The following is a 118,750-nucleotide window of genomic DNA, read 5'->3' as shown; positions in this document are numbered from 1 at the left end:
GAATTACACAAAATATAATCAGTCATTACTGAAAACTAGCTGCCACTCAAAATTTGTCATTATAGTAAAGCAGACGTTGACAGACATTTTTGATGAAGCAGTTATTTTGCAACTCAACATGTGGAGAAAGTTACTCTATAATGGTGGTAGACATGGATTAGTTTCCACTAAGTCAGTCACAACAGTTGTATGGTTATTTCTTTTCACTGGAATTCAACAGACAGGAAGAAGAAAGTGGAAGAAGTAGAAACAGAAAGTTTTTCTTTTTTTTCTACTATTTTTATGTCATGACAATGTGAGAAAAAACATAGCACTTTATTACATGACATTATTGTCATTGTCATTAGAGAATAGAAAATAAAATCTAGTTGGAGCTGTATGTCTATACCCTTTCTTCATTTCTAACAATGATGTGATTTACAGGATTAGCTCTTTTCAGCATTTTAAGGGTGTCTGATTCAAATGTGTGAGATGACTAAGAACCCAAAGTAAACCCTTAATAAGTGGAAAAAAAGACCTGACAGGAGACAAGAAATGTACAATCCCCTTTGATCAGCTACTCTATTTTGCTGGCGCTAAAAAAAAATCCATGTTGTTATTTTTTTGTATTTTTGATCAATTTAGACAATAGTGACACATAGACAAAAGGAAACACCAACAATACGCAGTGGATAGCATACTTAACATGTTGATATAACAATAATTGGAAGCAAACATGCAATATAAATTCAGAAAAAGTGGTAACAGGGACAAGGAGCAGGTGATAATGATTAACCTAATATAGAACAGCTGTGAGAAGTACTGGGAGCTCAAGGCAACTATGAAAAAAATTATGTCAGCAGGGAAGCACAGGGCACAAAAAAAACATAGAGATATATAACAAAATATGCATAACTCAAATATATAAACCAGAACATAGAACTCAGGTAAAGACAAAGACATACAGGTTATGCGAAAAGATCAACTTAGCTAAGTTGTGAGATAAACCAGTGTGTAGACATTGCTTTATTCACAATGTGACAAAGAGCAAGTAGTGTTCAAGTTCAATTTTGTTCTTACTATAGTAAATTTAAAACTTCAACAACAATCAAAGTGCTAAAGTGCTGTATAGAAAAAACAGAAAATTAGTAAAAAAAAAAAAAATAGAAAAACCCTAAACTCTTAAGCACCTTTCTAAATCTAATAAGATTTTTTATCGGATGTTATCATCACATTTGTGATAATGTGATTTGTCGTGCATTTTTTAGGCATCACATTTAAGTGTGTAGGCCCACATAACTTAGTAACATTCCTGAGGTCCGTAAAATGAATTTATGCTTTCATGGGAGGTATGTTTTGATAAAACGATGCAGGGTAACCGAGGTGGTGCTGAACTGCAGGCAGAAAGAAAAGCATGCAGGCAGCTGCTTCTCTCCTGCTAGGTTGTCCCTTGTGACAAAATGTGCTCTGACCTCAGGTCAGCATTGTAATGCATCCTTTTCAATAACATCCACCTCAGCCATATGCCTTAGCAGTAGTTTTATGGCACGTTCCTTGGTTTTTCTTTGTCTCTCGAGGGAAATTTATCTGTTGGCTTTTTTCAGCCAAGATCAGGTTGGCTTAAATAAAACTTTGAGAGAAAATAACCTTTAGAAGATTATTGTGACCTTCATTTGCAATATGACTCTGTCTGTTTATCTGCAAATTTCCACAAACGTAAATTGTACATGTGTGAAGTAATGAGCACTACAAAGACTAATTTTACTTGCTCCATCATGAATATTTTGAAAGAGTCACATCCAAGTAAAATCATTCTGCTTTGAAAATCAGAATACAAAACATACATATTATTTTTTTTTATTTTAATTTGTAACACTGCATATAAAGGCTTCAACAATTTCTTAGTTTGTTAAAAGAGGTTTAATTTTAGTGACTGCTAAGGTAATAAATATGTCAAGGAAACAGAAGTCCTATATCTAGAACAACAAAAACAAATATTCTTCAGTTAATTAAAGCTTGTAAACACATCATAGTATTTAACATGAATATTTTTCATTGCTATTGTGCTTTCATTAAAGCTGTTAAGTCCAAGCAGACCTTTAAAATCCTCGTGAACCTAATCCACTCAGGAATTTATTAGGTTCAAACACTACAGTTCAAGCGTTGTTGTTTTTTTTTTTTTTTTGTCATTTATACAAGTAAACAATTATTGCGATTAGAAAACATTGTAAGAGATTTGTTTCAGGGAAGCAATTTTTACAGTTTCTCAACAGGATGAGTGGAGTTATCAGTGAGGGAAGCTGTGATGGGCCCCCCTGCTGCATTCTGCTGTGCTTCAAAGCCCAGATTATTCTGTTGTTCGGTTCCCCCAGATGCAGCAGCGGCTGCAGCACAGGATGCCCACTGTCTGGCTCTGATGAGCAGATCTAAGCAAGATTAGTGGGCTTTTGTGGTGCATTGGCAAGAACAGTTGGCGGCTGTCCACTCACAGCTGTGTGTTTGTGTACTTTACAATGCTCTGGTCTCTGGTCTGTCTTTGTGTTTGGCTCCAGCCACGAGACACTTTCCCCCCCACCACCCATTAGATCTGAGGGCTCTTAAAATGGGGGCTCTCCAAAATATCAGGAACACTGCCACTTTTTAAGGAAATATGATACTACTTGAAGAATAACTGAGACGTATAAAATCTCTGCCTCTTTGGATCACATCAACTAAGTATTTCAGCTTCTTTGCACGACTATCAATCGTTGGACATGAAATGATTTGAAATGCGATATCACTGAAAACACTACAAGTCAATGTTGTGTTAATAAATTGGTCCAGGCAACAAGAAAAACAAATAAAAAGCACATAAAAGCTCAGGGCTTCAATAAAAAATCTCTCATAGAGGGATTTTGGTTCCCCTGGCATCAATTATTGTTTCCCTGCTCAACACGCCAAGTCATATTTTTGCCTATTCCGTCACTGTAGTCATATTTCACATCCCCATAGCAGCCATAGTTAGCTGGTGACAGTCTCTATTTGCAGAAAACAATCGTCATGAACAAAGAGCTGATGGAAAGTATCAGATGATGAATGTCTCTTGAAAAAAAAAATTGCTCTAGCTGGAGAAATCCTTAACATGAAACCATCCTACATTTATAAGAAGGCTTTGCTTGTTTTGGAAATCAGTATAGTTCAAATACATCACGTCATTGTGGAAAAGTAATGCAAAATTGTCATTGGAAGTAAAGCCCCAATCTACGCAAGAAAAAATATTTGGAATATTGTAGCAATGTTTTGGAAAACTTCGTCTCCTTTTCTGTCACATATTTTATTCCAAATGTCATCAGATTTTAATTGTAGAAAAAAAATACATCAAATACTTTTCATACATTTTACCTCACTAGTCAGAAGTATAAGTATTTGCATTGATACTTAGCTAATAACTGCAATCAAAAAGTACTTTATATGTATGACAAAGACATTGTCTATTAATTCTATATGGGAATTTTGCCCACAGCTTGTTGCTTATCAGTGTCTGGGTTGCTTGTATGAAAGGGAAATTATATTAAGTGTTGATTTGAGGCTGTAAACCGTAAACAGAAATTACAAGATTACAAGATTAACTTCTGAAAAGCTTTCAGAAAAACCTACACGTGAAAAGAAATGTATGAAAAAAATCTGAATGCGGTGAGAATGTCCCTACATGGTATAAACCAACCCTCAATTGACATTATGTCACATTTGACAATGGTATTATTTAACACTGAGCACTTGTCTGAAAAGAAGAGCTTAGAGGTATATTTTAAGTGCCCATGTTTTTTTTTTTTTTCTCTTTTTTTTTTCCCCCCACCAGGGGGTCCTTTTTGTGGGCTCTAGTGTCCCTTTTATCATAGTAGGCTGACAGGAAGGGGGGAAGGAGAAGGGGGAAGACATGCGGCAAATGTCGTCGGGTCCGGGAATCGAACCCGCGACGGCCGCGTCGAGGACTGAAGGCCTCCAAACGTGGGGCGCGCTAACCTCTACACCACCAGAGCACGCCCCTAAGTGCCCATGTTTAAAGAAAAGGCTAGGATGATATGTATGCAGATATTTCCAAAAACACACACCTACTGGAGCAAAAGGAGAAGAGAGATGAAACGTGTCAACCCCCAAAATCTTTGAAAGACCATATCGCTGAAAAAAAAATGCTTAGTGTTTCCTGACCTCTTTTCTTTTGTGATCTAGAGTTGTATTTTTGACATAAGCAGTTTCTTTTCCCCTAACACAAACTTTCCTGAAAGACTTTTCCAGTGTGCTCCAAATTCAGGCGGTCAGAAAAAATGGCTCTTCTAAACTTTTTCTAGAAGGCCTTGGTCAGCACACAACATTGCTAACAATGCTCTGGCTGCAGAGTTTCTTTGCTCTTCCTCAGTGTGTGTCTGTGTGTTTTGATGTTGTGGCTTGGCTGTCCTCTAAAGTGTTCATTTCAAAGTGGTTACTTTGGGCCTCAATTGGACTCACTGGCTGTCTGCCTGCACACTGTGGTCTACCATCCACTACAACTGCCAATATTTGTAGGGGTCTGTGTGTTTATGTGTGCACATATTTGTCTGTGTGTAGGTAGAAATCTCATTTCTGTCTATTAGTACTGTAAATCTATGTTCTACTGGAAAAGTAGTCTGCATGTAAAGGTAAAGCATCCAGAAAGCTCTTGGGCTTTTAACCAACAGAAAAACAACCTCTAGTCTTCTGACGTCTTTGGCTTATTCATTCTGATTGGGTAAAATGTGTATATTTTCAATACCTATTTCATTTTACAGGAAGCATCATAATTAATAAATGCCACAATTCAAAAAATGAGGGCTGAAAAAAAGTCAAACTCATTTTCATTTTGAACCAAATCAAGATCATAAAGACTCTGAAAGGGCCAGTCATACCAGAATGTACTGACAAAACACATTAACAAACTGTTAACATTGATAACTACCTGTCTCTCCATTTCCTAAGTCCTTCTTTAAATTAAATGTCTTTTCACATTGTTCAGCTCCTTCAGGATTTTAAAATTGATTTTGTGATTTGTTTGCAATTAAAATCACAAATTTTGTGGAGTTAATTCAAAAATAGTTTCAAGGAATTTTGCAATATTTGCATTTGGCGTATGTAAGACGTTAATTGTGACTGTGTTAATTGTTATATCAATCACGGAAGAACTAATAACTTGACATCAAATAAGGCTGAGGCAGCTGTGTTGTAAAAGTACAAAGTACTACCACCTACAGGTGGGAGTTAGTGGTCAGTAAACCCAATGTTTTTGACCATTTGTGGAAAATAGGTAATAAACTTACAGTTGTGCATTAGCGGGAAAAATGCTGATTTTATTTCTGTTGATTTTACGTGGATTTCCACAATTATCTAATCAGTCACAGAAAACTGGATGGGCTGATTGATGTAATTTAGCGTCTGGAGTCATAAGGCCTACACAAAAAGCTATGGTGGGGCGGATTTGTCCCAGGGACCTTAAGTTTGACACGTATGCCCTAGACAGTTTCCTTTGTCTTGTCTCAAGACATAAACAGTGCAGAGTATTTGACATGCACCATTGTTCTGCTCCAGTTTCACAACAAAGAATTCTTTGAGATTCCATCAATAGTTTTGCTTCATTTTTTATACAAACAGACTCTACATGTATGCAAGATCATCATGTCACATTACTTTTTTAAACAATCTACTTAATCTACCACAGATGGTTGACATAAACATATGCAATTAAGTAGCCTTGCTCCAGTTGACATTCCACATTAATATTATCCCTTTTGCTTACACAGTTGTCCATGTTTCACAAAGCATTAGTCCATGATCTTGGTAGCTGAACAATATGGAATTACATAGTCGAACTCTATCACACTCCATGGCCCTGTTAAGCAAAGGGGAATGCAAATCTGAAGCAGGTGGTAAGAAAACTCCAAACGTAAAGAGGACAGAGCAAAACTTGCAACAATAACTGTTTTACCAAATTTGGATGTGATGGATTGTATAATAAAATATTACTTACATCTTCACTATGCTTCTGAAGTTAAAGAGTCCCTAATTTCCAGGTATCTGTTGCAGTCCTATTTTGGTCATTTGAATTCCAACTGGAGTTGTTGATCCTCACAAAAGCTGCAATCTGAGTAACAACTCCAAATGTTGTAACTTTAGACATAAAGCTTGATGAATTTCTAGCCTATTGTTTTACCCAGCAACATGCTAGATGAAAGATCTGTGTGTTCTGCTGAAAGTAAAAACTGGAACTTGTCCTTATCTGTCCGCCAAAAATACATGACATTTTCTCAATAGGCTCTGTTCCTCATAGATTCAATAGGCATAAAAACATTTTCTATCTTGCCATAGGCTTGTTTTAAAACATTAAGCCTTTTTTGATTCCAATCTACACTCCTTTGTGTGTTTGAAGAAACCTCTTTCAGCAATCATAGATCAAAAATCCCCAAATTGAATTAATAAAAGCAAATATTCATGAATATTTAAATAATATAAAATGTACTCCCTGTCATTAGGCTTAGCAGCTGCAACGGAATAATGACAAGTTTATAAGTTTTGTTTGAAAAATGCATTTCTTTTTTTTTTTACATCACCTAAAGCATTGAGCCTTAGTTAGGTACCCCACACTCCACTTTCTTATCTAGACATAAAAAAAAGATAAAGCCAAAGAGACAAAACAAGCTTAACTTGTTTTGCATCATAAGTCATCTATCTATTTATCTATCTATCTATCTATCTATCTATCTATCTATCTATCTATCTATCTATCTATCTATCTATCTATCTATCTATCTATCTATCTATCTATCTATCTATCTATCTATCTATCTATCTATCTATCTATCTATCTATCTATCTATCTATCTATCTATCTATCTATCTATCTATCTATCTATCTATCTATCTATCTATTTATCTATCTGTCTATCTGTCTGTCTGTCTGTCTGTCTGTCTGTCTGTCTGTCTGTCAGACAGTCTGTCTGTCTGTCTGTCTGTACATTCATCAATTATTTTCTGGAGGAGTTCCCAGGACAGTCCCTTCTCTGCATCTCCTCCCAGTAATTTAGTGCCAAAATAACATACAGTAAGATTAAACTTGATACACTCTAAGATAATTCTTCTGAGAAAAGAGATGCAGATTTAAAAAAACCATTTGCTTTTGATGCTCATTCTGAATTAAAGAACTGTAACAATGTGTGTGACAAGAAAAAAAAACTGTTATAGTTTAGTCGCAATAATGGCATTACTGAATGCATGATCAGAAAATATCAACTATTAAGTTAGGTTTTGTGTATTTAGTTGTGGTACAATGAAACCATTTTTTTTCCCACTAAGTCATTTTTTGGGCACGTGAAGCAGAAACAAAAACAGGAACTGAGCAAGCACTGATAAGAAGAAAGAAAAAGGAAGTGTCAAAATCTCTTTGAATAAAGAACAAAGTCTGTGGACCTCTCTGCTTATGACCTTTGATCAGTGCATGGAGTTTGTCATTCCTGGGCCTCTGGCTGTGAATCAGGCCATGCAGCTTCTCTCTCGGTGTGGAGAATTGAATTGGTGAAGATGTTTGGATAAGTGAATGGAAGAGGCCAGGGGAGAAAATTCTAATGAGCTTTATGGGCAATAAAACAGACATATATCTTCAGGTTGGTAGATGTACATGACCTTTGAGTGTTTTAGTCTTTGTCTGCGTAGGGCCGAAACCTGAAGATTTTCATAGAAGTAGAAAACAGACTTTAGAGTAATCATGTTAAAATATTTTAGAGCTATATTAATAAAATTGATGTACCTTGATCCTGCAGGAACATTATTGACTTTTCTGTTATCTCCCAGTCACTGACCTGGGCACATTTTCTGAAATGGTGAGTGATGAAAAGGGCAGTAAAACCTGAGGAGTACTGAGGAGAAGAAAGTTGTCAGTAGTTTTCTATCCATACTTCCTGCTGCAGCTCTTAATGGAGCAGAACACCCCCACCCTTTTCTTGTTTTTCTCTTTAACTCTTTTTTTTCCCATTCATGGCTGTGGGATCTTCTCAGCAGATAATGCTTTTGTACTACTGACACTTTGTGGAAAAATGCTGACGGTTCCATTGCAAACCTACCTGGCAGGTTCCTTCCCAGTAATTATCGAATTTCTTCACTTCCTTCCCCTATTTACTTTCAAAGACTTACTTACCGTACATGTCAAAACAAACAAGATGAGACATGTGCAGAAATTTAAAGATGATAACAGACAAATCTTATTTCCTTAGAACATGACCACATCAATTATTTTTTAAAACCTTTGTCCCACACCAAGCTGTGAGCAGCATATACACAAACATGATTGGCATGGCTAAGACCCTTCTCCAGGCTCTGATTGGATCTTTCTGACCGGGAGCAGTTTATTAGCAGTTCATGTCTGAGAATAGTAGGACCACACGGAGGAAGAAAAGGTGCTTGATTTTTTCACAGATTACCTGTCTCTTATTTCACTGTCAGAACATGATAGTTTAAACAAGTATGTACAAAACATATTTTTACAAAAGTTTTCTATGCAGCTTTTTGTCATTTAAATCATTCGAGGAAATGCAAAAGAGGCAGGCATTCATTACCCTTGCTGCTAGAGTTGAGTAGGGTGTGATGATGGATCACCACTGTTTTTTATCATTTTCAGTACTCATGTGTCATTGCAGTGCAAACAGAAATGGTGAGAAATAAATGAAAGCAGGAGCTGTGTGACTCAAGACATGTTGGAAAAACAATGACTGTCAGAAGATTTTTTTTTTTTCTGAAGCTGTTATATTTTAAAGCCCTCAAGAACAGCAGACATTCTGAAAACCTTTACACAATCATTTTTATGTCGAAATATACTGGCTACTGTATGCCCAAGACAGTGAAATGTTTAGATAGTAAATTCATAAGAGAATTCTGATTGCAGTTATTCATCTGACTTCACAATATGAATATTTCACTTCAGTATAAGTTATCTGTCTTTTATCTTTGAAAGATTGCCTTGCATACAGTAAGGCTATCAGAAATGTGTTTTCCTTTTTATTTTTAGTTATATGTGATGTCTTCAGACATTGCAGTCAATGTCACAAAACACAATGTGGGTGGAAGCAAGCAGTGGGCAGCAGGAAAGTAAAAGTCGTATTTCAGAGTGGAGGGGTTTTCTTTCTTAAGGCGAAGACCTGACACTGGATAAAGGAAACCAGGCTGAAGGGTATAATAAGAGGGTGAAAAAACATGACAGATGTGACCACTGCCAAACTAGAAGAGAATATACAAATATACACAAAACATAAACACACCCTTTTCAATCCTGAAAACATAAGCCACTAGACAAATCCCGCTTTACCATCTTGATAAAAAAAACATAAAACACATAGACATGCAAGTATGCATTGAAACACCCTTGTGTACCTCAGAGATTGGGTGTTTTTACAAAACACTAGAAGTTCCATAATTAGCTCACTGACAAACTATGCAGCTTTTTTGCATCATTCTCTGTTTATTTAGGACATGACACAATCCACTTTTAAATAAACAATGTTAAAAAGTAAAGAAAGTCATGAACCTCTCTAGGTTATGGATGAAGTGTAGAGACATATTTCTGTAGTGTGGTGACAATAACAACACATTACTGATAAAACAACATTAGTGTAGAGTACAAATACATGAAGAAAAAATGTGTTGTTGAGTTTTATGTGGTCACATCTGAAATCGATTACTTATCCTTAATTGTTTCAACTTGTCAAATGAAAAATTACCCTTTTCAAAGAAAAATCCTGCAATAGGGTCAACATCTTGTTTCTGGAAATGAAACTTGTGATTAGGATTAACTTAAATTTTACTTGTACAAACTGATGTTTTTCAGGGTACTGTGGTGGCCTTTCAGTCACACCAGTATTTGCTTCTATGTGTTAATGTTTGAACCAGTATGGAAACTAATGGGTTCCCTTCATGAAGCAATATGTCTTGTTTTGAACTGTTCTGGGTAACAAGAAGCTGTTCAGCTGGAATTTACCGTGAGCAGTTTTAAAACCAGAGGTATGTCAAGTGACCTTATTGCTGTTTGTTGTCACAACAGAAGAATGGTCTCGAAAAAACTGTGGTCTTGATGTTTAGGCAAACCAAACAAATCGTGACAGTGGAAGTTATGATGGCTTTGTGAAATAAATGCTTTTAGCTGCAACCAATTTATTTCCACCCAAAACATTATCAGGTAATTACAAAAGTGCCTTACTGTTACTCAGACTTTAAAAACAACTGCTATGTTTGGTTGTTGAGCTCTTAAGCCTTTGAATATCTCCATCAGTGGCCTCAAGAAACCCCCTCTTTGTTTTATTTGTGGATGTAAAAGTTAAGGTCTTGCAAATGTATTCGCACCTTTTTTGTTTTACATGTTGTGACATTAAAACAGAAGGTTTCAATCAATTTTATTGTTTGTGTGAGGAAAAAGTAAGTATATTGGGAAATGAATGTTTTCAAAACCTTTAAATAAAGGTCCCTTTCTCTTTTGTACATCACATTTATTCTGGGACCTGGAAATAAAATTGTGTCTAATTTAATTACTAAAAAGATCCCTCTTTGTAAGTATTTGGTTGTTTCTGTGTGTTTATTTAGGTTTCTGTGTTCTGTAGAGTCTCTGTGTTGTCCCATCTACTCCTTGATTAGTTACACCTGTTCCTTGTTTCTCCTGATTGTCTCCTTGTGTTTTTAAACCTACCTCTGTTCCTTGTTCCTGGTTGGGTCCTTGTAGAATCTGTCTTGTCAAGCTGTCTAGTCCTAGCCTGCCTTCAGTTATTTATTTGTACCTGTTGTGAGCAAGAGCCTTCTGCTCATCTGTGCTGCCTGGATTATTGTGTTTTTAAATTATTAAATCATCACTTCTTCATTCCAGCCTGAGTCATCAGCGTCTTCCTCACCACCTTATTATTGAAAGAGCATCATATAAAGTCCCATATTAAGATTTTCTAGATGATAAATGGAGCTAAATCCAGGGCAATCCTACAATAAATCCCATTAAAGGCTACAAAAGACTTAAGACTGGGGTTGAGATTTACCTTCCAAGACCTTAGACATATAGACAGAAGTAGAATGGAATTATTTTAGGTCAATATGTTTTTGCAAGGCATCATATGGTTTCTCAAGTTATGGCATTTCTTTTTCTATTTCAGCCCCAGTCTTCTAATCTCTGATTAGACAAGACTAGAAAAGACTTTAGCAGGTTTAATAATGTTAGGGTTACCAGTTGGCTCCATAGTTGCTAACAGGAATGTTCATCTCTCATTGGAAACTGATACAGCTGTAGAAGAATCTCTCTGTACAAGTAAGGAAACAAAGGGTAAAGTGCAAGACATGTGGTACTGTTTAAGAAGCATTCCCTGACAGTCTTAATCATAAACATAACCTCTATGAACAAGTTAAACGCTGGAGGACAGGACTTAAAGGCATATAATATCACCACTAAACATGAAACATGTCCACAACAGTATTGTTCGCCTGAACTCCAATAACTGGAAAAAAAGAGGGAGCAAAACAACATTCGACCATACTTCTCAGTGGTGAACAATGTGGGCCATTTTGGTGGATTTTGTCTACCTCGCTGAAGGTGACAGATCCATCAGCAGGTGAAAACCGGATGCACAATGCTTCTTACTGAAATGGTTTTTTGAGAGTGTTTCTGGCTGGGTGGTGTACAGGGCCTTTCCTCTCTTTGTGCAGCTATACTGTGGGTCTTTGAGCTGCCCCACTCTGGGGCCCCTTCTCCTCCAAAGCCCTCCTACTCTATTGTTCTGCTGTTTAGTGCTTTGTTTGAGGTCTTTCCCTATCATGTGTGCAGACCCAGTTTAATCTTATTTACCATATAAAAACTACGGAAAGCGTGTCTTCACAGTTAATCTTTAAGTCGGTTTTTGATAATTGTGATATAAACTGAAGCTGATTTGGGGACATGTGTGTCAGTTCAACTCCTTCCTCCAGCCTGTACCTGCCAGCAGCCCTATTTACAGTCACTTCTAATGCTTTGTGGGAGGTTTTGTGTGGAGGAAGAGCGGAGGTGGTCTTCCCTGTCTGACAGGCTTGTTTTATGAGAGGTCTGAATTCACCGCACAGGATTTTCTGAAGACAGACAAGTTAAACAGAGGACAGAGTGCTGCATGCTCCGACCTTTCTCTCCCACACAGGCTGTTGGATTCAGGGGAGCAATATCAATTACTGTGACACTCTTCGTGTGCACAATATTTCTGTGTTTCTCAAGATGGTTGTAGGATAAACTGAGTTAGAATGGAGAGGTTATAAAGAGGTGTCTGTGGAAGAGACGTGGGAGAACCTTGCTGAATTGCAAGGGTGTCATTACACGGTTTTTCTGACATCAGCCACATTTCCTTCACACCCAAAAACACATGACTGTAGTCCAAACAAAGACAAACTGCCAGCTAGAAAACCATCACTGCAACAATAACATCTGCAGACTTTTTACATTTGCTTGGGTCTTACCTTTCACCCATGTAACTTTACAGTGATTGTGGATAGCAGCAAAAATTCAAGCTTGAACAAGAAATCCTGAATACATACATATCAGATAAGAGTATGCCCAGAAATCACACACACAAAAAACATCCCTAGACATTCCTCTGCTTCTGCATTAATATCTATTGCTGCTGTTTCAATAATGACTGAAGAACAACTGTGTTCATTCAGTCCAGAATTTGTTCTTTAGTTGTATGTAACTAGTTTATTCAGAGTTTATTTTTTTTCTGTTTAACAAGGCACCCAGCTGTAGATTGTGGAATTGCGTAAATGTCACAGAGATTTCAGAGAGATGGCGACTTCAGACACATTAAAGGCATATCCCAAAAGGATTTAGTATGTGAAAATTAGTCGTCCTCTGAAAAATGACTCGCTTCAGGGAACAACTAAAGCTCCTGTATCTCACAGAAACAATAAATGGCAACAACAGTTTGTTCAAGTATATGCTGGAAATCTTAAACTTTCTGAAAAGTAAAACTCAGCTGGAGATGAAGGGGTTAATGTTCTTGTCTGTGACTCAGGGAGGGAGAAACGGTATCATTATATTTGAAGCCCTCTGGGGTATTTCTGAATTTCTACACCTGGTTCCATTAAATCCAAAGAAAGTATGCAGGCACAAGTAAAAACACTGTAAGGGCTAAAAAAGATTTATATCATCAGGAAAATGGAAAGTCATTGAAAAATGCCAGATAACAATTTAGGATTTCTTACAGCTGAACAGAAGACCCGTGATGTTTTTCACACCGGTATGAAAAAGTTTATTTTTTTTGTTTAGGTCACACTTAAATGTTTCAGATCCACAAAACACATTTCATGTAAAAGATAATGTGAGTAAAAGCTAAAAGCTGTTTACAAATGATAATTTGATTTATCCTAGTGACTAAAAGCTATCCAAAGCAACCTTTTATAAAATTACAACTTAGTTATTAACCATATCTATTTTAGAAAGCTGAGTCCAAAACTGCTAGCAACACTGGATAACTACCTGATAACTGTCAGACCTGTACAATCAAGAAATCACTTGAATAGAACCTGTCTGATGACATGAAGCAGGCCAAAAAAGTGTCAACAAGCAAGACATCAGATATGAAGAAAATTAGGTCACAGATGAGATACAAAGTCATTAACAAGAACAATGGACAAAAAAAATCTGTCTTGCACTTGCCAAAGAAAAAATGAATACAAAAAGATTCTTAATGATTTCCTATGATTTTGTGGAAAATATTCTGCAGACTGCTAATGAAAAAGTGGAACTATTTGAAAGGCACTTTGCAAAAATACCATAACAGTTGCAATGGTGCAATGGTATGGACCATACCATTGCAGTTGTTGTTGTTGTTCAGTTGACTGAACAGAAAAAAACAGTAAAGGAGAACGTTTGACTGTCTGTTTCTTCTGTTGAAGTAGCCTACTTGGTTTATGCAGCAAGATTATGATTGGATGCACACCAGTGAGTTCCCAACTTAAAAGTTAAGGTTTAGGAGCAAACTGATTGAACCTTGGACTTGAATCCGCCTGACATGTTGTAGCACCGTAAACAGACCTTGAACTGGCCAGCATAAAACATGTTCTGCACAAAAAGTTATTAATTTTAGGGTTTGATTACTTTCACAAAGGGCCAGGTGTGTTTAAATGGAAATCTTAATTTCAAAACTGGATTTTAAAAAACAGCAAATGGCTCCCATAGAAGATAGAATATGAGGCAGTTTTAAGAAAAAAACAACAACCTTGTTAAAATTAATGGAAATTTAAAAATATTTTGTGAGGAAACTGACAAGCGTGTTGACCTGCTATTGCATGGCATAAAACTCAATGTTATTTTGTTTGCATTCATTTCTTCAGAATAAACATGTGACATTCCTACAAACCAAAAGAGCTGCTTCACCATGACTTTTTCAAAATTCTATTATTAATATAAAACATTCAATATCTTCTTGCATTATTTTGGGCATGCATTCCAAATTCCATTGGTCAACAGAAAAGTGACCTCAACTATTTGACTTGTTCTGAGACATATGTCCCTACTAGACCATACTGCAACAAAACATAGAGAAAGACCTGAAATGCAAACATATATGGACACACCTTCACTATAATTTAGCAACGATTTTTTTCCTCAGACGCCACAGGTCTACCACCCATCACCCTCCTCGCTCCAAATTCAGAGCACTCTGGGCTAGCTGCTGGATTTTCCTGTTGTGTAACAACCCAGAGCTGCTACCAGGATTTGAGTGAAAAGGGAGGCTGTCTGTGTGTGTTGTTTGACCGGGCTGATATGTGTGAGTGTGTGGGTGGTGGGTGAATGCACTTGATCTGATAAAGTACTGTCTGCCTGCTCATGCACTGATTATCTTTGTGGTATTTTCCATAGGTTTGGATGAGGTCGGAAACTCATTGGTTAACCTAATTCCTGTGGTGCTTGTTGCTTCGCGTGGTACAACAGATGGGAAGTTGTTGTTTTTCTTTTATTTGCTAAATAATCCACCCATCAATTTCTAAAAATATTAAGGTGTTAAAAATAACACATCTGAATTTAGCTCTCTTTATGATGGTGTTCAGAGTATAAAGGCTAAAACAATAAAGCAGTTACACAATAAATTAGTGAGAAACATTGTTAGTCTTCATATTAAGATCGAAACAGAACAGGCACTTGTAAAAAAAATTCTACGCAAGATGACACAGAGGTCTGATGTCATGCAAGGAATGGGCCATGATGTTTGTGCAATCCACTCTGAAGAATATATGTGAGACTGAGACTGAAATGGTGCTGGTATTGCCAAATAGAAGGCATCTGGATTGAGTTTCACCCTGCAGGGGTCTGGTCCTCAGCAGATGGTGCTTGCCAAACAAGCAATGCTGATTAGAACCAGAGAGGCAGCGCTTTCGCTTACATGCACTCAATTCATGCATGCTTGTCAAATGGCCAGTTTTAATAACATGTACTTAAAAGAAATGAGGGCTTCCATGCTGGTCTCTGATCACGGCCACAAAAGGTTTATTTAAAGGCTGGTGGTGACTGATCAGCAGTGTTTCTGTCTATTTTGATTACCTTCTACGGGAACTGAGAGGTTCTTAGCGTATATGTTGTTTAGGTTTGATTCATTTGATGTTAAATTAGATTTTTTTCTCTCCTCTGATCAAGGATGGCTAATTTGTTTAGACAGTTTAAAAGGAATTTGGGACAGACGGGGCTGTGCGAACATTTCATTTGAACCACTGAAAGAATAAACAAAAACAATATTCCATACCTGGCAACCCTTCTCACAGTGTTCCTTCATTTGTATCCAAATTCATCCTTAAATTAGCAACCTTTGTACATTATTTTCCAGATGATGGTGAAGGTGCCATGGCATCATTTTTAAAAGGAGCACAGAGTGAATTTTTTTTTTTCCAAGTCTCACCACATGATGTTCACATGACGCAAAAAATACACTTCAGTAGTGGGTTGTAATGACCACAGAGTTTGTTAGCTTTTACAGAGTGGATGAGAGCACACTGTGAGTGTTGGCAGCATTCATGGTGGTCCCAGGGATTCAGTGACATCACTGAGCAGAACCAAGTGGCTTAATGTGGGATTTTGGCTAAAGCCTCACAAAGTGTAGAGCATAATTAGAACATAAGATTTCGTTGGGAGTACATTGTCATCTTGAATTTGTTCACAGTGTTTATTTCTGCAGTTACAGTCAAGTGTAAAATTATTCACACCACTGACAGATTTAGATTTTAAATTAGTTCTGTTCAACCAGGAGGTTTATTTCCATTCAGAAATTAAACAGCCATCTTACAAAAGAAAAGAAAACAAAAAGCATCAATCTTGGAAAAAGAGAGGGAACTTAGCTGGTTTTGTTTACATTTTGTTGATGTCAGAATTATTTCACAGAGCAAAATAAATGAATTCCAAAATGCATTGTGTTAGTGTATTAATCCATTTTTCTATACATTTTACCAGGAGGAATTTCAGCGAGATCACCTTACATCTATGTATATCAGTGAATCAAATTTTAATAAAACAGGTTGTTTCAGTATCAATTATCCAGCAACTTGAGCTTAAACCATTTTAGTACTTTCCCTTCCTTTGCTTTTCACTATAACCTGTGTAGCACTGGGCCACAAAGACTTTAAAGCGTGTTAAATTTTGTCCCATGTCTCAGTTGCTAAATGCTCTGATGATCCTAGAACTAAGGTAACGAGTCTTGATTCTGTTGTGTTTGCAATATAGGTTTCTCCATTCATGCTGGGATCAGACTTTTCATGTACACATGACTATCAGATCTGCAGAAATTAAATGTGAGTATGAGTTTTGAAAATTTTACAAGGTTTTGTTCTTTTAAAATCTATGTGTAAATGTCTGTACAGTCGGCCCTCTTCTATAATCAGTGAACTTGTAGTTCCACTCAGAGCTGTGGGCATTAACACACGAGCAGTCTCCAGTGGAAACGTCAGATTCTCTGAGAAAGTCATCTTTGGAACAGTCAACCTGTGGAATTTCTTGATCCTTGAACTTAAACTGGACTCAGAGAGGGAGCAGTTTTAGAATAAAAGCATTTTAAAAAGTAGCCAGATCTGTGATCACAACTAATCTACTAATATATTTTTATCTGCTTTTGTTATGTGTGCTTAACAGTGGATTATAGAAATTACAGTTTTAGAATAAAAGCATTTTAAAAAGTAGCCAGATCTGTGATCACAACTAATCTACTAATATATTTTTATCTGCTTTTGTTATGTGTGCTTAACAGTGGATTATAGAAATTACTTAAAGGCCCTTCTAGGAGCGAGCATTACAAATTAGCCATGTCTTTAATTGCTAATGTATATATTATGTTAACTATATATAGTTATCATGATCAAATAAAAAATTGATATTAATAGTGCCTAAAAGTACATGTGGGACTTAATGTGTCATTAAAATTATACCAAAATGCAAATTTTCTGCTAATAAATATAAAACTTTATAACATAAATCCTGAGACTGAAAGGTATCTTAGGTAGTATTTCCTGATAAACAGTCCCGACATGATAATGCTGTTTAAAATTGCTAATAATTGAGTTTGGGACTTATTGTTACACAATACTACCAAAAACCCCATTACTCGGAACTCCTCCAATTTACCTCTCAGGGAAAGCTAATGTGATTCAAATGAAGGTCTGGGGGCATGAGAGAAAGGCTGACATTGTACGTTGTTGCTCTGATTCACATACTGTACCCACAGGCGGCAAGACCACAGAGCCTGTCTTTAGACTTGTGTCTCACCCTTTGCTTTCTTGTGGGAGGATTCCTGTGGTCCATTCCCACAGCCTCCATGAGAGGGTCCAGTCAGGATAAATAGCTCTACCTCCCACCCTGTGCCAGGGAACAATTTTTATGGGACTGTTCTCCATTATCAAAAATATCTTCTCTGCACGTGACAGAAAAGCAGGTCACAGTGGCCCAACAGAAAATTTGCCACCGTTTCCAATAGATTAGGCAGTGAAAGTGGGAGAATCTAACTGAGGATTGTCCATAACAACTGAGCAGAGACAAGAAAATTTTTGACAGCTCCCACATACGAAATATTTACAGTTTTACAAAAACAATTTGTGTAGCAAAAGAGGAAACACATTGTCTTGAAAGACTGTGACTGTGGTTGGAATTTCCTGGTTCACCAGTTGACAGAGAGCATCAGTGATCTGGAAGGAAAAATAGGCACCTTAACCAACATTGTTTGGGAAGTGTGAAGACTGCTGACCTCGGATTGAACCAGGAGATTTTAGCTGTAACCGGTCACATTCTCGCTCTTTCACCATCGGTGACCATGGATACAGTCGTCTTTTGTCTGAAAGTGATCGTCACCGACTTCAAAGACAGTTCGGCTTTCCGACTGACCACTTGACCCTCCGATGCCCTGTTCATGGAGAGTTGCAACAGGAAATGAACTAAAGCTCACTATTATCACAATCACCTCAGAGTCAGGCTTCACAACAGAGAATTTTAGAAGGACGCGACAGCCACTAAGAAAGTGATTCAAGGATGGTGGTCTTTGAGTTTCAATTAGCACAGACTTTGAATGGCATGGCGGCGGCTTTAGAGAATTTTGATTTTTGCATAGTAATTTCCTGCTTCTGAAAAGGGCAGCAGCGATAAGAATGAATAACGAGGGGTCTCAAGAGCTCTGATCAAAATGTCACCTCTGGCATTGATGCAGCGCTGTTCATGCTTTGATTAGTGATGAATGCAAATATTCTCTTTCTGATGTCTTCTTAACCTTCTGTGGCCTTCCTGCATTCTGAGTGTAATTAGACAAGGAGCAATTAACATATTTCCTAGCAGAAAGGAAGCAGGTTTCATTTTAAATTTTGAAGCTGCAAACCTAATGCTAAATTTGCTTGTTCGGTTGTAAAAGAAAACCGTTGTCGAAATGGAATAAGTATGTTTTATCAATGCCACATTACAACTATTAGCTCTGAAAAGTTTTCCCCAGTACTGGTATTTTACTTTCTTCCTGCCAAACCAAACAGTGTGCAACTTGTTTTTACTGCATGCAAACCATCTTTTTCATTTTAACCTAAAATCTGTAATGCATTGAAAAATAAAATATAACACACAGAATTCCCTCTGGGATATATCTATTTTTGCTGTCACTTCATTGTGCAGCCCTTTGTTGTTACCAGTCAGTTTTAAATGATTTAATTGTACCAGAAATTCAAACTTTATATTTATTGCAGTTTCCATATCCTATTTAAGGGACACAGTTTTCTGCAGTGTCACATTGAGATTTCTCCCTCTCTGCAGTTTTCGTCTGATAAATCTGACAGCAAACAGAAACCTCTGTTGCCGCCATATCTCAGAGCTTTTTTTAAACACCACGAAGCTCGTTTGAACAGCAAGTTTTCTTAAGAAAACAAACACAAAAGTGGCAACCCCCCCCCAAAAAAAAACCCCACCATATGTGCTAAACACCATTTTATATCTCAAGAAAAATACCCTGGGTAATGCTAAATTATGCATAGCATTCCCTGCCAGATCTATAATTACTTTTAAAGCATTTATACAAAGATACGTTCCAAAACAAGCTCCCTTGGTGTCAGCTGAATTCAATAAAGTAAACAAAAGTTGAGCCAGTTTTTTTTCTATTTTTTTCTTCGTTTTTGCTCCTGCTGTTATTTGTTTGTGAATTTCAACTAAGAAGACTGCTGAAAATATAAAACCCCTTTATAGAGTCGCAGAAACAGTATGTTCATGTTTGAGAGCAGCTGAGGGAGCCGCTGTTTTTGTACTTGCTGAGTGGATAAACTGAGTGGATTCATGTGGATGAGTTCTACCACAATAATGTCTCTTTCTCAGAGACAAACTGTTCTGTTCTTATTTAGGTCCCCAAAAGAAGGATACTCCTCATAAAAGTTCATCTCTGTTTTTCATATTCTTGTCTTTTTTTTTTTTTCCAAGCAAACCTTTTCCATATAAAGTAGTTAAAACTCCTCCCCAGGGTTGCTGCTATAACTAGTAAGTGGAAAAAAAAAATCAGATGCTGCTCATGTGATAACTGGCTTATGGGATTGCTATAAGTCCTGAAAGGCAATGCTATTTTTTTGCTGCACATGATCAAATTTTCACAGTTTGTTGTAATTAATTATGTAGTTATGTAGAACTTCTAAGTGCTTTCAGTGCAATTAATGGTTCTGCAGATGTAAGTACATGTGGGGAAAGAAAAACAGTATAGAGAGCTAAGAGAAAATGTATATTGAATGCTGCTGAATGTATTGTTTTTGTGGAAAAACTGATCACTCTTCCATACAACCACACCGATAAATTATGAAGAGACCATGACTGGACACCTGAGATTTGACCTTTTACTTTGAGGATATGTTTTCTGGCCTCTCTGCAGTTTTGAAAAACATATTTTGAACAACATTGGGTAATAAGTTTGTTATAAAACAGAATCATTATATGTCGATGTTAATTAATTAAAGTGTGGAGCACCAAAACATAACCTACAACTATGAGAAAACATTATGCTCATAAATGACTCAGAGAAATTCAAGTACCGGTACAATAGTTTTGTGAGGTAAATAACTTAGAAGTCTAGCGGAAATCAAAGATTGCTTTACACGCAAATTAATATGTAGCAACACCGTGGCAATTTTTTTCCTCCACTTGGGTTTAATAATGAATCAGATTCTTTTTTTAATCTGGAAAATTCTCCAGCATTAATCAGTGTTCAAGCAGAGTGAGTTACCGTTATTCAGGAAGACTCAATCCTTAGTTTTACAGAGAATAAACCTAATGAGAACATGTCAGAACCTGTGTGTCCGCATTAATGGACTCATTCTGGTCTCATTCAGACAGAATATTGGGATCAGTCAACACAAGACTGTAAAAAGATAAAGGGATGGTTCTGTGATGGATTTGGCCAAAAGACCCAGCAAATCACTGGCTGTGGCCCAAACACCATCCCATTTGCATTCCTCAAAGGCAAGCTGTCCAATATTATCTCTTCTCACTCCAACAGAGGCCTCAGAAGCCACAAAGGACTTGCTGTGTATGCTTCTTCCCACATCACATACACTGGAGAGCCAAGGCTGACTTCAGAAGTGTCTAATTATGCAGACCTGTCAGCAAGAGATGCACCTGCAGGCACAGGTGTTTATGTCCTTGCATGCAGTGATCTTTGTCAAAGGCATCTTCACAGGCCCTCCCAGCAGTACACATTTTTAATGATATAGCACGCAGGCAAATTAACCAAAATTTTGAAATTAGAGTGCATAAATAGTCACATTTTTAAACTACAAGCAGAAAAGTGGAGCCTTGTCAGCACATGCACACAGAGATCCAAAAGATAGCTTAGTTTGTATAAATTTACAATTTAACCTGCTCCCTTGACTGATACTGAAAGTAGTGCAGGTGTGAAATCCCACATCTGGGTGTGTGGGGGATCCAGGTTCAGCTGCTGCGGTGGGAGGAGACGGGGACTGTGGTGTAACATTCTGCATGAAGGATTAGGCTTGTCTGAGAGAAGATAAGACTTTGCAGGATCAATGCTGTGTTAAATGTATCTGCCAGAGCCAGAAGAGGAGCAATAGCAGTACACAGACACTGCCAACATTCCTGGGGATCAGAAACTGCTACAGACTTCCAGCTTTTTCATAAGATTTAAGGAAAAGTTTGTACAAGAAGCTCAGTGTACTCTTAACCAACATCACAACATGAGAGACCTCTATTTTGGGATTGGTTGAAATGATTCAAAAAATGTCTTTACCTGGAAGGAAATGTTCTCAGAAATTCAAATAATCAAATGTAATTAAACTATATATATATATATATATATATATATATATATATATATATATATATATATATATATATATATATATATATATATATATATATATATATATATATATATATATATATATATATATATATATATATATATATATATATATATATATATATATATATATATATATTTTATTTACTTTTCTACTAAAATTATAAAGGAATAGTGATTATTGCTGTCATTTTAACAGACAGCAGTAGTGAATACTAACTTTGACATAAGGATTTATTTACTTGTGTTGTTATTCCTAGAGAAGATGTAACGAGAAGATATATTCACTTTAGTCTCTTATCAACAAACTATTCTTATACGCTTCCTGCAATTGAGCGTCAGTAGCAATACAATAGAAAACAGGGCTTGTTATTATCTGCAAGGTAAGTATTACCTTTACTTTGTGCAACCTTTTTATCAATTTTCAAAGTTTTAAATTTAAGGTAAAAGTAGAAATGTATAAAATTCTTTATCCAGTCATGATTTGCTGCATTGACAACAGCACGACAAAGTGACAAATTCAAAGTTCTGCTGGGCTACTGTTTACAAAAGGCTGTCAGTAAGATGGTCCATGGAAAACAAAAAGTTTGGTAATGGGTGATACATCCTGGCATTACTACTAAAAAACACTATGTATAATATAGCCTATGTCCCTAAAAAAAGAGTAAATGTTCTTTTTTGTTGTCGTTAAGAAGATGACATGACTGCATAGGTTGCTGAGTGGAAACAGTTCAACAGTTCATGAAACTACAGGGACATCTGGTGGTGGGAATCAGAAGACCTGCAGCATTTTTATCCTGCTTTTCTAAAATCCACGTTGTCAAACAAACACTCAGTTCATCACAGGGAACCAGTATCACTAATCTGCAACCGGCTTCAGCCTCTCACATGCTGCAGTTGATGCGCTGATTGGACGGCAATTTGTCTGTATAAAATGACAAGGTCTTCTCCACAGTTGAGCCAACATGCAGTTCATAACCCATCTGTTTTCACCAGGTTTCTAATTTAGAACGTATTGACTGCCAGTCAGTAAACCACAAGCTTTCGTGTCTTGCAGCTATGAGAAATTCTTGTCTAATCCACTATCACAGCAGTCCCTTTGAGTGGTGTGGACACTAAGGTGAGTGTGTCCTGCGGCTCTGTATTCTCACGGTGGACATAATGAACACCACTGTTTCTTCGTGGTTTTATGTCGCTCTTCTGCAGAGTTGCCGCTGTGTTGCAGGACGTGTTTGATCTCTGGCTAGTCGCGGCAGTTGGGAAGCAAAATATTAAAAGGTCAAGGATTGCCAGAGACACAGGACTGAGAGGAGGAGTGTGGTGAAGTACGGTGAGAGATAGACAGAGAGGATGAATGGACAAAAAGGTCAAAATCAGCCAGTGGATTTTTTTTTTTTTCACACTACGATCGTGTGCTAGGTTGCATCATGTGCCAATGTTGTGCCTTTTTCCTAAGGCTGCTATAATTTCAATTAATAATACATACAGTTTTTTATGAGAATGAAGAAACCAGGATGAAATTTAAATACAGTCTTTATTGGGTCATGAACATTTTCTAAAGTTATTATCTAATAAACAGCAACACAGGCATTTACAATTCAATGACAAATGATTCACTTCAACAATAACAATTTCAAAGTTTTTTTTGCCACTTTAGACAATTTTTACTAGCTTTAAACTCTAAAATGTGAAGAAAAATCCTCAAAATTAAGCAATTCATTATACGGGGAGAAATTAAACAATTGTTGTGATTTGTGCATGTTTAGACTTTTTTTAAAACTTATGTTTCACCCCTTCTTTATGCTGGTCACAAAAACACAACTAGCTGAATACTAACAAATTATTTTTATTATTCCAAAGACAGGACCCTGAATTTAAAACTACCTCTCTTAACACTGTCTTTATAAAGATATAAATGGCTACTATGTCATGACCTTAATCTAAACTTTAATGTTTGTTTATACTCAAAATGAGGTTGCATTGTTTTTTGTAAACATTTGTTGGTAATAAATTAAAGTTTTTGAGGAAGAATGCCAATCAAGCACTGTTAGCTATTCAACTATTCAATACCTTAAAAAGCTGTGCTTGTCTTCTAGGGGGTAACTAAATGCCACATCTCAAAAATAAACTAAACAAACAGAAATGCAAGTGCTGTTCAGACATACTGAATGACTCCCTGCACCTGTAAGAAAGCAGGCTTCCTGAACACCTGAACAAACCCTGTAATGCAAAACACATTTTATTTTGGGTATTAAAATGTTTTCTTTTTTGTTCTTATTTTTTTCTCAGTGCCTTTTCCTCACAACTTCACATGGTTACAGCAAAGCACTACACAAGCAGCTACTAAAAGGTTACGTCACTGTCAAAATGCTGTCGGTGTGAAGATTCTGGTGCTAAGTACCTGCTACACTTTCTTTACTGAAACTAAGTGACTGTTTTGAAATTGTGAAAAAAAAAAAAATCGCAATTTTATTTGTATCAACCACCCTCAAAAGCCTAAAGGGGCAACGGCTCTTATTTGTTTTTAGCTGGCACTCCTGTAGAAGACTGTGAAAATCCCTAAAATTAAGTCGTGTTCAGATGTGGCAATTTAAAATAAAATTTTCAAAAATCCAACTTTTACATCGACTATGTTTACTCAGTGGTAGAAACAGTTGTATCTTCGTTATAACATTACTGTTTTTTTAAATAAATGTAGGTTTACTTTCGGAAAACTTTTATGGTTTAGAGTGGAACATTTGTAGGAAAAAAGTGTTTGTGGGTTGAACAGCAGAGTTCAGGAAGTAGGTTTTGCTCATGAATAACTCTGCAAATCCTCTTTGTGTAATGAACCAGACAAAGCATCCAAAGATACAGCCAGATATCATGCACAGCTTACAAGATTTATTTTAAACCTTTTCAATAGTTTGGCAAGGCTAAAAAGCCTTGTTTTTCCAGTGAGGAAGGTGCTATCCCAGATCACAACACTGTCTCAACCAAAAGCTGTTTGAAATCGGCTGAGAAGATTTGATAAGTTTGTCTTAGGTGCAGCCCACTCAGCTCTCCAGCTCCACCCACAAATACATTTCTTTACAAATGTGGCACAATTTAAGTTTGACTAAACAGGTTTTCCAGTGGTGAATGTTTCATTACAAAAAAGAAATGCTACATGAAATAATCCTCATCAAGCACAAATGTTCTTACATTAATATGACTACTGAAATTATAAAATTGTGATGTCTAATAAACTTTTCTAGCGTTTTACGGTTTATTCTAAAACAATCTACACAGGTAGGTTTGGGCTTAAACAAAGGGAAAAATGTGGCATAGCACACAACCTGTTATAGAGCATCATGGACACTTGGAACTATAGTAAAATTTTGACTAGAAATATGTTGAAATCTAAATTTATCAAAGTTAGGTATTTCATAATGATCCAAAATCAAACACTAAAATAAAGACGGAAATGGTTCAGCGGACAAAATGCTGTCATGAGCATCTCAGACCTAAATCTTGAGAAAACCTGTGTGTAGATTACATCATGAGACTTTGGAAAATTTGGAGAGATTCTGCACAGAGAAATTGCCCAATCTCTTCTTGTAAGTGGCTACAAAAAGAAATTTATTTTAAAGACTTTAACACATCTTTACTAAAGATACCAGCAAATTTGCCCATTTGTGCATTATTTAAAAAAAAAAAAACATAATCCCTTTAATAAAGTAAACATATGTATTGAGACATTTTAAACCAAGCTAGGATTAATCTAATCAATATTTAACTATTTCTTGACTTACTATAGCAACACTGAGAGTTGGATGTGGATATTTTGTGCTTTTTGAAGCCTGTTTAATACTCTTTATTTTGCATAACCATGTAATAGGAATTTCTTTTTCACAAGATAAAGTACTTGGATTCCAGGTCAAAGTGTGACCCTCATCTTTTTTGCAGCAGCATTAAGGTCCCAGTCTTCCAGCTACACTCGCAGAGCTTTTGGAGCTCAAGCTTAATTCTGCTTGTCAGGCCAGTGAGAGCTGCTGCAGAGGGTAGGACTTTCTTTTCCCCTCAAGTGCAATTATACCACTGCACGTGTCATTATCCTCACTTCTCTTCACCTTGAGAGAGAAAATGTCAAACCGTGGAACAGATTCATATTTAAAACATAAACGAAGGCCTTCGTGGATTTAAAGCTTTCGTATCCTAGGCGTAGTGACGCCTGCAGTCATTTTCTGGTGAATTCTGAACACTACATGTGCGAATCCAAACCAATTAGCCTGGTTTGCTTTCAGAATGTTTCTGAAACGCTGGCACTTCTGAAACGAGGATGCAGTATTTTTGCCTCCATCAGAATAAAATTGTGAAGGACAAAAAGAGAGTGGAGGACAATCCTAGAAATTAATTCCTTGAACTCTTTAAATTCATCTGTTCATTAATTTGTTCAATTCTGAACAAAATAAAATATTTTTGTAATGATCTGAACTCACTGGGTCACTTTATATAACTCGGCAAGTATTTTATTAAGTTTTTTTTGTTAATTAGGTGAGAGTAAGGTTAGATATTCGTTATATAAAACTATGAATAAGAATCAAACAGCTTTCAGTTAACCTATTGCTCTTATGCAAACAGGAAAAAAGAAAGAGGTAGGTGACTGAGTTTTCATGACACTGAAGTCTCTTGTTATTGGTTTATTTGGTGACTTGTCATTTTAATGCAAGGTGATTAAAAGTTAAATGAATCCATGCAGTGGCTTGGGTGCGAGAAAATGTTAGACCTAATGGCTGCAGACCTCTCACTGGCTCACAAGCTTAAAGTTTCCGACTAGCTAAAATTGCATCTTACAATTTAATGTCTTATTATGTTTATATTAAGAAGCTTCAAAGAATAAATCATCCTGCACTTTCCACAATTAGTGGCACCCCTTAGATTTGCAACAAACCCCAAAATAGAAAAAAAAAATTCTACCTTTCAATAACATGAAATGGGGAACAATTTTTTACACTAAGAGTAATGCCTATGAAAAGTAAGATTTCATACAATTATTGGCCACAAGGGAGTTATTTGCCAATTTACAAGGAAAAAAAACCCGGACAAAATATTTAAATTAAAAATTTTCTGAAATTATAGTGTCCAAATCTTTTTATAAAGAAGGCTCTGAAGTTTTCAATAGCAGAGAATAGCTGAGTATTTTCCTGTAAATATGTGAAATTGACCTCACAAAGTTCTTTGTAGAAATTTACTCTTCTGTGGCATTATTTTCCTCCTTTTATGTGTAACTTTTACTCCACCGTGAAAATAAATGTACTTCAATTATTTTTGCCATTTGTACTTAATGTTTTAAGGTGGATTTGCAAGTCAAGTGGATTTGCTTTCCTGTGGTTTAACATGTGACATATAGATTCGCTTCTTCTTACCACAATTTTTAGCAAGAAAAACAAGAGAATTGGCATGCAGGTTGAACATATGTGTGGTGATTTTAGTCATAAAGGAAATAAATAACTTGGTCTAAACTTGGTCTAATACTTAAATAATCAAACTCCCTACAGATTAACACTTAACACATCCTCTCCAGGGTGCCATTAATTATGATGGATGCTGTAGCAGGTGGACACACTAAATAAGCTTCAATCCAATTGAACTCCACATTACCTGTGAAGAACCCCCATCAAAACACCTCTGTAACCTATAAACATATCTGAGGTATAGATTTAGACTTAAGACTTAGAGCTATATGCTGGCTACTTTCACAAAATATTTTTTTTAAATGGTAAATCTATCATATCAAATATTATACAACAAACATAACAATTACTTCATTACAAAAAATATAGACTAGTAACATTCAGTATCAACTATCCATTGACTTCTAAAATATAGTTAAACTGAGACAGCATAGAGTTGCACAGTGACTGGATGTTCATCTTCCAGTAAGAAAACATCCTCATGTTCTTTTCATTTTGGTATAATTACCAAGCAAACAATACATTGGAAAAGAAAGGGTAAATATTGTAAACATTGTTACAAGTACAAAAGCACATGTCGCAAGATGTGATCAGAAAACATGAATACAACCAATACTAACAGCTCTTAGTCCTCCTCCATCGACTTCTCAATCTCCTTCAGCCTGCGGACAAACTCCTGAGCCTCCCTGTCTCCCATGCGAGCGTCCAACATCCTCATGATCGGCTTTTCTGAGGGAGAAAGAGCAAACATACCTTTTATATTCTCAGAATTGCCTCAGAAGGCAAACAGACTGAAACATCCTCAACTACAATATTTGTACCACTGGGTTTGCTGCGGGACAAGTGCAGAATGATGGGCTGGACATTCTTTCCTGCAGCCGAGGCGTTGGGTCTCCCCGGCCAGCAGAAGTCGCTGAGTGGAGCGACAGCTTCTCCAGCAAAGTCGTTGGTAGACAGCCAGTCATAGTCCATCACAGTGAAGGTCAAACAGGCGTACCTGTGCCTGTACTGTTCAGGACTGACATGACTGGAAGACAATAGAGGCAAAGAAGCAATCAAATGAGAAACAGAGTATCCACTGCCATGTACACGCCCACACTGCCTTTTCCATATTTTGCCACACGACCACAAACTTCAGTCTGCTTTATCAGAATTTTACGTGATGGACCAACACAGGTCAGAGAAAAATTGAGAAATGTAAGGAAAATTAATAATGGCTTTCAATTTTTATTGTGGTGTGAATAGATGTATTCCCCCGCCCCTCCAACTGTTACTGTTTCATCTAAAAACAATTTGTGTGACCAATTGTCTTGTTTGTCAGATGATACCTAATTAGTAAACAGAGCACAACTGTGTGTAATTTAACCTCATTGTAAATCTACAGACCCATTCACTAAATTAGAGTATTACTGAAAAGCCCATTTATTTTAGGAACTTTATCACTAAGTGAAACACAGTGTATAGACTAATTACACACAAAAGGATAGTCGAAAGCCTTTATTTCCATTAATTGTAATGATTTTCTACTTACAGTCAATAGGAGCATGAGATTTAAGAGCAGACTATTACATCAGGCCAATAAAAGGTTTTTTTAAATCTATGTTTTAAAATGTGTCTTTTTGCTGGTGTTGGTGTCCTCCTGGTCCCCCCTCTCCCTCTTTGTTTTCTTTCCATCTGTCTCCCAATAATGGTGGTTGTTTTCTGTTCAATCAATCACCCGAACCTAGTATGGCCTGAAGTGCTGTCACTAATGTAATAACCTTAAGGTGCTAGTGGTGAAATGTCTTTCCCCATTTTGTAGAGCAAATCTGCCACTATTACTGTAAGAAGAAGATGTTGTCAAATGGCATCAAAATCTCAACTTTAGAAACCATTTGTTTAGATAAAAGCTTATTCATTCACTACAGTGGCACAAAGTCCAGACCTGAATCTAACTGAGAATCTGTGGCAGGATTTGAAAACTGACCCTCAAAGACACTGTCCACCCAATTGGACTCAGTGAAAGCCAGCGAAGGACCGGCATGCGACAAATCCCAAAATACTTGAAGCTGAACTTACACAGGAAGAACGTATAGACTCAGACGAGATGAATACAAATGGACAACTTACGCTTAAGGTTTTTATTTATACAGAAAAAAGGAAGAGAAAATGGACATTATGTATTATTTCCTTTCACTTAATACTGTAACTATGAATGAGCTTGTGTTGGCTTGCTAAATAAAAGACAGATAAAATAGACTGAGGTCTGTAATAATAATAATATCATATATGCAGAGAAGAAACTTATGCATTTCACTCACAAATAAAACAGTTCATCAAACACTGGATGCAGCGTCTTTAACTTCACTTGAGTGCGTTGACTCTTGGCTGCTGGAAAGAGGTGATGAGGACAAAGCTCCACAATCACAAATGGATCACTAAGACCTGAAGGAGATAACAAACGTATTATAAGATGTTCAACAAAACCTATGCCTATCAAAAAACATTTGTTTTTACTTTTACCATTAGCATCCAATGCGATAATGTCCGCAGCATGCAGAATCTCCACTGTGAGTCTCTGCTCTGGAGGCTCGTAGTAGCATTTCACACTGATTCGACCATACGGTGTATGCTTGAGTGTTTTCTGTGACATATTACATCACAAGCAAAGTCAAAACATATTTATTAAGTGTTTACCTGGCAGTAATACATCCACTAAAAAGAAGAATTATCTTTTTATTCAGTGGCCTACAAAAGTATTCTAAATTTCTCACAGTATCTTGCAATATTTGATTGCATGTTGCTTTTATGGGTTTGAGAAAAGCCCAGACTTTCAATCAGGGGTGAAGCAACAGAGCTCAGGGTTTTCAATCAATATCTCTCCATCCACTTAAATGAAATTGTCTATCCGGTAACTTAAAACACACCTGGAGGGAAATCTTCTCCAGGTAGTACTGCTCAATCAGATCAAAGGAGGAACATTTGTTTAGCCTGAGCTCTTCATCCAAGACCTAAACAAAGAAGGTGATCAGTTAGGGAAACATATAAAGGAGAAAAATGTAATTTACCATGCACATGAAACTCAGCTGGCAGAATTGCATGACTACATACCTTGTAGTCTCCGCTTTTCATGTCTTCCAAGGCCAGACCGTCACCTTTCACATGGAAGAACTGCAACAGGGTCTAAAACATTTGAAGGAGGACAAAAATAGAACAAGCATGCTATGAGTCATTACACATACACCCTCCAATATGAATAGGCTAAAGTCTCAGCTCTGAGAAGATGCTCGTTGTTCACACTAACATTACGAAACCCTGGGCAGGCAAATGTGATATTTGTGGAGGAAGGTGTGGAGGGACGGTGCGAGCGGCTACTGCATCCTAACTTAGCACACGTCTGTGGCAGACCTTAGCTTCTCATGGAAATGTGTGACATCCCCTGCCAGCTCGTTGACTTTGTTGAATAAACAACTGTTTCCACATTGTCATTCATAAGGGAGCTCATGTTGCCACATAGCTGCTATCTGAAGACTTCATGAATATTTGACATATGCTAACTAGTGCATTACAGCCAGAATACAGAGACAGATTACTAAAGAGGGAGTGGAGCAAACATTTACTAATGGAAAAGAAAGTTAAACATAGCTATGACACTGACCTCAACTGTGTACTGGAAGCGGTTGTAGAACTCCACCTGAACACCCCTGTTTTCTGTGACCGCATCCAGGATCATTCGCAGGAGCAGCTCCCACATGCTCTGCAGAACTCTGTGAGGCAACAAGCACAAACAATGCTCTCAAAAATAACACCCACAGGCCACAAAAACATGTAAAATCATTTTGTCAAACTCATACTTCTGAAAGAAAACAGCAACATATTAGATGGTGAACTAAAATAATCAGTTCTTGTCAAAAGCTGCTTGGTTGTTTTAGCCAAATCCAGATTATCGCCTAATCATTTAACACAGAGCCAAGGCCTTTCCTGAAAAAAATGCCATCTTTGGTAGCAGCCTGTGTCACTCTAAAATGAGTAAATATTTTTCAGCCTTAGTGGTTCTTCCATATAAGCAAAAGTTACTAACACCATGTGCCTTAATGTACCCTCATGCAGTCATGCATGCTGGCATTGCAGAGTCCTCGTATCAAAAGCAGATGGTGTCTCCTCTTTTAAAGCTGGAGGAAGTGCTGTCCATCATTTCCTAGATAATTGACTTGGAAAGGTCAGAAGTTTACAGGACAGATTTCATATGTAGCTCCTGCCTGCCAGCTTTGCTCAAGGTTTCAATCAGCCAAACATGTTGGCTGATTTTTACATGGGTGGGAAACATGCAGGAGATCTATTGGTTTACTTCTGGCTAAATTGTACAATCAGATCAGATCAGATCAAATTTTATTTATAGTACACATATGAAAATAATTCTAGTGATAAATATAGCCATTAAACAATATTAAGTATTGTCACTTAACAATATTGCAGATTATAATTATGCAAAACATGTATTTCACATTTTTCTATATAGTTAAAAAATACTCAATGTTTCAAGTAAAGTATTCTTACCCTTGGACTGTTCCACATTTTGTCATATTATAGCTGCTAACTTCAATTTCATGCTAAATCAATATTTTGCTCCAGTTTCATCTTCAAGGTTTTAAAGGTACAGTGCTACAAAGTATTCACAGTTCTTCACTTTTTCCACACTTTGTGATGTTACAGTCTTATTCCAACTTGTATTGAATTAATCTTCCACACACAAATACCCCATCTTGACAAAAAAGAAAAATACTTTTCGAACATATTTTACTATCTTTTCTTTTTTACCTGGTAAAATTTTCCTTAACAAGGTTTGCTGTCAGGATGACCATCGTGTCTTGAAGGTACTTCATGAGAGGGGAAACAGCCTGGGAGAAATCCACATATCCACAGATGACAAAACTGACACAGGAATGAAAATGTCAGCTGGTTGTTGCTACATACGTCGTCATTGTTGATGGAGTCGGGAGACAAGCTGATGTGCTGAATGTACCGTCGCAACTCAGGCAGCATCTGTACACATCATGCTCAGTTATAGAAGAGCAAGTAGTGTTTCAATCTGACAATCTACTAACCAACAGATCTATGATAGCCTGAATACGGTACATTTTTGACCTGCCAAAACAGCCAAATATATATATATATATATATATATATATATATATATATATATATATATAGGGAGAGAAAGAGACTTTACATCTTTTTGCTTTCTTTCTGTATTCTTCAGTATAGTGGTAAACATTTATCTGGGTTGAAAAATATGAAGACACACTAATGTAGAAATTCTGTGGAGATATTTTTATAATTACTGCGACGGACTGGCGACCTGTCCAGGGTGACCCCCGCCTCTCGCCCGGAACGTAGCTGGAGATAGGCACAAGCAACCCTCCCGACCCCATTAGGGACAAGGGTGAACAGAAAATGGATGGATGGATGGATATTTTTATAATTATTATCTAGGGCTTAGCTATGCTACTCTGAAATTTTTAATATTGATATTCTATCATTTAAAAAATAGACAAAATGCCAAAATCGAAGGCATATTTTAGTCAGTAGGGGGTGATATTATCAAAATCGGTACCTACCTATATATATAAAAAAGCTAATTTAAGAGCAGAGCTAACAGTAATAGCTAAACAGGTATGTTTTATTGTTATTTTTTTATTTAATTGAAGTTCAATATTTGCACAGTTTGGACAAACTAATTTATGGCACAAAACAAAAATAATAATTTGCTGTGCTGGTGGATGCTGCAGAAAACATTTTGTTTTGCAATTTATTTGACCGTTTTAATTAGCTTTGAAGATTTAACGTGTGAATGTCCTATCAGTACGGATGTAGCCTGAGCTGAGGTTAATGTTTTCACCTTGTCGGTGAGCACTGTGATTAGGCGCTTGGCTTCTCTTTGCAGGTCCAGGTCCATGTTGAACAGCTGCCCATTGAGGGCTTTGTAGACCTGCTCTTTCCCTTCCGCTCCACACGACTCCTCCATGGCCCGCTCCACGCCAGGCCAGTCCAGGTCTCGAGGCAGGTGAGCCAGGAAAACACGGACATGCTCCATGTTGTTAAGGCCGATGCAGAGCTAGCCGAAAGCCAAGAGGAGCAAAAGAGGAGAAAGACAGGGGTGGTGGAGGAGATAAAAAAGAAGGAAAAGAAGCAGAGCTACCAAGAAGTAGAAAGATGGCTTATGAGTATAAACAATCCATGACAGCAAGACACATCTGCTTTATTTCTGTGTCGACATTTGTGCTCTCCTGCTGTGCTTTTGTGTTTACAAGCAGGAACTCTCTGATCGTTTTTACATCATTGTGTGCCCACCCCCTGCTCTGTCTTGCTACAGGCGGTACCTGCACTGTGAAATTCTTGTGGTCTTGGGCCAGCTGGTTCCTCTCAATCTTGCGCGTCATCATCTCCGAGTAGCAAACAGCTTCATTGCAGAAGTTCTACAGGAGATGAAGGTATGAGCATTTTTACAACTTCAGAACTTCGTAGGGATCACATGCGATACACATGCTACATTTTGTTGGAAGGAAAAATATGGATGGTGGTCTATTTTTTATTTTAACACATACAATCTGAATGTACGTAATATTTAAAATTTGTGGTTGCATTGTGACAAAATATGCAAAAATTCAAGGGATGCCAGTATTTCTGCAAGGCATTGAAAGTTTCTTTCTTCACTTCGGCTGGTAAAAATCTTCTTTTAACCCTTGAATGTCTCATACGAGTCATCTCTTTATGACTGCAGGATATGAGTATGCATGTGTTGCAATGCTAAAAGTGGCACTCACGTCTGTCAGACGAGTGACAAAGATGAAGGCCCCCGCAGAGTCTGGCCAGGACAGCTGGAGCCAGATCTCACGTACCTGGCTGAAGCAAGCTGTCACTTCCACTGCTGAGCAACTGTGTTTGGCATGTTGCACAGGCTGAAGCTGTTCACAAAACACATGCTTTTCAATCATCACACTGGCAGAACATGAATTTATTCAGAAAAAAAATAAACACTAAGATTTTGTCAGGAGGTTTAACATACAACTTTTCACGGCATTCGTGAACATGCATTATGTTTCCATGAACCTGTTTAAATTTTATCTATTTTTTCACCTTTACAGCATATTTAAGCAACCGCAATAACAAATCAAACATGTCTCCTCAATCTTCTCAACTAAAATGTAATTGTGTGCTCAAAAGCACTGAAAATAATATTTAACTTAATTCAATAATTATATGAGTTAGGATAAGACCATTAACCAGAATGGATGTGTGTTCGTAGGTGTAAAGCCTGTCATCACAGATCAACTCCAATTATTTTAATTACAAAAATAATTGCATTTGTAGAGCAGAAGCGTCCCACCTGATCTGTTTCAACAGCTTTGCAGATCCTGTCACAGGATCTGTCATGAACAATCTGCAGGAACTTATGAATCGACGACTTGAACCAGTTATGAAAGCCTGTCAGGGCCAACATTTTGGCGTCTCTGTTTGAGCAAAGCAGAAGTCTTTATGAATAAAAGGGAGGCTAATCAAATGATGAGGCTGGCATATGAATAGTCATTAAAAGTGAACAAACTTGAGGGGAAGAAACTCTCGAAAGCCCTTGAGGATCTTCAAAGACATGAAGAGTTCGAAGATGGTTTCCCCCATAGTCTGAGTCAGTCTGGAGCTCTCTTGCTCCAGAGTGCCACAGACCCGCTCCATTGCTACATTTACATCATCTGCTACCTGCCGGGAGGGAGAATTGGAAAGAGGCAAAGTCAAATTTAGCAACAATAACATCACAGCATGACTCACAAAGGCTTCAGAAGACTTTTTCACCTTGTTTCAAAAGACTTACCTGTTTTTCCAGCTGCCTGTATGATATGCTGAAGTAATCTACTTTCACAGCACTGTGAGAGCAAAGAACGAAATGACATGAGACCAACTTCTAGGCAACAACACAAAATGAGTCTTTGATTGTGAACCAAGTCTTCGCAGTATTTGAAGACTTGTTATACTTCATAAAATACATGGCACACACTGTTAGCTTCAGTAAAAAAAAAAAAATCACCTGTAGAAGAGTTTGTTGTAGATGTATTGGCCTCTCTGTACATCTGCACAAACTGCATCAATCACCTGAACCATTTTTTTCAGCTGCTCCTCCAGAGACTGAATTGTTAGAGAAGATTAACAAGCTTCAGCTTGCTTAGTAAAATAAGATTCCTTCTATCTTTACATATTATACACTTACCCCTTCCTCTGGTTTGTACTGGGCAATTAAGCTTTCATACCACTCAGACGTTCCTTTCTGGTGATGAAAAGAAACAATGGGTTTCACTGGTGATGTAACAACATTTAGTGACATATTTTGTCAAAGTGAAGTCAGCACTGGTTGCTGTCAGCATGTTAATGCCTGTGAGGATTAAAATGTGAAGTTTTGTCATCATCGAAAGCCATGAATATTTCTGGTTCAAGTTCCCCACCCAATAGTAGTTATGTCCAAGACTTTTAATTTGAAGAGGAAAAAGACGTGTGTGTTGGAAGTGTGTTGACAGAGGCTAGAGGCCAGTTTTGTAACCTTCTGGTTACAATACTATCAAAAATGTTCTTTTAAATTATCTGTGCGGCATCATATTATGTACTTTGGTATAAACAAAAACTGTAAGAGGGCTGAATGAATTTGTAAGCTCTGTGAAATCTGGGGAACTGTTAGTTCAGTTTTACAATGGCTAGGATTTAAAATAGCAAGATAAATGATATTTGAAAGAGGCACTCCATAGTAAATCAGTTCTGGATGCATTTGTCCTATATTTTTATGAGTTAGTGAAAATGTATTTGCAGCTTATATAAAATAACAAGATCATTCTACATTGAACTGAGACTCTTCATAGGTTTATAAAAACTGCAAAATTGACTAACTTGAGGTGATAGTTTCCAGTTTCTGTTTTATTTTTCAAAAATATCACTAATTTTGTGGCAGTTTGTCAGTGAATTTATTTTCTGTTATTCTGATTCAAATAATAACCCTTTTATCCTTGTGCTTAGATTACTTTTTCTGAATATAATCTGTATAGTAAATTGATACACCATTTTCCAAAGCAAAAGTCATGTAACACAACCTATCAGATTTCCAGTTATTTCTACTTTGGCAGACCAAACTGCTACAGCAGCAGGAACAAGTCCTGTGGCGTTTCACTGAGTTGTAATACAGATGTTCTGTTTTGCTATAAATGTTCGCCCATTGTTACCTTGACAGCAGTGGTGATGTCCAAATGAAGCTCATTTCGGAGAGGACAAACAGTCTTAAATGCCCTCATGTTTTGCATGTAGCCAATCCCCCTGGCATGCACAGACAGGAAAAACCAATTACATGACAAAATTGCTATTCAACTCATCACATAGTGACACATTGTTCTCAGAGTTTAGCAAGTATAATAGCTGCAATCTCACTAAATGAATTTCAGTCTAATTGTATGCAGGAGTCTGGGTTATTTATGCAGGAGGAGAAAGATACGTGTTGGGTGTGTATGAGAGTTTGTATGACTGGCAGTTTGTTTTTATATAATAATGGGGTCCATTACCTGAGCAATCACTAACTTCTGTAAATATGTTGACAAAATTACAATTCCCACATAAAAAATTTTGAATAATTTTTTTTCTTCAGATTTAAATCATTCCAAATATTTGAATAATAAATTTCTGTTTACTCAAAAACATTGCGTTGCTTTGTATAGTATAAAGTTATTGTTTCTAAATTTTCTGATCATCAATACCTTGTCTTGTTCTCATGATGATCTGCTGAAGCTCACATTTCTAAGACACATCTGCAAACATCTACTGTACTTTCAATCTTTAAAAAGACACTAGTAGCTTCAGATTTGTTTTGTATTGCAATGTAAGCATCAAGTACAAGAACATTTTTACAAGTTGCATGAAAGCTTAGCATGATATAAATGAAAAATAATATAAAGATAGATGAGAATATGTCAGAATACTGGCACACAAAATTCAGCCTTTTTTAGCATTTGTGCGGCAATTTGTTGTTAGAAACAAATGATCGTTATTTTGTTTCGTATGGAAATGAGAAATGATTGAGATAATATCGTTGTAATATACTGTGATATTACTGCTACCTGCACAGAGTGTGACTGACCAGCTTTAGTTTCTCTGTGTTCGTTGGAGTGAAAAGGGTTCTTGGTATGGGAGCGCAGGCAAGAGCCTGATGTGATGGTGGTGTGACTTTACCTCAGCATGAGCTCGTAGCGTGTAATGGCAGCAGCGCTTGTGCAGGGGAAAACCTGACGCATGTTCTTCATCAGGCACAGGCAGTGCTCTGTGTACAGTCTGAAGCTGTCTGATAGCTGCCTCTCCTGGACACAGGAAGGGCCCTCAGTTATAGCTTCCAGTACACTGGCTGTGGGACATTTTTGGCTGAACCAAAAACCTTGATGAATGCCAGTGAAGGGCTGAGCTAATGAGGTGACTGTTTCTAGGTGATGGAAGTTTTTTTGTTTGTTTGTTTTTTCCCTATTGGGAAGCCAATAATGTAGAACCTACCAGGTCTCCCCTCACGGTGGGAGGGTCCCACTCTGCATCGATGGTCCTCAGGAGGCGCAGCAGCAGGGAGTAGCACAGCCTCTGGTTCCGATGATGGTTGCTGTAGCACTGCCAGCGCCTGCATAAAACAAAAGAAAATATGCACCTTGCAGGCAAATGCTTCAGGTCGCATAGTCAATTTAATCAATGTAATTTTGTCATTAATACCTACACAATAGCCTGCTGTTGAGGTGAGAGATCAGTTTGCACAGCATGGTGAGTTAGTATAGTCCATGCTGGAGGAGAAACCTGTCCATTCCAGTTGTACGGCTCTCTCTGGGGTTTTAAACGGGTGACAATGTAATTTTGTTCACATAATACGCAAAGTAAGAAGCAGTTTTTTTGTCAAACAAATGATGTTTGTGTGTGAGGTGTTACAAACATCTAAATACTAACGAAGGTCTAATACCAATGTAGAACAAAAAAACATCTGTCACTTCAGAATAATTACAACACTTAAATCATAAAAAAGAGAAGTTGTTAGCTCCAAGAAAGGTTGCAGCAAAATCCTAACCAGTGCAACAGCTTTGTTCAATCCAGCAAATTAAAGTTTAACGGGAACACATTATCCGTCCTTTTAAACAAGCTATGATAAGTTTATGGGCATTACATGCTAATTTATTTTGCACAAAATCATTCATAGGTAATATTTCATTCTTTCAAATTGATCTGTTTTGGGCAGCTGCCACTTTTATCCAAATAAGTTGCTGCTGGTCACGCCCTCCCAACTCATTATTTATACTTGCCCTTTATACATGTCCAAATGCCTGCAAACTGACGCGTAATTGTACAACCGTACATCTTTGCCCCTGGATCAGACCCAGAAGCATAAGAAGATGAGCCTCCTTTGGTTTCTAATGGTAAGCCAACGACAAAACACTTGTCTTTTCCAGTAGCCATTGTACAGCGAACACACAGCAATAAATTGATTAGCCCCACTGTAACAAATACTGATGATTGAGCATAGCTGATTAGGCATACTTTATCTCAATAAAGAAATTAGGTTGTTGTTTTTATGAAGATATAAGCATAATAGACAAAGCCCATACTAATCCATAACCTTTGAATATTTATCTTTCAAACTGAAATACCTATCTAACCAGAATCCTTTTATTAGCCAAGATTGTGTGCACAAGCAAGGACTTTATCTTCAGTTTAAAGCACTCAGATGTAAGATGACTCAGATGTAGTGTACAGATGTAAAATATAAATATATATAGTTTACAGAAAATAAAATAAAGGAGAAAAAGAACATGAATAATAATAGTTTTTTATGTAAAGGCAAAGGAAAAATGAAAGCGAAGTTTTGGTAGTGCTATACTCTTCTTTTGTTTCACAATAGAGTAGCTGACCGTGTTCATCAAAGACAACCTGGGGAAAGGCATTGTGTCTGTGGAGGCTGGTTTTGGAAAATAGCACCAGCCTGAATGTAAAGGTAAAAACAGTTTTAATATTAATCTTGTAAAATGGTCTCAAGCATTTCTGAAGGTCTTTGGTTTAATCAGAAAAGTGTTCTGTATTTTCTCAGATGCATTTTGTCTGAAATATTCAGTGTAACAAAAAAAACAAACTAAAACATAAGAAATTCTGCAATGTCACAAATAAAATTTCTCAGTAATGGTTGTATAACATATTTGAACAAATAATCTGCTGAAATCTTACCTTAACTTGAGCATGCTCGTACTCCACAATCTGACTCAGAAGTTTCTTGTGAATGGAGACATTTGTGTCCCTCTTTGATAAAGTTGTGTTTCTCTGAAGGTAAAACATGTATTAGAGGATGTACAAATAGACAGGTACACATTTAATTGATAGCGTCCTGTAGAAACCTGGCTAGTGAAGACTTTCAGAATAAGGTGACATTCTCCCTGAACTTTAGATGTACTTGACCGTGGCTCCAGCTTAAACCAGGTATCATATCCAGCAACAGGAATTTCCTGCAAGAAATAGTCAGTTCACCATTTGTTTCCAGTTTGATTTTGCATGTTTTGATGTAGTAACTCTGAATGCTGATTGGACAGACATCGCCACTCACATTCAAAGGAATGTTGATGCATCCAAGGAAGTCGTCAACGTTCTCCTCAGACCCCGATGATGCTGAACCATTGGAACGCACTGACTTTGCTATTTGCTTAAAATACCTGGATAGAAAAAGAAATCCTAATTTTCAGTTTTATTACTTGAAATTAAAATCTTGACATTTTCACGATGAGCAAATGATACTCTGGTCCCTTGGTTGTGATTGACATTCGGAGGTTTTCATTAGATATGTCTGCTATTTATCGGGCTCTGCTGTCTGTGTACACAGCTTTATGGGCGGCTGGCTTTTCTGTGAGCGCCTTTCAAAGGATAAAAATCTAATGATTCAGTGGAATCAACAAGCAGGATGTAGTTAGTTTTTTAAGCAAATTGACACAAAGGCCTCTTCATTCATTAACTGCCACTTCATGCTTTTTTCACATGAAAGTGACCATTTCATTGATGGGTTTAATTTATCTTCTGTTTACTGCCACAATACGGACTGGGTGAATTCACTGCTGAACCAATTACACATAAGGCTTTGCACAAGATCAGAACCTGTTGAATCTTTACACATCAAAACAACCAGTAAACAGAAATAGTCACAAAAAAGGCCTTCTAGATATTTACCGTCTATTAGTAGATACAGAAAACAGATTTTAATAGAAAACCTGAGTAAAAAAAACTATTCAGGACAATCTGACCATATGTGATAAAGTAAATGTTAAATCATAAGTTGACTTTGATTAACCACATAGTCAAATAAAATCAGTTAAACAGAATATTGTTTAAAACATTGTTTTAAAAAAGGCCTTTTTATGTTTAAATCTAGATATTTTTTTACAGTATTGTAAACTGATATATTTTTCACCTGCCCATTCCTCGAAGCCCACTGACTTCATTGAGCTTTTTGCAGGCCTCTGCAACAGATACATCATCATCATGATCCCTGCAGAAAAAGAAATTACTCACAGGTTAGCATAAGGTTGAGTTTCTTATACTTTACTGTTTCAGTTTGATTAACTATGAGGAGAACGGAGAAGTAAATGACGCGTCCAATAGAATGACTTTGAGCAACTTATATTTCTGAGTAAAAACAAGTTTCAAATAGGAAATGTATACATTCTCCAAAACTGCCAAAAAAAAAAATTTATGGAGAAATGCTACAAATAAGTAACGCATGACCATTCCCTAAACCGATAAAAAAAAAACAATTACCAAAATAAACAAATAAAAAAAAACTTGTATTTGTAAAGTGTTATCTAAGTGTCTCTTCTAGAGTTGTGATGAACAATTTAAATACTTGATTGCACAAATTCTAATAGTCACTACATTGACTACAATTTTGTTGACATCCTTTCTTAACCAAACAAATGTTTCAGGATTCCAGGATAAAGTAATTTATTGCATGACTTTCTCTTATAATCGGGAACTTGTCTTATCCACATGCTTTTCGTGGATTTAGAGAAAGATTACAATCACGTTCCCCTGAGAGGACATTGTCCACGTATGTAACAGGTACAAGGAGTGCCAGGATAGCTTTTTGCAGGCTTACTCAGTCCCTGTAGGACCAAAGAAAGCACTGTGTTCACATTCTTGGCGCAAAATGTGTGAAGTGACTAGGTTTTCTAAGTCTTATTCTGGTTCTTAAATGAAAAAAAGGGAATGTGCACTTCATGTGAAAAGAATTGAATAATCTTGTTTGCATCGATGAAGCTGGTTAAGTAAGCATGTTTGATAGTGTAGTCAGGATACGTAAGACAGGATGGAAACTTGGAGTTAAAGTTGATTTTAAAACAGAGTTTTATAAAACCTTGGTCAATGAAGCATTTGTTAGCATTAGTTCCTTTTACTTAAAGTGTAAACATCACTATGAGATTATTAAAAAAAGTAATTAAAACCGTTTAATGCTCCAAGCTAACACGTAACTGAGACTCAGGGTGTGTAAATCTACAGATACCATCAGAACTCAGTAACAATTTCAAACTAACCCATGAAGATAAGTATCACAGAAAATCTCAACATCACCCTCTTCAGGTCAGGCAGGAAACTGGCTACGTAAGTGTGTCAGTCTAGTTTTTTTGCTGACTCCATAAGGCATAGAGCTTTTACATCCCCAGTTCAGAAGATTTGTGTGAAAACTGCTTAAAAACAGTTAAACATGTTCAGCATGTTTTAAACAGTTCAAATCAAATCTCCTTTGACATGACTTATAAACTATAAAGTCTTTTTCTGCAGCTCAATTAAAAAATAGAAAAAACTTATATGCAAAGAATTACATTGTAGCAGCTTTGCTTGTGTTCTCAACTTACCATATGTCCAGATGCAAGAGGTCATTGTGAACATCGTCTATTTCACTAAAAACAAATAAATAAAACAGAAAAAAACACATTGGCTTTTGATCCTCTTCATGACTAAGATTGACATTTAACACCTCGGTTCAGCTCTCACAGCAGTGAATATGTGCTGAGCTGGTCATACAACTAACAACTTGCAGTGTGAAACAAATGAAACCGTGATTTCTGCATGTGACACAGTGATCGTCATGGACAGCACGTTTGAGAAAGCTTAAAGGTTTTCTTGTACTCACAACACAAAGTGTTCATCCCACACTGGGTTTAGAGTCTCTGGCTTGACTTCGGTCACCTGAATGCATCTGGCAGGTAAAACTTCTTTGGTGCTAGAGCGTTTCTCCAGCTTTTCCCTCCTCTTTCTGAAGCTGAACTTTCTCTCCTTCTTCTCCTCAGTTTCTCGAGGGCTCTGACCCACCAGGATTCCCAGCATGCAGTAGGGGTCACTATACCCTGTCATAGAGAAGGGAATAAAGAATGTTTTTTTACATCCATCAGTACTTAGATAAATCGGCAACTGAAAATAATTCTTACAGTCCTGGAGTGAATCATTGTTAATGGTGAAAATGACTCAAAAACCTTTTAAGAAGCGCTTGTGAGTGGGAGGGTTAATCCAAAGAAGTCAAATAAAAAAGCATTTTGGTCGCATTTTACTACAGGACAAAGCATATTTCATGAAACACACTGTTTCCCATTAGAAAATACTTAGCTCATGCTTGAATGTTTTTACCATTTGCATCCTTGGCCATCAGGTTCTTTGCTTTCATAACAGAGACTCTCAAGGAAAAACTGGCTCGCTGTAAGAAAGGAATATTTGTTACTAAAGAAACCCGTACCAACAGGCAACTTTCATGTTGAGAATAAAAGGTGGTGAGGAGAATATCAGTATATGCTGCGAAGGAAGAGTGTATTTAATCAAATTCTTGCATGACTGAACAGATTCAAAATGGAGATAAGGCTTCAGTTTAGCAAGGAGTGGTATTTGGAAAAGCTTGACTTAATAACAAGCTTTGTTCAACTTATAAAATCTAACGTCATCCAGGTTTTAATTTCTGCCAGATTAACAAGGGTGTCAGTGCATTACTGATACAAACTTAAAAAAATACATGTGTGTAGTAAGATACCTCACTATTAAAATGCAACCTGTCTTGAAAAGTGTTGTTTAGTTGCTTTTTTTATGAGATTGTCTGGCTAAAAACCTCTACAGACATGTTTTGCCCAAGAGAGCTGATGCGTTTTTGCTCCATAACTTATTTAGCTGGAACCTTGTAATTTACCCCTTCTCTTTCTTTCTTTTGTTTGCTTGTACTGTGGGGTCCAAAAAGAGTCATTCATGCAAAACACATCCACAGATACAAAGCAGTATCTGCTCCTATTGGAGGAGTGTTGTCTTGTTTAGCAGCTCAGTGAAGGAGAGAGTCTCTTTTCTCAGAAATAAAAAGCCATAATCCTCAGCATAAACATGTAACTAATGATTCTGTCACAGTGATATTTAAACAATAAGACCAAAATTTGTCAGACCCTTGGCAAATTTAAATTAGATATGATTTTCAATCAACTAAGAAGTATTTCTGATAGTAAATGAGGTAGGAGTTATATAAAACTATATATAAAAAAAACAACATATTTTTTATTTCACATTTTAATTAGAAAATGAATTTCTCAATAACCAATGAAAAAAAATATTTTTAGACATTTAAGCAACTATCTTAGTTACCTTAAGATGGCTTAGGTGCTATCTTAGTTGCTAGCTTACCTGAACTGGGTATACAAACCTGAACTGTCGGAAAACCCTTTATCTTAGTTGACCAGCTTTTAGCATGTTTCCACCAGTATTTTGATTTATTTATTTTTGGTGATGACCTAAAAGTCTTGAAAACAGCTAGGTATTAACCCTGCATGTAGAAGCCTCATGTGCAAGTGACTTCCTAACTTAAAATTTATTGCTACAAAGATTCTTACTAATTCATTTCCCAAGCCTATTAATCAAAAGCTCCTGGTAAATGAAAAAGTACTACATACCATTTTCCTTCTTTTATTATGTAATTTTATAGTGGTCAAATCAGTGGAATTATACTTCCAGGAACTACTTTTGCAGTTCCCGGAAAGGATAATTTGGTTATATGTAAGCCTCACATTTGAAGATATGTCAATTAAGCCCAACATTCTAGTAAATCTATGTTTGAGACTGTATTGAAGATAACAACTTGGTGTAAGGGTTTAGAAAGATAAACCAGCATAAAATGGGAAAATGTATAGGTAAATATTAGTAACTGTTACTTCTGACTGCCACTTTGATTTTGATTTTTTTTAATGACAGTAGGACTCTAAAGTCTCAAGTGTTTAGGGGTAGGAGTTTATAAGTTCTCACTTCTTCCTACCCCATTTTGAGCATGATATGTTAACTGAAACAAAAAATCTGTATTTTCTCTTCTTTCTTATGCACTTCTTGTTACTGTGCACTATTTTATTTTTATATTTGTATCATGTTCAAATAAATTTCATTTCATTTCATTTCATTTCATTTCTTTATGAAGTACAACAGGAAGTAGTTGTTGCTCTGTTTTGTTAACAGCTTGGGTTGATGAAAAACATTGGACTGGCTGACAAGAGTTGGTTTCCTAACAGCTGAGGAAACATTTTAAATATTCTTTAGAAAAAGCATCAGTGTATATATTTTTTTGTTTGTCATTTTTTTTTTTTTTGTTTGCCAACAGTATTATTAAGATTCTGTCTCTCAGTGTCATGCATCATCATTGTGCCGTTATAGTGTTGGCATAACTGTACATCCATTGTCAGTTTCAGAAGGTGACAGAGTAAAATGCCTCACCTTTGATTCTTGGACTTTTTGAAGAATGATCTCATGTTCCTCATCACCCATGTCAAACACCTTGAAAAAGACATTGATATAATTATCATTACATAGTTACATGTAACAGTAATGTCTGCTAATTCTGCTTTTGCAAAAAATAAATTATTGAACATTACTGTGGTTTTAAACTCTTTCTTGCTTCTATAGTACCTGAACTGTTGGGAAACCCTTTGAAATAGGACTCTCATTTCAGACAACCAAAAGGCTACAATCCTTATTGCAGCATAATCACAGCTGAATATCAGTGCAAAGTGTAACTGGGCTTTGATGTTTAATCAGTTTTGAGCCAAGAGCATCTGCTCGAATTCTTACAGCCTCCTCACAATAAATAACACTCTCTGGGAGGCCACCATCAGTGTTACTGACAGAAATTTAATGAAGCTCCAGGACAAAAAACAGTCTGTTCTATGATTGTGCTTGTGATTATTACATGACACTCAGACAGACAGAATGGCAGACACACATACAGATACCTTCAGCAGGTAAGCAAACAGCTCGTCGTCACTTTTCACATGTTCTGGAGCAGGCACACCAACCCTGTTGACCACCGTGTACACAGCTTCCTCATAAAGCAGATCCAGCTACATGAAAACACACTCCACTCAATAACTTCCTTTCAAGGATAAATGCATGAGTTCTTTTCCCTACATGATTTCTGCTCTGCTGCACATCACAAGCAGGGATAAAAGCCACATTGCTTTCCCCTCTTTTCATCTTTTAAAACATAACTCCTGCTGAAACACAATGGACATAGCAAAAAACAAGCCGACACACCTCTGTCCTGCTGACTCTTTCAGATATAAAGGCCTGGTCCACATGCTCTTGTGGTGGCGGCATTGTGCATGACCCTCTTTGGCACTGCAAGGAGACAAATTCAGTTTAGGCTCTGATGAAAAGGTTCTGCTGGTCATCAGACAGGAGAAGCTGTCAGATATTGGAAAGTATCACTTAAGTCAAGTAAAAATACTTCACAAAGGTTGCTCTGCAAACACAATAAAGCAATCAGAAAGGGCTAAGGAACTGTAAATGTCATCAGCATGGACTTCAGAACTACATGGAAAATGACCTGCTGTATTCACAATTAATAAGAGTTTGGCTGATATTATCTATACAAGATCACATTATTTTTATTTAGATGTTTACATTAACACTAAAATTGTCATAAGCTTTAAGGGTTGTAGTGCAAACAGTTGAGATTTATTTACTCCTACATAATACATAAGTGAGAAAAAAAAATCTAAATTTTGTCAAATAATGTTTATCTTTAAAACAGCATAAACTATTGAGTAAGGGTAATTTTTAATTCATGTTAAAAACTGAAGAAAGATATCCCACTAAATTTCGATGTCACAACTACAAATAGAAACTTAATTTCTTTTAGTTTGTCAATTTTTAAAGCAGTGTGGATATGATTTACGTCTTGACCAATGTTGACGGTTTCCGTTTGTCATTTTACAGTGTTAACATGCAGTAATTTGGGTGTGAAGTCATGAGTTGCTCTCATCAGTCATGTCTTGCTCTGCCAGTAAAGTCTGAACATATCAGTAGACAGCAGCTTGCAACAGCTGAGCACCCAGTCTTCTGAGCACTCTGTTTAACCCAGTCCTTCTGTCTGTGGACGTCATAGTGGTCATGATGGTGGGCTGAAAGACAGCTCTGTGCCCTGCTGGCTACAAAAACTGTTCACGTTTCGGGTGTGTAACAGATGGAAAGGTGGAAGTTGGGTTGGGGTTACCTCAGCCTGGGCTGCCCGCATCATGTTCTCCTGTTTCTGCAGGATGGCATTCATACGCTCAAAGAACTCTGCACTTTCCCCTGAAATCCTGCCAAGAAAATGGAGCAAAATGAGAAATTGTTCTTATTTCTACAACTTATCATAAGAGGACGAACTACACAGATTGACCTAAATAGGCTACATCACCTGATTTGCTGGCACATGAATATTTATGAGTATTAGGTGAACACACATCCATGTTCAGTGACATTAGTGAGATCAAACAGCATCTTGTTAATACACATTTTGATCAGGGTTTATCAATACATGATATTTCTTTATCTGGTTCAATGTGCTACGGGACTTCCTCTCCTGTAGTTCTGTGTTTTATCAGATTTATAAACACCTTCTCTTGTCTAGCATTAGAATGCTTTCAGTTGCACTCTGCATGAAGCATGTTAATCAAATTTTATATGTCGGGTTGTGCCCAATATGCAAATGATGCTTTTCTGTTTCCTCCAGGTGGGAATGAATCCCAAAACTCCTGCTAGTCACAGTTGTCATGGTGATGAGGGCACGTTCAGAAAAAGGGTAGCTGGCTGAACACCTTGGGAATCCCCAATAAATCCACCCTCTCCCCGATCTATCCCCCCTCCCAAATCTCTCAAGGGGTACCTTCCTTTCAGGCTGTATGGAAATAACAGACAACTGCCCTGATGTGAGCTGTAGCAGAACCAGCACAATCACTCGGGCTGTGGGGTTTTTTTTTATTATTTTTTTTTAACGCCTCATTTTGACTATCCCCTCCCACTGTGATTCTGTCTTCTTTCTCATCTATCAGGCAACACTGTGCAGAAGAGCCCCTACTCCCTTCTTTATTAGCGTCATCACTTCGCAGCAGGCATATGGCAGCCCATCCCAGCACCCACTGACTTTCAGCATGGTGGGAGAGCGGATGGTAAACTCGTGAGGGTGTTTATGGAGACTAATAGAAGGCATGCTGGGAGAACTGGGAGGATTTTCACTGATGTCAGGCCAAATACACAGTGAAATGTGTGATGCTTATTAGACAACGTGACAGATTAATTCTAATTTCCTGTACATAAAAATCTGTTAAAACTAGGGGGATTATAGCTCACAGTTATTATAGTATGAAACAATTAGTGGGTTTCCAACAAATTGGCTATTTACTAGAATTAGTTTATTTTTATCCTAATCAGCTCTGATGAGTGACCGGAAAAAAAAGGATTTTCTCAATCACTAAATGCTGTAATGAATGCTATTAGGTCACACTATGTGCAACAGTCAAGGATGTGAACTGTATTAATGAGTGTAAAAGACTCAAATGTAGCTGTGAGATGTTTACAACAAAGTCAGATGAAGTTCAGAGAAGCAAGAGGCCATTTAAAAGGAGTATTATGTCAACAAAAAACAAGAGTTTCAGTCGATAAGGAAGGCCAAATGGAAAACTGCAGTTATTCTGGTTTACCGTTCTGAGCTCCCTACCTCTGTCTACTTTAGAGCAAGCTAAATTTGAAGATACTTTCAGTCTATCTGAAAAATCTCAGAAATTTAGATTGCTGTTTTAAGAAAGCTAGCTGTGGGTACTGCAATACAATGAACCCCTCAAATTCATGGATCACTAAAAGCAGATTCACATATTCTTATGTAGAACATGAATCTGAATTATTCATAGAAAATTTGCTATTACGCTATTGCTTTTGTCAATTTTTGAAATATTTGAAAGAAAATGGGAAGTTGAAATACCTCTGTGCAATGCAACTTGACACACTGTTGAATGGTGTGCACAAAGCAACCAATCTTGGAGCCCCATTCATTTTTCTTGCCGCTGATTGGCAGCAGAGGTCAGGAAGACTGAAGGTAGTAGCTTCTGCAGTAATGCTAAGATGGCTTATATATTTGGCATTTGAGTCAGTTAGCTTATGTGGCCAAATATCGGCCACATAAGCTAATTTGAATAAGTAATTGAGCTTCATGTTGGATAACTAGGATTAACTGGAATGTGTACTATCTAGTAAGTAACTTGAAAATGTGACTGAGGTGAGTGAATGATCTTGTGATTTGATAGAATATAAGTTAAACCCCTGATAGTGTGGTTCACACTATCCAGTATGAGATGTGGTCATGAGTTTATTGGCATTTAGAACTGATGATCAAAAGCTTTTCTTTTTAATTGAAAAAGAAAAAAAGATTGAATTTAAAAGTGAAAAAGATTGATTTTAATTGAAAAAAAGATTGTAAGACGTGCTTAAAAGCTGTTCACTTGAATCTGGAAAGCCAGGATGCATGTAGCTACCAGCTCTGAGTAAAGTAGCGAATGCATTTAATTAAGAAAGTTTAGACAAAATTACAAGTCCTCCTTGATGACATAGCTGAGGAGTGAGGTTATCGGTTATCTACCAACATTTTGAAAGTTGTAGAAGACTTTCTCAGAGAAAAATATTTAAATAGGATTTTGCAGCTGTGTCTTTAGCTAAGAGGTTTAGGATTTCTAAGAAGAGAGAATAATGAAGAAAATATGTTAACTTAACTCGGAGAGATTACAACATGGAAACGTTGCATGCACACTTATTGCTCATTATAATGTTGGGTCCTTGGTGTTTAGAGTTTTAATTTACACATAAAATCAAGACCTGTATTTGGAGCCACTTGTTTTTTTCTACAACTGTGTTCATTTGCCCAAGGTACTGTTGTTGTCTCGTCTTCCGCCGGTCAGCCTGAAGATGTCTCTTTTTGAATGGGAGGCAATACATTTCAGGTAGGAAATAAAACCCTACTGATTAAAATTACACACAGATTAATTTGATTTGACATTTACACGTATATAAAAGCACAGTTCAAATGCCTCTTTCAATCTGTCTTTCTCTTTTTGTGTCTATCTCTCTCTTTCTCACATACAGACACACAAACACAGGAGCATAACCGGAATAACAGTGATTTGATGTTGCTAGGAAACAAGTCTTTAAAAAAAGAAAAAAAAAATGTTCTAATTTATTTTTAAAATTCATCCAGATGCTTCAATCATGTTTTCCTCTGAAGAGAGCGAATCAGAGGCAAAGCAAAAATTTAAAATACGAGTCCCATGTAAATTTTCTATTTAAGAGAATTGTTTTAAGCACCTCTAAATGGGTGTATGAAGGGGACAGCATGCGGTCTCTGCAAACGTAAACATACTATGGCCATGCATAAATAATAATTAGTTTTGTACCCATCACTGTTATGCCAAGCATGACAAAGAATGTGACATCCAGTTGGATTGGAGCAAAATAATATCCTTTTATTTTTTTTAAATTGGTTTTATCATGGCTGTCACATAACAATATAAGCCTGCAACTCGCATCGTAAACAAGATCTCTACTACAAGGATCAACCTCAGTGATACAAAAACTGTCTGTTTTACTGTAATTATCTCTCTGATTAAGAAACAAAACATTACAGGTGGAAAAGCTTCACAGCAGAAAAAACAGAACAACCACCAAAGCTCTAATTACATCTCTCCTTTCAGTAACTTGACAATTATATTTTGGCACCAAAATAATATTAATAATAATCAAAAAGGGTTAAGCACATAAAAGGAGAGCATATGATCTCTGATTCTTCCTATTTTATTTCTTTTTCACTTTTAGCTACTGTCATCCATATTTGGTAATATTTGTTCTTCGTTTTGGTTTTCAGATATAAAGCTTTCAAAGTTGGAGCTTCTTGAGAAACACTGTGGTACTTTTGTATTGTGACATTTTGTGTGAGATCTTGTAATACCTCTATTGCTCAGAAATCACTGTGATTCCACAAACAAAGAGGCCTTGTAACTGAATTTGCGAATGAATACTCAGCAGTGGGATTCATTCAAAGTAGTGTTTGAAGAACATCACATGAACGATGAAGCAGGCTCAATGAAGATCTGAATGTCTAGACGATTCACAGCATCTCCATGAACTTCAAAATGCTACTATTGGGAAATTGGCACTACAACACCAAATGCAAGAAAGGATACTGTCAGAGAGATGCAGTTTTCTATTGTGCAGTGGAAAATAGTTTTACTCTCGATTAATGCCTTCCAGGCTGCTTAACCACAAAGTTCATCTAAGAATGTACATTTTGGCCTTTGCTTAGGCACAACACAACACAAAACTATACTGAATTGCAATAGAAAAATCACATTATTTTGTCTGAAACACAAAACTCCACCAGAGGACATAGCTTCCCAAATCACTGACAATTCATCATCAAACCCAGCTCTGGGACCAAAGCTTTCAAAATTAAATACAGAATTCAGTTTCATTTGAAAAGAGCACATTGTAACACTGGAAAACAGTCAAGTTTTTCCTCAACTCTTGCCAAGGTAAGACTCACCTTGATGTTATCTCTGGTTCAGGAGAGGCACAAAAGTTGAAATTTGTGCTTTAGATATGTGTCTGTCCGTTGGCTCTTGAAACAGAGAATGCAAATTGTGGACTTCCCTCAAACTCCTAAATGGGCCTTGCTTCACAATCCTCTTGTGAAGCAATCAATAACTGGTGCAAAAGCACTAGCTTTTCCCACACTTTTAACTTCTACTTAACTTTTTATTAATATGCTTGGACAATATACTATTTAGCAAGGGCTGTTTTGTGGCCTACGCCCATTGTGGAGGATGGCAGTGATTTTACTGGACAACTGTCTTCCATGTGGTTGTGTGGGCAGTAACATAAAATTCAGTTTCCATTAGCTGCTATATAATATGTAAGTTTTACTTTTTGACTTAAATTTCTAAAAACGACTTTCTTTAAATCTCTAGTTTAATAAGGAATAATAATTAATAAATAAGCTCTTGAGTAAAACTATATGAACTCTGTGACATATTCAGGATTCCTAGTTAACATTCTAATTCATTTTCTCCATTATGAAGATGTAATAGCTTCAGTACAGGGACAAGGAGTCAAGGCTATTAAAGACATTGCCACAAATTTCACATTTAAAACGAAAGCAAATTTAGTGTGAAATATCACATTTGCCACTGCTGAAAGCAATCAGAGGGAAGATTAAACATGTAAATAACCAGCAGAAATATACAATCAAACATAAATCCTGTGGGTTTTTCTTCACAGTCTGACCAGCTCACATCTGAGTTATTTTTATTTTCTTTATGCATTTTTTTTTAACATTTCCAGAGATTTAACGATTGGTTCTCACAGAGGTAAAACCAATAATGTGCTCAACTGAATTAAATATTTATGTCGTCTGTCTGCCAGTCACTGTCTACTCAGAGAGCCTCAGCTCTGACGGCTGACTCTACCACTGGGTCAACAGCTGCAAACGAAGCAGTCCAAATCTACCCGGCCTCATTTGCAAATTCTCAATTAGAGTGAGAGTGCAGGCAGGTCAGCAGCAGTCTGAATGGATAACAAAGATCAACAGCCTGGATCTAATGATCAGCGCTCAGGCTGAGGCTCAGTGGGAAGGCTGCAGCTCCAGGAAACTGGCACGGAAAATGAGAAGAAGGTGAGACATAGTCTGTCAGTTCCGATCAGCTGCTAATGAAGAGCTACAGACCATATTTGAATGGCCTTAAAACAGAATAAATAAAACAAAATGACACTGGATTAAACTAAAAACAAAAACAAAAAAAAAAAAAAAACAATCAAACCATGTATTATCATTTACGCCAAGTTTTAATCATTCAAATCCCAAATGTAACTCTATGCAACACATACCTGCGGTAAACTTCCCTGGTAAAAATAGATGTAGTTGTTTTTGTAAGTAAAGGTTCACATTGTGATATCAGCCTGTATTTGGGTTGCCATAGAAACCTCAGGTTCATACTATCACTTTTGGGTTGAGATGAAGCTCGAATGAGACTGAAAAATATGAGATGACTCCTTTCACCTGAGAGACTTCATTAGTTATCATATCAAACCACATAGTGAGAACTACGCTGCCTGCCCCTCCACTGGCCAAAAGGAAAGAAAATATGAGAAACAATAGAATAAATGTAGACATTGAGGTTGATGTTCAATCAAGATACAAAATGCTGGCAAATTATTTGTGAAGCATTGCTCTTTGGCAACTATTTAGGCATAGTTTGCAATGAGGATTTTGCAGCATCGTTAATCATCTATGGTCAAAATACAAAGGTATTACAAATATTACCATGTTAAGGATCAAAACACAAAATTCTCTATTGGTTTGATCACTTTCTTAGTCCTAGTCTTATGATTTCTAAGATCTTTCTGGCTAAATTCAAGCAGCCTATATCTGTTCAGCCACTCTGCTATACACTGCTTATTTGTGAAGTGCATGCCCATTGGGTCCTTGGTCAGGCCTCTGATATTCCTCACTGATTACTACCCTTGTAATTTGATTAAAAGCAATTTTAATCTCAGCATTGAAATTAGGGAAATTTGTTTTTGTCAAACATTAACTTTTAAGCAAGTGCATACTTTGTAACGAGGCACCAGTCATTAATCTATCTAAGCTGTTAGCAAAAGCTGAAAACAAAAGTGTTACGGTCACTGACCTCTAGGGGCTCTCTTCATGAGAGAGCTTTTTCTTTGAGTTTCAGTTCCACCTGGCTGCCACAGGTGCAATGTGTTGGAACTCGTCAGCCACCCCATAAAGAGCTTCAAACCGGAGATGTTGGATTCCTTTTTCCTTGGGCCTTGATCTGATGTGACTTTGGATAATTTTGCTGTGAGCATTTTGTGAAGCTTCAAGTGTTTAAAGTGTTGTTTCTATTCACAGTGGAAGCTGGTAGGGGTTCTCTGCCATTTTGTTTAACTGTTTTCTCCTATTTTGTGGCTAGTTTTCAGGTTTTGTATTTTATTTTTAGTTCCCTTCTAGAAAGTGTTTTATTTTACAAATAAAAGGGGGTGTTTTGTTGTTTTGGCCTTGGAGACCCTGAAGCTTAAAGCTTCGCTGTGTTTGTTGTTTATTGTGACTGAGATTTTATTTTGAACTATCAATTGAACTATGTTTTTGCTACTGACATCAACTGTTTAGGATACTTTATTTTGTGTTACACCCAGTGCCAGTATTTACCCTTAGTAGTCTTGGGGTGGGGGGTTGTAACAAAAAGTGATTTAAGCTTTGTAACATAAGTGGCAGACAAAATAACTAGCACAGTTTCTTAGAAACTCTAGAGATAGAACATCCTGCTACTAGGATGTTCATGGAAGTAGAGAATACTCTCTGCCTTTCTATTCTGAATTATCAAGAAGTTGGGGTTGAATTTGGACACTAAAAATTCCGGATTTTTCTTTAAACTACTTTAATTATTGAAAGTTCCCTTCAAACAAAACACGTTGGCAGAGTCATGACCGGAATAATTAAATTCACAACTGACAGAAATTTGAAAATGCTGGTGGTTTGGTAAGCTACTCCCTGATCTGAGAAGCCACGTTTATCACTGAAATAAAATCAGGAATCTTTTTGTCGTCAGAACCGCGTTTTAAAGCTCCTTTACAAGCAAGCAGCATTTATATCCCTGAAGAGCCTGTCTGTGCATGTAACAGTGTGGTTAATGTGTCACAGGGGGAAAGTCTGTGTCTGGATGGCTTTTTCAGACTGAGCCATGGCTTGGGTATAAATGTGATATATTATCACATTGTGCCAGAAATAAATTATGACCTGTAGCTTCGGCAACACAGCCACATAAATTATTGCTTCAGAGCTTTTGCTGCCATTTCTGAAGATGTGTCATTATCTGTTGAGGTACCTTGACCGAGCTTTATTTTCACAAAAAAAGAATCTCATAAGCAAAGCTATTACTTATCCGTAATGGGAACAATCAAGCAAATAATAATTCAAGCAGTAGCTGGCAGTTTTAGACAAAGTAATATAGATCTGTACAGACTGAACACTTATCTTGAATCTTAAGCAAGGTTTATGATTCAGTCAGGTGTTTTCAATCAAAAACACTGAATGTCATCAACTTCAATTAAATATGTAAAAGCAAGAGGTTTGTCCTTCTGTCTGAATGGAACATTCAGGTATATGTTACCATGATGTTGAAAAGCAAAGATAACAGCAATAATTAAAAAAGAAAACTGAAAAAATTTCTTTGAATTTCACACAAATTCAAAACGAAAATCTGTTGGACCTATCAGTTTGGAAAGTTTTGGATCCACCATTTCACAGTAAAAACATTATTTGCAAGTGAAAATAAATTCAGTTGTCGGTCCTCTTACCAATGTATTTTGCAAAAGTGTGACTGTTTAGTTCAAATTGTATTGCAGGCACATAAATTTCAAAAAATAAATAATAAAATTAAATAAAAAAACTACAATTATACACATCCAGTCATTCTTGTTTTACTTGGTGCATAAAATGTAAAAGTTGTGTATATTGCAATTATAAAACTAGAACTTGAAAATGTTATGAAAACAGTACATTTAAAATTACAATAAGTTGTAATTTAAATGAACCTTAAGAAATACCTGTGAAGCAACAAAGGTCAAAATTCTCCCACAATTTAGGATAGAAGGCAATTACCTTAAAATTATCATTGCTGCAAAATGTCCTCTAGTTCAGCAGCTTTTCTACACATTTCAGCTTTGTCATGTTGAATAAATATTGACTCAGCTTAATAATTTGTTTATCTGAGGTTGTACTTCTCAAGACCAGGTGATGAGAGAATGTCATTTTATAACATCTTCTGTATAATGATTTGTGTTTGTGTGATCAACAGTGACTCACCTGCGAGGTAAGGGCTCAGGAGGACAGTGTGTGAGGGGACTGCTGGCAGTGGGCGGGGCCTCCCTCCGACTCCTGAGGGACTGGCTCCTCTGGACCTGCCTTAGCACACTACTCTTCAGGTCAAGCAGTGTCGTCATGTTTCACTGGCAAAGACAGCAATGACAAAAATCAAACATTAGCTTAACTAGACAATTATTTTAATTCATTTGTAAGAATTGATACAAAAATTAAGGTCGAGAGACTCTCAGTTTTTATGCTTTAACTCAGTAGAGCATTAATTTTATATATATATATATATATATATATATATATATATATCGAGCTCTGTAAACACTTAGCAACCCCAAGAATCAGGACAATATTAATTTGCACATTTAAAGTATTTTTTTTATATGTATATATTCTTGTAAAGCTTAAAAAAATATAAGAGATACTCTAAAGCAATAACTGTTGCCATTTAAATGAAACGCATCATTAAAAAAGCAAAGTAAAAATCACCTTAAAAGATGAATTTTGCTACACCCAGATTAGTTGATGAAAAAGCTTTTTGGCAAGTGGTTTGTTTTGAGAAAATGCACAAAAGATAAAAGAAAAGATACGTGTCTATGTAATCCTATATGTACATAGACATAATTATTGCATGTTATTAAAGGATAATTAAAATTAGATTTAACATATCCTGTGCAAACACAGACTCTAGTGATAATATTTGTGAAACCTCTGTGCTTAAGAAGGACACTTGTTAACTTTGTGCATCTCTTACTATTCAGTCTAACAAGTTAAACTTCATACCATTACCAGAGGAGAATTTATGATTTTTAAAGGGGATGTCTTGAGTTATTCACTTTCAAAGCCATAGTTTTTGAAAGTATGTGTTTGTACAAAACCTAAATATCTTAACTATGCACATGTTGACTACAGATATTGGATTTCGGTGACAAAAAATAAACATTAATTCTATTATAAGCACATATTTAGACATATTTAGAGAAGAAAACACACAGTTAAATAATTACTTTCTATCTTATTTATCAACATATGGGAGCATCTTCTTTTTCAAATGTCATCCAATCATTGCAGAGAAAGTTATTCTTGGGTTATCGTGACAGCAACATGAGCCTACTAGGCGACCTCAGAGAGATTGGCAATGTGTTGCTAAGCAATTCTCAGAGACGGAGTTGGCGTACGCGGAACCACTTGCCACAAAGTGAATTTTCATTTTGGCTTCCAGGACTCCTCTAAGCATGTCTAAATCATATGACCTCACAGTCCCTACTCTACACAGAGGAATGGAACAAACTGTTCCTAGCAGAGATGTTTTGTACAACAGAACATATTGTCATATTCTCCGAGCGGCATATAGCAATAGAACATGTATAGGAATTAAACTTTATATTTGCATCAAGTCATTTTACACAGAACAGGGACTGTGAGCAAACAAAAATGAGGTTCATTTTGATTGCAGTTCCTCCTTATGACCTTTTTTGCAAGACTTCAGGGAAGGACTTTAATTTGAGAGCAGCTTTCACTTTTATTATTAGTTAATTATTTTAATCATATCAGAACCAGCATGTTCATATCAGGCAGTCTTCATTGAAACAAAGCATAATCTATCATAGTCCCTGTAGCTGTACACCTGCTAAAAAGTCTGTTTTATTTTGTGTTTTAACTAAAAGTTCAGCACGAGCAGATTTCAGGTTTTCAGTCATACAAACGTAAATTTCTTGTACAGCCAAACATTTAACATTTTCAAATGTCAGTCCAGCAAATAAAGAATAGAGGGTCAAGCCTACTGATAACTAAAATCTCCTTTTGAGAATGGTGTGTGTTCTGTTACATCTGTTGAAATTTGGTGGTGGTAGTGTGATGATCTGAGGCTTCCTTACTGCTTCAGAACTTGGATAACTTGACTTCCTTGATGGAACCAAAAGTTTCTCTGTCAGAAAGTCCTGAATGAGAATATCAAGCCATCAAGCTTGAGTTTAAGTTCAAGCACACCTGAGTTAAACAGCAGGAAAATGCAACCAAGCGCCACATCTATCTATGACTGTCTCAAAAACTCAAAAACAAGAGACCTTGTCAAAGTCTGGAATTTAATCAGATTCAAATTCTGTTATATTACCTTAAAAAAGTTGTTCAAACTCAAAGACCTCAAATGTGGCTAATTAAAATCAAATGCTCCAAAAGCAGTTTGACCTAAATTCTTTCAATTTTGAAGTTAAAAAAACCCTGGGTGTTAGTTTTTGCTGTCATGGGTTCTACAATTAATTATTTGGCTTTATCACACATCACTATGTTGGTTTTCTATGGCTATTCCTTTAGTAAATGAAATCATCATTTGAACACTACACTTTGGTTTCACTCAATGTATCTTTGTCTAATATCAAAACATGTTTGATGATCTGTCACATTTTAGTGGGACAGAAAAGGAGAAAAAAAACAAAAGCTGCAAATACATTTTAACAGCCCTATTAACAAGCGCCACCTGCTTAACTCTGCATCTTTTTTTATCTTTTTAAACTCCAACAGTTGTGAGCAGCAGGGAAAAATAGAGGAAACAAAACACGCACAAAAAAACATGCAACAAAGACTAAACAGAGATGGGATTTGATTGATGGAATAGTTGTTTTCAGAGACAGCCAGACACACTCAGGCTTGCAGTCAGTTACTCTTTTCAACAGATGACAGGCTTATGTCTTCGCGTCAATGTGAAAATGATGCCATGAAGCATTGTCAGTGGTTTTGAGGACAATTAGCCTGATGTGCTTGTAGGAAGAGGGTGCTTGTTATTGTGGTCCGCATTAGAGGCGACGCTAATTCATTTTTCTCCCTTGGTTTTGAATGGCACAGTTTAGGTTTGCCTATTTAGTAGCATAGTGCTTACACCAAATGGATCCAGCAAATGAAACATGTTGGCCTCTTTGAGTGTAATAATTTGGAGCACTGAGCCAACAGAATGGAAAGCAGAATGCACGCAGAGTTCTGGCTCAGAGAAAGTCCAAAACTCATGGTACAAGATGCATCATTGTCTGAGCCAAAGAACAGTCTAGTGTCTAGCTACAAGGCTGACAAGCATACAGTGTGTTACTATAAGTTTTCAATTATTAGTTCTTCTCTAATGACAATACCAGTTATTATTCACTATAAACACCTGAGAAAAACTGGACATCTTCAAATTATACCATATCATTTTCTATGATAGCTGTGACTTGGAGTAACACATAGTGGCTGCTTAAAAGTATAAACGCCAAAATCATTGTTAGCAAAAAAGAAAGAAAAAAAAAACTTGTTCTGACCGCTGAAACATCTCTTGACGCAATAAATCTCTGAGAACTCAGATAAAATGAGTTGCTGGGTCTTTGTATACAGGAGTATAAATATTAAAAGAAGTTCAAGAAAATTTTAGACATATTTATAGAATAGAAAATATTTTTTTATTTTCTTTTTACTTTGTACATTTTACACCTGCAACTGTGGCTAACTTATTAAAATAACTATATTTCTGGTAATATAGTTGTTGTCAAACCCATTTCAGATGGATTAAATCTGGATATTTCTTACATTTTAATATTTCAATAAATATATTTCTCATCCAAGTCTGACAATGTCCACTGAAAAATAAAATTATTTGCTAAGGTGTTTTTTTTTTATATATAGATATAAGATACAAAGTATAATTTGCTCTCTCTAGGCCATGATTCCTTGACTTAATTAATGTCATCAACTAGTGTGTATGTGTGTCTGTGGGTGTGTGCATGTTTCATCAGTTGAGTTCAGCTTCAGTCATTGGCTGGCTCTGTCTTTTCTAACATTTATTTAATTTCCCTGTGGGATCATTGAGTATTTTAGAATTTGAATTTCAACATAAACAGTTTAAAGCCAAGCAGCATAAATGCCTTGCATGAGATGCTTAGAAGAAGGTCCCATGGGTTGCTGATGAGTCACAAAGACAAGACAAAATTTCTAAACATTAATTATTTTTAAAGCTACCGATTGCTCTCTGAGCTTACGCAAGTTGACTGAATGCTACACTTTGAAGCTGATTGTATATTTCTTTTTGTGCAGAGGTACAAATTGAATTTATGGCATCCTATTTTATTCACCTTTATTTCTCTGCATAATGAAATATAATTTTTCTAAATATGAAAAAATATCAAGGAAAAAACAGATGTAACACAGGAATGATGTATTTCACTAGCAGACTTTGGACTTTTTCTACTCTGAAGCAAAACAGGCGGATAGTTCTGACAAAGAACCAATACAGACATCAATCCATCCATTGATTTTCTGCACAAGATTAATCCTTGCTGGTTCATGGGGGGCGGGCTGGTCCCTATGTCCATCAGTCAATGGATGGGGAGTTGGATACAGCCTGGCCAGGTCGCCAATCCAATACAGGGCAAAACAAAGACCATGACCAAGACACACTTTTTGGCAATTCATAGTGGTCAATTGACCAAATATGGATACATTTAGAGGGAGGAAGACAGCGGAATATTCCATAAGTGTGGAGTAGCCAGAGAAAACCCATGTACACAGCAGGAAAGACAAAAAACTCCATACAAAAATCCCTACATAGGGATTCAAACCCAGGACCTTAATGGTATAAAGCATAAAGTATAAAGTTTGCTTAAACTTTTCATCTCCTCTCTGATCATACATGAAGTTTGTGTCTGGTTGGCTTTGAGCCAAGGAACATTTGGCTACAGTGCATAACATGGAAATGAGTTTAGGTCTGTTGTACATGTTATGGTACACCAAAAGCTTTGAAAAGTTACAGTTTGAAAAACACAAAAAAGAAAAAAAAAATCTACAACTATTTCTATGATTTACAGTTTTTTTTTATGAGATGAAAGACAAAAATGCTGGAGAGACTGGTGCTTTCTTTAGCTATATGGGAAAAAGGGTACAATATATTTTCTCATATTTACAGAAAAAACAAATTTTTTTCATTCAGGAAATGTTTCCAGTTGTGAAAAATGCTGAATGACTCCCTCTTCTCAAACTAACACTTTAAAACTACAGTTTTCAGTCTACAAGCAGTTTAGGGAATGCTTAAGCTATTGCATTTTGTTATGCAGTTTTATTTTAAAGTTTTATGTTAATGCCAAGTTGCAGTTAAATTGACGTGAGATTCTCATGCTGTCCAATGCTTGAAACACAGGCTGAAAATTAGTGAAGCATCTGTGCAAGATTTTGAGATCAAACTAAACTAAATTAAATGTCAGAGGGAGAAAAAGAACAAGAAAAAAGTATTCTCATTGGATGTCAAGAGTGGAAATCAGAGAGATATTTTTTATATTACAGAACTGGCAACAAAGCAAAAACAGCTGTCTGTTAGCATTGAAAAGAGCTTCTGCAAACACAAAAAATCTTGTTCTCGGGTGAGCTTGCTTCTTCTTAAGAGGCATCAAACCATATTTTGTTGGCACGATGAGTCAGGATGAAAGGCTGCTGCATTGTGCCAACTCCACAATTACTCCTTTATGGTGCACAGAAACCAGCTAAAATGTACAAACTAAGATAATATACAGTGCAAACAATTAGGAAAAACTTTTAAAAGTCTTACTTGAGATTATAAAATTAAAATCAAAAATAGTATTTAAAATATTCACAAACATTGTTAGAAATCCTTGATTCCACTCATCAAAGTCTTGCATGGGAGTATAAGCACCTCCACCTTCAAGCTGTGCTGCAGCTATATTTATGTGGATTTTGTCACTGCAGGTGAACAACTGTTCAATGTTTCATACTCCATCCAGTGACTCCTATTTACCAGCTCTCTGCTCTTTTCATCACATATCTAAATGCCTTGCATCTGGAATACCTGAGGCATGTGTGCTGCGAGCACTGAGCAGTGAAAACGTTTCCCAAACTTTTAAACAATGGTGTCACAGGCCGACTGATAACTGCTCAGCGCTTCTCATATCACTTCCACATGCACAGACTGTGACAGCTTCCAGGCATGGCTCTGCAGCTGTCTCCCAGGTGAACTCATTTCAATTACAGGGGTGGATTTCTCCCAGCTGGATTTCACACGGTCTCGGTCGTCAACGCAAAGTGACAAAACGGGGCGACGTGCCGCCTTGGTCGGGCCACGGGCTTCCAGGGAAACACTGTCAAAGCTAAGTAAATGCCTTTCTCGCTACATTGGTGCCGAAATCAAACCAGGGAGGTGCTTGCCTACCAGACTCGCTCCTGCAAGAGAGCCGATGAGCCCTGCAACCAAAGTCGACTTGCTGATGGGGATGGAGTGTCTCTATGGTAACAGTAGAAGGAAAGGAGCCGGTAAATACAGGTAAATGTAATTCTGTGAAGGATGAAAAAACAACCCCTTTATGTCATAATGTGTTTATACAAACGCATACTTCATAAATAACAAGTTTAATGATGCCTGGTTCAACAGACAAAAAGATCAAATGATTTGAAAGGTGCAGAGTTTTTTATGAGCACACCAGGCACTCCTGAGAATATTTCAGTATAAATCATTCACCTAAGGTATTCACTGTCTAGTTTATGGTTTCATATAAAATCTAAAAGCACAGAAATAATAAAGATCGTCATTGCAATGTGCTCTACATCCATTTATTAACACCAGCTTCATGCAGGAACATGTGTCCTTGTGTGAGTCTTAATAGCTTAAATCAATATAAATACCAGGGGGAAGATAATTTAATACATTCCTTTGAGCCTCCACAAAAAATGGATACAGACAGCTTATGTAATTGAATGTAACAACACTTTCACTTAGGACCTTAATATTTCTCAAGACCTTGTTTCGCACACCAGCCAGAGGGGATACAGATTCAAATCATATCATAACCTTGAGGAGATTATTCTGTAGTGCTACTGATGTTTCCTGATGAGGTTTAAGACAGAGCAAAAAGCTTTATCAATGACCACTAATGTTATTATGTGGCAGGCCCTTAGGGACTCATAGGCTAAATAGATCACAGTGTCAGGTCTTCTTTGAACCCTTAATAAGCTTTCCAAATGGAGGGATGGAGGGATGGAAAAACAGAGCAGACATGACAGGGATCTTTAACTGCAACCACCTGTGGATAACACATAATCCATAACCAGCTAAAAAAGCACAATACTGGTCTATTGCAAGCAGCTAACGCTGTTAAGACACATGACAAGCACTTTGGCTTCAGAATTGATTGCCAGAGAATATTCCAAGAATTGACAACTGTGTGCTTTTGTAAAAAGCCTCTGCTGCACAGCCAAGCAGCAAAAATTACTGACAGTTGCACAAAAAAAAATGTTCAACTAGTACAATGGCACAAAATCTTGCTTATTATACCCCATTAATACACTCTTTTATCATCCCGATAACACTCCAAAAGTACCTCTCCAGTCAAAAATAGCAGACATTGAGTTTTTCTACAATAAACCCACCTCCAACATCAATCTGCATCCACAAGACACTGTGCCACATTAAGAAGAATGTGATGAAGTCATACTACTGTTCAAAAGGCTGTAATTACAGACTGAACAAAGCAACCCAGTTGTACTGCATTACTATAACCTTTTTGTTTTTGTCGTGACTCAACACTTGTAGGGAAGCTGTGGTTTTAAGAAATGATTTTTGAGCTATGAACACACATTCGCTCCGTAGTAATAATCATTAATTAGCAAGGACACACAGATCAGCCTGAAGTGAGGCTATGACCTGCACCAGTCTGCTTCTGAAGAAAATCACTTGAGAGGTGTGCTGAAGGACAAATCATGATCCACAGAAGATTTCTGCAAAATACAGATATTCGTGACGATTACGCTGGTAGAGTTTTTTAATCTCTGTTGTCCTGTATTCAGCTGATGAATAATGAAACCTAACAGTTTTTATTGCCCTTTTAATCAGCTGGGCATGTAATTATTGCCAATACAGGCAGCACAGGTAAATTGAAAGCACTGAACTGCTGGGGCTGTCTCTGGGGTAAGACAGTTGGAGCTGTGATCTCTGTGAGTGTGTGTGCCTGTGTGTGTAATAGCGAGAGAGAGCGAGAGAGACCTCCACAGGATCCTTCACAGCACTGCTTCTGAAACGAGCTATCAAGTGCATCAGTCAACTCAGGATGTCTTCAGTCTGCAACCATATCTTCAGCTCTTCACTTTACCATATTTTATTGTATTCTAAATAGTTTTTGTCTTATCTTGGCATAATTTCCCTTTAAAAAAAATAAATAAAAATGTGTCAATCTTGAGTCTGAGTCAATCCTTACCAGTTGATTAGGTTTGCATGGGTAAGACCTTCTTGTTTAACATACAGGGAACTTCTGCTTATATTTCAGTGATATAGAACATACATATTTTTTCTTAACACAATATGCCTGACAGGTCAAATTCCTTTGTAAGAATTCTTTATCCTCGACATTGTCCCTTATATTATTTTACTGTTACTGGAACATAAATAGAACTTTATCCTTTCAAGAATGACTGATCTGAAATTATTTGGAACTTAATTCAAATCAACAGGTGCACATTCAGGGTCATATTTCTTAATTACGGAATCATAAGAGTATACTACTGCATAATCTAGCTTGACCAACAATGTTTATAGTTTTTCATAAGTGAAAATTATATAGATATATCTTACCTGCGTCTCTTGACAGTTTTTCCAGTGTGATATTTTTTTTTCTTTTGCAAAGGTTGCGTGTGTCAGAGTTCCTACAATCAAAGCTCTGATCAGTGCAGCAGGACTGCGCTCCTTGCTGTGAACGTGACGCAGACAACTTATGAGAAAACAACGTTTGGGTCTTTTTCCTCAGATAGACGACAGACAAAAGCTCTTATTAGTCTCTCGAAATGCTCACCCCTCCGCTCTCCCGATGCCAACCCAAATATGGCCATAGGAAGTCGAGCGATACTTCACGGACCCTGTCTACTATCAGAAATATACAATTTAGCCGGAAACGTGTTCCCGCCATGAACCTACAATTTGGTAAAAAAATAAAAAATAAAAAAAATTCTCAGGGTATGACAAGCTTGAGTAACAATACCACTATTTCAGATTTTTTTAACTTCAACTAACACAATGTAACATTTATATTTGAGTTACAATAACGTTATTTGTTCTGATTTAGTAAACAAGTAACTAAACATTTTTGCAGAGCTCCTTTTATGAAAAAAAAAATTACAAAGTGCTTCACAGAAATAGAGCTGAGTCTTAATATAAACAAAGACAGTAAGAACAATTGACAAAAAACAATAAGTATATTTAACTTAAACTAGTTGCTCAATTGTAGGAGCCTTTTTTCTCTTAGTTAGGGGGGGAGCAGCACTGTGCACCATACAGCTGAAAAAAACTAACAATTTAAACATTTTGAAAGAACAATATTTTCAAACCTTGGAATCCTTAATTAGACATGCCTACTTCTATGAAAGGTTATAGAATTTGTATTCTTTCAGCAACTCAATATTAATCAAACAAAGTGTCAATAATAGACTTCATTGTTTCTCTTTGGGATAATTTACATTCATTTTATATAAATAGTTTGCTTTCCAAATGTAAAGACATTACTTTACTTTTTCTTTTTAGAAAATTGTAAATCAAGCACATATTTTATATTTATAAAATAAGTTGAAGTTTTGCTTAATTGTAAAATGAATGTACTTTTTCTAGTTCACTGAACGTGCGTTCATTTTTGAATAAGTTATAAAGTAAATGTTTACAGAATGTCCGTGAACGCATCATTTGACTGTTGCTGAGGGGATGTCGCCGAGAAAAATCCTCTCTGAGGCAGAGGGGATCAAGTTCATCTGTCAATCAACACGTGATTCATGGGCTTTTCCTTTCTTTAACTTAATTAGCTCGAGCAGTAGATAAGAAATTAAACAAAGCCAGAAGTTAATGTGGTAGTATGATGACGCATGACAGAGATGCAACATAGCAAATACACAAAGTCTATTTAATGTTTAAGAAACCAGCAAATAATATTGTGTTTTTTAAATAACTGTCGATAGACAGAAGATAACTTCTGGAAGCAAAGGTCAACGGCTAGAGTTAAGAACTCAGTGCACAACTGGCTGTAAAACCAAACTTTAAGTGATCACTTTAAATTAAACCAAATTCTGATATGCAGCGAACATTTCAAACCAGAATTATTAAAAATAATAATAATAATAATAATAATAATAATAATAATAATAATAATAATAATAATAATAATAATAATAATAATAATGATTTCCTTTGTTAATTTCTGATTCAACGCTCACAATGATACTTGTTTGTTCATGCTGTGCCTTAATTTTCAATAAAAGCTGGTATATTTACAATCAAGGTAGACCTGCAGGCCTTTTCTCACTCTTTAGTTTACAATGACAGAAGAACATGCATGTAAATTCTTTAAATAGGCACACAAACATATCCCTGCAGGTTATAGCCTCTCTTTAAAAAAGCATTTCCCACATGGTCATTATCACAGAGGGTGCAGGCGTGCCTCAACACATAGTGTAGAAAGGAGTAATTCATTTTTAGTCACAAAGGAAAATCTCCTACTACAGCCTAATTAGAGTTTACTGGAATATCATACATCAAAGAGGTCAAACAAAGCACATTTTAAAGTATTAATTTTCCTTTTTGTAAATTATTTAAAGTGTTTGTCATCAGTGAAAAACATTGATGAAGTCTTTGGAAACAATAGATGTTTTTGTAAATAAACTCTCCGAACATAAGATTAATCATAAATCTTTAAAGCCTTTTCTCAATTCTTTGTCAGAAATTCATTGGTTTCGAAGGACATGAAAGTTGGTTGAGGATTCCAAAACGAGTGCTTTCATGCTTAATGGTGGTACTAATTAATGTTTAGATTGTTTATGACTGAATGGTTTGTTGAGGGTTGGTAATTGAATTATTTTTTGCTTTCTCTTCCAAAATGCTTGTATATAGAGGAGTGTACAATCAAGTTATTCAATCTGAGAGAAGTGTTAAGTAAAGAATCCTCTGGGCTTCATCAGAGGCTTTGTTAAGCACATTAAGGAGGAAAAACACAAATGTGGACTAGTTCTTGACTTTGAAATGTCTTGGCATTATTGTAAGATCTGAGATAAAGTATAGAGCTTTTCCTGTGCTGAGTGATGATAAGACACGTGTGACCATGTTCCTTGTTTCCATGGACACATCATTAGAGAACTTCCCCAGCTGGTTTCAACTACTTGAAGTGTTGATGGCAAATAGCAAGTGAAGGATTTGGTCATAACCAGGGCAAAAGGAATAGTGACTTTTTAAGTCCTGCACTCAGACAGATATTAAGCTGTATTGGATCAATATTTTCTCATAGGTGATTATTTTGTTTATTTATTTTCATCATGTCTATTCTCAGGTTTGAATGTGCAAGTCCATTTTTTTGTTCTTTTCTCCATCTTAACAAAACAACCTTATTATTAGAAGTTTCAAACCAAGGTTTCGCATTAATTAATTCAAGTACTCACCATAATACATTAGTGTTGACCTCGGAACAAAACAATGTTGATCACGTCGGTCTATGTCAAGCAAATTTAACATGAGAAAAATTCAGTCTCATGCCCTCATTATGTTACACTGTTAATTTGATTCCTGTAATTCTGAAATAAATTGTAAAGCCCAACCTCACAAGTTTCTCGGTTAATTTCACACAACTCACTGGGTAGAGTTCAGGACAAATACTCTGTTCAGTTGAGAGGATTTTATTTTTCTATTATTGTGAAGAAGAACAAAGCAAGAAACAGATAATTATCTGTAACAGTAACGTAAGTCATAATTGTGCAACTATAAATGTAACAACCAGGGTAATGAAAAAATGAACATGCCGTCTTTGTTAATGAATAACGTAAACAATGACAATTTAATTTTTATTCCATGCGTTTATGTGCAACAGAGTCTCATCCATCTTTTTGTTTTTGCGTGCTTCTTGCGCCCCCCTCAGGGAGACAAAGAAACTGAAGAAGCATTCTTCACTGGCAATATTGGATCAAGAAGGTGAAAAGCCTCAATGTTATTCAGCGTAGTATAGTGCGACACAGTGATTTTAATATTATTATTGTTTAATGAATGGGAATTGAAAATTTATTTGCAAGCACCAAGACAGCCAAATGTGTGTTTATGTGACTTAAAGCTAGAAAAATAAATAGATAATAATAATAATAATAATAATAATAATAATAATAATAATAATAATAATAATAATAATAATAATAATAATAATAATAATAATAATAATAATAATAATAATAATAATAATAATAACAACAACAAGAACACTGGCTAAAATCCCATCATCTTGGATATAATATCCAAGATATATGAATCTATGACGTAATGATATACGTATTGAATCTATGACTTTCAAATGTATTGTATTAAAAATAATATATTAAAAATAATATATTTTGTAATTTTACTTTCATTATTATTATCAATGTTATAATAATAACATTGATAATAATGTTATCAATGTAACAACATTGATAGTAACAACTTTGATCATGTTGTTACTTTGATAATTTTTTATTATTTCAGTCTTTAAAATACCACCATTAGCACATAATTTCATGTTTTTGTCTATCTTGTAACAGTGTAAAATTTCAAAACACAAGATTTATAATCAGTTAGTATTCATATAGCATTTTCATGAAATACTTATACTCTTAGTAATTTTTTGGACGGCCAGTTTTTACCTTTACTTCAGTTAAACCATGTTGAAGCAGTGATAATGTTACTTGAGCACAATTTTTGGGTACGCTATGGACCACTGCTCTGGCTATAAACAATGTCAAACGAGAAGTTAATCATAAAACAAATCAAAACAACAATTCAGTAAGACTCCCTCCTGTCCAGTGCGTGGTGCTGTAAAGCAGTTGTAAACTGTGACTTACGCATCTCACATGAAGAAGAAGAAGTAAATCAAGCCTTTCCAGTCTGGCCTGAATGTGTCTCCAAATGAATCTAAAATGTGAAGTTATTCAGTTTCAGCACGGTGTCTAACTTTGACCGTCGTTAGTTGCATGCCATGGCGGAATATCCGTTCCGACTGGACCAAAATATCTCGACCGAAACAGACTGTCACCGTTTAAGGTGTTCGTTTTGTTATTGGAGTTAGCATTAGCCTTGCCTAAATTAGCTAAGGGTGCTGTTATTTTATACTACAGCGTAACTGATTCATCGCTGCAGGGCAGAAAGCCGCAAAAACAAGGTAATTCCATTGCAAGTTGCACCATTCCGTAATAACCAGGCTAATATTTGGATATTATTCTATTAATTATCGCAGTCCTTTGTAGTTCTTATATATATAAAAAAGTAATTAACTGTTGTGCGAGTTTTAGGGATATAAATCTCAGGCAAAATGTCCCGTGTATCAACGGTTAAGGTTAGCTAACAGACTCGGAGTTGTCCCAATACTAGCTGTTTTGAGATGTAGCAGCAGGCAGCCAGTGAGCTGACCCTGGTTCAGCACAGCCCGTCTGTCAGAAGGCAAAAGGGAAATCATGTCCTGCAAAGCCGCATCCAAGGACAAGAAGTCGAGCTTCAGCAAGAAGCTGTTCAGGCGAGGCTCTGTGCGCTCCGTGGGCAGCTTTATGAGCAAAGTCCTCCGGACTCTGACAGCCTTATCACACTTTGGATCTGAAGTACAAACCGATGATGACAAGGATGATGGAGGATTCTCCGCGTTCAAATCTGGGAGTAAAGATGTTCCCATGGAGGATGGGGACTTTGGTGGGTTCCTGTCCGGAGAGCGAGTTCCCGGAGTGTCAGGTCTGAAGAACCATGGTAATACCTGCTTCATGAATGCAATCCTGCAGTGCCTGAGTAACACGGAACTCTTCGCCGAGTACCTCGTTTTGGAGCACTACAAAGGCGAGGAGTTAGAGGAGGATAAGCCCAAAACAAACGGCGTCCATCTGCAGAAGAAAGGTCCTCTAGGCAAAGGAGAAGTGACTGAGCAGCTGTCCGGACTTGTGCGGGCTTTGTGGACGTTTGAGTACACCCCTCAGCATAGCAGGGACTTCAAGGTAAGAACCAAAACAACACAGTATAAATTGACATTAATGTTGATTTATCATATTACAAGTTTTCCAATTCTCTGTCACCTTTAGCAGCATGGCACTGATTTAGATGTGGATATCTGCTAAACTGAGGCTTCATCAAACAAACAGAATATATTGTTGGGTAGAGATGCACTGATCAGGCTTTTTTTGGGCCAATACTGTGTGCCAATTTTCTTTGGGAATCTTATCTGTTGATTCTGATTACTTAGAAAAAATAATCAGTCTTTAAAGATAAATGTTCCTTTTTTTCCCCAAACTGGTTAGTCATTTCAATTCAATAAATATGTCTATAACCTTTGAGGAATTTGTATTAACCTAGAAAATGTGAATTAAAGTTGATGCTATTGAAAATTGTGGTAGTTTTTAGATTTATCCATTGGATATATAATGGGAAGAAAATACAGTTTATTATTTCGCCAAATGATCACCTGTCAGAGCTGATGGCAGAAAATGTCTAATGTTTGATTGGTTGATTGATGCTGCACTAATTATCAGCATGTAAATTATTAACACTTAGGGTTTATTTGTCAGGAAATTTTACATTCTTAGCCATCATTTGCTATGTTATCATTGCTTGTGTTAATTTTAATATGAGGAAATATTTACAACACCCTTATGTTTATCTAAAATATGGCTGAAAGAAACCCTAGAAATATATGTGATGTAGATAAAATCAATTTATTCTGAGTCTTAAAATCAAGTTTGGTTGTATGTAGTCAAATTGCAGTTTGTATGTATGATTGTGTGTTGGATTGATTTGATTATACATCTCTGTATATGAATTTATCTGTTTCTATTATTGAGTTCCCCAAGATGTCATTTGTTGTGAATTAATCTGCTAAAATGAACTATATCATAGGCAAAATGAATGTTTTAGAGTTTTTGTCAGTTTTTTCTATTGTTGGATTTTGTCGTTTGCTGCAGAATGCTGTGTCAAAAAATGCCACACAGTTTAAAGGGAACGCTCAGCACGATGCTCAAGAGTTTCTGCTGTGGTTGCTGGACAGAGTACATGAGGATCTCAACACCGTCAACCCAAACACAAGGCCTGCTATTAAGGTGAATTGTGAAGCTATTAGACGGATAATAAGCTGTAGGACGACCTGTGATTTAAGTGAGAAATCCGCGACTTTAATCTGGATCTCTGAGCCATCAGATTATAATTTTTTCATCACATTGTGTCTTATTTTATTTTGCTCATTAACTTAAATTGTAGTTGGACTAAATCAGACTCGCCTGACCTTGTGCTTCCACTTGAATTTAGTAATATAAATTACATCTGAAGGCATCATATGCACCTCACTGACAAGTATAATTATGACCAGTCAGTCAAGTTAATAAATCATCTCATCTCATTAGCCTCCCATTGAAGAAGATGACCAGAGCATAGAGGGGCCCTCTCCCCCTCTCTCTGCTGGGTCGTTTGTGCAGGAGCTGTTCCAGGCTCAGTACAGGTAGGCTTACTTGATTTAGATTCTGCTAACACTATCTGTTGATCACATTAAGAGATTCATTTTTTTTCCCCTTACAGGTCTTCTCTTACTTGCCCGCATTGCCAAAAGCAAAGCAACACCTTTGACCCCTTCCTCTGCATCTCCTTACCAATCCCTCTGCCACACACACGGTGAGTTCCTCTTTAAAGCTCTGGTTGTGGATCAGCAGGGAGGAACCAGTTTCTAGAGATCTGCTTACTGGTCCCTACATGTTCCTAACTATTGCCACTTAGCATGGCTGTGTTTTCTTCTTTGAAACTACACACACCTACATACGCTGCATGCAATCTCTAAAGCACTGCCACTTTTGACTTTAGGTCAAACACAGTGTTTGTGCATGCAGGTGTATGTGTTTTGAGAAGTATACAAGGGTGTGACAATAATGGAAGTGTTGGAGTGTGTGTGGCGGTGAAGGGAAGGAAGGAAACCTGTTTTGACAGGACGGCTGTCAGGCTAAAGGTGCAGGAGCGTCAAACGGGTTGAGAAGGAGCATGTGCTCCAGTTTTAAAACAAAAACAATTACGTGTTAGCGGAGAGGGAGGAGAGAGAAGAAGAAAAACAAACACTACTGTAGGTGAAGCATGCTGTTATGTTGTGGATCAGCAAGTTTAACCTGTAAGCAATGCATCTTTTCTCTTTGGTAGTACAGGATGGATGAGTTTACTGTTTTTTTCCCACTTGTCCAAAATTGCAGATTCTTGTCTTTGGTAGGAGTGAAGAAGAGAAAAATGTTTAAATGAGAACAAATTTCACTTTCTTAAAAAATAGAGAAAATGAGAATGTGTTGAAGGGCTTGGCCTTGCGAGGATCAAAAATCTTGTTGACTAGAAATGAAACCTGGGCATTACTGTTGAGCATATTGAATGTGCAGTTATTAATATAAACTTTATTATTCTGTTGGAATAATTCAGAAATGATGTGGTTTCTGTGTCAGTAAAGGACAAACTGCTAATTTATTGAGTCAGAATGTCAGTCTCTATGTGATACTTCATTTTAAATTTACTGATGTGTCAAACTTTTTTTTAACTTAACAGCTGGCTTAAATGATCTGGTAATTTGCAAATCAATATACATAAAACAATTTTTTTACTTTGTTTTTCTTTCATCAGGCCCTTGTATGTGACTGTGGTCTACCAGGGGAAGTACTCTCACTGCATAAGGATTGGAGTTGCTGTTCCTCTCAAAAGTACTGTCTATCGCCTCAGAGACGCTGTGTCACGTGAAACCAAGATCCCAATGGACCAGGTGCTATTCCTGTCTCTGTTCAGGGTCTGACACTGAAAGGCTGTGTTACAGGCACAAGGTGTCGGCTCAGTCAGTGTTTGTGGAACCTGTTCTACCTTCCAGTCAGAGAGTAATTTGCAAATTGAGCTAGTTTTCCCTGAAGCATGAGTTGAAATTGACGGTAGCTGTCAGCAGAAGCATTATGCCGGCTTTCCTTTTTCTTTCCTGCAGTTTGTTTTGACTGAAATGTATTACGATGGCTTCCATCGCTCATTTTGCGATGATGACGATGATCTTGACATCATCCAAGAGAGCGATTCCATCTTTGCCTTTGAGACACCAGAGACCTTCAAATTAGAAAACCTACGCACAAAAAGAGGTAAGCTGTAAACAATTTTCAAAAATGGGTTCATAGTGTGTTTTTTTTCTGCGTATAATAAACGATGTAAAAACAGAAACATCAGCGTGCATTTTTTTGTCACAGGAAGCCTTCTGGCAAATCTAAATCATAACAATTTAAAGTACACGACAGAAATCAGCAGGACTCCATCCTTCATGCAGGGGGCAGTGACTCCGGTCACTGGATCTCCAAATAAAAACGTAGGGCCAGAAAAGATTATTCTCCTGGTGTGTAACAGAGCGTGCACTGGCCACCAGGCAAAAAGGTACTGCTATGAAATATGTCAACGCTTGTAATTTTGGTCAAGTGTCTTCCCAGTTAATCACAGCAACATAATATGTTTTATTAGATTTGGCCTGCCTTTTGTACTGTACATGGAGCGCACTGTGACTTGGGATGCTCTACAAAAAGAGATCCTGGAGAAAATGCGACATCTTTTGAGGCCTGGGGTCTACATTCAGGTAGGGGGATTTTAAATTTTTGCCTGCTACATGGTGTGTAATCTAATTCAAATGTTTTGTCTGTGAATTGACTTTTTTCCAGCAGTGAGATCACAAAGAGCAATATAAAGAAAGTAGAACATCTATTACTTTATTGTTTAGGTTGGACCTTTCAGTCTTCGAGTGGTTGGCGTTGTTGGTATTACCTACCTCCTTCCTCAAGATGAGAGACCACTGTGTCACCCAACGGTTGAAAGGTCAGTTCATATAGTTAATGTTTGTTTCCTAAACTTTTATAGATTGAACCTGTTACATCAAATGTTATTTCCATATATAAATTAAGCCTGATTTGGATTCTCCAGGATGTATCTTCTCATAGTTCATCCGGTCATAGAAATACGCCTTCTAAAAAACAATTATAGTAAATATAAAAATTGAGATATATACAATACACCAATCTTCTCTAGATTTGCTTCTATTCATGTCCTCCTTCAGTTTTATTGCTTTTACTTATTGGGTTAAGTTATGTTGAAACAGGAATTTGAGTGTTGAGATTCTAGTTTAGCTTGTTTTGTTAATCCACTGCATTAATGAACCAGTAAAGCATGTCACTTTTGTTTAGTAATCCTTTATGTATTGTTGTTACACTGTTTGATCTTTAAGTGACATATACTGAATGAAAGGACATTTGGTTCTAACAGTTCTTAACATTGGCTTCACAACAAAATATTAATAATATTTTATTAGTAGTATGTAGCTGTAGCAATTCAACTTTTACATTTGAATAAGTTTAAAGTTGAGATTTAACACTTACAGCTATTTATCTCTAATCAGTGAAAATTCTGAAGGACAACTAAAAATAAAGCAACATGATTTTAGCAGTTAAGCACAATATGGTTTTGTACAGGAATGAGTCGGAGGACGAAATGGGTGAAACAGAAGTCTGAATTATAAAAAATAATGCTACTGACTTTTTTTTATTGCAGAGCATACAAGTCCTGTGGACAGGGGGGACCTCCACATGTGAAGATTGTGGTTGAGTGGGACAAGGAAACCAAGGACTAGTGAGTTGAAACAGTTGAATTAACAAAGTAATGCTGACTGCTAAACACCATAAAAAGAGAGATTCTGTAATGCAGCACACTATTTAGAAATGTTAAACAGATTGTATTATTTAAATCAAAAACCTTCAGTCAGTGAATAACATCTCTTGTAGTGCAGAATATTTTCCAGGTCAACAACAATTTGTAAAAGTCATGTAGACCTAATCTGACAACTTTGATCAGAATTTCTGAGAATGTTTTTGCTTTCAAAATAACCTCAAACCAGACTCAGTCTCTTTTGAGCTCTTGAAGTTTCTACTTTGGTACTGCCTTTCACAATTGTATGATTTTGAAAAAATAAAACAGATTTTACTTTGAACTGATGTTCTGCAGTTGAAAAAACTTTCTTTTAACTAAATGCCAATGATGAAGTTCCTCCTACCCAATCAGATGAATCATCTTTTTTATGTCATGCCAGCCAAACTACCCTGGTTCATTAGTGCACATGCCTGTTCTTGTCCGACTTGGTCACTATTTTTTACATTTATCTGGATCAAGATTCGTTTGTGGACAGCCGTTAAATTTTGTTTGAGAAAAGTCCTCTGAGTTATTTTTATTTGGTCATTTTGAGGAAGTGATAAACTCAAACTGACTACTGTCACATTTATTGGTGTTAACCTGCAATACAGTATCAAAATACACTCTCATAATAATATCAACATATCTCATTTTGATCATACGTTTTCTGCTTTCTGCAGTCTGTTTGGCCACACTGAGGAGGAGTATATTCCAGATGCTGAGAGCGTCTATCTGCACAGGCAGCAGCATCATCAGCCCCAGGCCTGCACCCTTGCTCAGTGCTTTCAGCTCTACACTAAAGAGGAGCAGGTACAGACCAGCAGACAAATATGCTTTCACTCAGTAGTTTCCCATGAAAAAAATATAAACTAAATTTGCCTTGGCAGTAGCAGTTTGAAAAAATCCATACTTTTCTTTTTGTTTTTGTTTTCCAGTTTAAAAATTTCTCCAAACACCCAAAAGCTATTCTGTTTTCACAGTTTAACGGCACGTAACTGCTAATGCTATGCTTCATATGGATTAAAAATCCTAAGCTTAGTCAAATTCCTCCATTGTGGTTTAACTTGCCTTGAACTGCTCTGGTGGAAAGTAGAGAAAAGGGTGGAAACGTGGGCCTCATCCTGTGTGTAGCTTATTTTAAAAGCAGTGTGGTTGAAATGTGTTCTTCTTTTTGGGCTGTGTGTGTGTGTGTGTGTGTGTGTGTGTGTTTTAGCTGGCTCCAGACGATGCCTGGCGCTGTCCCCACTGCAAGCAGCTGCAGCAGGGCCGGATAAAGCTCAGCTTGTGGACGCTGCCGGATGTGCTTATACTGCATCTCAAGAGATTTCGACAGGTATTTGAGCTTAAGTGATTACTAAATAAACTTAAAGCAGTTTTTCAAGCATATAGTCACATCCTAATAAATTTGAAAATTATTTAAAAACAATTTATTTCAGTAATTAATTAAATTTATTTATGGTGATCTTGATGGCTTGCAGGTAGTTCAAACTAAAAATTGAGTATCCCAGAAAATTAAAATGTTTCAAAAAATCTATAAAAAAGGATTTGGTTTATCTAAAGGTTTTTTATTGTGTACTCAAGTATAGACAAGACTGCTGATTTGTCTGTAGTTTTCAGTCATTGACACCCTCCATTTATAGGACCATAAGCCATGAAAAGTCATTGCTGTGGAAGTTGGTTGTTGAAGCATATTAGTGGTTATTATGCATAAGTTGAGTGGAAGGGAAAAGTGTTGTAGTAAATCACATAACCTGTTTGAGAATGCATGAAGGACAGTCCAAGAAGATGATGAGAAACACCATAACCAACACTGCAGATAAGCACTGATGCAGTAATTTATGCAGCACAACCAAATTTGATTCCAAAATTTGCCCAATTTGTCCAAATTTGATTCCAAAATATGTCCAAAAATTGACATATTTTTGTGGAAACTAAGTTTATATAATAAAGTTTTTATTGGTCCTATTGTGATAAAATACTGTGAAAAAACAAAATTTTACAGAAATAAATGTTTAAAATACTTTACTGTGTTTAATTAATCCCTATGTCACACAAATCAGACTTTTGACAATAGATTTCTGAAAAAAAAAAAAAAACCTTTTCAATCTAACCTGCTTCTGGATCTCAATCGGTTGCTGAATTCAGGAAGGAGACCGGAGGGTGAAAATGCAGAACATGGTGAGGTTCCCACTGATGGGGATGGACATGGCACCACATGTGGTAAAGAGAAGCCAGAGCAGCTGGAGTTTACCATCTCACTGGTCGCCATGGAGACGGTCATACGGCCTTGGAAGGAACCCTGATGACTACCTTTATGACCTGTATGCTGTTTGCAACCATCATGGCAATATGCATGGAGGACACTACACTGGTGAAGCGCATTGTTGAAGCAGTTTTAAACAATGTTCATATTTCAAGATCCGAATGAATGGGTTTGATTGTTAATTTGAACCCGTTTTATTCTTGTTCTGTGTTCTCAGCTTACTGCAAAAACTCTGTTGATGGTCAGTGGTACTGCTTTGATGACAGTGAGGTGACACCAATTTCTGATGATGCTGTGTGTCAGCAAACGGCCTACATATTGTTTTATCAGCGAAGAACCGCAATTCCCTCTTGGTCTGCCAACAGCTCTGTTGCTGGTCAGTATCCTTTCTATAGTGTTTGTATGCAAACTTAATGCAAACTTGTATGTTTTGACAGAATTACTTGAGAACTCTCTTTGTACTGGAGCTTGAGTTTTGACCTGTGGTTGAATCCCCCTTTGTCTGTCACACAGGCTCCACTAGCTCATCACTGTGCGACCACTGGATCAATAGGTTACCTGGAAGCAGGCCTGCCAGTTTGGCGTCTGGAGCTTCATCTAGACGTACCTCGCTTGCTTCACTGGCTGAGTCAGTGGAGTTTCCTGCAGAACGTAATGAGGATGATGGTGAGGGTAGACCTTCATTTATAGTGTTTGAAATTGGATGGGAACTGGTCATTTCGACCACTTTCATATGACTGTACTTTCCCATATTAATTTTGAGTGAATCACAAAGCTTAAGAAGCCTTCAACCAGAAATCAAATCAGGCTAAATAAAAACTATTATTTTTTTTCTTTTTTTGTAATCAAGCTGCTGCAAACTCTCCTCCCCAAAAGAATTTCTAATCAAATATTACTTAGTAATAGTACCACAAAATATCATGATAAAATTCTAAGTCCATATCGCCCACCCCAGTTTGATGTTTGCTCATTTAGTTTAAGAAAAAACAAAAACCTTTTTTTACTTAACAATAAAAGAATCTCTAAAACCTTTGCTGTTTTTAGGAGGATTTTCTGTCCGCCCATTTGTGAGAAGCATCCAGCGACAGAGCTTGTCCTCAAGGTCATCTATTGCCAGCCCTCTGGCCTTCAGTGACAGTGGAATGAAGCCGTCTTGGTCTCTCTCTGCCAAACTCCAAATGAGATCCAACTCACCCTCACGCTTCTCCTTAGACTCTCGGTGTTCTCCTCCTCTGGAGAGGATAGGAGAGGCAGGCGACGATAAGGTATCCACGTCCTGTTTTGGCAGCTACAGTCGACATGAACGGTACTTTGGCAGCAGGACTCCGTTGTCAATGATGGAAAGCAACTTCGGTGAAGACAACAATAAAAGGTTCCTAGACATGATGTACTGCAGGGCTCCCACCCCAGTGGAAAAGAAGAGCAACAAAAACGACACAACTGAAAACAACAATGAGATCACAGCTATAGACCAAAACATACAACCCACTCAAGCAACCCCCTCCAAAGAGCAAAAAAGAAAAAGTAGCATTGGAGGATTTACCCTGAAGTCTGAAAGCACAGGCTCCATCAAGAGCTCCAGCAAAACAGAGTTGGAGAAGACCTCCAAAAAACGTCTTTGCTCGATTAATAAGAACCCAGCCTCCGACGCGTCTTCCAGTTCACCGGCAAAAGGCAAGAAGCTGAGCAGCACGAAGGAGAAGACTGTAAACACGAAGAAAAGCACCTTGACACCCAGTGGAACGCCCTCTAAAACAAAGGAATCAAATAAAACTCCCGAGGCGACTCCACAACGTAAACCTTCCCTCTGCTCCACACCTCAGTCTTCAGCTTCTCCCTCTCCAAATGCGAAGAAGAACTCAAGCATTACTGAGAAGGGCTCAACGAGCTGCCGGAAACGACTGATGGAAAGGAGTTACAGCAGAGATTCTATGCACACCAGCCCCCTCGTTGACAGCCATCGGAGCAGCTGTGTGTCCCGTAGTTCAATTCCCAAGAGTGGGGACAGTAGTCGGCTTGAGAGGAGGTCTGTAAGGAGTTCCAGCAGCAGTTCTTCAGTCACTAGCCTGCGCTCACCAAGTGTATCCACCAGAGACCTGCAGCGGAGTAGCAAATCAGAGGAGAAAGGCTTGTCTTTCTTCAAGAGTGCCCTCCGACAGAGAGAAAGTCGCCGGTCGGCCGATTTAGGAAAAAGTGCATTGCTTACCAAAAAGGCTTCAGAGAGGACATGCAAGCAGAACGGACAAGCTAAGGAGATAGACTGTGATGATCAAAAGACTGGAGAAGCAGGGTCCTCGAAAACGTCTAAAGAAACTCTGGGAGGCGAGTCAAACTCAGACAAGCAGGAGTCTTCCAAGCCCCCCAGCTCTCTTAGTCGTACTCTACTAGGAAAGTCCAAGTCTTCCTCGTCCGATGTAAGTAGCAAGTCTCGTACAGATGGGAAGAAACCTCTAGAAAAGATGGCATCTTCTCGTAAGCTGTCATCAAGCATGCAATCTCCTGCACGAACAACACAGAGGCCTCAGTGATACATCGGTAGTAGTAATAAGAAATAGAACAATATTTACATTGTGCCTGGGTTTCAGTTAGCATCAGCTGTATTTGAGACACACTTTTTGGTGTTATGGTTTTGTACATCAGCCCTAAAGTCTTTGGCTTTGAAATTTCCCTGTTTAAGATATTTATTTTTTGTTTTTTATTAAAGTAAAAGCATTCTATCATCTGCATATAAGAGTTCATGGCACCTGCCCGACATGCTAACAGTATTTTTCCAGCCTTTGATGCTTATGTTTTGAATGTCTTCTGTAAATATTCAAAAGCCAGTGGCAAAGAAAACAAAACCATGACATCAAAACTAGCCTCTGGTACTAGTTCTCAGTTATTTCATAGTTCAGAAAACACGTTTTAAGAGTTTTATTCTGATATAATTCTTTAAAAATGTTATTTTTTGTGAATTGCTCTGAGCCTTTTCTCATCTCTCTTCATGCTGTCTACACATTTATTAATATAAATCCAAAGTTTTTAAATTGAAAGCAATGGAGGAAAATGCATGCCATATTTTCTTCTAAAGATTCACTAACATTCTTGAAAGCTTTTGACATTGATGCATAGGAGCAACAACAAATGAGTCTTTATTTTGAATATTAAAAAGATTAAAGTGAATGATGGCTCTAGACCAAAACCGGAAATATTCAAAATTACTCTATAGAAAGAGGTTTTGCAAAATTTTGAAACTTTAGTTGTTTTTATAGAGTACTGTTTTGATAAAAGTTTTTTTTAAGTAAGAATGTATTTAGGTTCTTATGTAAAACTAAAAAAATTGGATGTTTTGAAAGGAAAACCCTTTAAAATTAAAGTCTATAAATATATATTGATGTATCTATAAAACTGTAGACAGAACATAAATTGTATATGTTTTCCCCCTCTATGAGCAAAATAACAAATGATCTTAAGCGCCTTTTAATGCTGCACATGGAACAAAATATTGCCTTTTGGCAAAATAGTCTTTTACTGTAAGTGTCACCTATAGGAATGTTGTTCAATAGCACTTTGTATAGATAAAAACATAGGAAAATTATTATATAATAGTTGGTTAAATATTATAGGGTGTATTGTAAAGTAGAGTAAGCAGCCTTAGACTAAAATGGTAAAAGGGTACATTCATCTCAATGTTGCAGCGGTCAACCTAACATACAAAATATTTCATTTAATACACCTGGTGCTGTAACAGACCACTGCTTCAGTAGCACTGACAGGTTTTCTTCTTTTAAATAATGAACTGTAGAACTGTAACCACAATTTTAACAAGTTACAGAGCTGTTGGCATTTGTATCATAACCCTTGGTACCTCATTCTAGATATTATCTTTATCAACATTTTGTCTTCTAAAGCCTGAATCACATTATTGGTAATGAGCCATTTACTTAGCTAAATTTTAAGTTTTACTTTAAAAAAACAACAACCATGAAACAAAGCAATGTGTAAGTCCGGCACTTGTCGTCAGGCTTGCCGGGTTTATTTTTGATTGTAACTGTAGCTTGGTCATTGTAAAACTGTGCCACCTCTACTGGCAATACTCACATCACATACCAGCAGAGACTTAGTTTTCAAATATTTAAGTGTCTGTAAAGGATCAGAATTTAAATATCAAATATTTTTATTTTTATTTTAGATATGCAGAAGTCTGATTCCGTAGCATTTGTCAAGTTTACAATGGTTCTTGGGTTGTTTGAGAAAATGCCACCTTATTAAACCTGACTGCCTTATTTAAATGGTCGGTGTGGAATGTGTCTGTCAAAATGCGACATACTTGGCTATATCAGTCTATTGAAAGTCTCTCTAACTCTGAATCGGGATTTGTCAATCTTAAGAAGAACTGTTGAGTGATACACCAAGATCAGGTTAGAAAGTGTATATATCTGCATCTAAACTGGCAAATAAAATGATTGAATCAAATACATTGTTCACATGATAGACAGAATTTATCAGTAAAAATGTTTCATAAAACAAAGGAAATAGGCTTGAATCTAACAACTAGACACACCTTTAATGGTCACTTTGTGACCATTAAAACACAACAAACACATTTTTAACTGTTTTACTTCCTGTAGGTACGTTTCTTTAACGCGTTTCTCCAATACTAAAAGTACAGTCATACATTTGGATATGACATCATCCTCGGTTGATGCCTATTAAAATAGCTCATTTCTGTCACAGACCATAAAAATAAAAGGCAGCATGTTTAGATAATGTGGTGTTGCTGTAGCTGCTCAATTTATCTAGTCTATCAGGAACATGTGCATGGCACTCGAATCAAAGGAGACACATTTTTTTTATTCATTTTGCTTTGTCTTTCTGTAAAGTCTGTAACTGTTGGTATACATTTCAGAAATGGCTCATTCCATCCTTGATGTTTGTGTTTCCAGCCATGTCCAAGTTTGTGTAGCCATAAAGCGGAGGGATTGATGCCCTTTTACTTACAAAGCTTTTTTATATTTTCTATTAGGGTTGGATGTTGCTGTTAGACAATCTGATTAAAAAAAAACAACATAAAATGTTAATTCTTTATTAAGAATATGTAAATATAAATCATTCCTTTTGGGCACATCATCTTCCTAAAACATTGTAGAGTTTTTGGGACCATATAACGACAGGTGGTATGTTCTACTGTTTTTATCACCACTACATTTCTGACAGTTTCTTTAAACATGCAAAATACTTAGAGCTCTGACTGGTTAGGACTTATAGTTTAGTATTAAACATCAGGCAACTAACTCTTTGGAAATTGGGCAGGTTTTCAGCTGAGATATGAACAGAAAATGGATGGATGGATGGAATGTTACTGAAATATTAAAAAAAATTCTGTAATTCAGTTTAAAAAGAACCGTTAATTCTAATGACTGAGGCTTACAGCTAATAAAGTCAAAATTCTGTTTTGACTTTATTAGATACTGCACTCTATTGCTGCAATCTGAGACCTTAATTTTCTAATTTTGTGGTTACAGATGTGTGCGATGACTATTTATGCTTCAGTGCTAGGTGCATGCCACATTGTGATTCTTCTCACAACAAATCAGTGACCTTTTGATTCACAGTCCTCTCAAAATTACCGTTACCTTTCTTGATTCTGCCATATTTACTACCAAACTTTTTTCTTCCACTCCACTTTCTTTTGGTATGAGATAAAACACTGTGTGAACAGGCAGCTTCCTTAACACCTGGAAGGAAGGACTTTTTGTGGCTGATACATGAAATAGAAATGGACAACGGCTGATGTAAAGCTGTAGTAAAAACTCATTTTAATGGTCCTGTGTGATATTTATATTTTTTGAGAAACTGAATTTATGGTTTCTGTAATCCAGAATCACCTAGGTAACAAAAATAAACACCTGAAATACAGTATATCACTCAGTGGGTAGTTTATATATTTGAGTTGAATGGCTGAAATAACGTTTAAATTTTTAAATTTATGTATCCAACCTCTTCCAAATGTTCAAGAGAGATAAAAGTTGTACTAAAACAAACAAATACAATTTGGGATTTAATTGTAATATTTTAATATCCAGATGCTGAATTATGTGAGATAAAAAGTATGAAAATGTGCACAAAGAATTAACCAATTCTCATTCCAGTTGAAAACATTATAGCTGAATCATAATCTTCACCCGAATCTTCTTTGTCTACCCTTCTGCACTGCAGTGCATGTCTTTTTTCCTTTTTCTTTGCTGTTTCCTGTAAACTTGTCATTGTACAGACTAGAATGATTAATGAATGCAGTATTGCATGAAAACACTAATGCATGTATTTTAAATCAACTATGCAAGAGTCTGCAGCTGTGTAACATAGATTGCAATGCATGGCTGGTATATCCCATTGCTTTATTTGCACACCTTTACGATGTTTCAGAATAACACAACACAGAATATTTTATTTTGCTGTAAAGAGTTTCGAGTCATCTAATTTCTTCCATGTTGACTTTCTCTAATCTTTATGGGTGCTCCCACTAGTTTGGTGGGGTTTTTTGTCATTGTTGTTTCACATTTATTGTTGTACACCAGCAGAGATACTATGGATGTGAAAATCTATATGTAGTTACTATGTCTACTCATTATCTATGACTGTATATTGTGAAAGCCTTTCATTAGTTTACTTCAGTGGGGGGAAAAAAGTGTGGGAACCCCTGTTGCTATTTTCTCAGCTGCATCCAAGGTGTGGTCAGTCTTTAATAGATATAATAAAAAATAGAAACGTAGCTACATGCAATAAATAGAGATAGTAAATTTAGTTTTGTAATACAGTACATTAATATGACATTATTATTTTTTTTGTTTCATATTTATCAGACAGTCATTTCAGTCATGCTGATTTTATTTTTTATTATTAATTAAAATTTTTAAAAAGGCAGTTTTACAGATGACTCTTTTTTTTTCATGACTTGTGAACTTTTGTTAATTGAATATTTAGCCAGCCACGCTGCAGGAGCAAACATCTCCCTCTATCAAGATAAAATGGCATGTTACATATTCAGATATGCATTTTGCTGCTAAACTAAAGCCGCATTGAACCTTGAAACTAAAGTAGCTGCATTTTAAATTTGAGTTACACACTTCATTTCTGCAGGTTCTGTGGCGCTTCAAATATATTCCCTCAAGTAGAGCTTTGAGGTTTAAAAGGCTTGTAGTGCTTTAAAATTGATTTTTGTGGCATTTTTCAAATGTAAGCACTACAAATGTACTAAAACAGTTCGCTAGCCTTAAGCAGTCACATGTAATGGTTATGTATCTTTGGATGATGCAGAATTTAGAAAGCTGTGTAATAAAATGTCTTGAGTGTCATTTTTTTTTGTTAAGCTAGGAAATCATTCTGCATACACAGAATGTTTTTTTTTTACATTTTTATATAATCCTCAAGCTGTTTTGTCAAATTAAATATGTTACAAATGTTTACTTTTTAAGTTTGAGAATAGTTTACTCCTTTTTATCAGATCGACAGCTGCATTTTCTGATTCTTGTAATACATTATTCCACAGTATGCCTGTGCATTTTTTTTGTTAAACTGTTTGGTCATTTAGCTGTTTTGAGCTCAGTTTTTTAATTTAATTTATTTTTTAATTTTGTTTTTTCTATCATGAGCACTTTTATATTTGTTTGATCCAAATGGACAAGTGTGTACATACCTCCATGCAAGTACAAAATTAAACTTCTCATTAAAATGTTGAGTGTTAGGACTTCTTTTTAAAATGATTTTGTAACTACACCATGTTCCCCCACCAGGTGGCGCTTTTGTCAAGCAAACTAGCCACTAATGTTACTGTAGGATATTGTTGATTAGTTAACATTACTGCTGAAGACAACAGCGGTCTCAATGTATTTACATTTAATTGAGGTTACACTTTGCTACTTTTACCAGTGTTTGTCTCTCATGTCTCTAAATCTACTTTACTGGCATGAAGTACACTGTGGAGTCCAACAACCCCCACAGCATGTGGTTTAAAACCCAAAGTGTTTGTGCAAGCGGTGTGTAAGCCCATAAATATACGGCTTATTGTGTTCTTGTTGCAGATACTGTGTGTAATCTGAGATATCAACACTCAGCAACACACAAAAGGCTCTATATTTGTGAACTGGGTTGTTATTTCAGGCTTTTACTGGTCACGCAATATAGAGGTGCAGGAGTGAGGATGTGCAGATGCAAGCATGTCTGAGCTTAGCTTTTCTCAGAGAAGCGAATAATAATTGAACACCTTTAACTTTCTGGTTAAAAAAAAGAAATCAGAGTTATAAAGTATTGTTTTATTATATTAGCATATAGGATTTGGAGATAATATTGCTATTCCTGTGGTTCGTCATTGTGGAATGAAAAAAACCGAGAGCTGTGTTAGAAATGAAATCTGCTGTAGATTTCTTTTGACAAGTTGTAGAACAAGAAGCCTGGGTAAGCTTTTTCATTATTATTATTTGAATTATTAAAACATTCCTTCAGCAAAATCCTCAAATTCTTGAGTACTTAAATTAAAAAGAATTCAGAAAGTTTAACACTAGATATTTCTGGCTCAAAAAGTGAATAAAAAATACTCTCAGGGAATGACTTTAGATTGCTTTTGGTTTCAATATTTTTTATTTGAATGGACTTTAGGGTATCACTGTAAAACAGCTATACATCACATATCTGGTAAATATCCTCTAACTATGATTTTTAAAGAACTGATTAGAGTTCTTTTGAATTTATTTGACTTTTATAGTTTATGCAACAGCTGTGTTTGCTGTCCTTTTAATGTATCTTTGCTTTATCTGGCACACTTTAGATGTTAAGTTCATCTAAAGTGAGCCAGTGACCATCTGGAGGATCCGTAGGACGCATGGAAGAAGGTCCTGTGGCCAAATAGAACGGTTTGGTATTAACTCCACTTATCACGTATAAAGGATAAAGGATGAGTAAAATCCCAAGACACTTATCACAAGAGTGAGCCATGGGGATGGAAACATCACCCCATGAGCTGCTTTTCTGCAAAGGGAACTAGATGACTGCACCTTATTGAGAAGATGATGGCTGGGGCGATATGTTTTAAAGTTTTTGGCCAACGGCCTCTCTCCCTGAGTAAGAAGATTGAAGACAGGTCATAGCTGAGTCTTCCAATATGGCAATAACCTGAAACACACAGTCAGGGCACCCAGTGGACAATCGGTTAAGCATTTCAAGGTCCTAGAGGGGCTGCTCTGAACCCAATAAAAAATGTTTGGAAGGAGCTGAAGCCCTGTGTTCCCCAGCAATAGCCCTGAAACCTAAAAGTTCTGGATAATATCTGTATGGAGTAGCAGGCCAAAAACCCTCTGCTGCAGTGTGTGCAAACCCAGCTAAGAACGACAGGAAACGTTCCACATCTGTAAATGACTCTGTAAGTATCAAATGTTAACTTCAATCTTTTTTATGGTATCAAATAATTATTTTATGAAATAAAATCCCAAAAAATTTTAAGGATCATAAAATATAATGTATTTTTTGTAGATTTTGTCTTGCAGCTGAGGTGTACTTATAATTATTATGGACCACTTTGTGAGGAAGGTTGTAAAATTATTATTATTTTTTTTACAATTTTACAAGTTTATTATCGCCATTGTATTTTTCCAGTTGATAATGTTTACTATGGAGATGAACTCAAAATGAAAATATTTATCTTATAGTCGAAAGTTGACATGGAGCAAATTTTCTTAATGTTTTTGGGACTAATTAGTACAATACATAATACAATACATAATCCTTGTAATGCATGAATATCATTGGCAGCCTACATTTTGATCAGATATTTAAAAAATTACAATGTGCAATACTTATTTAAATTGTTCACTGTAGAACCATTTTCATGAATTTATTTGACTTTTATAGTTTATGCAACAGCTGTGTTTGCTGTCCTTTTGATGTATCTTTGCTTCAGGCTCTCTCTTGTCGTCAGCCTATTTATTTATGTTATGAATTAGACCACCCAGCCAACCTGGCTAAGATCCACCGTCAGCACCAGATGCCATTATGCTCATATTTGCCAGTGCTTTCAAGTGCATTCAATCCAGTATCTGCCTCATCTCTCATGATCGGTTAAGTCCCCCGTGGTATGGTGGAGTTACTCTGACAATCTGCCTATGGTTTTATCTCCTTTGTCCCCTCTTTTGACTCCACCCTGTAGAGTGCAAAGAAATCAATAAGAATTGATTTTACAAGGCAGGAAAAGGAGGTTAGAATTCAGGGGAAGCACCAGGGGAAGACAGAGACAGAGAGGCACTAGCCAAGAGGTGAAAGACCCCAAGCATAATACGTATGTGCTGGCACGGATAAAGGTCAACAACATGAACCTGTCTGTAACAACAGATTATTAGCTGTCTTACGCTCATAGTGGCGAGATCTTATAAAGAAAAGGAGAATAATGGCAGGTGTAAACAAAAAATAAAAAAATGTGTAAAACAGTAAGTCCCAGAGCTACTTGAAGAAAAGAAAAAATAAACAAGTTTTCTGCACTTTTAGCTCATAAAAGCTTCTTCTTGTTTAATTTCTGCTTCAAGTTAGGAATAATTTATAAGAACACGTGAATTTTTCTGCCAAATATCATACATCTAGAGGAGTCTGCTTTACTTTCACACTGCTTATTTATTAGTTGCTTTTTTTCCACTGTCAACCTTCAGAGAGATATGTACAAAGGAGGGTAAGAAAGCGTCAGGCTCTCACTGCAGAAAGGAAGAGCTGTTTGATTTCTGTCGAAGGATCTGTCTAGGGTCCAGTGGGTCAGCGTAGCTGACAGCTTAGAGATTGATAGTTGAGATCTTTCCCAGGCGGAACAGTGTTGGACAGCATGACCAGCGATCCAAGACACCAGCAAAACAGGGCGGAGGTGATGCGGCTGCAGATGCATTATATCCCACAGTGAAGGGTGTGTGGACATGTGGTGGTGTGTGCATGTGTGTGTGTGTGCGTGTGTGTGTGTGTGTGTGTTATGGGTGTATATGCGTGTGGTCTTTTCACTGAAGTCCACTTCTTCCCACCATCATCAGGACTGCTGAACTGTACTCAGTCCTTGAAGACTTAGACGTAAAGCAAAGGGAAACCATCAGAGTCTCAAGATTGGTGAATTTTCATGGTAAATAAGCAGCTACTTATCCACTTTTTCATTCCTTATTTTTTTGTATTGAATATATATATATATATTTTTTTCATTCCCTGCTGTCATTTCCTTTCCTTCCTTATCTAGTGTTTTCAGACAAAGCAAATACCCCAAGATAGCGCTGAGATAAATCGCCACTCCTTCAGATTTTGATCAGAACCGTCCAAACAATAGGGTGATTTTTAATATAGATGCATGCACCCATGGGCACCCAATCACTGAAGTGTTACTTTTTCCTATTTTTCTTCACCATAAAAGAAATTATTTGTTCAGCATCACAACAGCCTCTTTAGAAGCGGAGATGGGCCAGACGGTTTTGGCCCGACTCACTTCGAGATGCATCCAGCAAAACCTTAAAGCTGGGAATGTACTTCATACAATCTATTCAATAAGACATAAAAAATGTTTCTTCAAATACGCACTAGGTCAGTCTTTTAGATGCACATACAAATTATTTAGATTTATTTTTAAGATCAACAGTATGGATTAATATGTCAGAAAGCTGTAAATCCTTTGAGTTTGCAGCAAACGAACAGACTGTGCAGTAAATATCCAATTTTTCTGTTGCTATGGCTATCTGAGCAGACATGTTTAATGACCCTTTATATAGTTCAGGTAATTTCCGCTGACGGCACTTTTTATGTCATCACAATTACCCTGATAGCCTGTTTTTTATGTTTGGCTGTGTGGTGGAAGAGAAGAAAAGCAAGAACCTATCAGTGAATGAGAGTGCATCTGTTGCAGTTGTGGATACGTGGTTTTTTATTATGTCTTTATAAAAGCAGTTAAAAAAAAAGATTAGGCATGTGGCATATTTCTTGAAAGAGAGAATACAGATTTGTGTAATAATGGGAACTCTACTTTTCCCAGAGGGTAAAGAGTTTGAGATGGAGGAAATCTTAGATTTGTGAAAGGCTTTGGAGCATGGTAATCACTGTCATTAACAGTACTTAGAGGTTTTGAACAACAAAAAAAAAGAAAATCTTCCAGAGAGTACTCCTGCCTCAGTGCTTCTTTTTTAAGCTTTTTCTATGGTTACGGTTTGTTTGTGTGTGTTTTTGTTGTGGTTTTGTTTTATTTGATTTTGTTCGTGAGTGTGTATATTTGTCATCCACCTGTACTTTTGAACTCTGGCCCATAAGTCATTTTTACTGGTTGACATATTGACACTTAGCAAATTGTATTTTATCAGAAAGCAAACTGAATTTGAAGATATGCTAATGGTTTGGAATCTGACCACACTGTTGGATATTTTTGTGTCTGAATTGGTCATTGAAATGAATTAAATTTGATTGTGGGAAATTTGAATGCGTTTACTTGGCATTTCATTCAAAACATGGCACGAGTTTGTGTGAAACAACCTTTAAAATGCACACAATTTACCAACCCATTTACTAATTCAAAGTCAAAAATTGGAAAATAATAAATATATAGTCTTAGAAGCCAGTAGGTTATAAAAAGAACCAATTAAAAACAGCATAAGGGATGGCGCAATGTGATTATGTATGTGTTGCCCTTGAGGTATATTGCACTTGTCCATCAGGTGTGTGCATGCATGTTTTATGAATTCAACGGAGAGCTCTTGGGAAGAAGCTGTTTTTCATTCTGTTTGCTCCAGCTCAGATGTTTCCCAGCCAGCCCGACAGAAAGACGGTTAGCAGGTAGAGTCCACAGCAAGAGGGCTTCTCAAAGATGTTAAAGTCACATTTTATAGTGGATCTCCTGCAAACCTCATTCTGGTGCTAGCTGGGAGTTGTCTGTTTTGCCATCAGTTGAACAAATCCATCCTCTCTGCTGGACTGTAACTCGATTATGAGCAACAAAACAGACGCTGCACCCATGTTGTCATTGAAGTAGAAAAATTCAAGAATAGAAAGAAGGGCAACACACCCGTGTGGGGAAACAAGCTCAGACAAATCAACAAGTGTCTCAGGAAGCTGGAGATCAAAGAGTCCAAGACACAAAACATATGACAATAATTCTGAAGTTTGTTTTCACTTTTGTTCTTAAAACTACTAGATGTATTAGTAGAGCTGGAAAAAAGATTCAACATGACTTTAATATTGCACTTTTCCACAAGAACAAACAGCTTGAAGGAACCGTTATTTGAAAAGGAACAGGGCTCATGAATCCTCTTTATCATGATACATGGTTTCATGAGCACAGCAGCTAATACGAATATAAAGCCAGATGCCTCCCATAAGCTGCTTCACCATTATTTATTTATGAATGAATATTCTCTAGCAGCACTAATATGTCCCCGGGCCTTGGGAAATGGGCTAATATATGTGTTAAGCACGGTCTTGGATTCTTTATTGCCTGTCAAATCTATAAAAGTAGTGCTTTGTCTTGGGGTTTTATTTCTTTTTCCCAAACAACACGGAGAAACTGCACAAGTGGATGTTTAGTAAAAAGATAAAACAAAAAAAAAACAAAAAACATTGTTTATTACTAGCCCATGTTTCTGCTTTGTACAAAGTGAAATAAACATTTGAGGATACTTCTTGCCAGCAGAAATGTAAATGACTTTATCTGCCTTTGAATCAGAGCAAATCACACGTCTAATGAAAATGGAGCAGCTTTATGACAAAGATGTATTTTTTTTATTTCTTAATGACTCTGGTGTGGATGCTCCCTCTACGCTCAGGTACTTTCATCAGCAACAAAAGATTGTGCTTTGAAGTGTGCTGACTGAGACACACGTTTCAAGTGAAAATGTTCTTCTTCAGCAGAGACGGGAAGCTGGTCAGGGTGGATGAAAGATAAATCACACTAAATACAGGACAATGCAGGAATAAAGACGGTTACAGTTTGTTTGAGGCTATTAAGGTTTACTTTTCAGCAGAACAAAAATATAGGAAAAAAAATCTTAAGAGTTACTGCGGAGGGTTCTAAAACACAGCATATAAGCCATGTCAGAATGGCCCAGTTAAAGTCCAGACCCAAATGCAATAGCTAAACTGTGGCAGAACTTGAAAATTACTGTGTGGAGATTCTCCTTCCAAGCAAAGAGATCTTTCAAAGCTGGTTAAAGGGGGAAAACAAAAAGCCACACCTAAAAATTTACTACTGAGATTAGAACAATAAATGATTTTCCATCATGTTCATTCAGTTTGTTGCTGAATTTCAGAAAATGTGAAAAGGTTCAAGCGATATTAATGATCTTCATAGCACCAGAAGTGCTAATTTATTCAGCTATAAGATTTCTGTGTATCCTTGATCCAAAAAAATAAGCAGAATCGTTAGCACACATTTACGCAGTGGACAAAGTCATAGAGGTTTCAAAAGTATTTACTTTTCACAATTTTTCTGGAAAGAGGATGCAACCACAGACTGCATTTGTGCAATTTCCCCATAAGTCAAATTTTACTGTCACCTAATGGCTTTCTGTCACATTCACAATATTTTTTTTTGTTTAAAAGCCAGCCTCCCCTCTCTTCTAATTAACTGCAAGAATAGACCCTATCACATTCCCCAGAGTGCCCTTTCCACCAATGAGAATAACAATGAACCTCACAGAATGAATTATAGATCACCCTATGCTCTAAAGAATAATTGAACCACTTTAGTACACAGAAACTCTTGGTGGCCACTCGCTCCACTTTTGAGCTATTTTGAGGGTCCTAAAAAGATACTTAATGAGGGTTCTCCAAGTGAATCAACTTTACTTTAAACGAGTTTATACAAAGCATTGCTTCTTCGGCGTTTATCGTGCTTTAAGTTCTAAGACATTTTTTTAGTTCATTTTGATGTTACCTGCATATTTCTTATATTTGCAAATATGTTTATACCCATTGGACTTTTTCCTATTTTGTGATGTTACAAAGATTGTATGCAATAGACCAATGCATAGTAGTCATAACTTTAAAAAGAAACAGGGGATGGTTTTCAAATTTTTTTGGAGATATTAAATTAAAGAATGCTGAATGCAAAACTATTTAAGGCTTTTTAGGATTATAAAAGCTGAGTGCTCTAAATTGAACTTTACATGGGCCTTAAAAGTGTGACATTTGAACCTTTTATTTCCTCTTAAGCTTGCACAGACAGATATTTTTGAAAGTCTTTTGTTTTGTCCTCATCAGCGTCATCTGTTTGTCAGCAAGCAAACATCCTTTAGCAGCGACATCTTTGCAAAAACCCCAAAAAGTTTTTCAGACAGACACCCTTGGCCTATTTTCATTCCTTAGTGTAACCTAAGTTAATCTCAAGGGCAGTGGGCTGAGATTCTGTTGTCAGGAAGATAAGGAGGTGGGACCATTGTACTGTCTGCTTGCAAGGAGCCTGAAATCCAAAGAGTGAAAGATACACATTCTCTAATCGACCTGAGAGAGAAAAATCCTTTACATTGCATGATGTGAAGGTGGAGACAGAGGTCAGATGGAGCAGAGTTGGGCAGCTCACTTTGAAAATGTAACTGCTTACAAATAAACTCCAGTTAATTCATTTAGAATGTACTAATTGTATAACAAGGAAAATCACTTCATCAAGAAAATGTACTTGCATTTGGTTATTAGTTTATCCTAGTTAATTTTTAACACATTTAGGTGTTTTCACAGCGGTTGTAATTTTAAAGTCTTGCAGGCTAGAAGCAAATGAAGTTCCAGATAACCTGGTGTCACCGTAAATTTAGATAGCAAAGCAACAGTTCTCTGAAATGAGCCAAGTCCCATATTTCCTCTCAAAGAGCTGTTTAAAAGAGTGGCTTATCCATGTATCCATCCAACCATGCATACAGGCATACATAGGAAGATGTAAAATAGATGTTGAGCCAAAATTTAATAAAACATTTTTCTTGAAAATATTACGCAATTGACCACTTTTTTCACATTTTTCCTGGGAATGTAAAACATTTACATAATCATTTTTTTTTATTTTTGCATTTGTGCATTCATCAATTTGTTTTCAATAAAACCGAGTACTTAAATTCCATGTTAACATATTAATCAATAGAATAAACAGCAGTATTCACCTTTTAAAAATAACATATTCTCAACATGTATATAAGCTGTGTTTTATCCCCATTAGTTTTTGTTTTTCTTATTTATGGCATCTTACAAAAAAGAACAGCTTCCCACCCTGACGTAATTCTTGCCCTGGATGTGAGAGCTGTTATCAGTTTTACAGATCCAAATTGTCCTCAAGAACTCATTTTGCCATTGCTGTAAGGGATGACATGAAACCCTCAACAACTGGTGAACATTCAGTGCAGCTGGCTCCTCATAAAGGAAGAAATGTCAGCCTTTACTTTAAGGCAAACTCCTTAAGTCTACCTCTATAATTATGATGTGAGGAAAGTCATTAATGAATAAAATATCAAACTCTGCCTCCAGTGTGTAAACTTGAAAACCCCATGGCGACTTATGATGAGGATCTTAAAACTTCTACTTTCATGCATTTTTAATCAGTGGTAAAATAAAGTGAGAGGGAAAGAAAACAGACCAAAGTGAACTTCATAAAAAAAGAAAGTATTTGCATGTAATGCCGAAGCAATTTACAGCAATTTAGTGTGGCTGAAATCCAGCAGCTTCCTTGGGCGCCTCTTTTATTTTCATACAAGACTCAGTGAGTGTAATGAATCATAGTTAAGACCATACTGCACTGTAAGCTTGCTGTTTAATAAACAGCCACAAACTCATTGCTTTTATTCCTTAACAACGTCACTGCGCTAGACTACATTGCCCCATGTCCAGAGTTCTCCCAGTTATTCCTCTCTGATTTTTTTCCTCCCAATCCTAGCCTCAAAACTTTAAAAAAAGAAGAAAAAAAAACAACAGAAAAACAACCAACATCAGACCCAAGGAGTTATGCTTCGGAATGTGAATGCACTGACCTTGGCTGGTATTATCCTCTCGAGTGCTGAGGTTCTCAGTGGCTGAAGGCAGGAATTTAATCACTGCATTCTTTTTGTCTCTGAAACAGGTTCAAGCTGACATTCTGGTGAAGGACGAGATATGTTTGGGGAGAGTTATCAGGGCCTACGCAGACGCAGAACAAATTTAGTTTCCCTTGACTGTTTCATTCATCACCAGATGATGGATATTTATATCTAGTGCTGACATGGAAACATTCTTCTTAATTCTTCTTCCAGCGTCTGCCAGTAGTGTCAGAGCTGTGAGTCAGAATGGGGTTACTTTATTGATTAGTGAGCAACATCCGTATCACTTTACTTCTGTATGTCTTCTATTTTTTTTCTCTCCCTTTTTTGACACATTTAATTATTTTAAATTTATTACATACTTTAACATTGCTGTGGATGAGTATTGGCTTATTTTGTTACACATTTGTTTAAACACAAACTTTATGTTGTATTCTCAAATCCCTTTAGAATAGGACATGCTGCTTTGCAAACTCTTTTAGCCTGCTTCATTCCGTCAGTTTTATTATTATTGTTATTTTTAATTCAATAATTCTTGCAGTGATCAGACCTGACTGTGTCTAGTGAAATTGAACTTTTTATGACTAACTGCAGGTAATTCATGATTTAAAGGCGTGTGTTGAATTATTTTACACTAGATAGGTTGCTTTTTTTCCCTTAGATGGTCTAAATTATTTGAAAACTGAACAACTGAACATTTGGAAGCGTGGTCAACACGAACTGAATGACTATGTTCACTTCCTCTGCTGCCACTGCTAAAACAACTGGCAGACTACAATTCTAAAAAATCAATGCAGAAAATCAACTTCTTCTTCTATTCACTGAATGTCCCTGTCAAAAATTGACTGAAGACAATCCAAGCCAAGACTATATTGGAAGCGTTATTTGTTTTTCCAGTGGAGTTGCACAGGAAGGAAATGGCCAGGCTAGCGTCACATGTAACTGTTACTCTCCCAAACTAATTTTAGGTTATTAATGAAATCCAAACAATTTGATCTTTCTAAGGAGTTAAATGTAACAATGGACGGTGTTAATACATTACAACCATTGCCTTTATGTCCTTTACAGTCAACAACAATGACCCTTACTATCAATAAATCAGTGTAAGGGTTTGCTTACATTTGCATACTTCTGGATCTTGATATTTTGGAAATAATCCACATCATTCTCACTTCAAATTAATCACATACTGATGCCCTCTGCATCTTTTTGTTTGGGCATACAAACAGAGAACAGTTTTACTACTGGACTACGGTAGTCAGCCTGTGTGAGTAGCAGTAGAAGTAAACATGGGAAGAAAAGCATTAGAGTACAGTGCTTGCTTATAAGTACATAATTAATATTGCCCTGGGTTAGGAAGTCAGCAGGAGAGGGATTGAGAATGGTAGGCACCTGACAATGTAGCATCAAATTTACTGTTTTTCACCTTAATTAGGCTTTTTCCTTTCTTTCTACCTGCCAAGATTTTCTTGTACATCAAAAATTCTTAATGTTTTTTTTTTTTTAAACTCAGAGTTTATTCTAGAAGAATCACTTTCTACTTTGCCATTCTGATTCACTCTAAAATTGTTCATTTGAAACTGGAAAATAGCTGATTTTGGTCTTTACATTAAAAATCAAGGTAAGCCCTTCCTCAAAGGTAAGATCAGGAACATTTTTCTTAACAGCAACATTTGTCTAAAATTTGGATAACAGAAGTACAAAAAATTTAATCTATCAATATATACTGGTTGCCATAAGTCTTGAGTTATCACTCATTTCTTTATATGTTGCCTTTAAAGATTTTTTTTGGTTTAAGGCCTGATGCTGATGAATGCCATAAGCAGAGATGTGTTGATTAAAATTTTTATTAGATTGGTGTGCCAGTTACCTTATGTAGAAATTAGACTTAACCAGCATTTAAAAAGCAAGTAATTAAGTATTTCAAATTTTTTCAGTTAGTACAAGTTTATATTTCCAGGCCTTCATCATAGTCACAATTTTTAAAAAAGATCTACATGTCATGATAATGCTAAATACTTAAACATACTAATAGGTTATAATGCTTATTTACCTGCAAACTGTTGTTTACTCAAGTTCATGTTTTAAACATGCCTCATGTTTACTCAAAAAGCATGGACCTTACCAAGCTCTGCCCACAAACGACCCACATGACCTCAAGTCTCACAAACAAACTCTTGCAGTGCGTTGTTTCTATGTAAACATGACTCGATTAGTGTATCATTTCTACCGGATTTTCACAATATATCAGCTACTACAATGGACAGAGGAACTCACAAGTTCTTGTCATCATCTGGGAGGAGGTTACTGGTTTCTCAGTCATAAACTGGTTGCAAACCTGAGGCCAGCAGGTGTCAGTCAGTTATGGTAGATCTGAAATTTGGTTTGATTACCTTGATATGAGAAGCTACAGGTTGATAGGAGGAACCAAAGAGCTCTGTTAATGTAAAGGCAAATATTCTTAAGTTGGGATAGGCTATAATTAATTAATTTCACATAATTATCGCGGTAGAAGCCATTTGTTTGTTAAAATTTTATGAAATAAATTTGTTCTATTTGATGTTTGTTGTGAATGACGTATACTCGCAAACGAACGAGGTAATTAGTCCAACGTTTAGAAACTACAGCGGCTGTAATGCGCCACAGCAAAAGTAAACAAAGGTAAAATAACCCAAACAGGTGATCAACTCAAAACCACTCGTACCTTTTTACTCTCTCTCGCTCTCTCTGTTACCGTGGCAACCGCCTGCGCACCGCAAGATGAGCAAAGATTACGTTAAAAACATAACATTCAGTCTGTTACGATATCAAGTTTCCAGACTTGATATTTATTTCTGGATTATTAATTAGCACTTCCCTGAACACAGCGATGGTTGATTGACTAGCTGTACTTGGTGCTAGAGTGGCTAACACGAGTAACAGTTTAGTCCAAAGCCTTTTTTGATAAAATAAAATCTTTAGTGTATGTCAGATACAGTACACATTGCATATTGATCTGTTTAGCTTATATAAGACTGTGTAGCAGACAGGCTTCAAGGTGTAGAAGTTGTATCAGTACTGCCATTATACTGTACTTAGCTAACTGGAAGAGCGTGTGTTTGTGAGACCGTCACGTATGTGACCACGTAGAATGGGCATCAGCCAATGAAAAGCGGCCACCTGTGGTAAGGTCCATTCTGTGTACAATCTGGATATTGGTCCCTTTTCAAGAATTTTCTTCCGTGTTCCCATTTTACTTTTACAAAATGACAAAGGGAACTTACTTATTTAGCACTCCAATGTGCCTCCATGAGCTTGATATATTCAAATTGTGCCTAATTCTTTCATGAGTGTGAAACAGCTCTGTAGTGTGTTGCATTCACCAGCTGCTCACCTCATCTCACATCACATTTTGTGCGAGAATCGATCACAACTCTGGACGTAACGTGTCGCCAATTGCAAACACACAGAGATGCATGCTGAACATTGTGGCTCTTGCTTTTCACAGCTCGCCAGTTGCTCCCCTGAAGCTTTAGGTTTTTCCTCTGGACAAAATGATCCAGCTTGGTCAATTTTGATGTCTGGAACAAATGCACAGACATACCATAATAAGTTATTTTTGCTCAATTGCAGACCTGGATTAGCTTATCAGGAGAACTGGGAGCATTCCCAGTGGGTTGCCTGGATAAAGTAAAGTTAAGTCAGTGACTGGATGAAAACAGAGGAGACAGCCTGGGGTCCATGATCTTGCACAACCTTCTTTAACCAACATTAACTTCACAGCAAAGTTTTACGTGTGGCATGTTTACCATACCCAGGCATTCACAGACTGGATGTTTCTATTAGACTGTACATTGCATTTTATCTTGCGCTATGATTTACGTGATTTCCTGCATTTTGAATGTTAATGGAGTGGCATAGGTAACCTGGTTTTCTTCCATCCATCCGTCCGTCCATCCATCCATCCATCCATCCATCCATCTTGCGCTTATCCAGGGTCGTGTCGTGGGGGTAGCAGAAGGTAGGCCTAGACTTCCCTCTCCCCAGCCACTTGTTCCAGCTCCTCTGGGAGAATCCCAAGGCTTTCCCAGGCCAGCCAAGAGACATAGTCCCTCCAGCGTGTCCTGGGTCTTCCCCAGGGCCTCCTCCCGGTTTTCTTTAGTTTTATTTAAAATAAGTTATCATTAATTTACTTCCATCTGCCTTTTTATTGACACACTGTTTTTAGGTCTCATATCCAACCCCAAAAGCATGGGATATGATTACCACAGCTTTTGTTAGCTAACCATGTAACTTATTTTTCCATTATTATGACAGCCTTTATTTAACATTACATATATAATAACTAATGTGCTAGTAAATAAAATTGGACTGCACTTTAATACAGAACAGGAGGACCAAAAAGCATGCAAAAATACTAAATTATAAATTATGATTTCATAACTATTCTTTTGTAGGGCTTGGGGATGACAGCATCTTTTTTATTGCTTGAACTGTGAGTCAGTTACTCAGTAAGACCACATCACCATGCAGAGTAATTAATCTATTCAGAATGCTATAACAATTACCAGGCTGATCCTTTCACAGGGTGGCAGCGGGTTGTAGCATACTTAGATTTCCAAGCTGAAAATCCTTTTGACGTGTTTAAAATATCAAGCAGCTCAAAACTTGCAGTGACTGCATTTTTTTCAAGCAAAGACTTACTTGAGTTGAATTAAATAACAGCAAGACTATTTCATATAGGATTTATTTATTAACTTCCTACAGTTTTTTTTGTTTGTTTTGAAGTTCTTTAAATCTAACTCTTCCTCCCCTTATCTCTCATTACTTCTGTTTTTATAGCGTTGGATCATAAGACAATTCCTTGCTCAGCAGCAATGGATGATTTGATCCTCACTCTGTGCTGCGATAAATAGGACAGCTGAGTATATAAGATCCCCACAGCTTTACCCACACACAATGAGATGGATTTTTACAGCTATCCATGAGAGGAAAAGCAAAGATACATTGTTAGACTACAGCTGACAGGCCTTGCTTTGTTTGTCCAAATACTGGCAACACAAAGTAATGAATACTAATAAAGATCTTATGTACGGATAGATAAAACATTTCCCATTGTCCTGTTAGAATTGGTTCATATCTTTAATTTGTTCAGATCCCAGAAGTTTTGGAGTATTTTTTATATAGTTTTGATCTGATACAAAGTTACGCAACTTCTGTCCTTTGGAAGTGATGCACCAACACAAGCAATCTTAGTTCTTTAGCTGGGATTGTTGTCTCTGACTGGGTTGCTTAAGAAATTATTTAAATTCCAAGAATTTACAAACCATCTCCATAAACTTGAGTTTTTACAGGAAAATTTGATACATCTGTCACTAACATATTTATTTCTTTCTATTTCTGTAAAAAGCAAAAGTAATGGCTGTTTGTGCATTGATAGAGCAACTTGCTTGTGCCACTCCCCAAGGAGCGAAAGCCATTTTGCGGTTAAAAATAAAATGACATGAAAGGACGTTTGAACCAAAGTCCCAAAAGTCTAAATAATGTTTTCTCTTTGCTCTTTTGCTCAACTGTTTGTCATTTTTTGTGAGTCTTAATAGGAAAAGAATAAAAATTGCACTCATGTTGCATCAGACATGAAAAGAAGCCCACACCCTTGGTCTTAGGATGCATATGTTTGTTCTAATCTTTGTGGAACATGCAACAGAAAAAAAGCTTCATGTCTGCCAATCTGCTGGTTTGTCAAAGAGATGGCTGCCTTAATAATGAATGAACGCAGACAGTTAATTTAAGGAGAGTGGTTTAAAGCTGCTGAAAATCATATTTAAAAGGAGGCTATATCAAGATTAATTATAGTCAACAGTTCTTACGATTTACTATGAGTATAGTTGTTATTGATGTGAGCTCAACTCTAGTCATATGTTTTGTAAAATGCAATGTTTTCACAATAGTTGTCCATATTTGAATTATTGCAAAAATCTGACATCCTATCTGTGATGATCCAAAAGACACACAGTCTTGCCATTATATTTTGCCTCCAAAGACTAATGTGAACATTAATGTGCAAGCTTTATAATTCTTATAAATTATATAAAAGGAAATGTTGCTGATATTCTCTACAATATTGTGCACTCATCTCTTTAAAGTAAGACATGGACTGTTGATGAAACATCGATGAAAAAAGTACCTCAGCCTGCTAAACATAGTTTATTAAAGAGCTCTTGTTTGCCCCAGTTTTTTGCTCCCTTCTTTAATTTCAGTTTCACTCACTGTAAGGTGAGCTGAGGATATGCGTGAATGTTTCTGAGGATAGAGACCTATCTGCCATCACCCTCTGTCCTCCCAATGAAGAACTTATCTTTCGGGCATGTTTTCTTCCAGACACTTGCTGCATCTTTAATGTAGTACTGAAGCCAAATCCGCCATGGACAAAAGAAGTCTTCTTTCATCATCTGCAGCGATAAAGAGACAAAACAGATGGATGCAATCTATGATTGATGTCAATTATTTGAAAAACAGCATAAAATAAACATATTTAATCTTGCATTTGCCATATGCCACATCTCTTTTTCTTTCCAAAAGTTGCCTACATCTGGAGAGATTTAGCTGTGAAAGGTTGCCAAATTGAATGTGCTAACAATCAGAACTTATTGAAGTTATTAGTGGTGCATAGATCTTCATTGTACTACAGGTAGTTGGCAAAAAGGAGGAATAATCTTTAAAGTATAGGCAAGAAAAGATTGTAATTCTTACCGACACATCGTGCAGCATGATGATGATTATCCCTTCTCTCAGAAAATAGATCCTGCCTACCAAGGTCAGACTGTTGTTCTGTAGGGTAGTAAGATGCAATGGTTTACCTATAATATGTAGTATTAATTAAGAGCATTCATAAAGTGACAATACCACCTTGGGACTTTTATTTATCCAAGATCAGGGCTAGGAAGACCAAGAGAAAAATCCCAGACAAATTCTCAGACAGCCAAACTTCTATGACCCCCTCAGCAGTTCAACAATGACAACACAAAGATCAGATGTCCAGCTAGGACAAAAGAAACACCATGCTCCTGGTGTTTAACCATATTTTGGTGTTTATCTGATTTTGACAGTTTTCCAAGGAGACTGAGAAACATTACTCCTAATATTATATATTAAAAAGTATGTTCACCATTCATAGTCATCCATTCTGCAAGAGCTTTTGCTGTGTTTCTTGTGGCTCTGAAGAGAGCTGATAACAGAACAATGGCTCTATAACAACCCTAGCATTAGCTAACCCAGAAATATGTCACTGCTTCTTTTAAAAATTGAATAACGGCCTTTAGGTGGAATTGGTGTAGCTTAAAATCATGAAGAATTTATTACAGATTCTGACTCTAATAGAGTTGTTTTTTTTTTTTTAAATGCAACATTTCTGACTTTAACTCACCTCTGTTGACCAGTTTACATCCATATCTATAGCTACAATATTACATGGTTATTCAAATGAATAGTTCTGTTTTATACCCCTCCTTCTCTTGGTTGCTATGAGGTTTACAGCCTAGTTAAAATGCCTGTCCATCATTCCTAGTATGAAGATTAATTTTTAGGCTGAAGGCAATGTGTGAAGAGTTGTCTGTCTCTATCAAGGCTACCTGAGAGAGGTCTCACTGTGCATAACAAAGTGGCCAGTGAACTTTCTTCACACTCGTTTTTTTCCCCCGTTTGTCCAGTTCAGAGTGAGTGATGCCAGTCTGTAAAAAAAGGATGCATTGGTTGAAAAAATACAAATAACACTTACACTCATCATGCATGCTACATGTCACTTCACTTGTGCAATCAGACGTGTGAAACCACGATGCAAATGAGCAGCTTGTGTGTAGTTGGTGTGCAGGAAGAGAGCGACTGTCTGAGTCCTACAGCTAAGCCATCTAATTGTTTTAGCAAACCAGTTTGTTCTGTAACATCTAAATATTCAGTGTCATTTTGCTTTATCACAGAGTACATATTTTAAACCAAGATCAGGCAGCTCTATGTTAACCAATACATCTTTCTTTGTCTTGTGCACCTCACACACATATTTTTGATCAGCAGCTGTAGGTTAATGTATCAAGTTAGCATTTTGTTCAATCAGAAAATTTTTATTCACAGCAGTAACAGCGATTGTTTTGGTGAACAGCTTGTGGAGTTGATTTACGACTTCTCCAGACTGTCTCATGTAGGACAGAGCTTACACAACAATCTGTGATTTGCCAGTGTCTCCTAGTTGTTGTACTTAAGAAACCTTAAGGCTCTTGTAGAGCCAGGTTACCCCACATCCTAAGAAAATATCCAACACACTGCTTCATCACACTATCAACATCACATTGGGGTATGGAAATCGATACACAACAGTTTTGTGTGTTGTTAATAAGGCTGAAACTTAAGTGCACAAAAGAAGCTTTACAAATTTTGGAGTCAACCAACTCTTCCCAGAGTTTTATGTAGCTCAAAGAAATCTTTCAACCTGTGCTAGTGATCCTCACTCCTCCCAGCTTCTTTGTACTGTGTACATCTTTTGTGTGTCAGTTGAAGACCTACAAATATCTCTCCTAAAATATTATGTATGCTAGTAGGTTGATGGGATGATTCTAAGAGCTAACCGAGCCTTATGTAAATAAAGCTAGAGCTTTGTCCACATTCTCTGCAGAATGTTGAGCCTGGTCCCAGTGTGTGTTGGAGTCAATCCAGATTGGCTCTTGTTGCCTAACATGTTTAAGGGTTCCAGGGACAGGATCTAAAGGCCTAGTCAAAGAAAGAAAGATTCCCTGTTTGAAACCTCAGAGTCTCATCTTTGCTTTTTGCAGCTGGCATGGTTCTGTTGGCTTCTTCATATCATAACCTTCAGTATATGCTGGAACAATTCATGTGAAGTGACCAGGATGAGAGTGAGATTCTTTTTTTAAAGATATACCCCAACACCCACCCAAAAAAAAGAAAAAAAGCCTAATATACTTGTACTTTCAATGACTCTGGCCGTTTTTGTGAGCATTCCCACTGTGGGGTCCAAATCAGGGCTAAGAGGAACACTCCTCCCACTGCAGCAGTGTTGACCAAGATCTGCTGCAAAGAGTAATGAGAGACTCCCATTACAAAATAAATGCCATCATTTTTCATTTCTTCACAATTTTATAACATTTTACTGTCATCATACTTAGCTGTACCAAATTTTAAATAGATTTTGCTTACACTGTCTCTGCCTCAAGTACTGAAGTTTAAGAATCATGAGTGACGAAAAGTGATATGTTTTTAAATTTGTTTTAAGCCGAAATTGATGTAGATTTAAAACATCTTGAAACAGCGGTTCAAAAGATACATTGCCAGTTGCCACAAAGACTTTTGCTGTATATGTTTAGTTAAAACACATTTTAACTAAAAACTGTGGAAGAACTTACATTTTTCAGAAAAACAACTGATATAAGTCATGACCTTAACTGGGCAATAATGCAGGGTGTAACAACATTTAAAGTTACCAAGAAGAGAGTCACCCTTTCTTAAGTATATACTTATTGTAGAAGTAAAGTTGGTGATCTTCTGGTTAAAAACACATCAGGGATGAATAGATGATCCCTAAAACAAATCAGTGTCAGAGTTTAGTGTTTCACATGAACTCGTCCTGCACTCTATTTCTAAAAAGCAAGGGAATGGATTGGTAATGAATTTGGAACATGCTCTCATCACAATAAAAATAGTAAGGCTAACTTTCTTAATGTTTCTCAAATTGTGCATAAATCTGTTGTGATGCATATTGTGTTGTAAGTCAGGTGTTCACCACTTGGTTTATGTTGCTCAATAACAACCTTAATTTTACTATTGAAGTGTTTAGTCAAAACAACACTGTATTTCAATATCATGCATTTTGCTACACAGCCTTAAGTATGAAGAATTGATACTTGTAAGATTCCCAGGCATGGCTCTAAATTAATCCCCACGGAGCCATTTGCACTCCGTCAATCCAAAACATGTACAGCTCATCTCTCAGTAACGGATGGCTGTTAAAGAGCAAATGGCTTCATAATTGTAGAAGAGTCTCTGCAGGTATTGTACTTTACAGTCAGGAATGCATTGTACTTTTCTTGGCATTGATATTAGAATCACATTTCAAGGCAAGTTGTTTGAAGCATTTCTTAGGAAAGCCTGAAGCATAAATATTCTTTGAACATGTAAGATCAATTGTCTCCAGTGATCAAAAACTACAGTGCTGCAATGATTCCTTTTGAAGTTTTATGCAGGACCGCTGAAGGCGTTTCATTTCAAACATTGCTGATTCTGTGACATTTCATGACCCCTACTGCGCATTATTGCTCTTTAATCTGTTTTAGATTTATGTACAGCATCTCACAAACAGCAACACCTGTCCATTATCAGACACTGCAATGTTTTGTATAATATGACATCATAGAAAAAGTCCATTAATTAAAAGTAGTTGATACAAGATACATAAATACTGAAAAGAGAGGCATTAAATCAGACTCAATGTTTTCTATTGTCAGTCATTTCAAAGCTACCAAAATTGTTTACATTTTCTTAATGCCAGTATAATGAGAGAGATATATTCTTAGAGATTTTTTTAGCTTTTAATTTTAATTCCTATGTCTATATTAATTTATTTCCTTCAAATTTGGGAGAATTGCCTTTTAAACTGTTGAAATGGTATATCATGATAGTTTACTGTGAATTTGGCCCATTTCTTCTGTACTGCTGTAACCAAGTCAGAGTTCTTTGCTTATAAAATTTTTCACTTCCACTGGAAAAATAGGTCTCTTAAATACAGTAAAATACCAGCAGCTGTGGTTGCCAGAATTTTACTGTATAGGTATAATAAAATCCATATTTACACAATAAAATTCAGTGAAACCACAGCTGCCGGTATTTTATCGTAAATTAGAGACGTTTTTTTCCACAGTGTGTGGTGTTCTTATACATTTTCTGTGGGATCATGACTTCTGATGACCACACCAAAACACTTAACATTTAAATATAAGTATAAAAAGCATAACTAACAGAGTTAAAGGTTTTAAAACATCTGTGTGTAATCAATATAATGTGTTTCACTTAGTGAATTGAGTTACCAAAAAAAAAATAAAAAATAAAAAATTAATGCTATTCTTATTTATTGAATATGACTGTGTTACAGTGCTAAAAAATATCTTCTTCATGACTTCTTAGCCTTTTTTCTGGAAGTGCTCATGTATCATCCCTCCCACATTCAACTCTTTCCCTTGAGTCTTTTGACCCTTGTGGTTTAATATTTTCACAATAACAAAAAAAATATTATGTTGATGATGCTAGAACAAAGGCAATGGAAGTAAAAGGTGAACTCAACATCTAAATATGTTAATACAAATAAGAAAAACAAAAACATGGCACTCAAATAGGTTGCTTTTTTTTAAGGCTGCACATTCGTCATATTTAGCTTTTTGTCCTTGAGCTCTTTTAGGTGGCAACTGCTCAGCATCTTTATCTCCATCTGCATCCTTATTTCCTTATCATTCTCAGTTTCACTGAGATACTGTAATGGAATAAAAATTTAAAAAGTTGTAAAATGCTCCTAAAGTAAGCTCAAGAGTTTAAAATTTTAACTGGTATATTAGTCCTTTACCACTAATTGATCTTAACATTCTTTATTAACTGTAACGGAGAGATGGTCTTAAGTGACTGTTAATTCGTTATGCATGGCTGACTGTGGGTTTGAGGTTATGTCTTGTGAACTTAAACATTAAGCTCAGGTCTCTTTTTCCTCCACAGCCAACATGAGAAATGTAGGAGCTATACTTGATTCCTGTTCATACTTTGACTTACATATTATCTATTACTCACACCAGTACCTTTCATATAAGACATGTTTCTAAAATATGAAAATGTGATTTTCCTGGCAGCTTCAGGGAAATGCATAAATGTATTGGTGTCATAATTCTGATTGTAATGTCCTTTTTACCAGGCTGGGCAAATCATCAATTTCACAACTCCTAGCTATTCACATCCATCACCCAGACTTTGCCCTAAACCCAGAAAATGAACCTATATCACAACTGCTTTACACCGACTTTTAATAGATGTTAGAAGTATGTTTACTCACCTATGGATTCTTGATTTTCTCTCTGCTTTTCATCAAAGATACTGCTGCTTGTAGCCTTCAATCCTAACCTTGAAATATGTTTTTGTGCCTCACATTTATAGTTAAAATCAAGGAAGACAGAGCATCGTAGCTCCACAGCTCTGAAAAGGTTTGCCTCATAAACTTTGTTTTGCTGACTCCTGTTGAGAGTCGTTTTGCTATCAGGCTTGTAAGTCATGATTTTATTGTGAATCTTTTTATTTGGGTTGCACTGTTTGTAACTTAATTTCACATGTGCTGCACAGCACTTTCCGACAGTGTCTTGGAGAGGCACTTTATAAATTTACTTAATTACTTAAGACTTGTTTAAAGTGGTCACTGTGAGATGCAGAGCTTGGTGTAACACCCACAATGAACTGGCAAGTTTACAAATGACATGAAGAAAACTGCCCCCTTTTGGAATATCAGTACCTTGTAATGAACACTGTGCATGAAACATACATAGCAGTATGATATGAGTTGTTTGTATGGTCTGGTGTTTTCTAATATTAATATAAAGATTTGGATTAGGTCTGCCTTGTTTCTATTTAAGGTCATGATCACGATTATGATACTGTAAAATGAAACGATGCGTATTCTACATCTTTTGTGCATTTAAAAAAAGAGATAAATATCCAACATTTTAGTCATTTGAGATGCTCTGATAATGTCAGTCCTTGTTTTTGCTTGGATTGATCATTTTCTGCTGCCTCCTGTAGCTACATTGCCGTAATTTTTGCAAAACAGATTTTAGGTTTTTTTTAGTTTTGAAAATAGATTAATTAAACTAATTTACTTATTAGTTTAATTAATCTATTAAACTAATTCTGCTGAGTAAGTACATTGTAGTGCTTTGATGAACAAGCATTTTTAATACTCTGGGATTATTAAAAGAGAAAAAATATTGGTGAGTACAGAAACTCAAAAATCGTTTTCCCAGGAATGATTGATTTGGTTTATAAGTAGCTGTCGAGCTGTTATTTTTAAATCTTGCACCAAAATTTTTTGATAAAACAACAACTTTAGGACATTATGCAAAAAAAAAAAAAAAAAATGCATGAATAAAAATGCAGTGTTTAGCATGTGAGATGACTTTGATGTTGCAGCTGCTGTCTGAAGACTGACAGCATCAGCATTTCCGTGTTTAACATCTCATTATGCTGAGTTTAAACCTGCAGTATTATTTGTGACAGGCCTGGCTGGTCAGCTCAAGGGGAATTTGAACTGGCAGTTTTTTAAAAATGAGATCTGACAATGCAATCCTGTGCAAAATAGGGGTCAATGAGAATTTCAAACTGAGCTTCTTTTTTTTCTTCCACTAATCCACCCCAAGTAGCAGTGAGTTTAAAAGCAGTTCCTGTCAACCTAACATAGCATTTCTTTTAAGGTGCCGATCAGGCCCTCTCTGCAGAGATAGGTGTGACCTTTACATGATGAACCATGTGGGGGTGCAGTTCTGACATATCATTTTGTCTCAGCAGTCTATGCCAAAAAGGCTCAGCTCTGTTCTGTGCAAGAATGCATGACAGAGCTCTGGGATTTTTGAAATGCCACTATCCATTTTCAGAACATTTAACAAGCAGCCATAGGACACACTGTTTGTTTGGCCCCATGAATCATATCTGCTCACCCAAATCATTCCCCTTTATTCGCTCTAAAGCGTTCTTAGCTTCAGGGAAGAGGGGTAGAAAGAAATATTTAGGTATCTCAGTGATGATGCAGAGTTGTCCTTTTCCTTGACAATATATATATATATATATATATATATATATATATATATATATATATATATATATATATATATATATTTCTTTAATCCACATTTCTGCTCCAAAATCTATTAGGGGACAATGAAGTTACAATTTTTAAATGCTTCTTTGTTCACTTTACGCTGTACTTGACAGGTAGGAGCTTTTCCATGTCAACTGATATTAATGTTGGATTGTATTTGAATTGCTTACATTATTTCCTTTTGCAACAACTGGGAAAATGCTGCACTACTGTTATTATTAGAGCACATTTGTGCCTTTAAAGTTGCAATGTGATTGGGATAAATCAGACTGCTCATCCTAAACTTTATTTTGTTTTCATTAATTATGACTAAATTTGAAAAGCATCCATCCATCATTATATAAGGTTTAAATAAGTTGTTTTTAGATTCATCAATTCAAATATCAAAACGCTGTCCCCATCACTTAAGCCTGAACTGAGATACATTAAACACTCGGTTTGCCAATATGGCCATCACAAGATCCAGAGTTATTATTTCCTCTTTTTTTTTGCTGCGCTGCTTACAGCAACTTAAATGGTGCCATTGCTGCACCATTTTGACAGGCAATGATGTGGCTCTGAACAGGGTGTTGGACTGATGCAACTTAAGTGCTTAAACTGATGCAACTGTAATGTTTTTGTTTTATGCAAAAAATGTTTGAGCTCAGCACAAAACTAAAAACAAACATAATAAATGCTGGAAAATCATGAAGTTTAGTTTTTAGCAAGGTATGCTTTCTGAAATATTCTCCCTAAAGTTATTTATGCCTCCTCCTCCCTCAAAAAAAGCAACATGTTGAATTTTTGAATTTAATATACTAAAAGAAAAAAAAAAGTTGGCCACGGAAGATTTTTTTTAAAACCATTTCAGGATAAAACACTGCTCTTATTCTTTGGAGCAGATAGTTGGAAATAATCATGCAATATGTGTGACCTCAAAAAGTAAGATCCATGCAGTCCTTGAATTTTAAAATGCTTTCACATCTTTCTTTTTTACGGATGCCTGCTGTTGGATACAGCACCAAAGTCATTTATTCTGTACAGAACAAAGAGAAAAAAATCTTTCAGAAACCTTCAAAATCTTTAAAAAGATGTGAAAGCAATGGCACGCTTAAAAGAAAAAAAAGACATTCACTTTTACATCAGACAGTGATTTCAGGGTGTGTAAAGTGCCATCTCAACTTCCAGAAACAGAAATAAAGGAGAAAAAAAATACTACACTTACTTAGTCTTGACAGTTTGTGGCAAATCATCACTCCACTTTTACAGATAACTTGACAGTGGTGATTTTAAAATCACACAACTCCTCAAGTTGGGTTAGAAATGGCTTTGCTTCGTATGAAGAGAATAAAAAGCAGATCTTCCGCACTGCAGTATTCCTTTAGGGGTTTTCTATTGTAAAAAATGAATTCACTTACCAAAGAGTTCAAAAAGGTCTTTATAAAGGTTTCTTTATTTGTAGAAAATATCATCAAGTGAGCAATTAAAGGATAAACTCTAATCTCTGAGTCATTTCATCGCTGTACCTCAGGCTTAAGATGTTTCGCATTTTTTGGCCCACCAAATCATTTGATGCCAGCTTTCTTTTCTTTTGTTTTATTGTTATTTCACATTCGGGGAAGGTTTTTTTTTAACTGCATTGTTTCACTCGGAGTTATGTTGATGGAACACTTTTAATATTTCAAGGCTGAAACATCTTTGATGTTGTAAGACACAGAAGCTGACAATTCCAGTGGAGCTCAATGTAAGTCCCAGTTATGTCAGCAAATGTTACTAATCCTCCTGCATTCTTTGCATCCTTGTACTGCAGCTTCTCATGTCTCCCAGACTGATTCTTTGTTTTCTGCATCTAGCTATAAGGCTTATCTGTCAACCGCAAGCCATTAAGCTGTGCTCATTTTTACTAACTTGGAGGACAGATTGTTTTTTTAATGTTTTTTTTCTCTGTGCTTGTATTAAGTCATTCAATTTGAAATGACTTGATCTCGAGATAAACTGTTAAAATTTGAATTTCAGTAAGAAATCAGCACATTCTTGCATTGTTATTTTGAAAGAGCATAAACAACCTTTTCAGCTCTTAGCATATGATTTCAAAAGATGGCAAAATAATGCATTTATTCATAGCAATGTGTTTTCTTTGTCAGTGTTGAGATTGCATATGACTTCTTCACAGCAAGAGGTTTTGTGCTTTTTAAATTTTAAATATTTACTGTGAACATTGGTGTGGTGTAAAATTCCTACCAGACATCAAATGGTTGAAGTTCACCAACAAAAATATTTAATCATGCATGTAATTATCATAATCTGCCTTTTAAAAAAAGCAGTCTTAGAATAACCCCAGTCATTGAAAAACTCCTTTTACAACATGACTGATTGTTTTCCTTTTGGAATTTCCCTTTCCTTACACTGCAGAACTGGTGAAATATTTTCTTGTACTTTGAGATGTTTTTACCAAAGAAAATGCTCCTTTCACTTCATTATTTAGAGATGGGATGATGGGTGCAGCTGTTATACATTACAGACCAAAAGTTTGGACATACTTTCTAATTGAACTCAATTAGAAGGTGTGTCCAAACTTTTGGTCTGTACTGTATATATCTTTCTATTCTGAATAAAAACCTGAAAACACATTAGAATCTACATCTGATCTTCAACTGTTTTCTTCCTCGGATCTGAGCAAAAAGACAACATTGTCTTATTAATCCTGAGTAGTGTGACATGGGCCAGTATGACACTGACTCGCACGGCAGGATTCCTGGTCTCCTTCAGTTGTAGGTGTACAGGACATTACGGTACTGTCGTGGTGGAGCTAGTGGCATCACACAACACACCCAGTGATTGGAGGACAAAAAGACAACATGGTTTGCGACAAACACAATTCAATAACCTTGAACAAACACGGAATGTGCTAAAAGTTCACCATACCTGTATAAACTGTTTAGTATGTCTGGTAGTTTGATACTCTGCCCCCCTCACATGTTTTTGATAGAGGGAGCTAATGACTACGTGAGCTATGCTACTTTAGCTGTAAGTAGCTAAGTCCGTGTATCTTTAGTGTCACACTCAGCACTAACACTAACAAAGGACTACACAGCAAAATATGGTTGCTATAGAATCATGTCATGATGTTTCACTTCAAAGACTTGAATCACAATTGGAGGATCACCTTAGCTGGACAACAACCTCAAACATAAAGCCCAACTTACGATGGAAGGGTCTAAATTAAAGATTAATTATCTGCAATAGGCCCAGTCAAAGTCCAGACCTAGAGCTCATTTAGAGGCCAAGGTGGTCTCCCTGCAACCTGATTATTTTGCAAAGAAGAAAAGACAAAATAATAGCTCTGGTAGATGGTAGACAGATAACTCAAAAAACTTGCTGCTGCAGTTGAAATAAAACTAAATACAAAGATGTCCTACATTTGAAATAAATTACTGACTATTTATGTCACAAAATTCCAATAGCATGTAATGAAGTCAAAATATAAATAGGAGGTATGCCATTTCCAATGTGCAATAAAAATCAATATTAATAATAAACAAAAATCAATAGTAATTGCTGAAAAATTTACAGCTAGCCTCTGACACCACTTTAAGTTTTTCGTTTCATCCCATTGAATATTTTCCTTGTTTAATCTGTGAAAAAGAGTAATATGAACCAAAATGTTTTTTATCCAGTGAAGATTTAAACCTTAGACCAGAAGTTTTAATCTTTTCCAAATGGTGAGGTACATTTCTAAGCAGGTTTGAGGTTCTCAAACAAACTTTTTCCGTTTTCTCATTATTAGATTTGGCCTCAAGGCATTTATTGAACGTATTGGTTCAATAGGTACCACTTAAATGACATGTCTCTGATTGGTTTGGACGTAGCCTGTAAGCCTAATTGTAGATCTAAAACACTAAAGAAACAAAGAAAATTGTTGTCTCACTAGTTTACTTCGAAGAGTGTTGAGGTTGATCTAAAACCACTAACAACTTGAATTAAGAAATTCTCCGAAGTCAAAATTTCTATTATCTATTATAAAGATCTGTGGGAATTCAGAGGAACTTAAGTTTTGAGCCAATACCAACTTCTCTCAAGTTTGAAATTTGACAGTAAAAAATTCACATCAAAAAACTTTATGCAGCAAATTCAACCTTTTTAACTCTGTAAAAAAAGACTCATTAGAGCACAGAGCAGCTGCAGTGAACTGCAAATATCTTAAAATATTTAATGGGGGGTGTGTGAGGGTTGCTTATAGCGGAGATGGACTGATACTGTCTGAGTGAGCCCATTTTCAGTGAAACGGTGAAGCTAATGATTCAATGGAAATGCTTTAATAAGTCACATTACACCAGAGCTCAGCAAGTGTGATTGCAAAAAGCTTTGCCACAATCTCTGATAATTTCCCTCAGAGACGTTATCCCAGGCAGGCAGAGGCAATCTCAGTGGCTTTGGCTTTGATCCGATTATTGTCTCCTGTTCTCCAGAGTGAAGCCATTAGTTACACAATTACAGAGAGTTATATTCAAGAACGATTTAGCCATTTTTTTCCCCCCCTTTTCTTTCAAAATGCCTACACAGTAACGGCCAATGAGGCAATATATTAACTGAGCTCATTCTCCATTCATGTGTATGACACTAATGGCATTAACTCACACCTTGAAAACAACCACAGCAGCTTTATGTTTCTGTTTTATTAAAGGAGCTTTCATAAATCCCCACCCAGGAATAACAAATTACATCCAAACAAGCCGCACACATTTATTATATTGATCTGCGAATAAAACAAATGAAGAATGATTTTATGATTTCAATACTGTGTCAAAGATGCAACAGTGATTTAGCTACTGTGTAAATTTTGTACAACTGTACAACTATTATTTTTTCCTCGCAAAGTGACAGGATTCAGTTAGAAAGGGGCTTTAACATGCACTCTGTTGAACTTTTGGAGCAGAAGTAGCCATCTCAGAGTACTATAATAGAGGGCAAGAAGCAATTCATTATAGATTAAAAATACATTAAAAATATATTTTTGATTACTCCAATCTATACTTCTCAGAGCTGAGTCTGCTCTAAGAAGTTTTTATTTTCAGACGTTTTATGTCTTTTAGATGTTCGAATGTGTCTTTATGCAGTGTATGTAAATAATTTGGTTTGACCTGGACCTGCATGTGGTGTTGGTCACGACAGCTCTTCTGAACTAGCTGCTGGCCACGTTTGCTTAGTTAAGCACTTTAATTATCTCACAAACGCAGGCTGGCTGCATTTATCAGGCCTCCTGGAGAGAGTGTTTGTTATCGCTGCCGTCCCTTCGTTTCCTTCAGGAGTCCCCTGGGTGTTATTCTGTGGAGAGAATTGACTTCCTTCACGATCTCACATTTAAACAGAAGGCAGAGGGCAGAGCGTGGTTCGCTTCTGCCAAAAAACAGAATGATTGTTTTAACTTGCAAAACTGAAACCTCCAAAACAGCTGTTAAAATATTCTTCCGAAAAGTACTTCTTTCCAAGCAAAAGCATTTTTAGAAAATATCTACTGCTGGTTTGAGACTTGTTTGAGGAAAACAGCGTCCTCTGAAATAAATCACCACTAAAATTTAGTTTTTCAGTTGGGTTGAAAGCTTTTTTGTTATTATAAAGAACTAGAATAAAGTGCTGGTTAGTTAAAATTTGAAAATAACAAATCTCAAATCTTTTACTGAGCTGGAGAGTTGCGAAAGTGTCTAATGGCCAACACCAATAACATCTTGGAGTCTCCTCTTGTTTCCTGGCAACTGGAAGAAGAAATTAAGCAGTTATGCACAAGGATGGATTGCATCGTAGCAACCCTCTCTCCCAGAAATTAGATTTCCTTTGTCATGTTTTAGGGCAATTTTTGCGTACACTTACTCATAATTTAATGTCTGGTGGCAAAACAATTAAAAGGAAATAATTTCTGATGATGAATTCATTACAGTAAATACAAGTTCAACTATTTAGAGTTGGGGGAAGGTAACATTTACATAGCACGTTTCAGAAGACAAAATGTAAGACTAAGAGCTTTACAGAAACTAAAACAGAAGGACAGACATAAAAATCATTAGACACTCACATAAAAAATATTAAACAGCCAGACCTATGTAATATTATGAACTAGAAATGATTAAATGGAGCTACTGATACGGCCTTGCAATTTGTACCAATATTTATAAGCAATATTTTTTTCAAGGAGCTTAGGTCATGGACACCATGAGCACGTTGGGGGCTAATTATTTTATTATTTTAAATTTTTTAACATCGAATCCCCAATGTGTTGCCCTGCGTAGAAACCCATGCTCTACATAAAAGATGAAGTGAAGGCATGGACCAAATAAACAAATGCATAAAACTGGAAAGCAATACTATTTTTTAAAAATCTCTTGATATTAAATATGTCTCAGCTACTTGATTACCTCATAAAAAACAGTTTAAAAAAAAAAGATCTTTTGTGTTCCTAATAACTGTTTTAGAGGACAACATCCCTGCTTTACATCTGAAAACATTTATTTGTTGCCTCAGAGAATGGTATCCCAGGAGCTAGTACTCATCCACCATTGCTACTGGCTAATTAGCCTTCTTTCTCCAGGGAGGACTGTTCTCAATTTGACCTTTTCTGAAGGTAACGCATGTTCAACAGACCACAGGAAATGAGGTGAGTGGAAAAGGTTTGCGATGGTTAGTTGTGTGCATGTTTGTGTGGCTACTCCACAGTGATCATGTGTGTTCTTCCCTAATGGGAAACTTAGAAGTTTAGTGCAGAATTTGCCATTTGCATTGCATCATCCTTCCATCCATCCATTTTTTGTTCACCCTTGTCCCTAATGGGGTCGGGGGGGTTGCTGGTGCTGATCTCCAGCTACGTTCCGGGCGAGAGGCGGGGTACACCCTGGACAGCTTTGATCCGATTATTGTCTCCAGTCGCCAGTCTGTCGCAGGGCAACACAGAGACAGACAGGACACACAACCATTCACACACACACACTCACACCTAGGGAGAATTTAAAGAGCCCAATTAACCAGACAGTCATGTTTTTGGACTGTGGGAGGAAGCCGGAGAACCCGGAGAGAACCCACATATGCACAGGGAGAACATGCAAACTCCGTGCAGAAAGACCCCGGGCCGGGAATCCAACCCAGGACATTCTTGCTGCAAGGCAACAGCTCTACCAACTGCACCACTGTGCAGCCCTGCATTGCATCAGGATTGAGGAAATTGGAAACACTTTGATATATTTTGAAAAAAAGTACCAAGATCCATCTGCAGAGGAGATAAGTGTTTTTTGTTTTTTTTCAACTGCTTTTAATTCAGAGAAACTGCTTGAAGTACTTGATGATGCACAGTGACAGTTCCAGAAAAAAACCCTGGGTACTGATGACATATTCAAAAGGTGCATTGATGTAGATAGAGGTTAGCTTGCATGCCATCTTAGTATTTAATGAGATTTCCTCCGAGGGGGGGGGAGGGGTTCAGGCTGCCAGGTTTCAAATCATCCAACAGAACGACTGTTGTCATTGTCCATTGGAAAAAGGGAACACGATCATTATCTGGCATGGCTTTGGCTCATTAATGGGGACAAGAAGATGTCTCGATATAAATACTTCAAATCTGTCCTCCACAAGTAGAAGTCATATTGTAGAAACTGAACCTCTCAGCAAGAAACAAGAAATAACAGAAGTAACAGAAATCTGTTACACACGGAATTGTCAAGCGATGCCATAAAGGTTTAGCTGACCTGAAAAATTTCACAAAGTGTAGCACTTCAAATATTACCATGAATGTATTGAGCAGATTATTTTTTGGTATTATGTTTTGATCAGTTTTATTTTCTTCATTGTATTTTTTTAGATCTACTGATTTTCATTATTATTATTATTATTATTATTATTATTATTATTATTATTATTATTATTATTATTATTATTATTATTATTATTATTATTATTACTATTATTGTTATTATTATTACTATTATTATTGTGATCAGGCTTTATTAATTTCCCTTTGCAAATCTGGAAATTAAAAAGCAAACAAACCCCGAAATAAATCTTGAGCACAGGACAACAAAGCGTTTTCCAAGAATGCTACATTTGAAACACTGAACTCGGACATCAAAGTATAAAACAGTTGTCATCCTCATGTATAATAGTAATAATAAAGCATACAGCTTTAATTTGTGTTGTTTAGATGAAGATTTATATGATTATTTTGTTCTGTATGGTGATGAAAATCAGGGGAAATGTTGTCTTAGAACAACAAGCTTGGAAACCTAACGTACTGGCACCGTATCCAGCGATTTAAAAGGACTCCATGATGAGTTCAGTTTTGTTGCTATTCTAAGAGAAACTCTGCCCTACCCTACAGAGATGAATTGGATTTCCATTACAATTGAGTAAAACATCTAGTGGAAAGCCCCAGAGTCCGAAAAATAGCACGACATGATCTGTTTGCCACACAAATACAATGCAACAAAACGAACATGGATGATATGTTGAACATATATGCTCAGTTTCTGGCTTTTTGTCTGAATAGAAAAAGAAGAGATCCAGGAAAGGTTGGGGTGAAGAAGTAAAAGACAGTTTGAGTCAATCTTGTGACACAACAAGTGACTGATGGTCTTCTGATGCTGCGCTTTTTGCCTGAACTCACATGCTTGGAACCTCAGTACAGCTAGCTCTGAAAATGGGGGTGGTACCAAGTAATTGGGAAAACCCTTATAACCTAGCAGAACTGAGTGCTAGGTAGGTGCCAGTGTAAAATGGTTGTTATACTTTTATTCACCACAGTAATAAAACGCTACTTATAACAAAAACTTTATTTTATAACTTGAAAGTTTGGAAGCATTTACGGAGATTCAATTTCTGCTCCTTTTCTGACCAGATGTGTCATTGGGATGCATACTAGTGTCTAGACTCACTTTTCTCTGAACAACCGTCTCACAGGGAAAGCCTCCTTTATATAAGTGAGCCATTCAGTAGTTGTTTAGATTTATTGAAATTTGTAGCAGAAACTTTCAAACTGATGGACATATAACGCCTTTTCTTATCGGACAGATTTAAGGCTTACAAACATCACAAAGGGTCACCTCAATAGTTTGATTGTTGAATCTCTGCTCAGGCTATCCGTTCTAGCTGTGTCGTGAACTGTGTTTCATCCTCTGGACCTGCCCTTGGGGTACTTCTTTGCTTAAATCAAAGCAAAACAAAGACAGATTGTGAAGTCTGTCCTTTTAACCTGTTTACTTTTTTGTGAAGCTTACTCATACATTTTGCAAACATTTTAAAGTAAAACTGCTCACTCCATCTTGTGTCATCAATTAGTGCCCACACATTGATTCAACATCTGTTTTAAAGGATCGTTTTTGTCAAGAAACCAATCTGTTTTTTGTTTACAACAATACAGAGTAGGAAAATTGGTTACAGATGCTGTCACCATTTACATATTGAAGTATCTATCGAGTTCAGACTGCCTTTTGTTGTCAGAAAATGACATAAAAAGAACTTTTTGCCTTGAAAAAGCATTTCAAATTTTCAGGATGTCTAAAATCTGATATTTGCCCTTTAAATGATCTTTGTTTTGTGTCAGTCTTTCATTTTGTGATCGTTAAAACATCTCGTATTTCACAGCTGTTTCTCTTTGAGATGTATGGTGTTAAATTTTAGAGCTTTAGCCACAGCAGTTATAAAAGCCTTTTGGACTCATTATGTTTTCATTGAATGAAGTGGGAAAATAAATGCGCTCTCGCTTAATGGAATCCAGTATGAACTGTTAGATATTTCTGATGAGCGCCAGAGGTTTATTTTACCTCAGAGTCTTTCAAAGTTCATGACATTTACAACAGCTTCTTTGGTATTTACGTTGAAGGTTAGAGTGGTCAGTCAGACAGCTTTTAGTTTTCCAGTGAACCTTTGTTTCTTTATAATGAGGAGTTATTACAATATATTCACAAGTGGCATTGCAGGTGTTAGATTTGATGTCCTAAGAAAATATTCAAAAAGGTATTTTAGCATAATCCTATGATCCTCTATAGGAGTTACAAAAATGACTAAACCATTCATCTGATGTTTTATGATTAAAACAGAAAGAAGCCATCTATAGGATTAATTAAACATTAAAGTATACATTAAGTGTCATGTGGTGTGTGGGGGAGAAGAGTTTCCTTAGTGCCATGTCATCCAGCCCTAAGCATTCTTGGGGAAAACATATAATTAACTGAACAGAGATAAAGTTGAGCTTATTGCTAAACTGGTATGTCTGCTGATGGCTCACTAAGTAGCAGCCAGCTGCAGACAGCACTGGCAGGTTAATCAAATATTAATAAAGAATATCGCAAATGACAGTTTAAATACTGCTGTTGGCCAACAGACATGAGTTCATCAGTTGGAAAGCAAGTGAATACCCAATTTTCTTAATATGGTGGGTCACATTGTCGCATTAGCACATTAGTCTAACCGTGGCTGGATAAGGCGCCTGGACTCACAGGCGTGCAGCAGGGGATTAAGCAATAAAAGTGAAACGTGGATAGATAAAGTCAGAGAAATCTTTCATGCAGCACCCCAGGCATACAGAAACTGGTGTTAGTTTTCACCAATTTCAGTCTGTGTGACTTTCTTCTTTTAATCCTGTCATATGGAGCAATATTAGTTATTTTTATGTAGCTATGTTAAAGTTAAATATGTTAAGCTGATAGTGTTTGCATTCAGAGCTGGGAAACTCTGGTTTGTCCACACCTGAATCAAATAAATAGATGCATTATAAGGCGTGTTGGGAACTTAGCTTTTCCCAAGAAAGAAGAAAAAATAAAATTGAAATGACAAATGAACAAGATATTAGCTCTAGTAGTTGTATCTAATTCCTAAGACATACCTTGATTTTGGAGATTTTATTATTAATTCCCTTGATTTCTCATAAAAAAGTTATTCTCTAAGTTCTGATTAATTAAAAGCTAATATAAAATGTATGTGTTTTTCTAAACATTTTTTTAAATGGACATGCACTTAAAGTAAGATGGTTTTGTTATTTCCAGTTTAGCGCATATTGAATTCAAAATTTAATGCAAATCATCATTAGCATGCTATTATGATTAAAAAGGATTAAAAGAAGACCCAGTTTAGGGTCTTGACCCATGAGGACTAGCAACAAATGGTCCTGTTAGATGTTCTGGTTTTACATAAAACCCACATGCTGAAAAGTCTAACCCTACTGAGAGGTCTTGTGCGATTTTGCTGTGGGAATCTAGATGACAGCTTTTGAACTTATAATGCGAATTTACATGCAAATAGTTTGAGTCTATTATTACTCTGATTCTGAAGCATTATTTTTTTTTTTTCAGATACTGGACCCATTATTACCCCCTTCAGAAATTCCCTATCTCTTCCTTGTCAAATATGCATTGATGGAAATCATTAATGACAACTCTGATTGGCTTCAGG

The 118,750-nt window shown here is 36.5% G+C and overlaps 2 protein-coding genes across 4 annotated transcripts; one reads left to right on the top strand and one right to left on the bottom strand.

The window, feature by feature from the left end:
- Nucleotides 1-23,341: 23,341 nt before the first annotated feature.
- On the bottom strand, nucleotides 23,342-64,230 carry baiap3 (BAI1 associated protein 3). 3 transcript variants are annotated; one of them, XM_044099479.1, is made up of 34 exons: nucleotides 64,072-64,230; nucleotides 55,473-55,615; nucleotides 46,800-46,887; nucleotides 45,839-45,922; nucleotides 45,538-45,645; nucleotides 45,023-45,082; nucleotides 42,923-42,989; nucleotides 42,432-42,645; nucleotides 42,154-42,198; nucleotides 40,713-40,790; nucleotides 39,858-39,963; nucleotides 39,652-39,759; nucleotides 39,485-39,577; nucleotides 37,995-38,098; nucleotides 37,784-37,901; nucleotides 37,472-37,596; nucleotides 36,475-36,565; nucleotides 35,478-35,534; nucleotides 35,298-35,395; nucleotides 35,085-35,136; nucleotides 34,821-34,972; nucleotides 34,605-34,728; nucleotides 34,042-34,182; nucleotides 33,598-33,693; nucleotides 33,117-33,332; nucleotides 32,192-32,260; nucleotides 32,036-32,115; nucleotides 30,876-30,984; nucleotides 30,329-30,400; nucleotides 30,145-30,228; nucleotides 29,741-29,861; nucleotides 29,539-29,662; nucleotides 28,060-28,265; nucleotides 23,342-27,967 (listed from the first exon to the last, which is right to left on the bottom strand). In XM_044099479.1, the coding sequence occupies exons 2-34, from the start codon at nucleotides 55,607-55,609 to the stop codon at nucleotides 27,864-27,866; spliced, it is 3,531 nt and encodes a 1,176-aa protein (XP_043955414.1). In that variant the 5' UTR covers nucleotides 55,610-55,615; nucleotides 64,072-64,230; the 3' UTR covers nucleotides 23,342-27,863. The 3 variants fall into 3 exon arrangements, with proteins under 3 accessions (XP_043955414.1, XP_043955415.1, XP_043955416.1); XM_044099480.1 differs by having other exon boundaries at nucleotides 37,995-38,005; XM_044099481.1 differs by lacking the exon at nucleotides 45,538-45,645.
- A 4,099-nt stretch (nucleotides 64,231-68,329) lies between these two features.
- On the top strand, nucleotides 68,330-84,140 carry usp31 (ubiquitin specific peptidase 31). Its single transcript, XM_044099478.1, has 16 exons — nucleotides 68,330-69,464; nucleotides 70,425-70,559; nucleotides 70,860-70,954; nucleotides 71,032-71,124; nucleotides 72,103-72,238; nucleotides 72,449-72,596; nucleotides 72,702-72,882; nucleotides 72,967-73,078; nucleotides 73,220-73,314; nucleotides 74,044-74,121; nucleotides 74,859-74,988; nucleotides 75,392-75,511; nucleotides 76,324-76,549; nucleotides 76,659-76,817; nucleotides 76,955-77,107; nucleotides 77,486-84,140. Exons 1-16 carry the CDS (start codon nucleotides 68,940-68,942, stop codon nucleotides 78,967-78,969), a joined length of 3,870 nt encoding a protein of 1,289 aa, XP_043955413.1. The 5' UTR covers nucleotides 68,330-68,939; the 3' UTR covers nucleotides 78,970-84,140.
- Nucleotides 84,141-118,750: the final 34,610 nt, after the last annotated feature.

This window comes from Gambusia affinis, linkage group LG19 (genome assembly GCF_019740435.1).
Source record: "Gambusia affinis linkage group LG19, SWU_Gaff_1.0, whole genome shotgun sequence".
Taxonomy (NCBI): domain Eukaryota; kingdom Metazoa; phylum Chordata; class Actinopteri; order Cyprinodontiformes; family Poeciliidae; genus Gambusia; species Gambusia affinis.
This window is presented reverse-complemented; position numbering and strand designations above follow the sequence as displayed.

What these genes read in the sequence shown, in the direction of transcription:
- baiap3 (XM_044099479.1), bottom strand. Translation starts at nt 55,609, where the DNA reads ATGACGACACTGCTTGACCTGAAGAGTAGTGTGCTAAGGCAGGTCCAG. An exon ending in AAGCTGTTGAAACAGATCAG is followed by an intron (nt 34,183 to 34,604) that starts GTGGGACGCTTC and finishes TTTTGTGAACAG; the next exon opens with CTTCAGCCTGTGCAACATGC. An exon ending in TCACAGTGCTCACCGACAAG is followed by an intron (nt 32,261 to 33,116) that starts GTGAAAACATTA and finishes TGATGTGTACAG; the next exon opens with ATGCTGCCTGAGTTGCGACG.
- usp31 (XM_044099478.1), top strand. Translation starts at nt 68,940, where the DNA reads ATGTCCTGCAAAGCCGCATCCAAGGACAAGAAGTCGAGCTTCAGCAAG. An exon ending in CCAAGATCCCAATGGACCAG is followed by an intron (nt 72,239 to 72,448) that starts GTGCTATTCCTG and finishes TCTTTCCTGCAG; the next exon opens with TTTGTTTTGACTGAAATGTA. An exon ending in AAACCTACGCACAAAAAGAG is followed by an intron (nt 72,597 to 72,701) that starts GTAAGCTGTAAA and finishes TTTTTGTCACAG; the next exon opens with GAAGCCTTCTGGCAAATCTA.